This window comes from Abrus precatorius, unplaced genomic scaffold (genome assembly GCF_003935025.1).
Source record: "Abrus precatorius isolate BTA unplaced genomic scaffold, Abrus_2018 Scaffold7, whole genome shotgun sequence".
NCBI classification, from domain to species: domain Eukaryota; kingdom Viridiplantae; phylum Streptophyta; class Magnoliopsida; order Fabales; family Fabaceae; genus Abrus; species Abrus precatorius.
This window is the reverse complement of record NW_020874417.1, coordinates 26090392-26193162: the sequence shown is the minus strand read 5'-3', so window position 1 is coordinate 26193162 and position 102771 is coordinate 26090392. Positions and strand designations below refer to the sequence as shown.

The 102771-nt window shown below is 30.9% G+C and overlaps 8 protein-coding genes across 10 annotated transcripts; 4 read left to right on the top strand and 4 right to left on the bottom strand.

The window, feature by feature from the left end:
• The first annotated feature begins 1321 nt into the window (after positions 1 to 1321).
• On the top strand, positions 1322 to 5794 carry LOC113871677 (transcription factor bHLH157-like). Its single transcript, XM_027508776.1, has 10 exons — positions 1322 to 1419; positions 1649 to 1738; positions 1911 to 2007; positions 2094 to 2156; positions 2389 to 2448; positions 3092 to 4678; positions 4965 to 5082; positions 5219 to 5322; positions 5417 to 5542; positions 5669 to 5794. The coding sequence occupies exons 1-10, from the start codon at positions 1322 to 1324 to the stop codon at positions 5792 to 5794; spliced, it is 2469 nt and encodes an 822-aa protein (XP_027364577.1).
• Positions 5795 to 9161: 3367 nt separating this feature from the next.
• On the top strand, positions 9162 to 11218 carry LOC113871676 (aluminum-activated malate transporter 10-like). Its single transcript, XM_027508775.1, has 6 exons — positions 9162 to 9477; positions 9573 to 9713; positions 9819 to 10091; positions 10213 to 10334; positions 10492 to 10635; positions 10802 to 11218. Exons 1-6 carry the CDS (start codon positions 9162 to 9164, stop codon positions 11216 to 11218), a joined length of 1413 nt encoding a protein of 470 aa, XP_027364576.1.
• A 3336-nt stretch (positions 11219 to 14554) lies between these two features.
• Positions 14555 to 25252, top strand: LOC113872268 (plant UBX domain-containing protein 10). Its single transcript, XM_027509690.1, has 4 exons — positions 14555 to 15571; positions 23711 to 23881; positions 24053 to 24256; positions 24594 to 25252. The coding sequence occupies exons 1-4, from the start codon at positions 14783 to 14785 to the stop codon at positions 24822 to 24824; spliced, it is 1395 nt and encodes a 464-aa protein (XP_027365491.1). The 5' UTR covers positions 14555 to 14782; the 3' UTR covers positions 24825 to 25252.
• A 1026-nt stretch (positions 25253 to 26278) lies between these two features.
• Positions 26279 to 27440, bottom strand: LOC113873145 (protein yippee-like At4g27745). The gene is made up of 3 exons (XM_027511143.1): positions 27186 to 27440; positions 26933 to 27073; positions 26279 to 26609 (listed from the first exon to the last, which is right to left on the bottom strand). The coding sequence occupies exons 2-3, from the start codon at positions 27023 to 27025 to the stop codon at positions 26382 to 26384; spliced, it is 321 nt and encodes a 106-aa protein (XP_027366944.1). The 5' UTR covers positions 27026 to 27073; positions 27186 to 27440; the 3' UTR covers positions 26279 to 26381.
• Positions 27441 to 28600: 1160 nt separating this feature from the next.
• LOC113873535 (mavicyanin-like) lies at positions 28601 to 29362 on the bottom strand. The gene is made up of 2 exons (XM_027511690.1): positions 29170 to 29362; positions 28601 to 29030 (listed from the first exon to the last, which is right to left on the bottom strand). Exons 1-2 carry the CDS (start codon positions 29360 to 29362, stop codon positions 28636 to 28638), a joined length of 588 nt encoding a protein of 195 aa, XP_027367491.1. The 3' UTR covers positions 28601 to 28635.
• Positions 29363 to 33273: 3911 nt separating this feature from the next.
• On the bottom strand, positions 33274 to 42551 carry LOC113873598 (serine/threonine-protein kinase BLUS1-like). 2 transcript variants are annotated; one of them, XR_003505954.1, is made up of 20 exons: positions 41741 to 42551; positions 41622 to 41666; positions 41433 to 41514; positions 41255 to 41323; positions 40900 to 41070; positions 40743 to 40808; positions 39891 to 39959; positions 39726 to 39794; positions 39372 to 39652; positions 35540 to 35676; positions 35364 to 35458; positions 35256 to 35294; positions 35096 to 35155; positions 34829 to 34918; positions 34657 to 34708; positions 34514 to 34569; positions 34269 to 34333; positions 34120 to 34171; positions 33655 to 33948; positions 33274 to 33572 (listed from the first exon to the last, which is right to left on the bottom strand). XR_003505954.1 is itself a non-coding variant. In XM_027511786.1 (19 exons), the coding sequence occupies exons 1-19, from the start codon at positions 42289 to 42291 to the stop codon at positions 33883 to 33885; spliced, it is 2115 nt and encodes a 704-aa protein (XP_027367587.1). In that variant the 5' UTR covers positions 42292 to 42544; the 3' UTR covers positions 33326 to 33882. The 2 variants fall into 2 exon arrangements, 1 of the variants encoding a protein (XP_027367587.1); XM_027511786.1 differs by having other exon boundaries at positions 33326 to 33948; positions 41741 to 42544.
• Positions 42552 to 57813: 15262 nt separating this feature from the next.
• On the top strand, positions 57814 to 61186 carry LOC113871191 (metal-nicotianamine transporter YSL1-like). 2 transcript variants are annotated; one of them, XM_027508101.1, is made up of 7 exons: positions 57814 to 57968; positions 58115 to 58519; positions 58632 to 58804; positions 59064 to 59158; positions 59401 to 59535; positions 59620 to 59924; positions 60015 to 61186. In XM_027508101.1, exons 2-7 carry the CDS (start codon positions 58144 to 58146, stop codon positions 60944 to 60946), a joined length of 2016 nt encoding a protein of 671 aa, XP_027363902.1. In that variant the 5' UTR covers positions 57814 to 57968; positions 58115 to 58143; the 3' UTR covers positions 60947 to 61186. The 2 variants fall into 2 exon arrangements, with proteins under 2 accessions (XP_027363902.1, XP_027363903.1); XM_027508102.1 differs by having other exon boundaries at positions 57874 to 58519.
• Positions 61187 to 61428: 242 nt separating this feature from the next.
• LOC113871192 (protein HLB1) lies at positions 61429 to 69181 on the bottom strand. The gene is made up of 14 exons (XM_027508103.1): positions 68686 to 69181; positions 68304 to 68429; positions 68159 to 68228; positions 67649 to 67762; positions 66216 to 66299; positions 65913 to 65963; positions 65683 to 65712; positions 63870 to 63932; positions 63682 to 63747; positions 63435 to 63563; positions 63169 to 63204; positions 62720 to 62839; positions 62399 to 62584; positions 61429 to 61686 (listed from the first exon to the last, which is right to left on the bottom strand). Exons 1-14 carry the CDS (start codon positions 69039 to 69041, stop codon positions 61576 to 61578), a joined length of 1542 nt encoding a protein of 513 aa, XP_027363904.1. The 5' UTR covers positions 69042 to 69181; the 3' UTR covers positions 61429 to 61575.
• Between the last annotated feature and the right edge of the window lie 33590 nt (positions 69182 to 102771).

Below are 102771 nucleotides of genomic sequence, written 5' to 3'. Positions count from 1 at the left end.
ACTTTAAATTTTAATTAAAACAAAATTGGTAAAAATTCATAATTTATATTTTTGAATTGTGCAAAAAATTAACATTTTTGTTTATAAGCATATAAAATAGTATTTTTAATTAAAAATAATATTTATTATACTTTTATATTCTTGATATAATAATTTTTTTATAAAAAGTTTGAACTTTTAGTTGCTTAACATTTTTCAAAAAATTAAATATTGGTAATTCAGGGGAAAGAATAAAAGAAAAGAAAAGAAAAGAACACGTGTTAGCATTGGTGCTTGGGGTTTAGAACCAGAAGGCATGGGGCAGTTCAGTTCATGTAACTAGAGCGCGGGGCGCAAGATAAATAATGTACATAAACTACAATGACACACTATTAATTAATTATAATCTAGTATTCATGATATCGACAACTTTTCACAATAAGATAAGATTCTCAAATTCAATGCTCATGGATTATAATTATTCCCATCCATTAGTATTAATTATGAAGAATTATGATATGATCATGAGCATGAAACCAGAAAATATTTTTTCTTATATAAACTTTCAATTCTTCCATACATGCGTATCTGCTTGATAAAAATACAATGATGACCATTGCTTTCCGCATTTAATTTCGGGGTGTTTTGCTTTTCCATTTTTATTCTCTGGTTATTATAATCATCATTATTAATCAATTCGTAGGATTATTATAAGAAAAGATGATGGATATGGATTTGCAAGCCTCATTAGGCTGAGTCCCATAATTCTCATACTAATAATATATATTAATCAAATTTATATTGACATGAAAAAGAAAAGAAATGAGGCGTATTTCTTTTGGGCAATGAATGCGAATATTTGAAATTATGAACAATTATAAGCAGATGACATAAAGAAAGAAAGGGGAATATTTGTAGAGCAAGGTGGGAGTGGCCGAGTGGGACCGATGATGCCGTAAGCTGTGTTGGAAATTGGAAGCTAGGGAAGAGAAGAGTACGGTAATGGATGTTGGTTTTGTCCCAAAAGAAACACAACTACATTAAATTAAATTAATACATAAATATATGTCTATAAGATTTGATTGAAAGTGAGAAGAGGCCAAACCTGACAACATTTCTGTTCAGACTTTGCCTTTCCTTGTTTTTTTTTTCACTTAGGCAGTTCTCTGTGTTCTCTTCTGCTTGACACTTGCCATTTCTGAATTTGTTTAGTGAATATTCCCTCTTAGTGGCTTCAATTCACTAATTTATCTTCTTCTATATAGATTATAGTTGAACAACACTTTCTGTCACATTCATGCATAGATTATAGCCATTTAGTTTGTCGCAAATGGCAATGACAATGCCTCTTAATCTAAGGAATAAGCTCAAGACCCTCTGTGCTTGTGGTGATGGCTGGTCTTATGCTATTTTCTGGCGCTTTCATCCCAAGAATTCCTTGTAAGCGTTTGTTACTCTGTCTCTTTTTTTAATTTTTTTATTTCTTGTTTTGTCCTGATTGTGGGCTCTAGAAGTTGAAAGGTTTCTTCTTTCATTGATAAAATACTCTAAATTATCACATTTTAGTAAAACTTGTTCAACTCTATGCATCAGGGAATAAGTTGACTGTTTTCACGTTTCAGTTTCATTTGATCTATCTCACTAGATTGCATGTTTGAAATTCCCATAGGTTGTTGACTTTGGAAGAAGCATACTATGAAGAGCAACTGGGAGAAGAGATTGTCAACATGCTTCCACAGGTCCACTTGCTGGGTGAAGGGTAAGCTTCAATTTTTGTTGTTTTAAGTTTTGCTTTTCCAAAGCTACATAGTTTTCACCAAACCAATCAAGTAAAACTGGAGATTCATTTCAAGAAATTAAGTGCAAAATCTAAATGCATGTTCATATAAATGAAAGACAAAGGGCTGATACAATTGCTATATCCTATCTAGAATTGTTGGTGAAGCTGCTTTCGCTGGCAAGCACAGTTGGGTGCACTCAGACGGTCCAACTCAAGAATGGAATTTGAAGGGTCAGAATATTTGTGAGGTATTGCTTTCGATTGTTCACCTTTTGTTGGGTACCTTTTATTTTCAAGGTTCTATTGCTCTTGCTTTTTTTCCACTTATACTTAGGAATTTTGTTTCTCTCTGCAGGATGATTCTGGATTGCATCAACAATTCTCCTCTGGGATAAAGGTACTACAAAGGAAGGAAAATGTATTTGATAGTTGAAGTTCAAAGCTTCATATTTTTTCATATTCCCTCCCTAGTCAACATTTCTTCCAATGCTCAAATATAATTATTTTGGTTACAGTTACCAAGATCACATGCAATTAGTATCTCAATACCATATGAAGAATGCTTATTGATTATCTTTCTTCTTCGAAGCCGTGAGCAGTATATATTGATGAACAGTTCTGTTTTGTAGACAATTGTGGTCATACCTGTCAAAGCATGGGGAGTGGTACAGTTTGGATCCAGACAGAAGGTTAGCACCGTGAAAGAACATCAATTTATGACATCATGCATAAATCGATTTTTGCATATAGGTCTTATCATGATAAGACAATATCATGCACAATATGTCCTGGTTTTTTTACTAACTTTGAATTGATAGATTCCGATTTGTTATAGAGGTTTAAATGATTTTTTTAAAACAGCAAGCATGTTCTGGATAGTTTAATAATTCATATTATATAGAAAATGTATAACTACTGTTTCAGAAAAACAGAATCTTAAATCCGCCCTTGTACAAATTGATTTAGGTTTAACTACTTAAACCTTCTGAGTCTTGTAACTATAATCCAAATTACAACATTTCAAATTGTTGAAGCTTGACCTGACTGTCAATAAGGTTGAATTTTTGTTTAAAGTTGTAGTTCTTTATCTGAAAGATTGGTACGTAGAAGTTTATACTCATGTTTCATCTGGAATATATGTTATAATTTTAAACAAGAACGACAATTGGTTCAATACTTACCTGAATTATAATGTGCCTTCTCAATTTTTACTAGCTCAAATTTTGTTATTACCGTCATGCCTGATAATTAATTAATGGTCTTGAATGTTTATCTACACTGTTGTGTATCTGAGTGCTAATGGACCATATCATAATACTTTCATTGCTGCAGATTTTGGAAAGAGTGGAATTTCTGGAGCAAACACAAAGCTTGCTCATGGAGGTAGAGGATGATATGGGTGTGCTTGACGTCTCAGAAAATGCAATTTTATCACTGGATTGCGAAAATAGTGATCTAAATGGGTTGTTGGCTCCCATTTCCTTCGAAAATTCATATCATTTGAATTCCAAACATGCTCAGGATGAAAACTCTATAGAGCTACTGAGAAAGTTTTTTACTTCCTCTAGTTCCAATGGTCTCTTTTCTTCCGAATATAAGACTTACGAAGATGGAATGATTTCGTTGCAAGGAGATTCTTCTTGTGTTGGTGACGAGCCTCAAGTTGTATTTTCAGATAAGGATAGTACTGATTTGCTTTTGAAGCCTAACTCTTCTGTGGACAGTTTAATTGCCAAAATCCCCTCTTTTGGTGCATGCAGTGGTGAAGTATCTTCTTTTGATATGTTGGAGCAACAATTGGTATCTGAAATAAGGGCACAAGAAGTTGCTGTCATGTTTTCTACAGAAGAAAATGCATTTGATAGTAGCACACTTCTAGCTCAGGATTCAGAGTTGACCTCATTGGACAGAGAGTCATTTCAAGATAAGTTACAAAATTCACTGGATAACCAACATTGTTCTCAATCTAGTATTGTGACAGATGTTAATTTCCAATCAAGCTTAAATACATTGCATGGATTCTCTGAGAACTTAGAGCCAATTGATATGTCAGAAGAAATTTTGAAGTTCAGCTCCATGGATGACCTTTGCCATTGGTTTTCTCTTTCTCAACAGGATAGTATTTGCAAAACAGGAATTGCACTGGATAACACCCTTTCTGAATCAATAGAATTTAATCCCACTTCCTTTGATCTGGTTGAAATTAATTCCTTAAATGATACATCAGTGACATGCCTAGCTGGGCATAATTCCAACTCAGATGGGAAAGAAACATCTGTAGCTGTGCATGGCTATGAAAATGGTCTCTTGGATGACATTGAACTTGATTTTAGCTACGATCAAGCTGATGAATGGTGGAGGAATATGCTTACACCAGTGGTGAGTGCTGCTATTGATAGTGGCCTTTCTGAATGCATATCAGAGTTGAATACTGATACACAGACATGCAGTCGAAAGAGATTATTCTCAGAGTTAGGAATTGAAGAGCATTTGACGGGTGGGACAAATTACAGCCCTTTTAATAGTTCTCATTTTAAGTATGAATTATCATCCAATAAAAAGCAGATGGTAGAATCTCCATTAGTAAATAGAAATCCAGCACATCTCACCAACCTTCATAGGGACGAGGCAAAAGCAGACTTGATGATGCAGCCCCTTTGTGACTTAGACAGCACAAACAATCTTCTAAGCAAGAACGATTCATTTATGAAATTTCAAGTAGGCATGTGGGTTGATGATAGCCATAGCATTAATATTGGGAGGGCTGCTCAAGTGCACCCTCAGAAGCCAGCTGAACCTACAAAGCCCACCAGGAAGAGGGCTAGGCCGGGAGAGAGTACTAGACCACGGCCTAAGGATCGCCAGCAGATCCAAGACTGTATTAAAGAGCTCAGAGGAATCATCCCCAATGGTGGAAAGGTAAATGAAGCTTTAACTGACCTATGCTAAGAATAAAATTTCTAATACGTTTTTTTGTAAGGGGATGGTCATATCAAATACAAACTGATATTTTGTCTGTATATGATGCAAAATTTTCAGCTTCATAAAATTTTCCCAATTCAATCCTTACAATTTGTGACAAATTTATTCATATTCTCAGCAACAACTTTTTTGTTTCTGTTGGATGTAGTACCTAGTGGGATAAAGCTTTTATTGTTATGGTTGTAGAGTCTAGTATTGACAAATGTTTTTTCTGATTTGACAGTGTAGTATTGATTCTTTGTTAGACCGCACCATCAGATACATGCTTTTCTTACAAAGTGTCCTCAAGTATGCAGACAAGCTACAGGAACCAAATGAGCCAAAGGTAACTGATCAAGCTACTTTTCTACATTTTTTTTACAAATAAACATTTCTAATCTTCATCAGTCAGCATCAGATATGATTGGACTTGGTTGGATGTTTAGCTTATTGAACAGGCAGATGAAGTGGTTCTAAAAGACAGTGATGTGAGAGATGGCAAAAACTGTGGCATTACATGGGCATTTGAAGTGGCACAACAAACAATGCTATGCCCAATTATAGTTGAGGACATGAGCTCACCTGGCCAAATGCTTATAGAGGTATGATAAAAATAAGAATGCATGTTTTACATGTCGTCTGCTATCCTTTTGATTACTTTGCCTCAGTGAATTCATTGGCATTTCTCTGTTGCAGCTCCTTTGTGAGGAGCAGGGTTTCTTCCTTGAGATAGTTGACATAATTAGGGGTTTTGGGCTGAATATCTTGAAAGCAAAGATGGAAATAAGGAAGAACAAACTATGGGCACGATTTATTGTTGAGGTAAATTGAATATTTAATTGTAATATTAGAATACAACATTTAGAATGATGGCATATGTGATTGCAATTTTCTTTCTCATTTTGGAACCTTTGTCAAAAATTAATACTAGCTTACTTTGTGCTACAGGCAGACAGACATGTGACAAGGATAGACGTATTTTTGTCCCTTATCCATCTTCTACAGCAAACAAACACCTCCAACATTGATTCTGCTAAAAAGCATTGCAATGTTATTGATGCCAATGTTTCTTAACCAGATAATTACCAGAAAACAGTGATGCCACTAATCATGGCCATGACAGAAGCACACAAGTGATTTGAGAAAAAACTTGAGCACATAATGTTCTGCAAATTAGATTACCATTCCATTCCACAGGTCCTAGAAACTGGGTCCGTGTCTGTACATAAATGATAGATTAGGATACACTTAGTAAAACTGCAGGTGATCTTTCTTCCCAAGTTAGTTCCTAAGATAGAAGCTGTGCAAGTGATGAAATCTAAGGTGCAAAATTATATATAATGAAAATGCCTAGTTCTATGTTGGGTGAATATTTGAAAAATGCAAGAGATAGTGCAAAAACCAGCAAGACATGTTAATGGAGTGAACCGGATAATCAAACTGGGCTAACCATGAATTCCTCCAGTGTTCATGTTGTTTCATCTCATAATTATAACACATAAATGTATAAAAGTTAGTGTGACTCTGGAAATTCAAGGTTTATTCAGTCAACTTTGTGTTTCTATGCGCCATAAGCTAGTGTGACTGATCAATTATATTTATGAGTATCCACATACGCATATTGAGTGATGCCTTTACATATTCTAGGAATTATTGTTAGATTCGTATGTGTCCATGCAGATGACAAATAAAATAGTTGAAATAATATCGCAATTCTCAATGCCTATTATATATAATAGATTACACCAACATTGATCTACATCCTTATGCAGAAGTTATAAACTACATTATTAAATTTGAATTTTGAGCGTAACTCGATTTCAAAAACAAAGTTGTAAGGAGATGATTATTTCAGAAAATAGATGGGGCAGTTTTTTATTTTTTCAATCTACTATGGCTTAATTTTAGGGATTTAGTATATATTCTCTTGAATTAGAGTTAAGGTTTATCTCAACTCTAAAAGTTAGGTCACTATTTAGATAATGATTTTTTTAGTCTTTATAAGTTGTATCTTAGCCATCATCAGACTTTAACACGTGTAATTAGAAATATGGTCCTTGGTGTAGTCTATAAAAGCAACTAAAACAATATGCAACAGTGGGGTGACAAATCATCCATCCAAAATAATTGAGAAGCTGAGAAGCATGTATTACGAATAGGTGTGTTCTGCAACAACAATTTTAAATAGCACTGGTCAAAGTATCTACAAAAGCAACTTTTGATAGTTGTTTGGCTTTTCAACAATACTGCAAGTAGCTAAATAAGTGCGCTATATTATGTCGTTCCAAAATGCTATAAGAAGCGAGCAATATCATGGAATCTTCTTTCTATATTCCACTACCTTCATTTATCTGAAGTATTTAAAAGCTTTTATTAATAAAAGTCCTACTCATGATCTAATTTGTTCTCCTTTTGAGTAAACTAGGGAAATTCAAAGTAACATCCATACATAGATGTTTTCATTTCATTAATAGATTCATCTATGTCCGAGAAATTATGACGACAAAAACAAGATAGTTGGATCGCCATCTCAATTGCCAAATATAATCTCTTTCATAAGCAAGCACCCAAATTGATTTCCTGTTATAGGACATTTTATTAGGTAATGGTGAACAAAAGATTGTATTAATCACAGACATGGTCCTTGCTAGCTGTAGTTTTCCAATCCCTTCATAAAAAAAACTTAAATCTATAACTTGATGTGATATGATTCATCCACATATTTTGTACTCCGGACGCATGCTTTGTACGAATACTTAACTAAAGTAGGCAAAGTTGTGTTGTTGCAACCGACAATTTTATACTTTGATTAAGACTACGTTAGGACTTAGAACTTGAAGAGAATGGTGACACAAGTACTAATGTACTATAAAGCAACTTTTGTTAGTTGGATTAACTTTTCAAAAGGAAAATGTTTTATAAAAAATTAAAATGTACGACCAAAATTTGTTTTGATTTTAGAAAAAAGAAGAAGAAGAAATCACATATAATATCATATAAAGTATTTTTAAATGAGTCATATTCGTTACGTTAATAAATTTTTAAAAAATATACAAATACTATTTCAATTATTAATTTGAAAGTTCTTATCAAGTAAATTAACTTTATAAAAATTGTATGTAAAAGCAAAATTTAAAAGTACTCTATCATATAAATTTATTTCAACGGGTATTATATTTTTAAAATGTAAATATATATTGAAATTTGGATTAAAATTATGTGAAATCTAATATGTATGATTATAAAGATAATATAAAATTATTTAATAGTTAAATTAATTAATTTTATATTTTATAAAAAGTTTTATGAAGAGGTATAAGTGTGCGAGTATAAAAATATGTGATAGTAGATCCTAAATTTTTATATCAATAGAAAAAGTTTGATAAAAACTTTAGAATGCTAAATGCTATGAGAAGAAACCAATATGTAGTCCCCATTGTAAATTCTACAACCCTCATTTGTCTCAAAATGTGTTACGCTTTTAAAATAAAAAAGGTCCTATTCATGACCTAATTCAGTCCATTCTATTTCCTAATTCCTAATTTTATTATTATCATCCATGTTTAGACAGCGGAGGAAGCATCTGATCAACGACCCACTAAGAATCGTGTGCGGTACAACAGGCAAGCAATGCTAGACATGGTGGACCAAGTCATATGAGATTAATTGCATAAGTTGCTGCCCCAAATTCTGGTTTTAGGTCAACTAAAACAAAAACTTTATGAATTGGCGTAAAATATGTGCAAGTACCTATATATTTGTCACTTTTAAGTACACGTTATGAAAGAATTAAATGACTTGTTACTACTTGCAAAAACTCCGCAATTATTTTGTACAAAACAAATTTGTGAGACTAATTAAAATCGTATAAAATATATTTTTAAAGGCCTAGATTGTGTATTATTGTAAAGAAAAAAAAACATTTGATGGGTAAATACTTTATGGTAGTATCGATATGGTTCAATATTATATTTTATGTGCTAACTATTTTTGTTGGCATTGACACAACTTGCATTTGTGTGCTTCTGTTTTTCATGTGCATATTTATATATACAAGAAGATGTAACCATCTATGTATGCCCAATCGTTGAATTGGGAACATTTACCTACTCAAAAGACAGTACAATCACTTGAGTGGTATAGTGTGCTCTTGCATCAGCTATGTATAAGAATATAATAGAGACTTGTCGACTTATAAAAGTTAATTGGCACACTCTACAAATATCCCTCCCATCCACATTGGAATTAAAAATAGAATGTTTTGTCCTGATTAATATGTATAAATACAAGGATACTCCTCTAGCTAGCTCGAAGCTTTTCGTGACATTTGATCTTCAGGGTAGTACTCTTAGTCACTAATCTTGTTCTAACAATATTTCCCAGAATTTCATATTCACATATATATACATTTGCACACACAATTCTAGTAGTGAACAAGAAGATGGGTGGTGACAAGGGAGGGGTAAAAGAAGTAGAATGGAGGATCAAGATAGAAGATGATGACACTCTAAAGGGAGTAGTAGTTGGTTGCATGTGGGCAATTACAGCAGGGCTAGCTTTGAAATTGTGCAAGTTTGGGAAGAAAGCATGGGAATTGGGGGTGAATGACACTAGAAAAATCATCCATTGCTTGAAGGTAGGTGTGGCACTTTCGGCTGTTTCTCTCTTCTACTACTTGAAGCCTTTGTATGATGGCGTTGGAGGAAATGCTATGTGGGCAGTGGTCACAGTGGTTGTAGTTTTTGAGTACACAGCCGGTAGGTACTACTAGAATAGCAAGTTAAGCTAATCTTTTTATAAGTGTAACAATTCATATATTAACAAAACATATATTATATAAATCAAATTTCAGGTGCTACGATATATAAAACTGTTAACAGAATGTGTGGAACTTCCCTTGCCGGGTTTTTAGCCATTGGTGTGCACTGGGTAGCTAGTAAAGCAGGGGAGCAATTGGAGCCCATAATTGTTGGTGCCTCACTCTTTCTATTAGGTATATATATAGACATTACAAAATTTTATGTACGAATGTTCAATATTTATATGTGCATATTAATTATTCACACAACTGATGGTTAAATTGATCTTGTTTATTCAGCTTCTGCAGCAACATTCTCCAGATTCATCCCCACCATAAAGGCTCGTTTTGATTATGGTGCTATGATATTCATCCTCACTTTCAGCTTGGTTTCAGTATCGGGATATAGGGTTGATGAATTGTTGGGTATGGCACAATACAGAATGTCCACAATTATAATTGGCAGTATAATGTGCATAATCGTCAGCGTGACCATTAGTCCCATTTGGGCTGGTCAGGAACTTCATGTCTTAGTCACTGGGAACCTTGACAAATTGGCCAACTCCTTAGAAGGTGACTTTTCAATATTGATATTTAAATGTGGTGTCATAAAAAATTGTTGCATTTCCCACTCCCATGCACTACTACTATATATTACTATATTTATATAATTGTATGTACATGTGTATTTCAGGTTGTGTGGCACAGTACTTCGATAGTAATGAGGCCCCAGAAGCGGGAAGTGATGAGGAATCTAACAAAAAGTTACTAGGCTACAAGTGTGTGCTAAGTTCCAAAGCAACAGAAGAATCTATGGTATATCAAGAGATTTTAATTAACCATGTAACTCTTAACTAATTGTTTCTCATTACTTCAATTTATTATATGTTCATAGTTTTTACATACATAATATCAAGGTAGCTTCGTGTTTATATGTAGAGCGTGACCAAAATATGATCTTACATTATTGTAGGCTAATTTAGCTAGATGGGAGCCTGCCAGGGGCCGCTTCAACTTCCGCCACCCATGGAAGCAATATGTTAAAATTGGGGCATCAATGCGTAGCTGTGCTTCCTGCATAGATGCTTTGATTGGATGTATAAACTCAGACAACAAGGTAATCAATCATATTTATATATTATCTAGTTTTACAGCCACACTACAGGATTACTTAACTTGGATCGCCATGTTATGCACAAATCTTGATACATGTTAAAATAAAATAAAATGGTGAATCCTGAGAAAATGATATTAATTAATTAGCTCTGTATATATTTGCACAGAGCTCTGATGAAATGAAGAAGAATATGAGCAGCATCTGCATGAAAGTGGGTGGAAACACGGGGAGTGTGATAAGAGAGCTAGCAAGTACAATAAGGAATATGACAAAATCATCTAAAGTTGATATTCTGGTTACAGAGATGAATAGTGCAGCAGAAGAGCTAAGGAACTTACTAAAATCTAATCCAAACTTGGTTAATCCACCGTCACATAATGCTGAAGGTATCGAAATCCCACTGATGGAAATAATTCAAGTGGTAACAGTAGCTTCTTTGCTTATTGAAATTGTGGGGCGTGTGGAAGGCATTGTGAAAGCCGTAGAAGAACTATCTCATTTAGCTGAATTCGAACCAGCTTTATGCGTCAAATCCAACACACATAAATATGATGAAGCTATCAGTACACTCCATATGGTTTGAATATATCAGTAATTTATATATGCTCTATTTTGTATATTCTTTCATCCGTTATAGATTGTTATATACATCACATCAGCTACGTGTAACAAACAGGTTTGACAGTTGTACATCCGTGTCCAAACAAATATCGATATTACGTTGAATAAGTGTTCTTCACATGTTCGGCCATTTTCTTTATATAAGCCAAGGAGTATATGAACTTCGATATTACGTTGAAATTATGAATAGATCCTCTTGTAAGTCCTTTTTCCTTTTTTAAGTTTTTTATTTCCTTTTTCCACAAAGCCCATGTAATCTGGATTTGCCATTGAAAAGAATGGAGCTTTTTATTTTTTAAAAACAAATTTGTTCTCTCCATTACATTTTTGCCACATCATTGTATAAAGATAAAACCTAATTTTTTTAATTAAGTTTTGTTTACAGAAGAAATACAACTTAGAGACGAAGACACGTGTCTAGATCTTATTAAACAAGGGACAAATGTAACACGTGATACAATCTTAGCTAGTTTTACTTTTGACAGAAATGAAACTAAATTTTGTTTGTATTAAGAATAAACTTACTACAATTGGGCCACGTGTAATCTCGACCAAAAGTAATTGTTCATCTTCTTTAATCTTTGTTTGTCTATTATTCTGCCGTTGTTGCTGTCATTTTATGCTATTATCGTCGTCGTGTCGTGTCCCTCATCATTGTTGTCGCTTGTTATCCCCATCACCACCTCTTGGAGCTTTCCCTCTTTTCTAATTTTCTGATCTTCAAATAGGTTAGTGTTATTAATTTATTTTATTATTATCATTATCATAATTACAATTTTTAAAGATATGATTTAAGTTTTTATTTGTAGTTATTAATTGTGTATTTGAATTTATTTATTTTGTATTTAAATTCAATTATTATAGAAATGAATAAAATTATTTTGTAATTGTGTTCTGATAAAATAATATACATTAAAAAATAACTACATTAGAATTAAATAAACATAACTTTATTTTAAATAAGTTGATATATTATATAATGTATGTTTTGTATTTAAAAATATTTAATAATTTAAATATAAAAAATATAGTTAATAATTATAGAGGTTTAAATATTAAATTAAGAATTAGTCTTATGTAAATATTATGCATTTATAATTTTTATTTAGAAATTATACGTTGTTTAGATATTTTATTACTATTAATATATGAAATAATATTTTTTTATAAAGAAAAAATATTAACAAGCAATATAAAAATAATATATTTCTAGTTTTGATCGGTAGATTTAATAATATGATGATTATTAGATTTATAAATTAATAATAATTATAGTTAATATTGATTACAAATTATAAATACAAATTTATTACCATGAGAGTTAAGAAGATCAAATTTATTTATAATTCAATATAAAATTTATATTTAAATTTTTTAACAATTGTAAATAAAAAATAATATATATAATTTTAAAAATTGTGTTTACATTTAATTTATAATATAAAAACATTAATTTTATGATTGGGCAAATAACTTTCTTTTTATGAAATTGTATGATTGGTATATAATTATAATTTTTTTATTTTATAATAATTACTTTAAATAAATCATACCTATTGCAAGTTTTTAATTATTTGATAGTAATAAGTATTTCATAAATAATTTAATCTATTCTTTTTTGACGAATATTAAGTAATTTTTCAGTTGTATTTAATTTATTGATCAAATTATTAATTTAATAATATTTCTTAAGTATGTAAAATAAAGTACAATTTAATTGCAAGATAGAAACTAATTAAATTTATTCAAACAACTTTAACTAAAATAACTAAATAATCAAATTAATCATATTTATATGTTTTAACTAATAAATATTACAAATATTAATAAAAATAAATTTTGTTAACCTCAATTTTTTAATTGAAAATAAGCTGCTAGTAATAGTAAAATTTTATTAAAAAATAAATATTTATTATATTTTTATGACTTTAATACAATAATTATATACTTTTTTCGTAAAATTTTTTTATTTGTAGATACTTAAACTCATCTCTAAGAAATTATTTTTTAAATACTTATAGATCACTTTGTATTAAGTTTCATTTGTATAGGATATGAAATTACTTAAATTATGATACTTGTGAAAAATAATACAAACAAATTTGATTTTTGTTGCATACAAAACTCTTCAAATAATGACATGTGACATAATCTTAGTTAATTTTACTTTTAAAAAAGACTAAAAGTTTCATTTATAATATGAATAAAATTAATTAAAATTGTGTCATGTATTATACTTGTTCCCAGTCATTCACATTAATAAGATTTAAATATGTATTATATTGTTAACTAATTGATTTGTATCAAATCTATCATTATTTTTTTATATTCATTATAAATAATTATTTTATTTTTATATTTTCTATACTTTTATAGGAGAACAACAAATTTTAATGAAGATAAATGAACGTTTCTTAACAGAATTTAATAAAAAATTATTAAAAAAAAAAAACAAATATCACAATTGTGAGAAACATTAAATATATATTATAAAAAAATATTAATTAATACTGATATAGTATTAATTGATAAAAATAATTAGTATTTGTATTTTTAATAAATTATAATTATGTTATTTTTTATATGTTATTATATATTAATTAAATTTAATTTATTTTTAAATTTTTTAATTAATTATTTTTTTATCTATAAAACAATTACATTTATACTTCTATAGAATAAAATATTACTTATAGATTAAAAAATATATTAAAAGAAGAAAAAATATTTTCCATAACAAATTTTTCTAACAAAGCATGTAAACAAGTTATATGTGACCCTTCGTTTGCTTATTAATAAGCTCTGAAGATAAAACAACTTGGTGGAGAAGCGTTCTAGTGGAACTTTTCAATTTCTTCGACCTTTCCACTGTCCAATGAGGAGGAGGCCTATGGCCACCTAGTAAATTTGTACGGTTCACAAAATATTAAAGCCTAGAATTATCTTTCGTATTCTATAGAAATCGATTTCGAAACGTTTTTCAATGGCCGAGACGATAAGAAATTATATTTCTGATTTTTTTTTTATATATTTAAAGACTTTACGTTTATCAAAATAATGAGGGGTAGGTGAGATTTGGTTAAACATCATAAGTTGGACCAGTAAATGTAAACGAAGATCAGAATACCGGCAAACAACATTAAACACTGTCATTTTTTTATGAATTTTTGTTAACTTAGTTGGGTTTAGTATTCAAATATATATATTCATTATATTAAAAAATAAAAAACATTTTTTAAAATAAAATTGTATTGATAATGAAGATTTTATTTATTTAACAAACTTAGCAAAAATGATGAAAGAGGGAATTACCTGACCTTGAAGAGTCGGGGGGAAGTAGAAAGGCGGGTTAAGTCATAACGAAAATAAGCCCTACAGAGAGAGACGAAACGAGACGAGACGAGACGAGAAAGAGCGATAAAACGAAGTGTGAGTGATTCAGTTGTTTTGATCGATTGATACAAAGTGGGAGGGAGAAGAGAAGTGAAAAGAAATCTCTGCGATTGTGTGTTTAGGAAGGATCTGAATGGAAAGAGAGAGAATGGGAGATGTAGCAGATAAATTGGCGTATTTCCAAGCGATCACGGGTTTAGAAGATCCCGACCTCTGCACTGAAATTCTCGCCGCTCACGGTTGGGACCTTGAACTCGCCGTCTCGTCATTTACTACTACCACTACTTCTTCTTCTTCTTCTTCTAACCCCACCGCCACAATCACCGACACTCAACCGCACCGTAACAACCATGTTCCCTCCTCCAATCCTCCTCCTCCTCCCCCGGGTTTGGCTTGGAAACTCATCACGTTACCCGTTTCCGTTATTTCCGGCAGTCTAGGGTTGATATCCGGCGCCATCGGCTTGGGCCTATGGGCCGCTGGTGGCGTCCTTTCTTACTCCCTCGGCTTCATCGGCTTAGGCTCTTCCTCCTCTTCCTCGTCGGCGCCGTTGGTTTCCGTTTCGGCGGCGACTTCCGAGGCGATGGAATTCGTGGCAGCGTTTGAGAGGGATTATGGGGGCACGAGGCCGAATTTCGTGACCGAGGGGTTCATGGACGCGCTTCAGCGCTCGAGGAATGCCTTCAAGCTTCTCTTCGTTTACTTGCATTCCCCTGATCATCCTGATACGCCGTCGTTTTGCCAGAGGACGCTCTGTTCTGACACTTTTGCTGCTTTTGTCAACGAGAATTTCGTGTGTTGGGGTGGTAGCATTCGCGCTAGCGAAGGGTTTAAGATGAGTAACAGCTTGAAGGCTTCTCGATTCCCCTTTTGTGCTCTCGTCATGGCCGCTACCAATCAGAGAATCGCGCTTCTTCAACAGGTTCTCTTTTTCCATCCCAATCCATTCTTCTTATAGATTTAATTTAATTTATGCGCCTCAAACACCCCCCCCCCCTATGTGCTTATTTATTTGCTGAAATTGCACTTTTATGTGTATGAATGTAGTAAGGTATAGAAATTGGATCTAACTATGGATTGGTTTAACTAGTTCACTCCCCACAAAGATCTGTGATCAGCTTTGTTGAGAGGATAAAAAAGGGAGGGAGAGAGATTTGAAAAAAGAAAGAACGATGAAGGCCCTGAACCGTGAAGCGGGGAAAGGTGAAATAGTATCTCTAAATCCATAATATACTAAGTTTTAAGGAGCAACTCTTTTTGTATTATAGCCTTACCTGGATTAAATAAGATAAATAAGTCTGACGGTTTATTAATGCCATATTTAGTCTTTGGTCAAGTCATAGACTCATAGTTCCTTCCTTGTGCTTCAGCCTATATTCACTTTGCCCCTGCTTGTGTTATTTATTGGCAACTGCTAACCAATGCTCTAAGGAAGTGGTTAAGGAATCAAGAGTGAAATGTTTTTGTAAAAAGAATGCTATTAATGCTCCTGTACCCGTGATAATTAATAAAAAAATTATTTTTTATTTCTTAACTAATGCTTTAGGTTATTGGTTAGCGATACTCTTATTTGTATGCCTTCAAATAATTTTATCAAGTTAAATATGTCACCTTCCCTATAAGCAGATGGTTGCTGTTGTCACTTCCGCTTTCAAGCCCCACGTTCTCTCTTCCCAACGACTATCTGCTATTCCCCAGCTTTCTGCTGTTCCTATTGAGAAATTTGTGTTTACTGGTTGATTGTCCCCCTTCCTTTGGAATTGCGGTCAGCCAACATGTCCTCCATTCTTGCTTATCCCATCAATACTTCTTTCATTTCTTCAGCCCCCTTTCAATCTTGTTTGTTCCCATTTGGTTTCCCAGATCTGGAGCTCTAGTACCAAGTTAGTAAGTCCTTGGTATTAGAGACAAGAAAAATAGGAGACCTCATTACTACTGGGGAAATCCACCTCCCAGCATCAGGGTTCAGATCGCAAAACCAGAATTTCTGAGAAACAAGAGAATATAAACAGCACATGATGACAATCCCAGGAGCTGATATGTCCTGAATGTTCCCCTCTATTCAGTCTATTGTAGATTGCTACTTATCCAGTGTGGTACTAACAACATCCTCTCTCATTTTCCATGTGCTTCTTAACTACCCTTTCTTTTGATGTGATAAATATAATTGCGTAAGGCATCAATCCCATGTCTCGTCCTACTTTTCCGTTCATGCACTTTCTTAATTAATTGGAGGTCTGTCTATCATAAACTTGGGTAGTCATTAATGGCAATTTTTTGTACTTCTGCGCATTGTGTTTTAGATAATAAAAATTTTACCAAAATTACCCTTTTCTAGAATGAATGAGCTTAACCTTACAACTTAACTATACCTAGTCACACTCTTCAACATATAATTCTATGCAGACAAAGTTTTAGTATATAAATTCTTTTCCTAATTATATCAATAATGTTTATCTCTCGTTCATTCCTCATATAATTCTATGAAGATAATGTTCTAGTATATAAATTGTCAAAATTGGGATATGTGTAATAGAATAAGAAAAATTTATAGAAGATTTAAATTAAGCTGTAATGGGAAGAGAAGGGCACATCACAATTATTGACAAGAAAACTATTCAAGATGAATTTAGACAAATGACTCCACCTTTACACTTTTTTGTATTTACTTTTAGTTTAACTTCAATCCAAGTTTTCTTGCGGTCGTCAATCACTTATACTAAAACTATTAACACTTAATTATCATGCTATGTCAATTTTTTTTTTTTCTAAATTATCACCTCCAATGGTTATGCAAGGTGGGAAGAGAGGAAAAAATGAAGATTCTATGAGTTTTTCATTCAATAACCAATTGAAAGATGAAAACTAAGTTTGATGCATTTAATTTTCTATCTTGTTTTACCCTATATTTTTATTAATTAAATGTGGCATAGTCACTTATCATGCAAAAAGAAACACATAAAATGTACAAAGAATTCAAAATAGCCGAAACTATGAATTTAACTACATATACCGAAATACGCAGAGAAAACAAATTTTAAAAAAATTATATTGATTCGAAAAGAAAAAAAAACAAAAAATTCTCTAAATGGAAGAGATGATTTAAAAGTTGGCCAATGATCTCCTCTCCCAATCACATTTAAAAGTGTGACCTTGCTAGTTGCTAAGTATAGCCATGTTGGTTGCTCATGTTTTCCATTAAATTTCTTTTGAGGACTAAAATGCTTTCGCAATTTACTGGTAACCGATTCCTGGTAAACTGCAATTATAAACAAAGAAATTAGTGTAAAATCTCCATCATGTAAGGAACAAATATACGAAAATAAGATATAAAAGCCCCAAAAATCTAGACTTATCATTTTTCTTTTTAAGATCTGATCTTATATAAGGAAGTGTAATTGTAATATTACTTTTCAACCCCATTGATAGGATTCAGAGCCTAAAATTTGTTATCAATGTATATACATTGAGTTCTAGAAGGATGGATTTTGCTTCATGCGCGATAAATTTATCAGGAACCTATAGCCCTCTATGCAAATTTTTGTGTGAATTATTTACAATAGTATGCATAAAATAAAATGGATTAGTAATGAGAAATAGTTGGTCATACACTACACCTGAACATGATTTTCTGTTTCTTTAGCTCAAATTTCAAGGCTTCAATGAGTTAATTTATGTGTAAAATACATATAAAATACATGCATGTGTTGTGTGTAAAACAAGACTAAAAATTAATGATAGACCATGCTAGTTTGCTTCATGAATATATTGTGGTTTTAGTTTTTAGAGCTAATGAACCTAAGATTTCTAGCTCAATTTTGACATGTATGTGAATTTCTGTGTAAAATATTAGCAAGTTTGATGTGAGGAAATGTTTGCGCACATAATGTGCTTAAGATAGATGAGTAACAAGATATTTATCCTTTTATATATAAGATTAGCTTTTCTCACAGTGTTCTTCCTTGGTATGCCATTTGTGTGTGTGTTGCCCGTTACTTGTTTACGCATGTCACAAGCATATTGAGGCAGTTCAATGCTAGTAGTTGAGTGGTTGAGCTAACACTTAGTGGCAAAACAATTGCTTGTATATGTTGTATGTAAGAAGTAAGGTTTACACATATCAAACAGTTATATTGACTTTTTGACTGTGACGAAAAATGAGGTTGCCTTGTCATTTTAGGATTTTAGCAATTAGTGTGACAATTATGTTTATATTCTGTTAAATTATGAATGGAACCGAAAGAATGTTTTATCAAAAAAAGAATAAAATGTTTAGGATATGTTCTTATGGAATAAAACTCGAGGGTTTAAGTGTCACTTTTGATGTTGTGTGGCCTTTCTTGTCAAAGAAAGAAATAATGATAAGGGGCAAATAATCTTGCGATTTACAGTATTATAGTTGTTAATAGCGTGCGATACCGGCGGCCTGAGATACTGCTGCAGTTCCGATGCTGAGCAATTTTGTCGTTGCGTAGTTGCGGGTAAATAGTGGCGGCTTGAGATGGTAGATCGCGTGTCTATCGCAATTTGGGGAAGAAAAAAACTAACCCTAATTGGTTAGTAAAATTGTGCGTTTCTATTTTTTAAAACACTGCATTTTGCTTTTTTTAAGGGTAAAAATGTCATTTGACCCTTTATAAAACTTATAAATATTATACAAATATACTCTCTTCCATCTTTGTCTACACAGTCCACTCCAAAGTGCAAGAAGTTGCGATTTCTCCCTTTCTCTCTTTCTGGTTCACCCATTCAATTTTGCCGGCCAAATAAGCTTTTCCTGTGTATCTTCTTTGGCCTCTCCTCTTCGGCATCACTGTTCACTAGATTAATGAGATTTTTCAGTCTATCTCCCCTGTTTTCCGTTCACTGCAGCAAGCTTCTTCTTTTGTTTATGACTTCATGCTTTGCTGGTGTTGAAGCTCTTGTTTCTATTCACACTCTCCTTCCCCATTCATAATTGCATGCACTGATTTGCGGAAGGAGATAAAGTTTTGTTTTCTTTGGTGTTTGATCATACTCTATTTTTTTTGGTCAGGACTTCAAGCTTTGATTTTTTGTTCATCCTCTCTGCCTTGGAGTTGAAATTGTCTTTTGCTGTTCATGGTTTGATTTTTTCTTCCACTCTTTTGTTCACACCCTCTTTTGCTGAAAGATATTTATCTGCACACTCTCTTACTTGAAAAGAAAACAACCCCATTCCATGGCATCTTCTCGACAAGGATAGAAGGAGCTTCTGCAATTACTACTTGTGACTTAGTGAAGCCCACTGGAGAAAATATTGACATTGCTTGGCAATGGAATAGCCTCAAAGATATTAACAACAAAAAGAGTGTTACATGTGACTTTTGTTTAAAAATCACAACAGGGGGGATTACAAGAGCAAAAAGACACCAAATGGAGATAAGGGGTGATGTCGATGTCTATAAAAAAATTCTATTAGAGATTAAGGAGAAGCTCATTGAAGCACACCAACAAAAGAAGGTTGAAAATGAAGAAGATACAGTTGATGATGAGAAAGAAGAGGTTCGAGAAATACATCTCGTTCGGGCCGGAAAAAGACATATAAGCGAATTTTTTACTGTTGGTTCTGCTGTAAAGAAGGGAAAAAATGTAAAAAGTCTTTTAGATTTGTTACTCATGAAGAAGCCAGAAGCATCAATTAAATTGGGAAAAAATCAAAGTCAAACAAGCATTAAGGATGCTTGTGACAAAGAAGCAAGGACAATGACAATTCAATACATTGCAAAATTCTTCTATATAAACTCAATCCCATTTAATGTGGTGAAGTCTAAAAGCTTCAAGTTCATGGTTGAAGCAATTGGAAATTATGGTCTACACTTGAAACTACCAAGTTATTATGAAATGAGAGCTCCTTTATTAAAAAAGGAATTAGAACTAATAAAGGAGATGATGAAACCTTTGGAGGTAGAACGATTGAACTTTGGATGCTCTATTATGTCAGACGGATGGATAAATAGGAAGAATAGGACATTGATTAATTTCTTGGTAAATTGTCTATATGGCACAATGTTCGTAAAGAGTGTTGATGCTTCTTTATTTGTAAAAATTGGAGAAAAATTGTTTGAGCTGCTAAATTCCTTTGTATATGACATGGGAGAGGAAAACGTTGTCTAAATAGTGACTGACAACGGTAGCAACTATGTTTTGGCCGGTAGTAACTTAGAACATCAACTTAAGTTTTTAAGTATTATACACTTCAATAATATTTTTTTATTATTTTTATCTTAAATAAATTGTTAAAATCTTGCCTTAGGCAAATATTTACAAGCAAGGAGACTACACTTATTTTGGACTCCATGTGCAACTCATTGTTTGGACTTGATGTTGGAGGATATTGGGAAGATTCCAAAAGTCAAAAGAACCATATAAAGGGGTTGTTCTTTTGTAGGATTCATATACAACCACTCCTTGGCTTTGAACTTGATGATAAAGTTCACAAAAAAATGGAATTAGTTTGGCATGGAGTTTCTAGATTTGCAACAACATTCCTTACTTTGCAAAGGTTGCAAAAACAAAGAAACCTTAGAAAAATGTTCACTTCGGATGATTGGTTAAAATAAAAAACAGTCAAAGAAACTAAGGGTAAGAAGGCAACTGACATTGTATTGATGCCGACATTTTGGAATAAAGTCTTGTATACTCTTAAGGTGATGGGGCCTCTTGTGCGTGTACTAAAGCTTGTAGACAATGATGCTGGGGTATATATATGAAGCAATGGATAGAGCCAAGGAAGCCCTTGAAAGAACCTTTAACAAAAATGAATAGAAGTATAAGAATGTATTTGAGATCATTGATAAAAGGTGAGAATGTCAATTTCATCACCCACTACATGCTGCTGGTCATTTCTTAAACCCCGAATTCTATTATTCCAATCCAAGTATTGAGTTTGATCCTGAAGTGACACATGGATTATACAAGTGCATTGAGAGATTGAGTAGCTCTGAAGAAGAGGTGGATAAAATTACAATGGAGCTGGCCACATACAAAAGCTGATGGAATCTTTAGTTTGAATGCAGCTATAAGACAAAGGCATACTTTGGCTCCTAGTTAGTTTAAAGTTTTAAACCAAAGGAGTTTGATTTTCTTTTAATGTTGTTTGTTATTTTTTAATTAAATAATGTCAATTATTTTAATGGCATTATAGCTGAATGGTGGGGGAATTATGGAAATCAAGTTTCAAGCTTGCAAAAGCTGGCCATTAAGGTGTTGAGTTTGACTTGTAGCTCATAGGGTTGTGAGAGAAATTGGAGTATTTTTGAACATGTAAGTAATTAAGTTCTAATTAATAATTTTTTTAACTTATATTAATTGGTTGAGAAAAGATATCAACATTGTTTTAATTAATAATTAGATTCACTCTAAAAAGAGAAGTAAATTAGAGAGCCAGAAGTTGCAAGATTTGGTTTATATCAAGTAGAATCAAAATCTGCCAGATCGTTATAATAGTTGTGAAGTGATTAATCCCATTGTTTTGGATGATATTGATGATTACAATCAGTGGTTGATTGGAGAAATGGGAGGAGAAAATACGGAACTTGCTGAAGATGAGTTGGTCTTTGATGATGATAATTTAACTTGGGGAGTTGTTGCAGAAGCTGCTAGGGCTGATGATCCTATTGCTTACACTAGACAACAAACAATACTGAAGAAGAAAGCTGCTACTACCTCTAGCTCTAGAAAGGAGAATAATATTATTATGCAAGATGAAGAGCAAAAAATAAAAATAGATGAAGAAACTGAAAAGGAAGAGGAAGAACACATTTATACAAGCAGTGCAGAGAGTGACAATGACAATGAAGAGGAGAATTTTCAATTAGAGACAGAATCTGATTAGATTATTAGATTAAATTAGAGTTAGGGATAAATCACTTTTAAACTTTAACTTTATCCTTAGGAAACATTTTTTTATTTAATAACACTCGTGCTATATTGTTTTGCACTTTTACTTGAAATAATGATTATGTGAAATTTCTTGAGTATTTATATTTAAATTTTGTGCACATAACATATATGTATTACAAATTTTTAAATAGCGGTCATACCGTTACATGCTATTCTGCTATAGTGTTTTAGGGGTTAGTCGCTATTTGCCACTATCCGAGATTAACAACTATGCACAGTATTACATGCAAACGATGACATTGTGAAAGAACATCCTTTGCAGAATCCTTTTCATGTGTAAGAAACAATAATCTTGTGAAAGATATGCATCCTTTCCCATATTGTTGCTAGTGTGCTATCTGTCTCCATAACATTTAGCTTGAGCTTGTTGTGAAGCTGAATAGAATGATCTGCATGAATTCCATTTTCTTTTATATAGAATAGAATTTGATTTCCAGTGTTGTAGAAATAACTCATGTTAATCATCATGAGAAGTACTTTCTTGTTGCTTGACTTGGTTCTTTGTCTTTTGAAAATATTTTCTTCCTCTTTAGTTAGTACAGAATGCCTGGGCTTATGAGGAAGATTTTGATTGGTAGACTTGGTTCTTTGTCACTTGAAAATATCTTCTTCCTCTATAATTACTACTGAATGCCTGGCTTATGCAACAAATGACCCCAAGAGAAATTGTATATAGTATTGTTAGAATATATGAAAAATATCTCATAATATCAATATTATATCTTAGAATATTTTATAGTATCTTAGGTTATTTCTTGTGATTAGTTTCCCTATTTCCTTAGTTTCTTTAATTCCCCTATAAATGCATGTTCTGTTCCTTAATTTAGTTAGGATTATGATGTAGTGTTAGTATAAATAAGGGTTGGTACTTCAAGTTTTAGATAACATTGTAAGACATCCTATCAAATCAATTCAGTATCAACTTTATTGTGTTCAGTCTCTTTTATCTCATTTTCGTCCGTCCATAACTAAAACCCCACAAATTTAAGAAGTATATCTTTCTATAGTATACTTTTTTTTTTGTATATTGAGTTTATATTCTTCATTATCTTACTAAAATGGTGTGCCCCAAGTATAATAGATAATAAAGTATTCTGACTACAGTGCTTTCATGGTCAACCAATTTTATGTAATCCAGGTTGAAGGTCCAAAATCCCCTGAGGAGATGCTTGTGACTCTACAGAGAGTGCTTGAAGAAAGTTCCCCAGTTCTTGTTGCAGCTAGGCTCGATGCAGAAGAAAGACGGAATAATATGCGCTTAAGGGAGGAGCAAGATGCTGCATACATGGCTGCACTTGAAGCTGATCAAGTATGCTTTTTTATGGGTTATGGTTGTTTTGCTTGTTTATTGTCATTTTTGTGCGGTCTCTACTCCATGGCTTGACTTTTTTTCGAAGCTCAACTTCTGTTGCTGAGGCCTTTATTTGGAAAGAATTGGCCTGTTACTGTTGCAGTGGCTTAATGTTGTATGTATGTCCAGGCTAGAGAACGGCAGAGGAAAGAAGAAGAAGAACGTCTTGCAAGGGAAGCTGCTGAAGCTGAGAGAAAGCGCCAAGAAGAAGAGGAGGCCAGAGAGAGAGCAGCGCAAGAAGCTGCAGAGAAACAAGCTGCATTAGCTAAAATGCGTCAAGAGAAAGCTCAGTCCCTTGGCGAAGAACCTGAAAAAGGAGCTAATGTTACACAGGTACTAAAGTTTTAGCTAAGATAATATTTCTCCTCTAGTGCCTTTACCCTGCTATTGGCATGTTTCATTAGTTAATATGTCTATTCAGCTTATAAAATTTCACTAGTGTTTGAGATCTTAACTTCAATTCATATAATATGGTTTCACTTCTTAAGCCCATATATGGTTTCACTTATGTGTAAGAATTTTACTTCTATTCCGTATGTTTTAAAGTTGCTTTAGCATCCGTCTCTGGTTTCTCTCTCTCTTTTTTTTGGGATCAGTTTTTGTCTAATTGTATTATAATTTGCATGACCTTTGGGTTTTCTATTTTCTTCCTTTCGATTAAAATTACTAGGTTTTGGTACGGTTTCCAAATGGTGAACGCAAAGAAAGGAGGTTTAACAGCACAGCAACAATTCAGTCTTTATACGACTATGTTGACTCCTTGGATTGTTTAGAAACCGAGAGTTACAGCCTAGTCTCCAATTTTCCTCGGGTTGTTTATGGACAAGAAAAGTTGACACTGTCATTGAAGGAAGCAGGATTGCATCCTCAAGCCAGCCTGTTTGTGGAGCTCAGTTCATGAAAATAAAACTTGCCAAATAATCTTACGAATACATAAAGAGGAGGCCTGCAAATAGGGAATTCTGTGATGTTTTACTTTTCTGTTTAAAAAATATTGACTTGATGAACAATTATAACATTAGATATATGATAGATTGTCGTGGTTTCTGTTCTTATTTTCCATTGAATCAATCAAGCAGATAGCGTTACATGGAGATGATTTAGAATAACCGATATATGTATTTGGCCGTTCTCTCAAATAGGAAGCTCCCCGTGTTACTTATCTATATATTTTGTTTCCGATCAGATCAAATATGTATTCCAGATTGTTGATAGATAGAGTGGTCGGGTAATAATATTTCTACCTTTGTCTATTGCTGCATTTGTATTTGAGGAATCCTAATTACACTCTTTTGAATATATTTTTAATACACTTTTGTTTGGTTAGCTTTTTTAAAAATTAAAATATTTTTTTTAACACAATTAATTTACCAGGTAAATATTTTAATTTTTTAAAAATTTGATTAATTATAAAAAAAAATGTTAAATAGAGTATCGTTAGTGTGTGTGTATTATATATATTATTCCGTCCACTCTTTGCGTGTGGGGGTGGTGGCTGGCTGATGTGTGGATTTTGGTTATTATATAATGCCTATTAATGTCGTATACTTGGATAGAAGGTAAGTGAAATTTTATTGTTAAGAAATATGTCAACTGTGTATAATAAATTTGACCAGGAATATCGAAGCAAAGCATGAAGCTCAGATAAACTCCGAGGGGGAATGGAGAATGGGGTATTAACCATCAACGTCGTTTCTAGCAAAACGGTCACGAAAATGCTTGCCGTCGCACGGCTCTTAGGATCATCATACGAGATTCTCTCTTTTCTAAAGGTTCTTAATTGGGACCTATGGTCATTTCAAGTGGCCATACGACAACCTAATCGTGATGCTTTCAACTATTGATAGAATCGGTTGAAATGTCGTCGTTCTGTTAAAAAGTGACTTGGTAACCAACTGTACCACGACATCACATCTGTTGATTCGATAAGCTTGCCTCAGATATGTTTTCATATATACGGTACGATTAAAATTTCACCCACAAAAAAAGATTCTTCTTTTAGGTTTAATTTTAAATGAAACAATTTGCTCTAGCTTCCCTATGGTAGATGTGATCATTGCATCACCAAGCTGGTCAAAGTTAAAATGCATAGAACATATCTAATTGTTCCATCCAACATGATATTCCCGAGCAATTGACCAAATGTGTGAAAATCTTCATTATGGTTAATCAATTAGTCTTTCCAACAAACGTGGATTTTATCCTTAAGTTTTCATTTTCTTTTAAATTGACATTTCCAATGCTGCCCAAGTAGAACTAATAATCATCCACAGTTTATACAAAAACAAATAAGTGATCTCCGAGACTAATATCCATATAGAGAATGTACAGCAAATAACAACAATCGAGTACAGGTGAAATGCCAAAATGGACATGTAGAATATATATGCATCAAAACACAACAACCAAACCATTTTGGAATGATTTATAAGATTAATAGAGTGGATGCTTGCTGCCACTACCAATTTTCCCTGACAATTTTAGACTTTTCAAGTATAAACTTGCCTTCCTTGTACTTCTGGGTTTCCTCATAGGCTCGTTCATACTTCCAACCAAGCACCTCACGGCAGTCACAACAGTAGACATCAGCAACTGTGTGCAGACCCGTCGTAAGTTGTCTATCTTCCTTTGGCCCTACAGTTACGTTCATTGCATGGGAGAACAGAAAAGCTCTTCCACTTCTTCCCTGAAATCACACGTTGGAATCCCCCAAACATGTTTAATCAAATACAAAAGATTGAGCACGCTTGTAAACTAACTCCACAAGAACATGTTGATCAGTGGTTAGGCATGCTATAGTACATAAATTAGTGAAGTAGTTTAATAATAATAATAATAATAAGAAGAAGAAGAACAACAACAACAATCAATTGAAAGTAAACTAAAATTCTTCCAAATCCAATCATATTATACTATAGTAGATTGCTTATCTTGTTTGATCATGATGGAAGGTAGTAAATAGATCAAATTCAGAGCAAAATAAAAGTTGAAGCTGAGAGTAGTGATCACCTGAAAGGCTTTTGAAATCACATCATCATGAAGGGCAACAAGGTTTCTACAATTAGAGCAACTGTACAATCTGGGTCCAATCAAATTCTCCATATCAAAGGTTAATTTATATTTTATATCAACTCTCTCCCCTAGTCTCACCTTAATCCTTCCAAATAGAAAGAGTTCAATTAATTATATAACCAGATAATGAACATAACATTTTCAATCAAGTATGATTTTTCTTTTAAAACTTGAATGGAATTGTAGGTACCTGTCCCCTGTAGTAGCCGTAGGAGATTGATTGCCTTAAAGTTCAAGATGCCTCTTTTCATCAGCAAGTTCTCATTTTTAGGGTTCTCTGCTTCCTGGGTAGAAGGGATGTGTCACTCAGAATGTGGGATTCTGCTCTCAACTCTCTCTCTCTCTTTCAACGTAAACAGAGTTCAGATGTTGGATTTGATTTGTGCAGTGAATCAGTGCTTATGAATACATTTAATGACAGTTAAAAAGTTTTTCCATCACTAAAATAGTAGAATGAAACTCTCTAGAATTCAAATTCCAGTTATTTTAAAAAAAAAATGGTCGGTTACAGGGACTACTCTCTTAACACGTGTAATTTTTCTCTATTTTATAAATATATTTTTTTTGGTTAACTTATTTATAATATGTGTAGTTAGAAGGAAAAGAAATGAAAAAAGAATGGATAACACGGAACGTTTTTTTATATATGGTTTTTTTTTCAAAATTTAAAAAATGAGATTTTTTTTGTGAAATTACAGAAATATAATTTTTTTAAAAAAATTGTCATTAACAATTTTTGGTTAAAAATTGTTGGTGCCAACTTTTGATAATTTTTTAAAAAAAATTATCATTGTGACTTTTGATTTTTTTAATATTTTTAAAAATTATCATTGGCAATTTTTAAAATTTTATTATTTTTTTATTTCTAAATTTTTATACCGCACAAAAAATTGTCATTGGCAATTTTTCAACTTTATATTCTTGTAATTTTATATTTTTTGAATTTTTAAAAAAATCATATAGAAAAAAAGTAGCCTTGATAATAGTATATTTTCTTTTATTTGGTTGAAAGGAAAGTGAAAAGAAAGAAAAAAAAACTGACTACTAAAAAAAGAAAATTCAATTTTCTTTTTTTCATTTTTTCTTCAATTTAAATTATATTTTTTTCTCTTTAATTTCCTTTCATTCTACCAAACTGAGGGTTATAGAACAAAAATTAGATAATTCTCTTTTCCTTTTTTCCATTTTTAGGTCATTTTCTGTTTTCAATTTAGACAAATAAACTTTTGTCCAGAAATATAAAAAATTTGATTGTAATTAATGAGTATGAAATATTGTACATCCGATCTGTAATAATAGACAAATTTTATGGTTCTAGTTGCACCACATTTATAATTTATAATAGGCATACGTGTTCCAAACTCAAGAAACGTGTAATTTGAAAAAATAAATGATAAAATTTAGGTGCATTTTTTAAGTACTTATTGTGTTATTTTTAATTAAAATTAGAGATTTAGTTTAATAAGAAGTCTGTATTTACTATTAAAGTGAAACTCTAATTTTAATTGAAAAAAAATGGCATCCAAATTACTTAAAAAACTATACGTGTTGCCCAAAAATAAATTAACATGAAGAATTACTTAGCTTTGACAAAAGAATGCACAAGAGAAAGAAAGAAAAAACAATGGAGATTTCAGCCTTCACATTAAGGCAGAGAACAGTACACACATAATGAATCCAATGATGAGGATTTGAAAGGTTGAACTAAGGTGAGGTGAGTTTGATGAAGAAGGAGATACAGGAATGTTGCCAAATACTGTGGGATAGGAGGGTGCATGTGCAGGCAATGAACTTGGACTCGGTGCTGCATCTATATTTTCAATCCCTCCTACTTCACCCACAGATACATGAAGCTTCTGATTTTTTTGGCAATGACCAGGCACCCCACTGATGAAGTAGAAATCACCATTTGATGTAATGTTAAACAAAGAGTTGCCATTGTTCATATACAATATTGGGTCTTTAAGGTTGCACTTCTTGTAGGATTCCTTAGTAACTTGAATCACTGAATCTTGGCTTGGTGGGTATAAAAACACTGCTTAAGCGTATACAATAATAACAAATGACATTAGATATGCACCCTTTTGTTACTCTAGTTGGAAGGGGTCATTGGTGTAGTTGGATAACAAAATTGAAATGCAAATTATATGATTTAGTAAGTAGTATGGACTTACAAAGCGAGTCTCCAATTGTGAGATTGTGATACTTGGACCATTTGGCGTAGACTTGCGGATTTGCTAAGGTGGGTATGCCCCATGCATCTAGATCTCCAACTTTGTACTGGTAGCATAATACCTTGGTTTGGATTTGGACAAAGGTAAGCAAAAGAGACACCAACAACTTGTGATGACTTAAAAGAATGGCCATCTTGGTTTTACTCGAGTTGTGCTCACACTAACCACGACTCTTTCGTAAGATTCAGAGGCCTAAGAGGCTATGCCATGAGGACCTCTTATTGTCTCTATTATGGCCAATGGAGGGTTGATAATGAGATCAGAAAGGGGTCACCTAAAGGTCAAAAAATTACTTGAGTATCCTATTCCTCTATAATTTCAAGAGTCAAAATTTTGATACTATCACAATTACTAGCATCATAATTCCTCTATAATACAATGTATTAGTCTAGTTGGGTTGTCATTCGTTAATTTCTTTACAAAAAAGAAATGATGGTTAAGATTAAAATGGCCTCGAAAAGAGGCCGTCAAAACTGGGTAAGGGAAAAATATTAATGTGACCGCAAGGAACTTATGTGTATGGAGGAGTTAAGACAAGGAAACAGATTGGAGTAGACAACTCTATACAGATAATAATGTAATGTGCACATCACATGGGCTACTTGGCTGTCTATATTTGTTTACTTAGTTTGGAATTTTGGACTCTCTAATGTATTCATTGTATCACAATATTACATTATCATGTGCGGCAGAGATGAAACACAGCAAACTTTCGCCAACCACATCACATGGTTAGCAAAATGGAATTACGTGATTTACAAATGGTGATGATGATGATGATAATAACAATAATAATAAAAGCAAACTACAGCAAATTAGAACTGAATAAAGCAAATCCCACATGACACATGAGATCTACAACAATAATGGACTTCTAATTATGAAAGGCTCTGCCTATGTGATTGTAGACTGTAGTACCCGATACTACAGATCGTAATTTAATTTCAACCCAGCTTGAAGAAGTGAAAGCCTGAGACATAATCCCCAAACCTTAAACATAATAAACGACCAACATCAAATTGCGTTTTTGGCTTAATTAATTGGTTAAAACTTTCTAGGAGATCCGTGCTTGTGATGGTGCATGTGTGTCGTTCTATTTTGTAAAACTGTTTCTTGATTAACGAAGTGCCATATGATATGTCTATTTGTCTTGTTCTTTCGGGGATCCATGAGGTTCCCCTTGCTAGGCCATTTAACGAGAACTGAACAATCCTCCGCAAGAAACATCCTTATTCAAACCGAAATTTCCATTCCGAATTCACTAAAACATCAATATACTAATTTTGTTTAAAGAGGAAAAAAAAATTGCCTCACATCTTTCCGTTGATCTTCATGAATGACCAACCAATGAATAAATCTACAAAAATGAATTGTAAAGCATTTATACCGACAAAATTCAATCTTGAAATCTGAGGATTGACATACTGTTTACAGTGAAAAATGACAGTTTTGTAAACAAATAATCCAAGAGCAATCTTGAGACTGGATTAAGTTCTCTTTGGATTCTTTTAAGTGTGTTGTTAACGTAACAGTAAAATAGACGTTTCAGAATAAATAATTTAGCAAGAATAGTGAATATAAAACGCGTAAGATTGAATACGTAGAGGTTCTTCACAGAAAAGTGCTAAATAGGAAACAAATTGCAGAAATAAGAACTAAATTGCGTACAAGGAAATAAGCAAAAGGAACATAGATTAAAATACGGAAGGGTAAATGTGTAGAAATATAAACGTACGACTTCTCACAATAGCGAACAGCGGCCACTATGGGTCTCCTTGTAACTAGTGTCTGGTGCAGTACAGTGCAGAGTTTCAGCGTGCAAAGAATTTTAGGTGCGGTGTCAGGGTGCAAAAAGTCGTCCCCCGTAAAATAACGTTTTGGAGTATTTATAGGCAAGAAGACCACCACCGTTCTCCTCCTTTTGCGGGCATTTTTTAATAACTACCTTCAACTGTTGATGCCTATTATCCATGATTGCTTGTGATTGTGCTATTGGTTGGGGCTTCTTTCGTAACCGCTATCGTCCATGATCTCTTTTGCGTAGTGGTAAAATGTTGATGACTGCTGGTAACCGCTTTTGAATTTTGCAATAACTTGACCTATCAAGACTTTTGTTTTTCTATCTTTCGAGTGTTTCTGAGAGAAATCTAAGATGCTCATTTAGTGTTATGGCCTTAGAACAATTTTTCCTTGACTTCTCTTTTCGACTAATTCTAGAGTTTTGAGATCTTGTCTTGGTCTTATGAACTTAGAATATTTTCTTTGCTCATTTCTGTTTTTCGAGTAATTCTGGAGTTTTGAGAGCTTGTCTTGGTCTTGTGGACTTCTAATATTTTCTTTACTTATTTCTGTTTTTCAAGCAATTCTAGAGGGACTCTGGAACTAGGCTGGTAGATTTAGAATATTTTCTGACCACTTCCTGTTTTTCGAGCAGTTTTGGGTGTCAAGAACTTGGAAACTCTTTGAAAAGCCCATCAGTTTTGTGGACTTAGAATACTTTCTGACCACTTCCTGTTTTTTGAGCAGTTTTGGGTGTTAGGAACTTGAAAACTCCTCGAAAAGACCATCATTTTTGTGGACTTAGAATATTTTCTTGTGAGTCCTATTTTTTGAGTAGTTTTTTGTGTCAGTAACTTAGAAACTCCTCAAAACTCCTCAGAAAAAGCATTTAGTTTTGTGAACTTAGAATATTTTCTTGTCAGTACTATTTTTTGAGCAGTTTTAGAAAAAAAATTAACGAGGTGACAAAACCTTCTAAAATAGCTCGAAATGTATCTTTTTTGGTATGAAACAAAAAGGTCTTGGATAAATTTCCAATACTCTTCAAGTTTAGACCTATTTTTAGGCTTCTTCCTGATTCTCAACATATTGTCAAAATGTAGTTTCCTTCAACATGATTTTTAACTTAAATTTTTTTTTTATCCCAAACACGTACATAACATCGTCAGCTAGAGTCTATACCAAATTATGCTTAATTTTCTCAACATTTTTAAAAATGAAACTATTGAATTAGTTTAATATTATTATCCTAATATTTAACACAGTTTGAGACTATCAATTAAACTCAAACAATTTTTTATCAATCCATCCATATGGTTATTTTTTTTTTATATTTAATATATAGTAATATATTATCTTTTACTATGTATATAATAATATATTATCTAATATTGGAGTGTTTATGGTTTAATTTGGAACAGTTTAAAGATCATAAAAAATTATGTGATTTAATCATGAAAAAAATCTTTTGGTTTTATTTGAATAAATTAGAGAATAAAGTTAAAGTCAAACCAATCCAAATTAATCTTTTACACTGGTCAATTGTTTATGTTTTTACTTTATGTTTTATTTTTTAGAAGACTATTTTTCTAGTTTACAAATAAATAAAATTTTATTGAGTGTGTAAATAAAATATCAAACTAGTACATAGTTTATTTTAGTGACTAATTTACATCAAAGAGTTCACACTTATTTATTAAAAACTCAAATATATAATAAATATAAAAAAATTGTTGAAAGTGTTAAATCTTATAAAAAATCAGAACTGAGTTCAAAATACAAATCACAATAAAAAAAATCTTAAAATTTTTAAATAAATGCAAATATATGTAATAAAAATATAATTAAGTTAGTATTTGTATAAAAAAAAATAGAAAAAATAATATAAACTTAATATATTTATGATTCAGTTCAATTTTGAACATTAAAACAATCAAATCAAACCACGTAAGAAAATGCAGTTATTTCGATTTTCAATGTCAGTTAATTGTTTATTCGATTTCAGTTATTTTATATTATTTTAACAGTTTACATCAATTAAAACAAAAAAAAAAAAACAGTTCTTTTGAACATACCTAATCTGATCATGTATATCTTCAGAGTAAAGGTCAGTTTGAGTTTTTTCTTTTTTTAATATTTTTCAGTTCAATTTTTTAGAAAAAAACTTTGATAATTAACGCGTCTTTTTGGGGAAAAAGAAAAGACCTCAAGAAAATTAATTTATTTAAACACGCTTACCACAAACTAAAAATGACAACGTATTAAAAAGAAAAAAAGTGTCGTAAAATAACTTTTTTTTGAACGTAAACAATGGAGTCTGGTAACATTACCAAGGTGTTAAATTCGATGGAATAATAACGAGTTAAATTTGAAAAATATTATACTACGTTGACTCATATGGTACACAACCTATTATTCAGCTGGTAGAATACAATAAACCTATACAAGCTCACATCCGTTATAGTAGTAATAAATAACAGTTCAACGAGTAGGGATATTATTTCTCCCACGGGGTTGTGTCCCCGTAACATTCTTATCAGTCATCACGGGAATTCCTGATTAATCTGCAAACATAGCACGTTGCAGTATGATACAGCAGAGCTTATTTACATCTGAATCTTGAATGAAATAAATAATGAGACTGACCTTGACAGATCATCATTTTGCTCATTTGCACTAGCTGGGCTTTAGATCGTCACAAAGGCTTATTGAACACAAGGAAGGCAGGATCAGAGAAGATATATGACACTTATCAAGGACTATCAACATCCAGAAAGCAGTTTTCCTTCAGCAAAGAGAAATTATGGAGTTCAGCCTATGATTGTTCACTCGCCTGGATGTCAATTCACTAAAGAATATCATAATTATCAGCTTTTATGCAAATTCCTCTCTTTCCCCATTTTGTTCCTGGCTGTAGAGGGCAGCTAGCTGTTGTTGCAACTGTTCAAAACGATAACCAGGTTGATCATCAGTTTTGCAGAAACCTTAAAGCTTCAATTTAAATTGATCTGTGGTTGGACATAACATATGTGTAATGCAAGCACGAACCTAACATGGCAGAAGAAAATCAAGCAAGGATGATGAAATATAAAGGCTTGTAAAGAAACTTACTTGCACGTATTTTAACTTCTCAAAAGTCAATTCATCGGTCAAATTGATCATCCTGTCAACATAAGACACAGAAGGTGCAGGTAAACGTTTTTAAGTCAAAGAAAGAGGAAGGGTTACCAGGAAAGTCTTTTACAAACTGATTAACTTACCGTGACTGAAGTTCTGAAATTTTGGCCAGCAGAAGATATTCCCTCTCCGAAGCAGCTGTATCAACCTACAAAACAACTCAAACGTCAGAAGAAATCATCAATTTGATGAAAAGACAGTATAGGTTTTGCTACAGGTTTATGTCACCAAAACAGAGGCGAATAGTTTCTTAGCAGATAGTTGACATAATAGTTAAAATAATTAAGCATAAAAGTGAAAAGAATAAATGAACCGAAAAATTGCTTACACTTCCATTGTTCTCTGAACTGCGAGGTAATGGCGGCAATTTTCCATTCTGAGAAGCTGAAAAAATAGATTGTACTTATTATATCATCCAGTACTAAGAAAAGGATATTCTCAAACATAATCAATGGAAAATCATTCACTCACCATCATTTGCCTCAGCTGTTTGCAAGCTATTCAACAGATTCATTATAAGATCCTGGAATAATACAGAAATTTCCAGTATGATTATAAATTGGTAAAAGTTACATTGAAGTGGATCAGTTTTCCAGCAGGCACAAGCAAATTATAAGCCAGTTCTCAAACTTGTTTCCCTCACCTGTTGAATAGATGTCTGCTGGAAAAGATTGTGAAGATGAGGCACTAGAAGTGAAGCAGGAATATTGATATTCGCAGAATCACTGGAGGACTGACAAATTAATTGGCCAAAGAGAAATAAATGCAATGAAAGACAGACAAGAATTATATAAAAAATAAAATAATAAATTGAACATCCTAAATACTCTATAACCAGCAAAAGAATCCAAATATTCACAAAATGATGATAAACGAGGCTTGGTATATAGCAAATGGCAAATGTACAAACCAATTGTTTGAAATCCACCATCCAATCACCAACACTGGCAGACTTCCTCAGTGGTGATCCCTATAAGTTATGAAACAGGAAGAGAATATCAAATTCCTATAAGAATATATAGATAGATAGATAGATAAATGGATAGATAGGTTATAAATTGTCAACCAACCTGAGAAGATCGCCGTGAAACTGAACTTACAGGAATATCCTATGCAATAACATAGAGTCAGTTAAAGTTGTTGATAATGACAGTTTGATAAATAAGAAAAGAGCCTACCTTCACCAGATCTAAATTTTCTGACGTCACGGAGAATCGTCCTTTAATTTGCACTAGATTAGCCTTGGACTTATCATCCAAGGAATCTCTGAATCCTAGCAAGAGTTAAGATAGCTGATTGAAATATACTAGAATTTGCACACACAGCCTAATGGGGTACAGGATGATTCAAATACCTCCAGAAGATTTTATTGGTGCCGATAAACTATTTGCTGAAGCTCGGTTGGGAAGCATCAATGGACCACTAAAGCTTGGAGCTCGTCGTATATCACGATTATTTTTCTCACCTGATAACTGATTTTCATTCTCAAACCTAAAAGTAATTAAGTTGTTCAAATTTTAGCAACAAAAAGATCACGCCATTGATAACAAGAAAACCTCAGTCACCAAGAAGTATAAAGAAAGAAATTGAAAAGAGGCACACACACAACATAGGATTTATTTATTTGAACTTCTTAATACACTTGTTACATAGTATATTTATAGACTACACAAACAATATAGAAAGGGAAATGAGGATTCTCCAGAAAATACATACTTTAGAAAGGTAGATTTTGGGCTTACTAGAATTCAATAAAAATAAAATAATTGATTGCCTTGTTTACAGGTCAGTAAATTTACTTTCTATTTCTAAATTAAAAGCTATGAGTGACAAAACAATCGCCATTAACCATTGAAATAAATACGACATTAATTATTTTTCAGTTCCACACCATTAGCTGCAATTTCCTATGAAGCAAACACCTCTCTTGCATGAGGTGTCAAAGTGTTAGGCATGTTTTCAACACCGACACCTCAACACTTGTTTGTTTGAACACTTGAACCAACACTATCATGGACCAAGATTCCTTGCAGTCAAATTCTGACACATTCACAACATTGAAAAATGTGACAGCAATGTAGACGGTTGGATAATTGAGTGTCCATTTATCCAACAGTTTTTGTTACAACATGTCATTAAATGCAATGATCTTGACTCCATTGAATTTGAACACCCCTTTCACCCAGATGGACATTTTAAGACACTATTACTATTAAAAAAAATAAAATTCAAATTCTATATTATTTCAGGAGTACAATTAAAAGATACATTATTTTTTTTAGGTTCATTATTATAGGAATTTGATGAATATACAATATACACATTATGAATATTTGAATTTCTATTAGTTTATTTAATTTACTCTATTTAATATTTTGTTTAGATATTAAAATTTATTAATTCAACTGTTGGTTCATTTATTTAAACAAGTCAAATTTGAAAACTTGTCTAAAAATATGAAATTGAGTTTGAATTGATTAGCTTATTTATAGATTTTTTTTTCACTTCATCAAATCTCTCTTTGCTGTAACATTTAAGTTTATTAATATTATTTTTTTAATAGGCATATTTATGTCAGAATATAGAGCAATTCTTGAGTGAGCACAATGCCTATAAGTAATCAAAAGCTTAGAATAATATAAATAATAGCAGCAAAGATTTTAACATAAATTTTATTATTATTCTGATGCATTTAAGGCTTTTCATTTATTGTGCCAGTAAATACTATGCTCACATCAAACAAGAATTACTCTAGAAAAAGAAGTACAAGACCTTTCAAATTTTGAAGGTAACTAGTAAGTAGTAATACATAAAATTGCAATTGCAATTCTCATAAAATGATTGAGTATTTAACAACATCCAATCCATTTCCCACCAGTTAGATCAGCAACATGAATCCAAATGATGTCGTAATATTTAATTGTGAATCATGTCCATAGACAAACAGTTAACCTCTAAATCCTTCTTAACAATTTCGTCTATCATTTTTCTTAGTCTCTCTCTACCTCTAGCGATAGGGTTAGCACCATCTTATTTACTTGGCTTATTAGGGCTTCTAAAGATCTTCTCCACGCATGCCCAGACCAATAGAAAAATTTAGAAGTGAAATGCTTTCAAAGGTAAACCAATATAACCAACTCATCTTCCACTAATTATACTTTGAGCTAGCTAGCGTTGTTAGTAAATGCTCCATCACTTGAGATATCTCATGTGGCAAACACCTTCTTTAGGGTTTTATTTTTTAATCTGCTGCAATATTGATGTTAGTCTATTGTGAAAACTAGTAAATTTTAAATGTTACTTTTGTCCTTGATGCTGAGAAATTGGTTCCCTTGATTTTTTTGGCCCAGCACTTTCAACAAAGGCAGAAAGCATAAAACATTGCAGGTCTCAAAAGTCAAGACAGACCAAAGAGTAGCTCAAAAGTGCAATTTAATTAAGCACCAGGTCATGAGTCTAATATTCTACATGACACAATATACTTAAGCACTAATAAACACATCAATGCCTACCACTTCAGTCTTTCCACAACTAAGAGCCTAATGGTAGAAGGGACAATAAGTGGCATAAAAAGGAAATAGCTCCTTATGTATAGAAAAAAAATAGGTTAAATTATAGATTTAGTTCCGATACTTGACAAGTTTTTTAAATTTAGTTTTTATACAAAAAAAAGGTTATAATTTAATCCTTATATGAGTAAACATTTTCGGATTAGTCATTGTCATTTAAAATCCTATTGATGGCATTAGATGAAAGGAACCAAAATTTAAAAAATATTTGTATAAAAACTAACAAGTAAACTTTAACTGTAGGAACTAATTTTTTTAATAAATATCAACTATAAAAACTAAATATGTATTTTTAACTTGAAATAAAAAGAATAATTGTTTTTAAAAAATGCGGTACTAAATGAAAAAATTTCAAAATTTTAGACTAAATACTTATATTTTCAAGTAAACTTATATCTAGTGTAGTTTTATATAAGAAAAATAATATATTTTTTTTCTCATAGAGAATTTTTTAGAAAAATAATATTCTATAGTAATTGATGTATGATAAAAATTATAATAAAAATGTTAATACTGATGTTTTTATTCATTCATTTGAAGGTATGATAAAAGATAAAGATATAAAATAAAAAAATTTATCTTAGTCCTTAAGACTAATTTTAAAAAACTAAATATAATAATTTTTTATCGAAAAGAGAAACATTTATTACACTTTTATAACTTTAATACATTGAAGACATTGTTTTTCAATAAAAAAAACCTTCATACTTTTATATGCTTACACTCAACCTTTAAGTATTGAGATTAACAAAATCCTACAAAATAAAATAAAAATTTTAGTCAAGAATCAAGTGTGTTTTAAAAACAAGATTTAATTATAATAAATGTATTTTTTTTTCAATCCAATTTGATATTCAGTATTTTTTTTTTAATTACAATTAGTTGGAATATACATTTGGTCCTATGGTTGACATTTATTTACAAATTAGTCTTTATAGTTAAAAATTTATGTTTTAGTCTTTATACAATTTTTTATATATACATATATTGACCTCTTTATCTAATACCGTGAATGTGTATTAAACAACAAGGACTAATCCAAAAGCGTTTACTTATGTAAAGACTAAATTATAAATTTTCTTGTTGAGACTAAATTAAAAAAGTTATGTCAATTAAAGAAACTAAATTTATAATTTAACCGAAAAAATATGAAGGCAAGGGAATATGAGGGTAAAAATTTCCCATCTCAAGTCTCATCATTTATTCTCCCCAAATATGAGAGGTGGATTTAAAATACTAGCCTTACCATTTTATGCCATAAATTGAAGTCGTCCAAAATATTTGGAAGGGTTATATTGAAATTTAGCACTTATAATTATAATTCTATACCTCATTCTTTCAAGTGTGATCCTTGGTTCAATAGTAAAGTTGCAGCTTTGTAGCCTTGCAGTTGCTGCATTACACATTTACCCTCCCCAGACCCCACTAGGTAGGAGCATTATGAACTAGGCCTTTTAACCCCGCACCACCTTTCCTCATTAATCATTCAAGCATGATGATGACAATTGCTTTCCATTCTATTCCCTCCCTTTCACTTTCCGTTCCATTCTCTCTAAAACTTCCCAAGCATAGCCTAATATAAGAACAACAAAGACATAATATGAAAATATGATGTACCTTTCAAATGCACGCCCTCTTTCAGGCAAAGAATGACCAAGCACTGAGCCTGGCACCAGGGGCCCACTTTGGGTTTTACCAAGTTTAACTGATTGAATTTTAACCTTGCTTGTTCCTACATCCTTCTCGGAGGTAGATGATGTTGCCTCAGCAATTGATCCATTTCTCTTCTCACTCTGTGATATGTCATTAGAAAACCTACCTACTTGTAATGTGAACTCATCTTGTTGCAATTTATCTGAATTCTTTTTGCCCACAATCAATTGGGAATCAGTTCTATCCTGTCATGACCAACAAAAATTATTTTTATATATTTGTTTTAAGATAAAGAAAGATTAGAACCTTTGAACCAACCATGCAAGAGCTTGAGAATTTGTTTTCATCCTCTTCTCTCATCTCTGCAATATCATCATCATCTTGCATCTAATAAAATTAGAAAACATTTGTTTAAATCAACAAAAAAAAAAAAAACAAAAAACTAGTAAAGTAAATATAATCTAAAAACACAATAATCCATACCAATGAAGCTTGAGCTTTCAAATCATCAATATCAAAGTTCCATGCACTAACTCCTCGCTGATATTCACTCTAGAAACGAAAATATATAGGATGATTAGATTTCAATAGTTACAAAAAACAATAATTCTTTCATTTTCTGCAAGAAACAAATACATTTTAAAGGATGTTATCTGATAAACTTCAAAATGCCACTCTTTATCTTGCTTGAAAACACTTTTTATGGAATTGGGACCAATTCCATAAAATCCCTCTCATTTGTAGAGACAAGAGACTATTTTGCAGAACTTTGACATTTGCACAGATGCATTTTAGTTAAGAAAAACCCTTTATTTATTTTTTTGTTAATAAGTTTTTAGGTGTTTAGCCAAAAACAACGATAGGACTTCTGTTAGTGAGATGTAAGAAACTGGAGATTTTCCATGGAAACAATGCAGAAGCAGGAAAGAAAACTTTTTTTTTTTTCACAGAATTGTTTCTTCATGATAAAACTTTTTATAGAAATCTTCTTCAAGAAAGCACTTCTCAACAAAGAAAAATTACACAGCAAGGCCAAATGAGTATGAAATCTTGGTTATTATAAACAAGACTAGAAATCATCAGCTTTTTCTTTTTTAGGTCAAATTGCAAATATTGAAGTAACTATTTTAAGTATGTAATGCACTGTATCAATCAACCAGATTTGAATAAGCTCTACAATCAAGGTTTCAAGTAGAGATGGAAAGCAGTATCAAGGGAAAGAAAAAAATGATAAACTAGGCTTGTATCAGTCATATGTTAAAATGCTCCTAGAAACCATTGACTATATATAATATATCACATTATATGACAAAAAATATTGATTATCAGCCTTACTTGAGATATCGCTTCTTGTTCTGCAGAAGGCATTTTCTTTAGTGCTAGCTGAGCTGCATCCTTAAGCTGTGCATGATTTTTGAGATGTCAAGCAAAAGTAACAGAATAAATCAAATTATAGAACAGGCACGCACTGAAACATTGCATGGTACCCAACCTGGAGGGATTTTACACGATTCCACAGTGGTGGTAAATCAGCAAATAGTTTCTTTACAGAAAGCTCTGGAGGCTTAGCTTGTTTGAAGAACGAGTGTTTCAGCAACTTCTCCACAGTTGGCCTCTTTGTTTGATCTTTTACCAGGCACATAGCAACCATTTCCTTAAAAGACTGATCACAACTGGAAATACTTTAATTAGACTGCTACTACCACTCCTACTATAATTAACATAAAAAACACCTCATAATTTAAATAATCCCTCTTTGCTCTTCCAAGCCACGACAATTAAACCAAATAAAACCATAGATGTATCCAATAGCGACATATCTTTCCAGGCAGAAAGAACACCCATACCTTGGAGAACTTTCTGTCACGATCATAATCAAGTCCTGGAGGAGCATTCTGAATGGTCATCAGAAGAACCTATACATAAAACAAACCGTAAGTCTCTATCTCACCAACATATCATGAATTACATGCTCACAAGAACTCAAACTCGAATAAGCAGTGCAAATAGATACGAATACGATACCTTCATTGGAGGATATTTAGAGAAAGGAGCATGACCATGAGCCAACTCCAGCGCCGTAATTCCAAAAGACCAAATATCAGCCCTGTCCAATTCTCCAATCCAATCCAATTATCAAAACAAAATTAAATCATAGTTAAACATAAGCAGCAGAACAAAAAGGCTAATTATGCACAAGTATGAGTAACTGACTTGAAATTATAACCAGTTCCAGGTTGCAGTACCTCCGGTGCCATCCTGCAAAATCAAAACCATATCAGGTCAACACTAAAATAAACATACATTTGAAGTAAGAAAAAGAGAAGACTCACCAGCAAGGAGTTCCGACGAAGGTGTTTCTAGAACGCTGTCGATCGCCGGTGTCAAACATGCAAGCGGAAACGCCGAAGTCAGCGAGTTTGACTTGGCCATTAGAATCGAGCAAAATATTGCCGGCCTTAACGTCACGGTGAATGTGACCGTGTCGGTGCAGATACTCCAAGGCCTTGAGAGTCTCCTTCAAGATAGATCCAATAGCTTCCTCTTCGAATCCATCAGAATACGCAGCCTTCATGAGATGCAAGCAAGAACCCTGCGCCATGAATCCCATCACCACCCAAAGACTTCGCTCCACGACGAAGGAACAATACGCTCTCACCACGTTGGGATGATCGATGAGACTCATGGTTTGCGCTTCTCTCCTTATGTCCTCCAGATTGCTGTTGCAGCGATCCAGATCCAGACACTTCACCGCCACCTCTTCGTTGTAAGGGAGATAGATTGCGCGGTACACGGTGGCGCTGGCGCCATAACCGACTTCTTCTAGAAGCTTGTAATCGCTAGGATTAGCCGAGTAGCTTCTGCTTCCGCTTCTGCTTCCCATTTTAATTAATTAATTAAACAGTTTGTTCAAAATTGAAGTGTGCAAAAGGAGAGGAAGAAGGAGAAAGGAAGAGTTGCGTTTAGTTAATAAAGGAAGAGTAGAGTAGAAGCGTGATGAGGCTGAGCAACAAACAACGCCCATCTCTAACGGCTGACATGTTCCTTGTTCCTCGTCCTCTCCTCTCCACTTCGGACTCTCCCCCGTGGGACCCTCTTCTCTTCTTTTTCACTTTCTACTGCCTCTGCCCCTTCTCAGCTTTTCACATTTTCTCTTTTTCACTCACTTATATATTTATATTCCTTTTCCTTTACTGCATTTTGTTAAATAATTATTAACTATCCTTTTCGTTCTAAAGATTTTTTTTTAATTCCAGAATTTTTAAAAAGTGTAAGTAAATAAATGTTTGTAGTTGTAAAAGTTTAGTTAATAATAATGTACGTCAAATGTGTTACAGGTATATGGTGAGATAAAATATGTAAAATTAATTTAAATTATAAAACAATTACATGTCATTCCTTAAGTAAGAGTCTATTAGAGAATTAGCAAGGTTATAATAAATTGTACAGATATTTTAAAAAATATGTAACATTCAAAATTAAAATTAAAAAAATAGAGTAAAAAAATACATATTGCCATCATCAAACAAAGATAAAAAAAAAATACATAATAAAATATATCCTATTTTATAAAAATGAAGATTATATTTTACTGTATAAGAATATATTTAAAAAATATTCTTTACACTAAAATTATTTCTAAACTCCCGATATGATCTTTATTTTTATTTTTATTCATAATAAGTATGAAAAATATATAAAAATTAACATTTTCATACACACGTATTCATATTTTTATCTTCACGTTTTATTTGTCATTAGGATTGTAGACAAGTTGAACCAAATTAAATACTTGAAATTGAAGCTTAATTTTAAAAGATATATTATTTAAATATGTTCAATCTAAATTTAAATTATAATTTAATTAACATTCTTAGAATTTAATTAAGCTTTATTTATTAAGTTGTTAATGAATTAATTTTTTATCATGTTTTTTAATAAAAATTTATTTATTAATTTAGTATTTAATATATGTTTTTTATTACAAAATAAAGTAAAATGTCAAAAAATATAAGTTTGAATTGATAAAAATGACTTAAAAATTAAAGATGAAATATTAAATAACGGAAACGATGAAATTCTTCTTTATAATACGATTTTGAAAATTAGAATTAAGTTATAAAATAATAATAATAATAATAATAATAATATATGCCATGCACGGATGAGTACAAAGACTTGTATTTAATTTTTTGGCGGAATGTAAATATTAAACTTATAAAATTTAAATTTAATTCTAAACATTCTTACGAGTAAATTCACGTGCTTTGTAATATTTAAATAATTAAATTTTATTTTTAAATTGAATTTATTTATTTCATAAAAATTAAGTTTATTTAAGAATTTAATTAGTTAAATTTAAAATATTTATAAATGATTAAATATAATTATACCTCTGTTATTATTTTTGCTTTTTATTTATAAAAACATCTAAAAAACTAAATAAGTAAAGTTAGCTAAATTATCATATACGATGAAAGTCAGTTAAATTGAGATGAACAGGATGAGGGAAGGATGTAAACGAGAGAGGGTATATACAAATAGCAGTTACCTGTACTTGTATGAAAGATTAATCTCATACTCGTTTCCTATCCACGCCATCTGTCAAAGATTTACTTATTATCTACATATATTTATGGAACATTTGCATTATACAATATATTATTCTAATAATACAATACAAGATTAAGTTATACACATGTCAAAATTATCATAAAGATAAAAATATTAAAAATATATTACTTGAATATAGTAGATCAAGAAGCTGAACTTTGTTTCAGCTTAACATACTTTAATATCCACATCCTCTCTATTTATAAATGATTAAAAATCAATTAATTAAATCCACTATAACTTAACTCTTAACAAATTTTTACTTGCGAATACGAATAATATCATCTTAAACGAGACTTAGAGCTGAATTTGTTGAATAACGAAAGGCTTGATTCAGGTTCAGTTTATTAAAAGAAATAAATTTATTTTTATTTATTCGTGTTTATTGTTATTTTAAGCTGTTAAAATTTCAAATGAGTCACATTTTTACGTTCGTATATATATATATATATATATATATATATATATATATATATATATATATATATATATATATATATATATATAAACTATATCTCGAAATTTAATTTTTAAGAAAAGGAAAGTCACTAAAACATATATTTTTTCTAAAAAGGTTATTTTCATATAATTTATTAAGTAATTTTCTTATTACATAAATAGTTTTAATTTAAAATAAATTTTAAATAAAATATAGTATGTTTTTCTAACCAATAAAAAATATATAGTTAATTTAATTTTTTTTCTTTTCTTTTTATTATTTAACAAGGTCAAATAATCTTGAGACACTAAATACTATTCGCGTCTAGACTTAACAAAGAGAGAAGAAAAATATGACAATTTTAAACTCGAAATAAATAAATAACTCTTTAATATATTAGCACATTTATTTACGTTTTTAGAGACAAGTAAAATTCTAATAAACTTAACAGATTTTAACATATCTCTAATTCTACTAAAACACTACAAAGGATGAGAAATTTGTTTAACATTAAAAATAAGTAGAATAGCTTATTTGTTAGCACACTTATTTGTCTCTCAATAAACATGTAAAATTCTAATAAATCTAACAAATTTTAACATATTTCTAATTCTACCAATAAAAAACTACAAAGGGTGAGATATATTTAACATTGAGAATAAGTTTGATAACTTTCTTGGAATCATTCTTAATCCTAAGAAAATGTCTCAAATCTCAGCAATTAAAGGAGCCTTAATTTTGTTATAGAAACTGACAATCAGCTTTTCCTACGCATTATAGATCAAACCTCATGCAAAATTAGCATATCTAGATTCGAAGATAGTCTTATCAATATTCAACTTGAATTAGTCTCGTGGAGGAAGACACTGTCTAACACATCTTGGGTCAAAAATCAAGTCTTGGAATTAGGCCTGCAGTAATATAAAGAATTATTAGCATCATACAAAGCTTTATAAACTAATTCCTTGTGCTAATCAAAATGGTTCAAAAATATAAACTCATTTTTATTCTTCCATAGATACCAAACAAGATATCCAAATAAACTTTTCTAATACTGAAAATAATTGAGAGATTAATTAGATAAATTTAATATTAACTGATTAGAAAGACCCAGACTAAAAAATAGTATTCACTACTTAGAGAATATTAAATGATTTGAGACATTTCTAGTAAAGATGCAATTTCTTAACACATGCATTATAGATTCAAATTGCTCTCCACACTTAGGACAAGTTGAAGAGGTGGACATATTCCTCCTAAACCTTTCCTCATTGGTGAACAGTCTTTAATGAACAATCTTTCAAAGAAAATTTTTTTTAGGAAAGTCTTTCCAATTCAAAACTAAATTAAATATATCTTTACAATTAACAGAATTATGAAAAAAAGCATAAAGCAGTTCATATGCAATTTTAATAGAAAATATTCCATTTCTAGTTAGAGACCAAAAAAATATATAACAACTATAGAGTTGGATATATTATTAGGTAAGGCAACTTGAATTTTGGCCTAATCCCAGTTTCCTTTGGCAGAGAATAAGGCCATTGGAACACTTAAATTTAATTCAAAGGTATGACACTTTAGAATAGCTAGCTAGATTTCTAATATTAGGATCTAATTGTCAATCCAAAATTTAAAGGACATGTTATCTTTAACTAACCACTCCAAACCCTAAGAAAACTGAGGCCAAACAAAGATGATGCTTTTCTAAAGATGGGATGCAAATCAACTAGAGAATTTGGACAAAAAAAACCCTATATTTGTGACTAAAGATTTGAGCCCACAGATTAGAGCTGAAGGTAACTAACATCCAACATAACTTTATCAAGAATGTTTTATTCAACATCTCAAGGTCTTTGAAAGTCCAGACTTCCCTCAGTTTTTTGTTTACAAATTTTATGTCAACCAATCAAATGATATTTCTTGTCACTCAAAAAACATGTAAACCTCTTGCAAAGACTGTTGATTTCATTACATATTGATAAGAGGGTTAAGGTAGATTACATGACATAGGATGAGATGCTCATTAGATAGGATTGATCTAGGGTTTCCCTACCAGTTAAAGATAGGAAATTTATTTTCTACAAGGAGAACTTTTTCTTAATTTTATTAATGAGAAAAGCTAGGTTTCCTGGAAGATTTGTATGAAGGACAAAGACACTTACATAGTTACCAATCTAGTTATAAATATTGATATTTAAGCACTCATGAATTGATTAGGCAAGAGAAGAGTTAGACTTTCTAGAGAAAAACAGGGTTAATTTATTAGTGTTAATTTTTATGCTAGAGGCAACAAAAAACCTCATCTAACACGTTTTTAATAAAAATAGCTTGATTAATATTATCTTTTGTAATTAAGATAATATCATCTGCATAGAAAAGATAAATATCTTGGAACATTGGGTGTCAAAATAAAAAATGACCTAATCCTCACTCATAATTTTATCTTGAATAAGGTGAGTCAATATAAAGGGATAAAAGATCTTTCAATTGATATACATTGAAAGAGAGGAAATACAATGATGAATGAGGCTCACCAAGAAAAAATTCAAGCCAATATTTTGAAGAGTTTAGTGACAAAATTTCATCTCAGCCTACCATAAACTTTTTTTCAAATCTAATTTAATTACCATAAAATTATTCCTACTTTTGATATTATGAAAAAAAATGAATTAATTCTTCTAGTACAAGTGCACTATCAATTTTCTATTTCTTAGTGATGAAATTAAATTGATTAGCATGTATAAAGTTAAGTAACAACTTTAAAGTTAAATAATGACTCGTTGCATATTAATAATTAATTTAATTATAATTTTGTAACTAACTTTATACAATGAGACGAGTCTAAAATTTTTAAAATATTTAAGATTATTAATTTTAAAAATAAGAATAATTTTTGTTTCATTTAAGATGCATTTAAATATATATATATATATATATATAATTTATATAAATTCAAATATATATGATTAATTCAAATCTCTTGACTTGATAATTATAATTTATGCCTTTTTCTCCCTCTAATTTTCTGCAAGTGTAAAAATATAAAAATGTAAAGTTTTTTTTTTTTTTTTTACTTTTTATTTTCTAACTTGTCTTGTCAATATGCATGCTATAGTAATATGACGGATCATTTTTACCTGCCAAAGCAAAGTAGCTAAAGAATTTGTCATTAGATTTGTCTTTTATGGAACATTTGAAGTAAATAGAAATGATGAAAAAGGAAAAGGCAAATTAGCTTTTGCTTGCAATAAACGAGTAAATTTATATATTTTAGTTTTAGGATCTTTTCATGAAAGTGTCTTGACAGTAACGTTAGAAAAAAAAAAGTATGGATTCAAAATTAACGAGGGTAAAAAACTCAGTTTTAATTCACAATGTTATAGGCATCATTTATTTTAATTTTATAAAAATTATTTTTTCCTAAATTTGTAAAAAATGTTTATTTTAATTTTTTATTTCATATTTTATTATCATTTTGCATGAAAAACACCGAAGAAAATATTGGCTCGCAGAATCAGGAACTAAAATAGTTTTTTATATAAAATCAAATAATTAAAGGTGTTAACACGTATAAATTTATAGATTAAAATATTAATTTACTAAAATCGCCGAACATTGATTAAACATGATTGAATTTTTCTTTTTCTTTTTCTTTTTTATTTAACGCTATTCTTTGGAAAGGGAATTTGAGAGAAGGAAACAACTAGAATTTGTTGAGAAAGGAGTTTTAAAAAGAGGGACTGGATTTTCCTTAAATTAAAAAAATCACTAATTTTCTCGTATAATGTGCGAGTATTTTATAAATTAAATAATTTATAAATAAGAGTAAAATAATGAATAGCATATATATTCTCTCTTCCCTAAAATCCAGCTGAAAAATAGGTCGAATTGTATTAGGAAAAAAATTAAGGTCAAGTTTATGGTAAAAGAAGTGATTTAAATAAAAAAAAATGCTACTTTTATATTGGGAAAGTCAATCGTAAATGTTAAAATTAACAATACGAATGAATAAATTAAGCTTAAACAATTTAAAAATGATGATAAACTCAAGTCTTGAAAAGTTGAATTTGATGCAATCTAACAAAAAGCAAAGAAAATAATGGAAGGTAGGGTTATAAGGCATGAAGGGGCGATGACAGGGCTTCCAAAATCCCTGGTTGTGGATCAGTTGAGCAGCAGTTGCAGCACCAACCGCTGAAGTTCTTGTGGGAATCTATGGATATCATTATCAATATTTATTATAGAATGATCCTGTGTTAGTTGTTCCTGAGTCCTAAGACTAGGCATTTTTATGTAAGGTACATTGCATATATCCAAACACTGGAGTATATAAATCGAGTTTATTTGATTACAAGTTGTCAACAAAGTAGTGGAAAGAAATGCAAAAGGACGCAACTTGTGACGCCAAATAATTGATTTCTCTTATTTATGAATACTATAAAGTCCAAGATGGGGAGGACAAGACGCGGATTGAAAGGAAGTGGTATTTTACTAAGTTAGAAATTTTACGTGTTTGCTTATTTATGCACTTGTTTATACACTATCAGACACCACCAATCACCATACATATGTGTATTCAAGAGCCCCCCGTGATCCAGAGTGGTCACACATTTTGGAACATTGCCTAATATCACGGGCTACCATTGATTAGCTCTATTTTTATTTTGTAACATTTAGTATTTGTTTGTAAAGGGTAAAAGGACTATCATAACTTAGTTTTTGTTGGGGGGGCAAACAAACAGCACTCGGTAGAGGGAAAATCTTGTGCTAGCGGCAGTGTTCGGAATTATGGAGGATGATGAAATCAATCGCCATCACCTACCTCTGTTCTATAATCGCTTAATTTACCAAATATGCATATTTCCACTTACAAAATGTAGCCAATGATGTGGTGCAATAAGGAAAACAAACACACTACCTGTTAAATAAATATTAACAATATTAAGATGTTTATAAATCATATTTCAAATCATTTCTAATATATTTTGAGACCACTTGAGTATTTATGTATTCTGTCATCCCTTTTAGTAGCAAGCTTATAGTCTGTGAATAATTTAAAATATATTTTAATTAAGTATTTATTTATTTATATAAAGAATAATAAATCAAATCCATTTCCATATTAATATTAATAATAATAATAATAACTCAAACACCCATTTTAAATAGATATCCCATTTTGCACAACAAAATTATACAAATCTACAAGAAGCAGTTTATTATATCAGTTGTGCCAATTGCCATCTAATTAATAAGTTCATGAAATATTTATAAATAAATACTAAATTTACTTAAAAGTATCACACAAATTAAATGTCACATAAACAACAACATTCACGTCGTTCTTTCAAGAAAATACTAATATATTTTTTTAACGTGATCCTTTTTATATATTATTTATTATTAAATGAATTTCATATTAGTTTCATTAAAAATATTTTTAAATTAATTAAATTTTAATCTTTACATAATTTAGGGTATATTTGAAAGGAAGTTTTTAGAGAAAAATAAAGAAAAAATATATCTTTTAATTTTAAATTAAAAGAATTATATATTTTTTATAATAAATAATTATTAATATATTAAATTTATGTTAATATATTAATTTATATATTTTTTTAAAATATATTAATTTTAAATATAATTTTTTCCTCGTCTTTTCTTCTCTTTCAAAACTCTTTAGATTCTATCAATTATATATATATATATATATATATAAATATTCAAACAAATCCCTCGTAAAAACATTTTCCTGAACACCTTCAAAACTCTTTCTGTTAATGTAATATTTTTGCAATAATTTCGAGGTGACATTGGTGGCCCCTTTATATTTATTTTAGTAATTTCTTTTTCTATATATGCATGAAAGAAATTGAGATATTATTCCTATATATACTTTCTTTATTTCCTTAAGACAACTCAATTTTTTCCTCCAATTCTCTTTATCATGTCAGTTATATTTCATACTTTTTTTTATTCTCTTTCTCTCTTTCAATTATTAAAAAAAAATGTTATATAAAAATGTTGCATAAAAAATATTTCTAAATTATGTGAAAAATAAAGACAAATGCATATAGTGTGAAATACAACAATAAGAATTTAATGTTCAAAAAATATAATTATTGTTAGCTCTTGCTTATCTTTTCATCTTTCTAACTATTATTACTTTCTAGTGTAATCTTTCTAAGTGTCATAAATTTTCACTTGAACTTCCTGAAACAGGAAGTAAAATAAAAAAGATTATGATATTTAAAGAGATCAGAAAAAAGTCACTTCAATGGCAAAATAAACAAATGGCTATCAGAAAGAAAATATTTTATGAGAAATTTATTTTAAAAAATTAAAAAAAAAAAGAAGTCAAATAAAAGATTTATAAAGTCAAATACGCCTTGAGGAGTAAGTAAAGACTAAAGATCTATCAACTTGAGAATTTTTAACCAAAATAATATATAAAAAAAATAAAAATACTGAAATAGACCTATCCCAAAAATATTTACCAAAGTAGACCGATTTACTGTTTACGTACAGAGTTCGACTTCCCAAAAACGGAATTCTGATCTTCAAATTTGGGTCCGTACAGTAGATTCCCAAATGGAATTCGGTTTTGGGGCAACCGAATTCCATACATAATTTGCATTTATGTTTTTGTATATAATAAAAAAAATATTATCTAATATTTATGTTTATATATTTATATTATGTTAATCTGTGTGACAAATGTGTCCCCTGATTTTGTAAATTCCTTTAAATATGCTGTGAGAAAGTCGACTTCTGAGAGCGGTTAATAACAAACCGCTCTCCAAAGTTGACTTCTGAGAGCGGTTAGAAACGAACCGCTCTCCAAAGTATACTTCTAAGAGCGGTTAAATACGAACCGCTCTCCAAAGTCTACTTCTAAGAGCGGTCCATTTTGAACCGCTCTCCAAATTCTACTTCTAAGAGCGGTCCAATTTGAACCGCTCTCCAAAGTCGTACACGCATGAAGGTTGGAATGAGTTGAGCTGGAGGATTTGGAGAGCGGTTCAAAACCAACCGCTCTCAGTAGTCGAATTTGGAGAGCGGTTCGTTTTGAACCATTCTCAGAAGTGAACTCGCAGCATATTAAAAGTAATTTACAAAATTGAGGGAATATATTTGTCACACAAATTAACATAATATAAATATTTATTTTCACACAATATAAAAATAAAAATATAATTCAAATAATAAATTTTATTTTATTATTTAAAACTATTTTATTATTAAATTTGACAATATATAATTATTATATAAACATAAATATTAGATAATATTTTTTTATTATATATAAAAACAAAAATACAAATTATGTATGGAATTTGGTGAGATTTTTACAAAAATAATATTAAAAAAATAAAAATTATAATAATAATTGAATAATTTTAAATTTGTATTTGATAAAAATTACAATAATAATTTATTTAATTTTATATTTTTATAAAATAAATAAAAGTATTAAATAATAATAAGATTATTTATTTAATTTGAGATATTAATCTTTATTAAAATTTATACATAATTATTTATTTAAAAAATATTTTATTAATATTAATAAACATTATTAAATAATATTATGTAGATATATATATATATATATATATATAATAATAATAATAATAATAATATATTTAATATAAATTACTAATACTAAAATTTATAAGTTGCAATGACATTCATAAAATTAAAAATTACATGAAGAAATTTTTAATATTTTATTTTCATTAAATATAATTTTATTATTTAATTTATTAATAACTTTAATATTAATATATATATTAATTAAATATTATTAAAATAAATAAAAACATGTTGAGATAAATATTATTAGTTAGGTAAATAAATATTAAAATGGGTGATTGAGATAAATAAAAAAAAATTATTCAAAATAATATTATCATATTAATATTCATAAATCATATTAAAATGACTTTGGAGAGCAGTTAAATACGAACCGCTCTCAGAAGTCACCTTTCTCGCAGCTAGAAATCTACTGTACCAACACAAATTTGAAGACCAGAATTCAGTTTTTGAGAAATCGAATTCTGTACGTAAACAGTAAATCGGTCTACTTTAATAAATATTTTTGGGACAGGTCTATTTCAGTATTTTTATTTTTTATTTTTATATTATTTTGGTTAAAAAGTCATCAACTTGAATGATTTAAGGTTTAAACAATTTGCACAAAAACAAAACATCGGAAACAGGACAAAACTTGCATTCAAATTTGGTGTGGCCCAATAATCTAGGATAAGCCTGCCAGCACATTTCGTTAAGTCGGCCCAAAAATAAATGTTTATAACTTGCTCGTTAACACTATTTATCTATTTAATAATTTTAAAATCTAAATTTAATTTATTATAGTTTTTTTTATTAATTTTAATTTAATTCTTAAAAGTTTGTTGTACTTTTTTAATCTTTTAAAGGTCTATTAATTTTTAAAATAATATTAAATTTTTTATAAATAAACTATCAAATAAATATATTTTTATAAAATTTATATTTAAATAAATTTAAAAAAAATTTTAAATATTTATAATTAAATTACATATTCAATGTTTTTTTTATATATATATATATAAAAGATAAATTAAACAATAATAGCATACAAAATTTTAGCAAGTAATTCTTTCTCTCTTAAAAGATATAAAATAGAAATATTTTTCAACTCTAACAATATGATTAGAATTTTTAATTTAAAATCTTATTTATTTTAAATTTTTATTTATTTAATAATATTATATTATAATTTTTATATAAAATTATTTAATATATTATAATAAATTTTATAAATATTAAATAAACTATTTTATCAGACTTTTTTTGTAAATTCAGATTTAACTTATTTAATAAATTAAATATTTTAAAAAATTTAAATTAAATATATTGGTTAAATAGATCAAGTTAGGATATATTTTAAAAAGCCAAGTTATAGATATTTATCGAATGACCTGACTCATCTCTATCTTCATCTTTCATACTTGTCATTAAAATATGAGAAATATTAGTAAAATATTTTTTAACATATTTATTATAACATAGTTTTTATTATTATCTAAAATTTATTCAAAACTACTAAAATCACATTGAATTCTATTTTTTTTCGCTTCTAAATTAATATTTTTTTTTATTTTTTTATTTTAATAAATTTTATTTAATAATAAAAAGTATATTACTAGTATTTAGGCAATTCTTTCAATCACATCAAACAAACAAAAACAATTATGAGTTTATTAAATTATTTCATAAATTAAATTAAATAACCTCATGCTAAATAAATTAACGTGATATCACATGGATGAATTAATTGACGTGAGATTTTTTCGTACATTAATTTTGATTTTAAGTCTTAGAATTAAAATTAAAATTTAAAAAAAACTCTATTTCACTTAATAATTTTATCTAATTGGAATGCAATTATTTTTAGGTGTATGATGCGGTAACTTAAAATTTTTTTATAAGTACTGTATCTAAAAAATTTATACCAATAAAAAAAAAACACATGTCAAGTTAAAAAAATATTATTATATAATTTATTTAAAATTATATTATTTACTGGATGATCCTATTATTATATATATATATATATATATATATATTAAATATTTTATTTTATTTTATTTATAAATTTTAGTTTCAAATAAAATATAATTTATATTTAAATAATTTCTATTTAGTATAAATAAAAAATTATAAATAATATATTAATTTAATAATTAAATATTAATAATAATAAAATTTAAAATATAAAAAATATATTAATATAATATTATTATTTTATTTTTAAATTTTAATTTATTTAGTTTTACCTTAAATACTTTTTAACTTATTTAAATGTAATAAACATAATAAAATTATTAAATAAATTTATTATTTAAACACGCATCTAACTATTATTAATTAAAAATTTTCATATATAATATTCTGAAAATTTTTATAAGTACTACAGAATTTATTTTATTTTTAATAAAGAATACATGAGATATAAATAAAAATAAATTAATAAAATTTTATTTATAAAAAAATTAAATAACATATTAATAGAATTTTTAATATGACATTTTAACTTCATTAATTTCTCTCAAATGTGATATCCTAGGAGTAATTTACACAAAATATATATAAGCAGAAAAGATAAACCCCATCAAATACAAACGTTTAATGTGAATTGCCAACGTGGCAACTCTGCAAGTTCAGGTCCCTCACGCTTGACTTGTCTTCTGATATTACGATGAATTTGGGCCACTACCAAAGAACCTTAAGCGATGTGCTTATCTTTTTAGCTTCCTTTCGTCACCCAAAAGATGGTGATCATATAAACTAATCATTTTTATCATTCTCTAATTATTAAACCTCATATCTAGTCCATCTCTCACATCACTGCTAGATTTTGCAGCCCGTATCTCGTATTTTGACACCACCAAACATTAATTCACAGTGATTATTACAGCATAATCTATAATTTTTAAGTTTAAATTCAACTGAAAATAAGAATAAAAAACTAGTGATTTAACTAGATATTAAAAAACAGAGAGTTACTTACCATAGTTTTTCTCTTAAATAATAATGATAATAACAAAGCATCCCACAAGTTGGTAATGTTCTACTTTGTAATTGAGTAGAAAGAAAGAGGAGGCTTGTGGGGTTGTAAAAAGACAGAAATCAATGTCAAAATCACGTGTTGGCAAATGAGCAGAGCACAGGCACATGTCGACCACACTCCACACTAGCTAGGAATTAGGACTGTGTGTTACGTGTCAGCGTCGTGTGTGAGTTGATAATGGTTATGATAGAAGCTATAGCCACTAGTATCAAGTATCCACTACGGAGATAGTGCCATGGGCCATCCCATATGAAAACTTCACCATTACTTTCCCAACAAGAGATGCGCACCCACCCCCTAACCAGCCACAAATAATAATCTCCATTGATGCCAAGACCCAAAATTCACATATTATTTCCACCACTCAAAAATTTAACTAGTGTATAATATTCTATATGGTTTTCTTTTTAATATTTTACTTAATTATTATTGTTATTATTATCTATATTCGAAAAATATATCCCTTCATAATGAAGCGACACCTATAAAAACATTTTCCAAGGAAAAAAAATCTTTTACTATATGAACTTCTTTCTCAGCTTTTCTTCCTCTGTATATCTCCCTTAATTTGGACACCGAATTTGTGCATGATGTGATGTCTCTGGTAACTTTCAAACCTAACTAGTGCCCATATTCAACGGTCCTAATGACACAAGCAAACGATCATCGTTATCTTCAAATGTCATGCAGAAAATTTTACTATATTTCAGTACCCCGATACATGACACTTCCATTAAGAGAGGTAGATATAGAAGATGAAATCAGCACATATGACTATAGCACAACAAAACTATATTTGATTGGCATATATTATCTTTATTGCCAAACAAAATTTACACGATGTATACATATAGTAAAAATATGTATATAATCATATCAAATCAGTTAAAAGAGATCAAAGGAAAAAGGCATCGATCCAATTTTATCTCTCTCTATCTTTATCAAACTCGATGCTGATTGTTGACCGACCAACCCATCCACTAGTAGTAGCAATCAACGTATTTCAATGGTTCACCTTAGTCCCCTTATGGGAAGAGAATCTTTGCCACTAGAAATGTTATCGGAACCTCATACGAGGGCAAAATGGAAAAGGGTAGGTCAAGAGCAAGGTAAATTTACTAGTCAAACCAATGGAAGTGAAAAAAGTGAGACCAACTTTTGCTACTTCCTTGCTGATTCTACCCTCCCTGTTGCAAGTGCATCAAATTCACTACATATGTGCGTGTGGCTATGTATATATTCTGATTCTGAACGAATATATATAATCACTTTTATTTGGACAGGGATGCATTCACCCAAATGAACCTTCTGATTTTTCAAAGTGCTATCTGCCGTAATTGGTGGCGTATCTGTAAAACTAAAAGAAAAGTGTAGTCATGTAGGTTGTAGCTATTTTTATAATATTTATAGCACTGTCTGGTTAACTGTAGATTCAATTATTAGTTTCAACTATAAGTTAGATTCTTGAGTTTGAGTTTTTAACTTATTGGTATACTTTGTTTATAATATAAGATAAAAGCTAACTTAATTCTAATTAATGTATAGGCATGTACACATATATACGTGTTTATGTGTGCATGTGTTTATGAACTGGAACTTACATTGATAAGTATCTTAAGCAAGTGTGTATAAGACGTATTTTTTGGGTGGTTCACAATCTTTATCGTTACGACAAATAAATACTAAGGATTATGTTAATGAGTATTGTAAAAGTGCCAAGTAAAAAATAATAAAAAGAAATCACTATAAAAGTATGTCAATAATACAAATTTTATATTTTCCCTTTTATCTTTAATTTCTGAAACAGTATTTTTAAAACACTTATTAACATGTTCATAAATTTAATTTTTGATATTTATTTTTGTTTTAAAAGTCATAATTACTTAGCAAGTAGTCTACCTTGTAATAACCTACTAATATTGACATAATTTAAAATCGACTTTTTTTAATCATATCTAAAGAGATGAACATTTATATATAACAAATTTTTGTTAAAAGTATAAGATATAAAAAATTCAATACATTAATAATATTAAATGTAATAATTTATAATAAAAAATTAATTTATTCTCTTCATTTCTGAAAAATAATCATTTAAAGTTGTGACATAAGAACTAAGAAAGCATTTAATTATTTTGTTTTTATTAAAAGTATTCTGAAATTTTTTATTATATCAATTTTAGAATTTATTTATGCAATAAATGAATAGAAAGAGAAGCTAGAAAATGCGTTTTGAGATAATAATTATTTTAAGAGTAAAATTAAAAGAAAAACTAATTTTATCTTTAAAATATAAAATAACTATTATTTTGAGAAAAATAAAATTGGCAAAAATGATGATTGTTAAGTATTAAACATTAATTAAATGTCTTTAGACTTGCGTTAACATTACGTGACTCTTTATTCTTAATGCTTCTTACTGAAATGAAGCAATAATTATGGTGAATTGTCGTGTGCTCTATGATTGGTGGGCAAGAATGTTTGTTTTCTTGTATGCAATGCTTATTAGTAATTTTTTTTGGTATTTTTAAATCGGGTATTTATTGATCTTTTCTTAACACTAGAAGCCAACCATTGACCAATGATGGAGCAATAAATTTAACAGCAACTTGTTACACTTGAAATATCCAAGAAATTAAACACAATAATAACAATAATTTTGGCAAATGTTAAACTTAATTGGTTTCAAAAGAATCAGCATTGTTTTATTGTACTACAGCTAGTGAGGGAAAATTACCGTTTGTCTAAGCTAACACACATCTCTATATATGTACGCCACATCAATCCATACAGTCGCTGAGCCTTTGGCCAAACAAAGCATCTTAATATCTTTCATGGTCCTTCCAATTGGCAAGGAAAAGGATAAAGGAGAAAGAACAAATAAACCAAGGTGAGAGATGGTATATTATCATTGCACTTTTCATTTTCTATGCACGAAAATCAAAAACAACAAACACAATACTAATGTCAACTATAAATAATTTGTTTTGATGTGCTTGAGTTTCCTCTGATGTATAAAAAGCTTGTGTTACATAGGCCATATAGCTGCAACTACAGTTAGAGCGATGACCACCTCATCAAGTGCCCCAAACATGGAAGAAGAGAAGGGACTAGAAATAACTGAAAGAGAACCGGACTTGGAAGATCAGCTACCAGCTGCTGAAATTCAGTCTCAGCCATGGACAGAACAGATAACTCTAAGAGGAGTGTTGGTTAGCATGATGATTGGAATCATATATAGCATAATAGTGATGAAACTCAACCTCACAACTGGAATGGTTCCAAACTTGAATGTATCTGCTGCACTACTTGCCTTTGTGTTTGTCCGAAGCTGGACCAAAGTGCTCCACAAGGCTGGCTTTGTATGCAAGCCTTTCACCCGCCAGGAAAACACCATCATACAGACTTGTGCTGTTGCATGCTACAGCATTGCTGTTGGAGGTTAGAGGCTTGTCATTTATCTTCTTCAAATTATTTAACGAGTTTATTAATCTACATATGTGTGATTTCTTCTAAAAAGTTTGATTTGTGTGGGGGTGTGTGTGTGTTGCAGGAGGATTTGCTTCCTATTTGTTGGGATTAAATAGTAAGACTTATGAGTTGTCTGGAGTGGGAAACGAGGGTAACAGTCCAAGTGCTGTTAAAGAACCTGGATTTGGTTGGATGACTGGCTTCCTTTTTGTGGTTTGCTTTGTTGGACTCTTTGTTTTGATTCCACTCAGAAAGGTATTAATTTCGTATCCTATGTCTTTGCTGCACATCTTTCAGCAATTAGAGAAGCAAGAATTAATATTGGATGCATATATGTCGAACTTGTTAAAATCACTCTTCAACTATTTTTCTTTTTCTAAGTTTTCCATTACGTTTGAGATATGCCTAACTGGTCAAGAGTATTGAAGGATAGTTTCAGTTGCATGTTATGAAAACTCACACAAGCAAATAAGACTATCAAAAACTCTGGCTTACTGAACCTTTTGTGCTGCAGATCATGATAGTTGACCTCAAATTAACTTATCCCAGTGGCTTGGCAACAGCGGTTCTCATCAATGGTTTCCATACCCAGGGTGATAAAATGGCCAAGTACCGTACTCCTCTTTTATTCATCAGATTTCAATTGTTGCAATTTATAGATCTAGGAGTTAATTTATTATTCCTACGCACATTTTCTTTACTAGATTACTTTTTACAATTTCCTTTTTTCTCTTTGTATTTCTCTTCTTCGTAAAAAAAATGTTGTATAAAGTGTAGTACAATAATCCAATAATCAAATGTGAACCAAATTAAAGGCACTTTCTGATAATAATCTTATTATAATATTGCAGGAAGCAAGTACATGGGTTCATGAAGTATTTTTCTATCAGTTTCTTGTGGGGTTTATTTAAGTGGTTCTTTTCAGGGATAGAGGACTGTGGATTCGAACAGTTCCCTACCTTTGGATTGCAAGCTTGGAAGCAAACGTATGGTTTTTAGCATATTAGTTGCTTTGAAAAGGATAGTTCCATGCCACATGCTACTGATCATTGTTTGAATTCAATTTGCAGATTCTACTTTGATTTTAGTATGACTTTTGTGGGAGCAGGAATGATTTGCTCCCACCTTGTGAACTTGTCTTTGCTCCTTGGAGCCGTGATCTCTTTTGGGCTCATGTTTCCGCTTATTGATCGGCTTAGAGGAGATTGGTTCCCTGACAATTTAGAAGAAAGTAACATGAAGGGTTTATATGGTTATAAGGTTTTTATATCAATTGCTCTAATCCTGGGTGATGGCATATATAATTTCACCAAGATTCTAGTTTCCACAGTCCTCAACGTCCTTGACAGAACGAAGAGCAAGAATCATAAAAATGGTAAAAGCAGTAGTCACATACACACTAGCTTCTTTTAAATCTTATCAAGAATTATGTATATCTAATGTTGAAATCGTTTTCTTACTGCAGCAGTAGCTGCTGATCGGCAGGGGAATCCCACTAGAGACCTGAAACAAACCGAAACATTTCTCAAGGAGAACATTCCCATGTGGATTGGAATCATCGGATACGTTGCTTTCACAATCATTTCCATAATTACAATACCACACATGTTTCCTCAGCTGAAATGGTACTACATCGTGGTTGCTTATATATTTGCTCCTTCCCTGGCATTCTGCAATGCTTATGGAGCAGGTCTCACTGATATAAACATGGCATATAATTATGGGAAAGTTGCACTCTTTACGCTGGCAGCTATTACAGGAAAAGAAAATGGTGTGGTGGCAGGACTTGTGGGTTGTGGTCTCATTAAATCCGTGGTCTCAGTGTCTTGCATTCTGATGCAAGATTTCAAAACAGCTCATTACACATCTACCTCTCCCAGAGCAATGTTCATATGCCAAGTAATCGGCATTGCAATGGGCTGTGTAACAGCTCCTCTGAGCTTCTTCCTATACTACAAGGCATTTGATGTGGGAAACCCACATGGAGAATTCAAAGCTCCTTATGCACTAATTTATAGAAATATGGCAATTATAGGTGTTCAAGGTTTCTCAGCATTACCCGACCATTGCTTGCAGCTTTGCTTCGGGTTCTTTGCTTTTGCCATAGGAGTAAACATGGTGAGAGATTTTTCACCCCAAAAGATTGGGAAATGGATGCCATTACCAATGGTTATGGCTGTACCATTTCTGGTGGGGGCATACTTTGCAATTGATATGTGCATGGGTAGTCTGATTGTGTTCGTGTGGCACAAGCTCAACTCCAAGAAGGCAGAGTTGATGGTTCCAGCAGCTGCCTCTGGACTAATTTGTGGGGAAGGACTATGGATTCTTCCTGCAGCGATTCTAGCTCTGGCAAAAATTAATCCTCCTATCTGCATGAAATTCCTTGCTTCCTAGAACTTGCGGACCGCATAAAGCATTTGAATGCCTCGAGTTTTCTAATGCTATAGGAATTTGAAAGAGAACCCTTCTTGTTTTTTTGGTAAACGCTACTATCCCCCACACACAGTTGGCACTGAAACAGTTTGTAACATCAAAATTTTCTCTCAAAAATAAGGTATGTTTTTCTACTGCAGCTATTGCAGGTACATCCCCCCGCCCCAACAAAATTAATAACGAAACCCCTCCCGTGTTGAGTAATCGGTGATTTTTCAGCCTTACCTGAAAATGGGATAAACAATGCATAACCGACAGATTTAAGCAGATGATCAAACAACAAAAATAGGCTAGAACCTCAAGAGAAATTCGTACAAATGCGTGTGGCCAGGCACCAACAAAGTACATTGATTCAGGGTTCAGTTCCCAAATTTCTGCAACTCTTGTAAAATATATATATATAGGGTGAAAATTAGAATAAGAATGTTCAACAAACAAGGCTAATAGATAAACAAGGATTTTTCAATTGTATTGAAATTATTTCATACATTACTCAATATTATACACAAGTTCGCAGAGAAGTGCAAAACACTGGACAGTGAGTTCTTACACAATTTGACATTCAAACGGGTGATACACTAAACTAATATTCATCCTGTTATTATACCAGCCAATACATCACTTTTGCCTCGTACATAAATTGTGTAAACTAGACGAATTGCATCCAGCCATCCATCCAATGATTCCCAAGAGTCAGCAACCTTGATAATGCAAGATGTAAAAATGAAGATTAGTGCTGCATTTTCAAAAGCTAAAGAGATTCTCATGTTTATAGCTTGAGATGAAGCACAATTCAAAAGATTTCATCAACCTGCCTACAGAAATTTGTTAAATTTGGATTTGGAAGAACAATTTTTAAAAGACATCAGTAGTGAGTGGGGGAGGGATTAATCAGGAAATATATGAATGAACTTTGCCTTTCTATGCAATTCAAGACAGAATGGACAACAATAGTACAGGTTTCATGTAATAGCATTCTCCATTCAAAGTTGTTAATCCCATCACATAATCAGATATGCTATCACACAGAACAAGCCATCACAAAAACATGAGTACGGAAGTGGCAGGAAGTTGTAGGGACGATCAAGAGTTGGGAAGTGGTAATTTCATTATTGAATGTGGATAAGTCATGGTTATTTCATTATGAAAAAGGTCATGGCTTTGTCTTCCCAAAATTGTTCTATGCTGTTTTCAACCAAAATTTATTTAGTGCTATTAATTAAAGAGTCTTAGATATGTGCGGAGGAAGGAAATAATAAATTTGTGGAATATGCATAAACTCTGGTCAATGTAACCGTTGCTTACCAAGAAAATTGATCCAAGACAATTAAAGAGTCTTAGATAAGTGAGGAGGAAGGAATTAATAAATTTGTGGAATATGCATAAACTCTGGTCAATGTAACCGTTGCTTACCAAGAAAATTGATCCAAGACTTGTATCTATGCAAAGGCCTGCACCAGGTGGTAAGGTCAGATCAGCACATGCTGATACAGAAACAATATCTGCTATATCTACTTTGATAATCTTCTTATCCGCATTCACTGAATCTGATCTGCCTGAGAGACTTTGAGTTACATGTCGCTGTTCACCTCTGGGTATCTGATCAAAGGGAGTAAAGTAAATTATTAATTATAAATTAGCATTTGTAATAGTAGAATGTAGGGATTATTCAGTGGTTTTAAAACTAAATGTGAGTTGCCTATTAAATATTTCAATTTGTCAACCATGTCTTACCTGCTGAAGCTTTTCATGGTCCAAAAAGAATTCTGATCGTTTCCAGTCACTATGTGGAGCAATTGTTGTCCCCACAGGAGGTGCAGTTAAATATCCAACCTTAAGGTATGGTAATGGTAGCTGAGAAAAATGATTTCTGTCAAAGTTAGTATATATATAAATTATTCCATCAGCCAACACTCATACTTGCATAGTATTGAAACAGCTATGACAATAGCACATATAAATTCAAGTGAGAAAATAAATTAACTTCTAATAAAAAGATTAGTTGACTCTATAAATACTAATTAAGCAAATGAGATCCAATAAAATAGCATGGTTACTTAACAAGAAACAAAATTCAGAAACTTAAAAGAGCAATTTTTTTCAAGTCATTTAAATGATACGATCTGCTTCATATTGCAATGTTGGTCCAGGTCAAAAGCTAATTTAGGATAACATGTACTCACCATAGAACGCACCAATCGCAAGGCACTGCTATAAACCTGTAACATACCAGAATAAAAATAAATAAATAAATAAATACTGATGATAATAATGCTGGGGGTGATGGCTGTGGTGGTTGATGGCATGATTAAAATTGGAGGAAAAAATTAACAGGATTGGAGGAAACAAATAGAAGATGTTAACTAGACTAAAAAGTCTTTCTAATCCAAAAAATTGTATAACGGCCAATAAATATTTACAAAGGAAGACAATAAGACTGGCTTCTTACGGAATAATTTGGTTTCAAAGCATGAGCAGCAGCAATATATATTGCAGACTGGCTGTACAACTCATTTGGTGAAACTTCTTGGGCACTCACCAATCCCCCAGTTCTTAAAGTGTCCTCTGCTAATCCGTACTGCAAAGATATTTGGTGAGTCAATTATACACTCCTAATACGGTTAGACATAAGTCAATCCAAGACACCAAAGTATATTGTGGGATTAAATATGAGTAAAAGGAAGAAGCAATAGGACCAGAACAGTTCCAAGATTGTAAATTGCCCGATGGAAATCAAATTGCAACTGTATGGCTGCACGAAACTGCAACAAAGAATATGGAAAAATCATAAGTGGAAGAGGAAATAAGTTATATTCAAAAGACAGCTGATTATATAACAATTTTTTGTCACTTCCATCTGGTTCCCTCCAAAAAAATTTTTTACCTTGCTGATAGCTGTTCTCACAATCTTTTGCTTTTCTCGAGCTGGAACAATGGCACTGAGTTCCTAAATTGGAAACCAATTTTTTATACAAAAGAAAAGAAATTAATTGACAATTTCTAATAAAGAAAATTATGAATTCTTCAACAGCATAAGTACAATGTTTACCAAAGAATTATCAAAGTATAAGGAATATATTCTGAAGAAGAGAACAAAGTAAGAATGGAATAGGCATGTATGGCAGTTTCAATGGTTTTTGAAGTTTTATCCCCTTTTCTTTCTGTATCTATAGAAGCTTTCCAGATAACCTTGCCCATGTCATTTTTTTGCCAAATTTTACATAGCAGGTCTCAGCCAAAGAAAAGAGGGAATATATTACACAATCCATAGCCAAAGTAAAACTATGTTGACTCTTTCCTGACATGGATCGACCATTCAACTATGCTAATTCTATGTTGTTCCTTGTTCCCTAGGTATTGCTGTGCAAGGCTGTTTTGAGTAAAGCACTGAATGAGCTAAAAGTGCTATATCAGCATCCCAAATGTAATGCAAAATAAGGAAGGGTTCTTGTATTTTCCTCTAGGATTAGTTTTGGCAAAAGTCTTGGAACACTAACACGTATATCTATGGAAGTAGCTCACAAAGTGATTAGAAGGAGTACTAACTAGGTCAAACTTGAAAGAATAATGCAGTAAATGTTAGAGGAATTGAAGATAGGAAATTTTGGAAGGGTCACAAAATCTCAAGGAAGAAAATAGTTTCCTAAGAGGGAATTTAATATATTGGAAGAAACATAAGGGCTTACATGAGTGTCTATGGTGTAAGAAGAAGACTAATACAAATATCCAATGAGAAAAGTAGATCAAATTAAAGATAGTATAATTAAAACAGACACATGTAGACCGAAGAAAACTTTGGAAGAAATCAATAAAAGCAGACCTTAATCAAAATTGTTTTACGGAAGATTTAGTTTATGATAAAGCCAGTGGCATCAACCGATTCATGACTGAACAGTGCCTGATAAGGCTTGACAGTTTATAGAATAAAGAATGTTTCCAAATTCCAACAATTTAAATTTTAGTCACATTGCTCCGACCTCACTATGAGACCCACAGCTACATAATCAATCATTTGAACTCAACTACTAAAAGTAAATAGTAAAACAGACTAATTACGAAACATGACCGTCTCTTGATACATGTAAGGCATGCAGCATGTGCATACACATGATAATTTTCTTAGATATGCAACTTTTATTAATTTTTAATTACTAGCTAGCAAACAATATGGCATATATGGTCGATTGCTTTGGGATTCCTTGTAATTTTACTCACATTACATTCATTATATAGTCTTACCATTAGAATTTTATACTCCTATAATTTATTAAGTACCATATATAAATCATGTAATAGTAATAAAGGAAAAAATTCAATTATTTTTTTTGGTTTTTACATAAATATGAAGCTTATATCCATTATTACAACTTCCAAATGCAAATTATTTCCAAGTTCAAGCTTAGATTGTTGAGAATAATACTTGAAAGTGATATTATGATTGAACATTTGGTTTAGATTTACCCACAAGAGCTGTGCTTTTGGTATAAAGAAAACTTTAGGAGAAGTAAAAAGCTCCAGGTCTTAAAGAAAGGTGAAAATGGCTTTTTATATATGCTTATGTATAGTTACAAACACACATAAATGAGAGGGGAAAACCCAGACATGTTATTAGAAGTAATCATAAACATACAGGTATTTTTTCTATCGCAATTTGAATGAAGTAGAGAAAAGCATACACACTGGCAAGTTAAATATACCTGAAGAGCAAGTCCCCAGTTATTAAGTGCCTGAAATAAATTCATTGAGTCAGTAACAGGGTCTCAGCAATGCAATGAGCATGCTTGTGAAGAAAATTACGTGTAGAACAGAACAAGTACAGGATGAAAAAAATTTATATCTAACAAAACAAGAAAAAGCTGTTTCAAAATCACATTTTGACACCAAAAGAAGTTGCAGGACAAATTCTGGACAATTAATTGAGAAGAACCTGAGGACTGTTCCAGTTCAGGTGGACTGCTTTTTCATAATTCCTTGTTGCCTGGAAATTTAACAAAAATTAAGTTGTGCAAAGGTGAGCCTCTCTCTATCAATCAACACTCAACAACTATAACCACAAATGTGAAAATTTCTACCATGCAAGTTCAGTATGTATTTAATTATTTATCAAGCATTATCAAACATGGAGCAAGGGATTGGTATAAGAGCATGAACTGCCAAAAATCATCATTTTCTCCAAGGCCAAAATATGCACAAAACCATTACCAGAATGCGGCATTTATTTTTTCCTGACCTGTTTCCATAGCTCTTCAGCTTCCTTTGTGCGGCCACGCATCTTTGCCCGATCAGAGATTGCTATAGCCCAATTGTAGAAAGCCTGGATACAATCAAATGAAGGGGGAAATGGAAAGTAAAGACACTCATTTTGTGTATAAAAAAACTTACTTAGCTTATATGCAAATAGCAACAATTTTGAGCTCTCGTATCATATCAATAGACTCATGACAGGAGGGCTACTCAAGTATAATTACAATATGGACAGCATTGATCCTGCAGATAGATTGGCTACTAGTAGTTCAGTGGTTGCAAGATAGGAGAGATGGCTACTGCTCCTTAAGTAAGGATACTTATTTGGTAAAGTATGACTGGTATAAAATGTACCTACATACATGGGAATTGTGGAATGATATGGCCTGGAAATTCCAAAGGAATGAGCTAAAAAAATAAAACGGTAATGTATGAATAGCTCTTCTTTTTACTTTATCAAGGGGCCCAAAGGATTACACTTAAAACAGATCTAGTGGTGTAGTCAAACCAACCTTTGAGGGATGCACAATCTTCGCTCAATATGGGCTGAATCATTGCAGTTCTTTTAGACACTTCTCTTGACCCATGTATTAGCAGTTAATTAGTTAGAACAGACTCAATAAGTTGACAACTGTACTGTATCAACAGTTGATTACTTTGAAAAGTGGAGTTGTGTGTATGTAAATAATGGGTTGGACTTAATGGAGGGTAGGCATTAGATATAGAATAGGAATTTGTGGAGCAAATGAGCCAGGTATCTTGAATATCTAGGAATGAGAGAAAGAGAGAGAGTATTTCATCATATCATTCTTGGCCACTTGTTCTGTATTACATAAGACTGATCAAGGCTGTTTCTGCAATAAAGTCCCTCAGTTCATCCCATTTCTGGTCCAATTTCATCAAGTTCACATTATTAATTAACCAAAAGGACTGAAACTTGTTCAACAAATTATCTGAGTTAAGAGCTTTACTGCTTGGCTAAGCTTTAACTTGTTATAGCTTGTATAAGTGTACAACAACAACAATAACAATGAAGTTTTGTCCTACTATGTGAGGACAACTACATAGATCACACGATGCCATTGAGTTCAGTTAAAACCAAATTTTCAAAAATATAATTAATCAAAAAGTCTCTTTAATAACTTTATCTAAAGTTCTTTTGGGTCTCCCTCAACCCCTTTTTAACCTAAAAAATGAATAATAAACATAAAAATGCATATAACTTTTTCATTTGCATGTGCTGCTAGTTTAAATTTTTAGTGGCACTTACATTTAAATACAGAATCTCATTAACAGCTCAGAGTTGAGTTGAGCTCAACTGTTCTAATGTTCAACTTAAGCACAACCTTACCCACATCTTAGGTAAAAATTTGCTATCATTCATCTAAAAACTTCACAAAAAAGGATATTTTTACATACATCATGTAGTGTGGGACAAAGGCAAGTGGCCTCATCATACTTCTTACATGCCTCCTCAAGCAAAGCATCTTTAGAAGGTGAAGTGGAATCTGGACTAACATTATCAGCACTTTCCTGCATGCCAACAAATACTAATGTAAAGCTTGGACCAAGTATAGCATACTTACAATTCAAACCAACAAATTTTGTCTGTAATGGATATCCAAGGATTATTACAAGTAAAATAACATGAAGTGCAATCCCATTTCATAAGAAAATGCAAAATACATATTTCAAATTTCAGTCAGACAAATGCAAAATATAATCAGCCAACAAAAGTCCATGGTGTGTATTTATGCATACTAATAGTACATCATGCTAAAATAACTTATACTGGACAATAAGTTGATAGCGTTACAAGCTGAGCATTCTAACCAAAAATAGGGTGGAGGGCAGAGCCAACAACTAAAATAATATGAAAATCCCGCAGACTTCAATATTACAAGAACAAAGTGAGACAGTTGCTCAAACCTGAAGCACCAATGCCCAGTTGTATAGTGCATCATAATCATCAGGGTTCCTCTCAATTGCAGTAGCATACCTAGAAATCCAAGTAAGAAATTCTAAGTTTGAATGCAAAATGGACAATGGCAGTAAATAGAAGAGGTAATATTACCTCCTGGCAGCGAATGTAAGAATCCTTTGTCGGGACCGGCCCTCTTCATCCACACCTACAACACTATTTATCAAATCCATTGCAGCGTTGTTCTGGTCCGTCTGCTGTTGCTGTTGACCTTCTGGGCTGAAAATTTTGAAATAACACAATGTAAGTTGCATTTCATGCATGCACACGAGAAAAAAACTCTCAAAGTCAAACCCCTAAATTTGCATCACTTAGATTCACCATAGCTGAATAAAAAGAAACTACACTCATTCAATAGCTACATGGGCACTAAAATTAGAAGCATTTGTCAGTGAGATATTTAATAGGTCATTTACGATCTACAATTTGTGTGTTCCACTGGTTCCCTAGAAAAGCAAAAGATTGCGACGATAACCTGTAGGGAGAGTTGGCATCTTCTCTCTCGGGTTCGGAATCGTTTTTCAATCCATTTAGCAATTCTCTCATGGTGAAAGTTCGACTTCCTTCGTCTTTTCGGAGCTGAGGTTTGGGAGAAGGATTAGCATCGGCGTCATTGGAATGGATCGCGCTTTCCCTGAGATCTGCTCCGTTTACCGATGGATCAACTTCGGATCCCGATTTCGGCTCCAATTGTGCTTGTGTTTGTGGTACTTCTGTTGGCTCTGGTTCTGGTTCTGGTTCTGGTTCTGGTTCTGTTTCCGGCAGGGGATTTGGTTGGGATTCAGGTTCGGGCGGTGGTTGAAGTCCGTTCTGCGATTCCGGTTCGGGCATTTCGAGTGTTGAAGGAGAGAGAGAGAGAGAGGAGAGTTTTGGTCCGATGCGGGTATCAAACAGAGTCGACGAGAGGAGAACTGTGGGCAGAGGCAAAACGAGTGCTGTTCTGAAGGAGAAACAAATGCAGAGTACTCTTTTGTTATAAACGTTTAACTGCAAATTGCACTAGTTTTACTCTTATGTCTTAATGGAATTTTCGGTCAAATCACTATAATTACATAAAAATATATTCTATGATAATTTTAAATTTTAATAATTTTTAAAAATAATTAATCATTAATATAAATATTTTATTTATTATATAAAAATAAATAAGCGGATAATTTTAAAATAAAAACAAATTTCATCTTAATATTCAATAATAAATATAAAATAAATTACTTGATTTGGTGAACAAAATAATTAACTCTCAAAAATATTTTTATTCGACAATTTTTTTTAAATTACTTTTATTTAAGAACTTACATTTACAAATTATATATAATTTTTTTTTCTGAGAATGAAAATATAATATTTTCTATACCTAAATAAGTACTCTTAAAATTTCATAACTTCTACTAAAAAAATTACATATTACAGTTATTAATTATTACATAATTTTGAGACCCGTTTTATTTATTATGATTTTTTAATAAAATTATTAACATATGACATTTTTGATAAATTTACTTAAATATGATTTTTTTAAAGAACGTCAATGACATTTATATATATCAATTAATTAGTTAATGTAAAAGTCATTATTAATAATTTTAGCGTGGTAAACATAATAATTTTTCTTAAACAACAATTATCATTAGTAACTTTAAAAAAAAATACTAAAAATTATAATTGATGAGTTTTGAAACAAATAAAAAAATACTAAAAATTGTAATTAACGATCTTTGACTATTAAAAAAGTTTTTTATTTTTTATAAGTTATTAATGATGATTTTTAATTATTAATTATTTTTTAAAAGTCATCAATGACAACCTTTAACCCATGAAATTATTTAAAAAATATTGTTCAGTAAGTAATTATTAATGAATTTTTAATTAGTGAAATTATAAATACTATAGTCTCCATTGATAGTAAGTTGCTCCTAAAAGCTTTTGAAATATTTATTAATCTTGTGTCTTTGAATTTTGTGTTTGTTAGAAAAAAAAAAACGAGTGTGATAATTGTAATTTATTTTAATGGTAAAATTATAGTAAATATGTGACATTTATATGGGAAAATTCAACATGTTTGTATCTTTCATATAATGTATCATTTAGAGATTTAGATTATTGATTTTGTCAATGTATTGAAGTTTCATTTCCAAGAACAATGGAAAGTATTATGTATCCATGTCTAATCTCGATTTTTGAGAATATTATACAATTTCAATAACCAACAATGATGATGTTTAACAAATATTTTGAATATATCTATAACATCTTTATTTCTTATCCAATATAAATAGTAATTTATATTGATGAATGAAAATTAAATGAATTTCTTGTTATATTTATAGCTCAAAGAATTAAAAAAGCGTAAAACTTTTATTCCTATTATTAGATTCATGAAAATTCAAAGATATTTAAAGCCTTTGAAATGAAATAGTTTTAAAAATTTTAATTTATGAATAGAGCAAAAACTATGATTTTCATGTTAACAATTTACTTACTTCATATTATATATATATTTAAACTTAAAAATAAACAACATTATTTCTTACAAAGTAAATTTCTAATTGAAACTTGAATGTAAACTAAAACCAAAATAATTAACTATTAATATCACAAATACTTCAAATCAATGATTACAACAAAATTTACCAAAGTTTTATAAATTTTAAATTTGACATTAAAATAATTACATAACCTTATTAATTTTAATTGAAAACTTAATAAAATATTACAAACTCTAAATAATTCAAATTCTACAAAGCAATTTTTTCTCACAATATCACTAGACTATGATTCTAGAACAGACCAACCTTCTTTTAATTCTCTTTGATTTCATTTCCTAAAAATAATTAGTAAGGGTGAGTATCTTTCGTCTCACTAAACCCTTTATTTTATAAATAAATCATGTAATACAAAAATATCATACAATCTAATATGCACTAAGATAATATTAACTCATATATTGTATTCACGAATTTTACAACATATCAAACATAATAATAATAATATGATCAGTATTTTCAAATATACATTAGACTTATATCATTTCATATATTCTCATATTAAACAGTATGTCATAATACGTGTGTCATAATCAAATTAATCAATGCATTATAATACACTGTCGATGTATTACAATGCTTGTATTATAATTACATCAATTAATCTATTATGACTCACATATTACAATCACACATCTACATTCATTGCTCTTAGAATCTCTTGAAGTCTTCTAAAGTATAGATAGTTGTTGGTTGGGCGCAGCAACACCGATACAATGTGTGCCAACCTGACCTTTTTTAGTAAATGTATAGTCAGGAGTCTAGTCAAGAAATGAATGTGTGGCCTATAATGCTTTCACTATTAGCAAATCATTGTACACCCACTTAAGAATAGCAATCATCATCCTTATTTTCTCAAGAATTTCTAAATTGTCTCCAGACTCTATACTCCTAGTGTATCTCTGTAACTATCTATATATAGTCTTAATATTTCTCATGACATTTACTTTCTCAGGATTTTAACATGACACATAATCTATTAGCATTTTTCTTTCCACTTTGATAATATAAACAATTTTAATTTTACATGCACTTCCATTCACATTAATCCTTTATTCATGAATTTTTACTAATAAAGTATTTTATCATTTGTGGACAATCAAACATTTTTGCATGTTTTCTTTTGTTCAAACAATTGACTACACTAATTGTTCATGCCTCACTTCATCTAGAATTATTACATCAACTTCATGATCTACATATAGTGTCCACTAAAATTGCAATAAACAAAATTATATTAGTGTTGTAATAATTAAGAATGGTTTCTTTTGTAGAGATTTATCTAACATATTAATAAGAATTAGTAAAAAATTTTACTTTATGAACACCCATTTGATCTCATGCTAATATGATATTCTCAAGATTCTTAAACAAAGTATTAGCTAGATATAGCAAGTATCTCTTTTTAAGAGCAAGTGAAAATATTATTGATTCACATAAGATTGGAGTCAACTAGAGGAGGCGATGTCATGCCCACACCTGCAAAGGTATAAAACAGCCACAAATTTCTTTAACAATATGTTTGGAAGCACGATCAAACTCTCTATAAAGATAGCCTAAATACTCTGATCCCGAATTGTAATTACCAATTTCATTCACATTTATTAACAATTGAAAAAATTATGCATGTATCACTAAATTACTTTTATTTGGCGTCAAAATATGTTTTAGCAAACTAAGAATATACTCATGAGCATGTTGTTGTAACCTCATATTGGAATTAAATGGAAGTCAATCAAGGTGTTGTAATAGTCACTTTAATTTAATTTCAGATCCTTTAATGTGGTTGAATCGAGTTGCTTCTCTAATAAAATTTCACACATTTCCAGTACAACTACGTAAAAGTAGTTGTAGAACTAATCACTATTGCACCATTAATTTGAAGTCCAAGTAACATATAAACATTTATAATGTAATTGTGCATTCTCCACAAAGTAAGTGAAATGTATGTGTTTAAGGCCTCTAATATTATTTAGTAAACATTTTATTTATATTTGACAAAATTGAGAAATTTAATTTAAATCAACATTCCATAAAAATTTTCATGATTTTTGTCCTAGATAGCATTATTGATAAATAACTAGAACATAATAATCTCATTACCTGTTATATATTATTTAAAATATAATTAATATATCCTCAAATAAAATATAATAATGCCAATAATTTTTTAAAGAATAACGTACAACTGTATTGATAAATAAATCTAAAAAACACTTGGAATATTAATTTCTAAATTCAATAAATATGTTAAATTAATAATTAATTAAACTATACTCCCACTTCTTAAATTAAATATTTAATTTGTAAATAAACATACTCAATAATTTAAATTAATTCATCATAATTACTATTAAAAAATAATAAATTGCTATAAATAATTATAAGGGCCAACCATTAAATTACATATTTTTATTATATTATTACATTTATGTTATATACAATAATTTTTAATGCTTTTTAAAATAAATGATAATATTTTTCAAAAACTGAAATAACCAAATATAGAACATTATATAACATAATAATACAAAATTAATTAATTTCAGCAGATGCTCATGATTAAATAAACAATAATCTGCATGCAAATTATAAATTACTAATTAATTAATTAATTAAATATATAAACTGCTTATATTAAATAATAATTTTATTACACGTTAATATATTAGAAAAATATATTACATACACATTTATAAAATAACATTCCATTGTAATAATAATATCAACAAAAATATTTTCTAAATTAACTACAATAAGATGCTGGACATAATTAACAAAAATATTTAGATTAACCCAATATTAGCAATAAACATATTTAATAATTTGTAAAAATTCATATAATTACTTTTTAAATTATAATTATTTAAATTTCTATAAATAATTATTAGGGAATATACAAATTTATTTAACTATTTTTATTATAATATTACATTTATGTTATATAGAATTATTTTTATTACTTTTTTAAATATACTATAAAATTTTTCAAAATATGTAATTACCGAATATAGAACATTATATTATTTTCAATACAAATATTAATAAATTTCATTATTAATTATTTCAAAATATTGCTCATAATTTTTTATAAAATATTCTGCATGCAATTAGTGATTAATAATTAATAAATTAATTATAAATTTTAAAATATACACTGCTTATATTAAATTAATAATTTATAACAGATTTAAATATATTAAAAAAATTATACTACTCATAAGTAAATTATATTCATTTTTATAAATTTTGTTCTATTATAATAAACATATTGACGAAAATTTATTACTGGTTTAACCTAAATAATTTCATAACATAATTACATTATACTTTACGTTATATATAAAAAAATTATAATTTAAAAAATAAATTAATGATAACATTTTTTAAAAACAATAATTACAAAATATATATTATTATATCTTTTTTCCAACATAAATTTAAAATATATCTATTTTAATAACTATAACATTTTAAATTTTAAATAATTTTTTATTATGTATTATTATATTATCTCTAGTCCAGAATCAATTATTATTAAAAATATTTACTAAACTACTATATATTAATAACATTATTTTTTATTTAATAAAATTTAAACTATAATTAAAATTAATATTAATATTAAAAATATAATAAATAAAATAGAATAACTTATATTTAAATTTTAGATATATTTATTTGAGTCAATGGTTGAATTTCAAACATTTTTTTTTTCTGAAAAATTAATCTTCTCAATATCAAAATATTTTTTTTATTTTCTATTTTTTTTCTTTTTGTTACTGTATCTTTTTTCTCTCACGCATTTTTCTTCACTAAGACGTTCTTTTTCTTCAAAATTTTCTCTCCCTTTCACGCATCCAACACTAGGTTTTTAGATCATATATATAAACAAAAATTGCCCTTGGTAATTTTAGAGTTCTCACATTTTCCTATTCCATGCTTGATATGTAAAGACCTGCCATTGTCAAAACTTGACATTGGCGATTTTACAGAAGTGCAACAACATAACAACTGCGACAGAGATTTCTTGACTCCAGTAAAAATCGCCATTGACGTTTTTTGGCAATATCTGAGACCTGAAACCTTGATTATGCTTGACTTGGTACCATTGCTTCAAAAATTGCTATTAGCATTTTTTTAAAAGTCTGGAACATGCTCTCATGGTCCTATTTCTCTTAAAATTGCCATTGGCATTTTTTAGAGACTATATTCCAGTAAATATGGAAAAAAATCACATTTTTATATTTCTATTTATTAAACACCATATTAAAATAATTTTTCCTAATTTTGAAATATATTTTTTATTTTCTTTTATAGCAAAAAAGTAAAATAACCTACGTACATGAGGTACTAGATAGAAATGCCGTACACGTGTTATTATAAATCCTCGCAATACACGGATAATAATAGAAGAATCTACTTTTCGTTAGTAAAAAATAATAATAATTGATGATTGGGCCAATATATTTTTCTCTTTTTTTAAAAAATCATTTTTAATAATAAAAAAAAAGTAACGTGCACAAAAATAGACTAAACAATATAATAGTAAAAATAACAACTGCAACAACAAAGGACGCAAAAAACAACATTATTTTTTAAATTGCATTAAGTTTATTTAACAAAACATGGAAGTTGCTGGTCCATGCAATAGTATGCAGAAAGTACAACGAGCGAGAATTTTGTAGGAGATATGTTTAGGTTTTGTTTCGTTTCATAAATATCCAAAACACAGTGTTATACATTGGAAAAACGTTTTTAAGTAAACTTACTGATCATGTGCGGCACACTAAACCCTCACGATCCATTTGGAAACGTTTTTCTATCTCTAGCTTATTTCACTCTTCATAAACTAGATGATGAATATCCGAACTAATGCAACAAAAATATCGGGAAAAATGCACACAAAAACTGGAAGAATAAGAGGAAACTTGCATCAATTCACAATGAAACTGTGCAGTGATTTTCATATTTAATAATCAAATCAACCACTGATTAATTTTCAAATTTTATAAGCTTAATTTGTCCCAGAACTTTTATTTCAATAGTTGGGTGATCCAAATCAGTAACAAGGGTCCAGTCAATTACGTGCACAGAAGTCAACATGGCCCAAAATGGTTGGGTTGAGGCCTGTCTTGAAGCCCACTTTTTAAAAGACATGTTTTTCATAGTATTCCTTGGGCTTTTTTTTTTTTTTTCAGAAATGCAGCTTTTTTAGAATAAAATTACGCATGTGTTTGGAAAAGTTTTTTTTTTTTTACCGATATGTCCTGAAATTTTAAATTGAAGTTGATTACAAACGACTTCAATTTCAAATCTGATTTTGCTGTTGCCTACAATTGAAATCGACTTTAAATAACTTTAATCTTTTATAGAAGTTGACTTTAATTGACTTTCATGTTTCATTAAAATCGATTCTAGTCAATTTAGGTTGCTGATTTGTAAATCTAAAGAAGTCAATTATAAACGACTTCTATACTACACTTAAGATGATTAAAATCGACTTCTGTTGATATTTGGAGACAATTATAATCGACTACTATATAATCCATCCATGAGAAAAGCGAGACCAGAAAATAAGAGTAGAAAGAGAATCGAGACTAGAGAGAAAAAGTAGGCCAGAAAGAAGGATTGAAGAACAGTAGAGACAACAAAAATAACGGAAGATGGATAATGATTTATATCGACTTAATTTTGTTGATCATATTGCCAGTAAGCTGTCAATACAGGTAAATTAATTTTTAAATATATTTAGTTGATTTATAATTAGCTATTTTTGTATTTAATTTAATATATTATTAATTTTGTAATTATATGTTTAGAAAGATGTATAAATGCTAATATTATGTTATAAATTAATTATAGTTATTTGTTATAAATATAAATATTATATTGAGGAATGCAAATAAAATTTTATAATATATTTATAATTATTATGATAATTGATTTTTGCATTGTAGCAATTTATAATTATAATAATTTTCTTATCATGTTTTCATTTAAATATTGTATATATTATAATATAATGGTTCATCCAGATTCAAGAATGGATCCATTTTTTAGGCAAACTGATTTTTGGCATGTTGCGCAGATAGTTCCAGTATTTGATTATGATAGGACACTCATAAGTACACTTGTAGAACATTGGAGACCCAAGTCACATCCATTTCATTTTTCATATGGAGAATGTACGATCACTTTGGAGAATGTTGTGTTTCAACTAGGCTTACGTGTGGATGGAGTCCCTATGAGTGGTTGCATTGGAGCATGGGAGAAATTTTATGATCGAAATATATGGGCATTGTGTGTAGATTTACTTGCAGCAGTTCCTGATAAGAGAAATATAAAAGGATTTTCTATAAATTTACAGTGATTCACAGATATATTTGGAGCATTACCTCACAATGCTGATGGACAAACTATTATCCGTTACACTAGAACGTACATAATGGTTCTATTTAGTAGGGTATTGTTTCCGGATAAATCAAGATTTAGGGTGCATATGAAGTGGTTGCCTCTTTTAACTGATTTTACTGAGATTTCAAACTATAGTTGGGGTTCTGCTGTTCTAGCATCCCTTTATCGTGAGCTTTGTCGTGTGGTGTCACATGCTGACGAACATTTCTAAGAAAAAAAGACCATGCTTCTTTTGTCTCTCCCTCCACCACTGTAAATGCTATTGGCAAGATATTTGAGTTGCCATCAATAATGTTCCACTATACTTGCCATACAAGTGTGTCCCTTCAATTGAAATCATTTTTTTGCAATATTTGAATGCCTCTATGCATGGTGGATAAGTCCAGAAAAGACGTGAAATATAAAGCAATCATGATCTATAACATCACCAATATAGTATGGTCCAATTTGCATTTGGATAATAGTACCTGGCACATAAGACTGCAAGCCACCCAACCATCTTGGAAGTTCATTATACAATTCTTCCTAATCTCCATATATCATAGCAATAGCTTTCTGTTTGGTCAGCCATACTTTTCTATATGTTATCTTAAACCTCAACTCTAACTCGACTGATGCTTGTAGAGCTTTGATTTTTATCGTCAGATCTGCTTGGATCATAGGGTATTTGTAGGCACGAATAATATTATAATCTATTTGAGCATGTTGATTCATAGACTCTGGAAAGACACATGTGTGTGGTCCTGTCAATTTTTGCACTTCCCATAACTGCAATTTCTGGCAGAAAGTGACACTTATACTCCAATTACAGTCAATGTCCTCTTCTTCATCATTCTCAGTATCCTGTTGTGCCACAACAAAATCAAAATCTCTGACCAAGCTACCTTGTCTCATTTCCTGTGGATTAAGAGATAATGAATTTTCAATGTCTCTAACAAAGTGCTCGAAATTTGGAGAACTTACCTCATCATGTGAATTGTGCATGTCATGGTGGGACATCTCAACTAATGGACCTACATTTGATACAGAAGGTGATGGATCTGGGACTGAGCCTCTAGAGCTAAAATGATCACCTTGTAATTTGACAAAAAGCTCTATTGTACGAGCTTCAGCAAATGAGTTAAAATAACTAAACATGTGATCGATGTACTTATCTTTTCGTATTCGCGACCTTTTATATCGAATACCATTTGGTCCAATATCGACCAACATCTTGTAGAAAACCTTTAGGAATTGTATATTGTTTCCTTTATACTCCTTCAATATTCGGCTCTCCAACTGAAGCAAAGTAACTGGGGGACAGACAACTAACCATTCTGATAGTCGCTACGAAACGTCTCTCCCTCCACTGTGTTTACAGTCTCACCATTATAATATATAAGCATATGAACATCATTCTCTCCCATTTTACTGAAAATGCACTTAATTGGTTGATTTTTTGAATAATTTGATGCAAACTCTGGAACCTTTGTTTTTATTTATAATCAAAGATGAATGGAATGATAATGTAAAGTGGTTGTCGAAATTGAAATATATTAAAATAAACTTTAAAATTAAAGATAAATATATTAAAATGGACTTCTATGTTAAAAAAAATATTAAAATTGATTTATGCGTTAAGGAGAAATCTATTAAAATCGACTTCTGTGTAAAAGAGAAATCTATTAAAACCAATTTCAATGTTAAAGAGAAATTTATTGAAATCGACTTTTGCACATATTGAAAGTCGATTTAAATCGACTTTTATACTAAGCTTGGTCCAAATCTACGTTAAGTCGATTAAAGTTGACTTCTTAGTATCTTAGTAAGTCTTACATTGTTGAAGGTCAGTTAAAATCGACTTTTGATTCAAAAGAATTCCAAATGTTTACGAAAGTCGATTTTAATAGACTTTAACTATAACATTTTTTAGACAAATTTGTAAACTTTTCCAAAAGTGGACATTTATGTAAATTTTTAAAATTATTTTATTTACGTAAAAAATCCTATTCCTTGTGCCTAAATCAAAAGATCTGCAACACCTATTTATTATACCCACACAATTTAGGGGTTCCATAACATTCAACAGCTAGAAAAAATCATGTTACATGAAAATTACTTTTAAGGCCACGCTTGGCCACTTTACTGTTACCCATTTGCAGTCGAACCTATAAATAAATTACTACAAAATCCTAGATACATACTTTTCATATATTTTTACTTTATTTATTTAAATATTTGTTCATACATTAGAATGTCGTTACAGGTAGCATTACCTACATTGTTCCATTGAATTAGCAGTTAAAAGATCATTTACTAGAGAAGGCTAGGTAGGCCTTAGAAACTTAGCTTGATCAGTTGGATTGGTGAATTTGTCACTGATTAGTGATGGGTTGCAGAGTTGTTCTTTCTTTTGTCTTTTACATTTGTAAAGGGCACATTTATCTTCTTTTGCTTGAATCTAACTTTTTTAAAGTAAAATATATATATCTTACAGGATAAAATATACCTATGATAAGTCTGTAATTAGGCCCTCCTTAACAGCCCATATATTCATATTTGACCTTTATTTTATTTGGGTTTTACACTAATTTATATATTAATTGTGTAGTTTGGTATAAAGAGGCGGCAAGTAGATTTTGGGCCCAAATTGATAGAAGATTAGAGCTTCACAGCAGCCAGCACGCCCAAACCCTTCCAACAAGCACGGGGTGCTTCGAGCCCATGCACGGTCGTGCTCAAGGCCTTGCATGACTGTACTCATTTGCGAGAAGCCCAATTATGAAGAATCTTTAGGTTTTCAAACCATATTAAAAGGGGAATCTCAGGCATCGTAGAGGACGATTTTTACATCTAGTCTTTGGCTTTTGGGTACACTTCTCGTCTCTTTTCTCTTGCACGGGATCCTTGGCACATGCTTGGCGAGACTTGGAGTTTCGAGCGATCGTACTTGAAGATTGAGAACTTATCTCATTCTAGTTTACTTTTCTTTATGGCTTTGTTTATGATTGTTTTAGTTCTTTTCTTTAGCATGAGTAACTAAGTCCATAGCTATGTCTATGAGAACTATTGTTAATGAATTTATGGGGTTTTGACGTTTGAATCTAAATTTAATTTCCGTTTCATGATTAGATTTTATTTTATTGTGCTTCTCTTTTAATCCTAATTAATTATATTGTCAGGCGACCGTACCTCGGTTAATTAATAGATCTATAGGGTAAAACGATATAAAGGATTAGGTAGACCAAACCAATCTTTCTCTTCTAATCGTAATTAAATTAACAAGTTTATAGATTCCTTAAGCTTTCTCAAATTGATGTCTTGTATGACCATTGAGGATGTTAATTTAGAGAAAATAATATTAATATTGCATGACTATTGGGTATTAATAGTATTCGTATGAATGATTGGTAATCATAAAGAAATCGGATTTAGAGTTAAACAGAAAAATAACATAAAGGATTGAATGAGAAAACCCATATGTCCTAGGTTCCTTTCCGATAAGTTTAACCAAGATGTGCATTGTATTCCTTGTTCTTAGTTTTATAATTGATTTTATAAATTCTTATTTTTAGTTAATCTCGTATCTTTGAAGCTTAAACAATTGAATTAGGAAATTCTTAGTAATTGAAAATCAATCCTTGTAGGACGATATTTCGGGAACTTAATTTAAGAACCCTTTATTATTCCTCGATGGGTACACTTGCCCTCCGAACAAGTTTTTGGCCCCATATGCAAAATCAAGGAGGAAGACCAGAAGGGAAAGAAGCCTCTAGATCTTAGTCTAACTTTCAAGAATAAATGATGCAATATGTGCATTACTCTGATAAGAGGATGACAGAGCTTGAATCCAAGTCGGACCAACATATTGAGAGAACTGATAAGAGGTTCGCAGAGGTCAAATCTGAAATATAAGTCAACTCTTCTAAGATGAGTGCACAATTGAAGCAAATTATGAACCTTCTGAGTCAAAGAGTGATGAGAACACTGCCATCTCAGCCTGAACCTAATCCAAGGGAGCATTGCAATTCCATCACCCTTAGAAGTGAAAAGAAATTACAAGAATCACAGAACAGAGGCACATGCACGCCCATGCTTGTTGAGAACACACTCATGCTTACTGATGAGCATGCCTCTGCTACAATGAAAGCACGACCATGCTTATACAAGCATGCCCATGACAGTGATAAAAGCACGACCGTGCATCACTATGAGCAAGACCGTGCTTCAAGCGAGGAGCCTGAAAAAGAAAAGAAGGAAGAGTCTCATGTTCAACCAAGGCCCTATGAGCCTAAGATACCTTTTCCACAGCGGATGTAAGGTCACCCTCCTTATGATGAAGAATTCCACAAGTTCTTACACTTATTGGGCAAAGTGCACATCAATATGCCTTTCATTGATACTATCTCTAAAATGTCCAAATATGCTAAATTTTTAAAGGAGATTTTGACCAATAAAAGAAAGTTGAGAGCACATGAAACTGGGAAGCTCACCCAAGAGTGCTCAACTATAGTTCTTAAAAAACTTCCACCTAAGCTTAAGAACTCAGGGAGTTTTACTATTCTTTGCATAATTGGAAAAACTCATATTGATAAGGCTTTATGTCATTTAGGAGCAAGTATTAATCTTATGCCTTATTCTGTTTTCAGGAAGCTTGGAATGCATATACCTAAGTTGACCTCCATGTCACTTCAGCTGGCAGATAGGTCGATCACATACCCCAAAGGCATAATGAAGAACGTACTTGTAAAAGTTGAGGAGTTTATATTTCCTGTTGACTTTGTGGTACTTAACATGGAGGAAGATGATGATGTCCCCATCATACTAAGGAGACCGTTCTTAGCCACTGCTAGGGCCATCATAGACGTACAAGAAGGGAAGCTCACATTGAGGCTAGATGTTGAGGAAGTTATATTTCAAGTTTTCAATTCTTTCAAGTACCCTTCTAGCCAAGAGTCCTGTCACTTTGTGAGCATTGTGGATGTTGCTTCTCCTCCTCCAATTTATGTGAAGCATGGAACCACGAGAAGAAGGCCAAGGAGGAAGCAATATAAGAAGAAGAAAAGACAAAAGCTTAAACTATCCATTAATAAGCCTCCTAATTCGAGGTTTAAATTATCTTCTCTTTATTCTAATCCCCATCTTATGAATAATTTTTCTGATATAATAGGCGTTGAGGAGGCAAGGCTGCTGGGGAGACAATTGCATATCAAGGGAGTCACCTCTAAGACTCATACCTTCTTCCCACTATGATTTAACAGAACGTCAAGCTCGTGACGTTAAACAAGCGCTCCCACGAGGCAACCTGTGTCTTTTATTTTATTTAAAATTTATTTTTTTTGTTTATTTTAATTTTGCTATTGTTGTTTTATTTTTAGAATAAAGAATAAGCATATTGAAAGATTGTAAGAATGGAGTTGATTGTTCCTGCACACACTTTTAAGCTCTGATATGAAAGTACGCTCGTGCTCATCCCATACACGGCCGTGCATTCAGTCGCAGTTGTGAGAGAAGCTTTACATCATAAGCATGGGCGTGCTTAAGATTTTAGCATGGTCGTGCTCCCTCACCCGAAGCCGCCGCGCCAAGAATTATCAAGGAACCTCTTTCCTTTTTATTTAATTGCCCTCTTTGCATGCTTTTAATTTGATTGCTTTCAAACATTGAGGACAATATTTTGCTTTAAGTGTGGGGGAGTAGTTCTTAATTATATGATTTTATTGCATGTTCTTGAGTAAAGTGTTTATGCTATTTTTTTTATGATAATTTAAATTTTTTTCCTCATGGAATCCAAATTTTTTAGATAGAAGAGCATATTGAGTGATTATTATTAGCATTATACTTTCATTTGGAAACTAATAATTAGTTAAGTTCCTTACTTTTATGCTCTACATTAAACTTTAACCCATAGATGTGAGTTTTGAGCCTTAAAGGAGATTTCTATCTTAATTTAATTAATTGCACCCCTTTCCTCATTGTTTTGTATGATTATCTCCTTAGGATTTATGCTCTAAAACTTTACTTGGAACTGACTTAAGACTTCTCTTTTTAATTGCACATTTTAAATGTGATTGAGGCATAATAGGATTTTTATTCTTGGCCTTCAGCATGTTTAAGATACAACTAGTTGTTTTCTTTGAGCTTTATTGATTTTCTTGGTCCCTTGTATTAAATTTATAAAATATTTTGATGACCTTGAGTTTATGAATGGAGCAATTGAGGTGTTGAATTGTTTGATTAATTCTCCTCTATATCTCTCATGTGCAAGAAGAAATAAAGAAAGTATGAAAAAGAAAATAAAAAAAAGGGTTATATATGATTGAAAGGATAGAGGAGTAAATATACTGTTCATATACAAAAATATAAAAATTACTCCAAGAGTTTCATTTGTAAACTTAGGAGATGTTTATAATTTATTATCCCTTTGTATATCCCCTTTCTTTCATTTATCTCACCTCAATTATTATAACTCCTTGGCCACATTATAACCTGAAAAAGACCTCATGATTTTGACTTGCATTTAATTTATTTAGTGGAGAGTCGGTTTATAGTCAAGCCTATGGTAGTACATTTTTCTTTAGGAGAACTGAGTGATATTTCATTTTGTCCCTTAGTGAGAGATGGAAGTAGAGTACCTTAGTTTGTCGTTTGAGTGAAAAGTATGGAAATATAAGATTCTAATTGAGAATTCTTTTGATTGCTTATGCTCAGTGATATTAACTCTTGTTGCTCTCTTTATCTCCTTTATCTCGGGTTCCTTGTATGGTATTATGTTTCAAGTTATTATGTTATTCTCTTAACTAGCACTTTTCTTGAGGACAAGCAAACAGATAAGTAGGGGGAGTTAAAATATACCTACAATTAGTATTAACAAATTTATGTGATGTACATAAAGTAAATGTATGAAAAACTTTGAAATTGGTTATAATTGTAATTATTGATTAAAATATAAAAGTTAATAATATATTTTATTTTTTAAAATATATTTTCATTTTAGCATTATGACATTTTTTTTATAATGAAAAATAGAAGTGTGCATAAGATGAGTATATTTCTATTTTTATCTTATTTAAAATAAGATATATTTTTTAACTAAAACTTGACATGATCAAATTCTAATACTTTTAGGATTAGACATAGTGACAAGATGGATTGGGAGCAAGTTTTATCATCCCACTCAAATTCTTGTCAAGAATCGTAAAAGGAATATAACCTCATATATAGTTGGGTTGGGGAAATATGCCGAGCCTCTAATCTCATTACTCATTCTTTAACAAATATAGATAAACGTGGTTTGGAATTTATCTTCAATTTGAACTTGCATTATAAGTACTTACTATGAACATAATTATTTAATATGAAATTGAACATAAAGTCAAATCATGCATAAAAGTAGACTTTATAATCATAATTTTTAACTAAGTTCAAATGATCATTCATTAAATATAAAATATAATTGCAACAAAACATTTATGACTAACAATAAAAGATGGTGTACAACAATTAAAAAAATCAATAGAGCACAATTTATTTATGGCCAACAATAAAAAGTAATGTACAACAATAGAAAAAATTAAAAGAGTCCAATTTAACATCAAGTTGTGTTAATCATTTGAGCGATAGAGGATTAATTTATAGACATATATAACTTAAGTTATAGAAGATTAACTTATAGCCAACTCATTATTCATATTTACCTAATAAAGTTTGATTTAACACAATATAAAGTAGACATCAAACGTAGAATTTTCACATTATTTGTTTTAAGATGATAAATTTACAATGGTAAAATATTATTTGCAATAGAGTCTTTAAAATAAAAATAGCAAGTGCTTTTTTAATATAATTGAAACAAATATTGAACAATTCATTCATCTAATTTCTTTTAGAAATACATTGATTTGACGAACCATCTCAACCACTTCGGAAAAGTAGTAGAAAAATATTACTTTTCAACGTGGTGGGCTAGTGGCATGCACAAACTGAAATTGATATTTAATAGAAAATGAAACTTAACACACACAAGAAGTATGACATGAAAAATTGAGAAATAAGAGAATAGGGATGAAAAATCAAAACCCTAACCGTTAAAACTTACCTCCAACCATTACCCATATAATACTGTAACACCCTGAATTTTTGAAATAAAGTTTACTCATTAATGAATGGATGTGTATATATGTGTGTGTGTGTGTGGATTTCCCTATGAGGTGTGTTGATTGATATGAGGATGATGCATATATGTGTGTTATGATGTGAACTATGACTGGACTGGAATAGACTGAATATATATATACTACTATATGTAATGCAGAAATTTAAAGTGCAATAAAATAATTATGTAAAGTTAAAACATAGAAACTAGAACAGCGGTAAAATCAGCACAGATCTAGTAAAGGAAGAAGAGAAGAAAGCTGAACGACGGTAGTCCAAACAGAACCAGCTAAGAGGGAGAAGAGAGAAAATTGTACAGAAACAACATTTTATTAAAACTGAAAGAAAAGCTTACAAGGGATTGTTTCACTCAGAGCTTCTCTTTCTAAAACTCTCTTGAATGTGTAAATGAAAGGGTGCCTCACAACATGGTCGAGGACTCCTTATATAGAAAAATAAAATACTGTTTCTACAGTTCTAGTTTGTTACAAGAACTATTTTCTACAGTATAGGTCAAAGTTCTTGAATGTCTATTCTGAAACAATCATCTTCATTTTGATAGATGTCTATTTTGGAATCCTATTTTGTGGATGATTCTGCTTCATCTTGATTTAGGAGAAGAAGAACATCTTTTAGATTTTGTTTCATTTTTTCTCTTGAATCACATCCTTATAAGAATGCTGCAATTTTGGATTTCTGATTCATGAATTGAAATGTTGCTAAATCAGTAAGTTTTAATAATTTTGGATTTTTCCCAAATATTCAGCAACACTAGATGGCCCAGCATGATCTGCATTGAACTAGTTCCACCATTTCACAAAAGAATTTTTGTAAAGTAGAGAAAGAGTTTCTTCATTTTCTGTCTTGCTATACCTATACTGCCAAAAGAATACCCATGCCAGAGCAAAATCAGAAAAATATCTTAGATCTGCTAGAATTCTTGAATCTGCAAAATTCTCTCTTTGAATATTGTATATCCTTCTTTTACTAGAGAAGGAAGAGTTTCATCAATTGGTCTGAAATAATCCCACCATTGGAAGAACCAATTTAGAAAATCATACGTTTGATTTCTTTTAAAATATATCAACCAAGAGTGTCGGTTGAGTTTATTTTGAAACCAAAAAGTTCTGGTCCAAGCATCAATATAATCCCAGTAATTATATCCTACTCGGTCAAATGGTTGGGATAATTTTTTATAAGAATTTAAATTTTTTCCAAATTTCTTAGGTGTAAGGATATTGAGGATTTGAATTGTGGAGTGGTGATAATAGTAGGATCTTTTTTATCTTTGTAATGTTTAATAGAAACAAAATCTAAATCTATTAAAATGAATTCACAAAATTGTTTGGTTTTGTTCATGGCATAAGGTCTAAAGTGAAAATCAGGAGGAAAAACTTTGGTGATAGCTTTGTAAGGGTTTTTATCCCAAAACTCAGGTTCTACTTGTATGACAGAGGAAAATTTTCCTTTTGCCAAATAATTGCTAGTATTTGAGGCTTTTTGTTTATCTTTTTGGAGGCTAATAGTTTTCTCTGTTTTATCAGGAAGACTGACTAATGGTCTTTTGAAACTGGCTGAAAGACTGGATTATAGTGTTTAGACTTGCTAAATCTATTTCCATGTCGTCTTCTGAAATAATGTCTGCGTAAGACTTTTTTGGTAAACTGCTCAAGCTTCCTTGTTGGATAGCTAAAAGAGTGTTAATAGGAAAAACATAGTCTGCTTTAGTTTGTTTAGCAATTTTCGTTTGGGATTGTGAAGAATCAGCCTTATTGGATGAGTCTTTTTTAGGAATCGCAGATTGTTGAGTAGATGACTCTACAATTTGGATGGCTTTCTGAGTAAATGACCCAGTCGGAATAGATGACTCCGAAGAATTTGAACAAGAGTCTGCAGAGGCAAACTTTGATTTTGATTTATTAAGAGTCAGGGCTAGCGTAACTCTTCCTCTAGACCCCTGGAGGGGGTTGTTTCCTTTTTGGGCATCTCACTTATCCTGTAAATATTCACGGGTAAGGTAATCAGGAGGGGAATTTGAAGTGCCTTTGAGATATTCTATATCGAAATCAAAAACACTTAAAATTGCTTGCCATCTTGCAAAAATTTGTTTTGAGGCAAGATTTTTAACATCTTTTTGTAAAATTTTTTTAGCAGACTTGCAATCTACTCTAATAAGAAACTTTTGGTTTAATAAATCATATTGAAATTTTGAAACACATAAAACAATTGCTAAAACTTCTTTTTTAACAGTTGAATAATTCTGTTGTGCAGAATTCCAATGTTTTGAAGTATATGCAATGATATGTTCATGGGAGTCGATTTTCTGTTTGAGAATGCCACCATAACCTATATCAGAGGCATCAGTTTTGACAATTTTGAAAGCTTGGGGAATAGAGAGATAGAGACAATTTATATTTCTAACTCTATTCTTAATATCCCTAACGACATTAGTAGGAGCACCCATCCAAGAGGGAGGATTCTTTCTAAGCCTATCATGTAAAGACTTAATAATATTGTTAAGGTGAGGGATAAAGTCACCTACATAATTGAGACATCCTAAAAACCTCTGAAGTTGGGTTTTATCAAGGATTATATCAGGAAACTTATTAGCAAATTCAATATATATGCTAATAGGAATAATAGTTTCTTGGTGGATATTGTGACCAAGAAATCGGATATTGGTTTGGAAGAGATTGATTTTAGACTTGGAAACAACAAGCCCATTTTGTTTGACAATATTTATAAAAACATTTATATGTTTAAAATATTGATCAATAGAATGTGAAAAAATTAAAACATCATCAATATAGACAACGACAAATTTAGAATAAGGATTGAAGATATCATTCATGATCTTCTAAAATTCAGAAGGAGCATTTTTAAGACCAAAAGGCATTACATTCCATTTGTATTGCCCAAATGGAACAGTGAAGGTAGTTTTGTATCTGTCTTCTTCACAAATTTAGATTTGCCAAAATCCAGATTTCATGTCGAATTTTGAAAAAATCTTAGCAGAATTAAGTCTGTTAAGAAGATCCTTTTTATTGGGAATAGGATACCTAAGCCACTGAAGAGCTTGGTTAAGAGGTTTATAGTTTATGACTAATCTAGGAGTACCTCTTTCTAATTCTGCCTGTTTATTAACATAAAAGGCAGAGCAAGACCAGGGGCTTTTGCTTCTCCTAATGAGTTTTTTTGTCTAAGAGATCTTTAATCTTTTTCTGACAGTATTGGAGGAGCTCCTCATTCATTTGAATGAGTCTCGCTTTAGTAGGGATTTGGCTTTCTTTAAAGTCTAGCTCGTAAGGAAGACTTACAATATGCTTCTTTCTATTCCAAAATGAGTTCGGCAGATCAGAGTAGATAGAAGATTGAATATTGTCTAAAAGAGATTGAATCTTCTTTTGAAGTGATGGATTTTTCAAATGTTTATCAATATTAGCAAAAGAAACTTTTTCTTTCAGAAAATTAATTTGATTAATCTTATTCTGAATAAAATTAATATTTTTAGTAAAAGGTTTTCTTGAAAATTTAAAGGTTATCTGCTTACCTAAATGATAAGTAGAGATACCATCTTTTCAAATTTGAAGCAGGAAAAGAGCCTTAATAAAAGGAGTTCCCAGAATGACTTCGTTCTTCAAATTTTTAACAAGAAGAAAGTTAGTTTCAACTTTAAAATCTTGGTTTTCAATAATAGCTTTAGATAATTTGTAATTAATCTTAAGCTTTGAACCACTTGCAGTGCTAAGTTTTTCAGAAGTTTTTTCAAAATATTTAGTAGAATTAATCCTTCTAAAATACAATTTAAATCAGAACCAGTATCAAACAGTGCTAAAGTATCAAGAAAAAAATCATTAATAATGATTCTGATGTTAATATAAAATTTTTGAATTTTGACCTTGTTGATCAAATTCATGAAAATTTCTTCTGGTTCACCAGAATCCCTTTACTCAGAATCATTCTTTTCAAGAACTTTTTCTTCTACAACTTCAGAATCATCATCATCTTTAAGTTGTGAAAGAATAATTTGATGAATTTGTTGTTGATCAATAATCTTAAATCTCTTTCTTGAGATTATTAATCTCAATTTAAAGATCCTGGATAGTAGTTGGTTTGATACTAGAACTGTTTTCTAATCTTTTGAAAATATTTGTAATATCAAATTTATTAGTATTAAAGATTTCTTTAGGTTTTTGTTTTATTTGTAAAACATCTTTGAATTTACTGAGAAATTCTTTTCTTTCTTGTGGATCAGAAATAGAATTAATTGCTTCAAAAAGAAGATCTTGTTCTTTTGTTAAAACATTGATTTCAGGAGTTTCATCACTATCAGAGGAAGAAACTTGTTCATCTTGTTGAATCTAATTAATATCCTCATTGGTTTCTTTAGCATAATCTTCATCAGAAGATTCAATAAGAAGATTATTAATTTGATCTTCAATCGAAGTATCAAGATTAAGTTCACGAATCTTTTTCTTGAGCCTACAATATTTAATGATATGGTCGGGTTTGCCATAGTTATAACAAGTTACACATGTCCTGGGTTTCTTAGGAATATTGCTGGGATGACATCTTCCCCATGCTTCTTAGGAGGTTTTCTATTATACTTTCTTTTATAAGGTTTTTTGTGGGTTTCAACAGTCTCTTTCTTATTAGTCTTTTTTTTTTCTTTTTAATGGAGCAAGAAGGGAGACCAAATTGCTCATAGAAGGATCCTAACTCTTTTTTGTTTAAGGCTCTTTCCTTGGCCAGTTGTTTATAAAGTTTGTCTTCTTAACAAACTTTCTTGGCATTTTTAATAATAATAGCATTGAGCTAGCCATAGCTAAAGCTATCATAAGGAATATCTCCATTAGTAGAATAATTTCGGAACTTACTTCTAATAAGGTCTCAAAATGATTTGGGTCGCCCATCAATGAATTTTTCTTTCCAAAAAGGTTGATTACAGTCCTCTCTGGTGTAGACCCTGGACATGAAAGTGTCCTTGTAAATTTGGTATTCACCTAAGGTTCTACACCTAAGATTGGATAACAATTCACCAGATCTTACTTTCCATAAAGAAGGATCTCCAAGAAAATGTTGAGCGATGCAGTATAATAGGGTATACACTGCCTCAGGAAGTTGCTGATCATTGTTGACAATGGTTTTACCTTTGTCATCAATTTTTACTGCTGAGAGGATATTTTCTCTATCAGTTTTAGTGAGATAGTTATCCCACCAACCCTTGAGTTGGCCAGTAAATCCAGCCATTAAGATGTAAATGATGGTTTCTTCATCATAATTATTATTGGTAAAATAACCCATAGCTACAACAGAAATGTGTTGAAGCTTAGAAATGATATTATATTCAGACATTTTGTCAATATTCCAAATGTAAATTTCATTGGAATTGAAACTTTGAATTGGATGATTATGACTATCTTCTAAAACTAAATCGGGAGCAGTAGCTCTATTATAAAAAAACTTAGAAGAATTTTTCCAATTTTTACTGTTAGTATAAACTAGATTAATTGCTAAAATAGAATCTGTTTCAGAACATTGTTCTGAATCGACCTTGGAAATAATATTGACAATTTTGGTAAGAGATCTAGTCTTAATTCTGGCACTAGACTCTTCAGAGACTTGAGGAGTATCAGGGACAGTAGTAAGCATACTATTAATCTTACTGATTAGCTCATTCTAATTATCCTCAAAAGCTTTAGATTTTTCTTTTTGCCTAAGCTCTAAGATTTTTTGTTTAGCTTTGGCATTAATCTTGAAAGGTTTGAAGAGTGGTTTCTCTAACCGCGTTTGAGAAGACAGAGTTGTTTCTTCATCTTTAGGCTTAACAGGTTTAACAGAGATTTTATCTCCTAAAATTTATAGATACTTATTGGTGTAATTGGCCTATTCCATAAGGCCTTGGATATCACTGGGAGTAATAAACTCATCAAGATTTTTTGTTTTGAAAGAAGTGGCTGTGACAGGATTACTACCTTTGTCTTTCAGGTTTGGCAACTGATATTGAGTTGAAGGTGGCAGGTCACTCTGGACTATTTGTCCATCTTTGATCTGCCAAGAAATAACATTAGTAGAGGAAGTATGAATAACATCCTCTTGCCAGGGATAATTAATATTATTTTGAATGGTATAAGCATGAAACCAATCAAAAAACAAGATATTTTGTTTAACCTTTTCAAGAAATTTATAAAACTTCTCTTGGATATTAGATCTATTTTTTCCCTTATAATTCTGTAAGAACCACTCTCTTTGAGGTTTCCAATCCTCAGAGTAGAAATCTTTCCTAAGGGATTCCTTATCTATAATGAATTTATGGGACAATATCATAAGACTCATTAAGGGAGGAATAAGTTGGAGATTGGATACTCTGATTTTCTTCTTCCTTATCAAAAATTTAGTAAACTATTCTAGGAACCCTAGAAGAAGTATCTAATCCTTGTGAGTTTATTGAAGGATCATGATTAACAGATCTGAGTATTTCAGACCTAAAGGTTTGAGTTTTGGAAAAGAATGATCTCCTTGTAGAGGCAAAATCAGATTGTCTACTATTGTAGGCATCAATTCTAGAGGAGAAGGAGTTTCTTCTATCAAAGGTTATTTCAACTTTCCCAGACTTATCCTGAGAAATGTCTTGAATTTGAGGAGCAGGTCTAGGGACACAAGGCGTAGCCTTATCCAAAACCCATTTCTCAGGGAGAGAAACCTCATCCCACTTGATGACTCTGGGAAGAGAAACATTAGCCTTTATCATATCAGTGATAAACAAAGTAGTCTCTCCTCTCTAAGGTTTGAGAAGGATCCTAGAAGCACAAGAGCTCATGGCCTTGTGTTGAATCCTATAGATTAAGGTTGCGAGAATAGATCTCTCTTTCATATTTAAACCATGAAAACAAATATTGAGAAACAGAGAGTCAAGAATATGTTTATCTAAAAGACTCACAGTTTTGTTTGGGAAACAATTGAAATAGACCGAGACTGGTTTCTACTGTTCCTATTAGGGAATCATCAAAGTTATTATGATGAGCATCTCTAAGACACATTAAGATGGCGACATCTATTCCTATGTCTATGAGAGGTTTGATGGCTACTTGAACACATCCTATGTGAAGGTACTTGTATTTGCGTTTGTGCTCATTAATGGAAGATTTGGATAGGAGATGGAATTCTTCTCCAAAATCTTTACCTAAAAGGATATTGTTTTCAACAGTCTTAATAATGTAATCAAAACTGTTTTTCTTGGAGTGTTCTTTAGGAACATATAATTTATCTCGAGGGATTTCTGGAATGGTCCAGTCATCCATACTTTGATTTATCTCTTTGAAGCAAACTTCTTCGTCAAAGAGATTGTGTTTGGGTGTGATTTCAGAAGATTGTCTCTCTTAATCATTAAAAAGTGCATTTTTGGTTGGAGAGGAGGAGGAGGAACTAGAACCAGAACGAAAGGATATACGGGAAAAAGAACGAAGGAGATGAGATATCATAAAATATATCTGGTTCATCACCTTCATTGTTCTATAAAAATACATCATTTAACCATTTATAATTTTTTCGACTAGATCTGGTTATTTGTGGACTTTTTTTTTTTTTTTACAGAAACAAGATTTTATTTTTTTATATAAGGAGTCCTTGACTATGTTGTGAGGTACCCTTTCATTTACACATTCAAGAGAGTTTAAGAGAAAGAAGCTCTGAGCGAAACAATCCTTTGTAAGCTTTTCATTCAGTTTTATTAAAATCTTGTTTTTGTGCAATTTTCTCTCTTCTCCCTCTTAGTTGGTTCTGTTTAGACTACCATCATCCAGCTTTCTTCTCTTCTTCCTTTACTAGATTTGTGCTAGTTTTACCGCCGTTCTAGCTTCTATGTTTTAACTTTACATAATTATTTTATTGCACTTTAAATTTCTGCATTACATATAGTAGTCCTGCTACTGCCTACTTTCCTTTTAGTCTTTACTTCCACTTCTTGATCCACTTCGGGCAATCTGGTATATATATATATATATATATATATATATATATATATATATATATATATATGCATGTGGATATAGGCATACATGCTAAATATGGATGCTGCAACAGGGCATTCTCATTGTAGCGAGAGGGCCTTGGGCGTGAGGCATGAAAATTTGTCGTTCTCCTTGTAGCGAAAAGGCACTGGGAGGAGGGAGTGAAACTGTCGCCTTGTCGCTGTAGCGACAAAGCCAAAGTTTGAGCTGCATTGCTAGGTGCAATTTCGTTGTAGCGAGATTCTGCAGAAACTAGGATGGAATTTTTTCTGATATTTTCGTTGTAGCGACAAGGGGCGTCGCTGCAGTGAGAGTATCTCGCTATAGCAAGAGTGTCGCGACCAGAGAAGATTTAAAGGGGCTAGGGCTTGGGAAACTCATTTTCCTTTTTCTCTTCAAGGTCCCTTCGATTCTCTTGACAAAAACCTTATTTCATCGATTAAATTGCCTCCAAGCCATTTGGGAGCAAGGTTGAAATTATGTGAGGAATGCTTGGAGGTAAGTTTTAATGGTTAAGGTTTCAATTTTTCATCCCTATTCTCTTATTTCTCGATTTTTCTTGGTTCTCATGAGAAGTTTCTGTGTATTTAGGACTAAGTTCGTGTAGGGAGCCTTCTCATTGCCGATTTTGTGTATGGATCTTCATTTGAGGTAAGGGGGACTCTACTCTATCTCATTGTGTTTAAATTACCATTTATTTCATTGAATGTGATGTGACTGAGATAGAGTAAGAAATGTGTGATTTGATGGAAATTATTATGTGTATGGAGTGAAATATGAATTGATTGTAGGGTTGACATATCCTTGATTGAGAATGTGTGTGAGCATGTTGAGGAATGATGATTAAATGATGTAAATGGTTGGAAATGGCATATGTGCCGAGTATTGTGAATGAATTATGGGCCTGTGTGCCATGTACTGTAAATGAATGTGGACCTATGTGCCATGTAATGTGAATAAATGTGAGCAAAGTATGTCATATATGATATGTTACGACTGGTTTAGCGATACACTGGAGATGTGGAAAATAGAGATGGTAGAAATATCTTGGGGGAAGAGAGAGTGATGGTGACACTAACAGTGAGTGTGGGTGCACCACAGGCCACACACTCTCCTCCTGACTAGATCTCTGACCACTATCTTTTGCTGAGCGACCCGTAACTGCCCACGCGGTATCTGTGAGGCGGGGGTAACCGGCAAACATTCATGGTGTGAAACTGTGATCACAGTGAGCTTGGCTAGGTACAGTGAGTGCACATGTGTAAATTGTTTGGTGCCTTAAGTGCATCGATTTTGAACTGAAATGAAATGTTTGCAATGTTACTTGTGATTACCTAGACCTGAGTAAAATATACTAGCACACCTATAGATATGCAAGGTGATTCTTTATGTTATGCATGTCCATGGGATAGTGTAGAGGATTCACCCTTATATTTATTTTTCAGGTGACTAAGACGATGAGCACCGGACTTATTAAAGAAAGGATGAACTGCTATAGGACTTAGATTGTATTTTTGAAATTATGATGTAATTGAATTAGTCTTGTAGCAGTCTTTGATATAGATTTATAATCCTTAGTGGTTTGAACTGTCTTATGAAACTCTGTGATAGGATCTTTTATTTAAATAAAAATTTTATTACTCACATTTTGCAAAATTATTACTTGAAAATTAAATTTAAGGCGTTACAAATACCAAGGTTGGGAATGTGAAAGAGGTGTGTGAAAGACATGGAAGGAATGGAATAGAAACCAAATAAAAAATAAGATGTGTAAAGTTTAAAAATAAGGTCTCCAATCGTTGTCCCCAAGGTTTCTTTTAATAAGGTTTAAAAACCCTAAAATTCTTGATAGTTGGGCTTCTTGCAGGTGAGCACATTCGTGCATATTCTCGAAGCACGCTCATGCTAGTTGCAAGGGAATGGGCGTGCTCGTTGCTGTGAAACTCTATTTTTTAATTAATTTGGGCCAAAAACTCACCAGAAACCCAATTATGGTCTTCTTATATTAATCTGCATAATAATCATAGAAATTACTATAAAAACCTGATAAAATAATGGTCATAAATAAATATATATGCTATAAAAATATATCAAAATACAAACTTATCAACTTTCTCATACTTATGATTTGTTTGCTGTCACGTAAAGTTCTAGCTAAAATAGTACATAATAACTTGAAACATATTGCCACAACAAGGAACCTGAGATAAATGAGATAAGACGAACATGAAGAGCAATATCATTAAGCATAAGTGATCAAAATGTTTCCCAATTAGAAACTTATATTCTCTAAATTTTCACTCAAACATCAAATTAGGGCACTCTACTTTCCTCTCTCTCTCTCTCTTTAAGTGTCTAGGGACAAAAGGAGATATTATTTAGTTCCTTCAAAGAAAAGTGTACTATCATAAACTTTATCAAAAATTAACTCTCCACCAAATCAATTGAATGCACATAAAAATCAGAAGGCTTTTTTAAGGTTAAGATAAATGAAGGGAAGGGATATGTTGTAATGCCCCATATTTTGTAATAATATTTTAATTACTATATATATATATATATATATATATATATGAGAATTTTCATGTGTTTGTATGTTTAAGTATGTGATGATGATGTGTATTAGATGGTGGTGTGAATGCATGATGTGGGTATATGTGTATACGTGAGATGAATATGGATGTTGATTGTGATTAGATGTGCTGAACTGGTTGAAAACAGGTTAAATGGGTATTTCTAGAGTGTTCTCGCTATAGCGAGAAGGCCCTGGGAGATGGAAGTGAGACTGTGGCTTTTTCGTTGTAGCAAGAGGTCCCTCGCTGTAGCAAGAAGGTCTCGCTGAAGTGAGATTCTATAGAAACCACAGTGCAGTTTCCTCTGAAATTTTTGCTATAGTAAGAGAGGGTGTCGTTGTAGCGAGAAGGTCGTGACACCTTGTGTATTTAAAGAGTTTAGGGTTAGGGAAAATTCATCTCACTTTCCTCTCTTCTCTTTTGTCAGTTCTCTCAATCTCTAGCCTTTTTCACCAATTAAATCGCCTCTTAAGCTGTTTGTGCCTTAGATTGAAGATTAGAATCATGTTTAGAATGTTGGGAGGGCAAGAATCCGTGTGAGAGGTATTTCTACTATTGATTTCGAGGTGGGTCTTCTTCTAAGGTAAGGGAGTTAATCTCAAACCTTAATCTCTCTTTTGGGTAGTTTAAAATGGGAAACCCTTAACTATTTTGATAACTATCTAAAGGTAACTTGTAATAAGGCTCTAAATAAAACTGTCTTTGAGAAACATTATGATTCTACTAAGTAAATGTTGTTAGGAGTAGTTGGGATATGTTATTTTATGTTGTTGGAATAAGGGATTATGCTAAACCTTAGGATAGACGACTTTATTATTATCAAGAAAATGTGTAAGTTAACTTGTGTGATTGGGCTGAGTCTGAAGGTGTCTGACCTTCGACACATTATATTGATCTGTGTGGTGTATGAACTGTTTGATGATTTTTTGTGTTGAGTGTTTGTTGAATGATATAATTATTATATATGTTGCTTAATAGTTGAAGCATGCCAAATGAGTGAACCTATAATTTGATGCAAGTGTTTGACTGTTCTTAAATAAAGAAAGGATTTTCTGTGTTATGTGATCACAGTGTCACAGTGAGCGTGACTACATGCAGTGAGCACACGTGTGAGTGAATTGGATGGAATGCTAGAAAAAGTGATTATAATATAGGAGTCAGGATAGATGAATGAATGTGATTGCAATATAGGTATTGTGGTGCAACCCAAAGGGTGTACTCATAATATATGTATTGTAATACACCAAGTTATTTGGTCAACACTCATGTATTATGACATGTTGCCTTATAAAAGGGTGTGGAAAAGATTGAGAAATGTTGTAGTGAGTTTAGATAGCTACAAAGATACACTTGGAGTATAGAGTCCGGAGAAGATTTGGAAAATCTTGGAGAAATGAGGGTGGAGAATGCTAAATGTGAATAAGTGCACAATGAATTGTTGAAAGTAAAAGCATTCACAGGCCACACTCTCATTTTCTTATGAGACTTCTGATTATACCTTTGTTAGAAGGAGTTAGGTCGGCACACGTATATCTGTGTTGCTGCGACTAATTGATGGTTATCTAAACTGTGAAGTTCTCAAGAGATCCCATAGGCATTGAATATGAAATTGAAATAAATGTGAAAGTGTGATGTGTATGAGGTGGTATAGAAATTGTACAGTTATAATATATACATTATAACATTCGGTTGATGTTGTTATGATATATGTATTGTAATACATCGACGGGTGCTATTAGGACACATGTGTTGTGACATATTGATTAACGTGGTATAATACATGTAAAAAGATGCATGATCTGAAGTGGTGAATATGATTGATTGTTTGTCCTATGTGCTTCTTTATGATGGCAATTGTGATGATTTGAATGTTATGGCTAATACAAATCTATGTTAAATAATACTTCTAGCATTATATATATATATATATATATATATATATATATACATATATATAAACATGTAATTATCTTGCTTATGTTAACAAGAGATTTAGTAAGGCGGGAGATACTCACCATTACTAATATTTTAATGTGATGAAAGTGAAGAGATAAAGGTGTTGGGTCTATCATAGGATTATAATTCAAGGGTATTGGAAGGAAGACTGCTCTGTAGAAATTAGGACCATTTGAAAAATTGTATTATTTTATCTTAACTGTATTTCGTGATGAGTAAATTTGGCAATGATTTTAAATGTCAAATTTTTAGAATTTAGAAAATGTTCTTAGTGAAAATTCTAAATTTGTACATTTTCAATATAAACCAAATAAGTTGCTAGATACAAACCTAAATTTTATTTATTACCTTTAAAGTTTTAGATCATTCCCTTGGAAAATCTTAAATGTTTTAGAATTCTATGAAACTTTCATGAGAACAAAGTGTAGTTTTGTTTATGTACAATTCCCAAGTCCGTGAATAAGAATAAAATAATTTTTATTTATTTATTTTATTATTCATTCATTATCAATTTATTCATTTTGAATGAAGAAATTAAGGATGTTACATATGCAAAGGAGTAATAAGTTAAAAACATTACAAATATCCCTTAAGTTTATAAATTAAGCTCTTGGAATAATTTTTGTATTTAGCATTTCATCAATTTTTTACTCCTCCTTCCTTTCATTCATTTGTAACTTTTTTTTTGTTGCTATTTTTCATTTTTTTTATATTTGCACATATTTTCTTTCTTTTCAAACATAAGAGATATAGAGAAGATTTTGTCAAACAATTCAACAACTCAATGCTTTATTCATAACTTCAAGGTCATCAAAGTATTTCATAATTTCAATGCAAGTAATTAAGAAAAATCAATAAAGTTCAAAGTGGGCAACTAGTTGTATCTCAAATATGGTGAAAGATAAAAATAAAAATTCTATTATATCTCAATTATATTAAAACATGTAATAAAAGAGAATAGCCTCAAGTTGGTTACATGTCAAGTTTTAGAGCACAAATTCTAAGGAGATAATCACACAAAACAATGAGAAAATGGGTACAATTAATTAAATTAGGTTAAAAATACGTTTTAAAGCTTAAAACTCACATTTGTGGATTAAAGTTTAATATAAATAAGAAAAGTAAATAACTAGGCTAATTATTAGTTTTCAACTGAAAATCTTACTCTAATATAATCACTCAACATGCTCTTTTATCTAAGAAAATTGAGTTCTTTAAGGGAAAAAGTTTCAAATTTTCATGAAAAATGGCACAGGTACTTACTTAAGAATATGCAATAACAATCATATTACTGAGAACTCCCTCATACTTAAAGCAAAACATTGTTATCAATGTTTGGAAAAACTAAATGCATGCAAATAGGCCAATTAAAAAAAATGAGTAATTTGTTCCAATTGAGACTCAACCTTTGAAAATGTGCTCTCATCTCTAATTTGATCTCTCAAAAGACAAGGAGAACTCTTGATTTGATGTGCTCTCGAAGCTCCAATAGTCATCAGCGACTAACTAATATCAAGGTTGAGAATGTGAAAGGCGTGGAATGGATGGGATGGAAACTAAATAAAAAGTGAGATGTGTGAAGTATAAAAACAAGGTCTCCAATCACTGCCCCTAAAGTCTCTTTTAATAGGGTTTAAAAATCCTAAAACTTCTTGATAGTTGGACTTCTTGCAGGTGAGCATGGTCGTGTATGTTCTCGAAGCACCCTTATGTTGGCTGCAAAGAAATAGGTGTGCTCACTGTTACGAAACTCTATTTTCAATAAATTTGGTCCAAAATGCACTAGAAATTCAATTATGGCATTCTCATATTAATCTCTATAATAATCATAGAAATTAGTGTAAAAATATGATAAAATAATGGTCACAAATAATATATAGGCTATAAAAGCATGCCAAAATACAAACTTATCAATTCTCTCCAACAAATTAATATCAAGGGTTTGAAGATCTTAAATGTGAGTTCCAATAGAAACTTTCTTGGTATTTTTCTCATTTTTGGTAGTAAGAATCTTGACAACTACGAGAGATGGTGAGTCAAGAGAAAGCAATTTTTGGCTTTCAAAAGATGATGAAAGTGGTACGTAATGGCTAACAAAAAAGAAAATCTTATAAAAGTGTAATGGACTCTTATTAAGAGGCCTACAAAAAATATTACAAGCCTCCGTATTATCTTCATTAGTATGTTGAGGTGAATTTTGAAAAAATTATGAAAGCAACCACAATGAAAGATGCTTAGGATATTTGGAAGAAAAGTTATGTAAGAGTTAAAAGGTTGAAGGAAGTTATACTTCATACTTTGAGGAGACAATATGAGTTACTACACATAGAGACCTAAGAAAGTGTTACATATTACTTTACAAGATTGTTGTCTTTCACAAACCTCATGAAATCTTCTAGAGAGGAATTGTCTAGTAAAACTATCATGTAGAAGGTTTTAAGAACTTTGAGGGCAAGATTTGATAATATTGCAGTAACAATAAAGGAGTCCAAGAATCTTGCAGAGATGAAGGTGGAAAAGTTACAGGGATCTTTAGAGGCCTATGATTAAAAGCTAAAGGCGAGAGAATCAACAAGAACTCATTATGATCATGTACTACTTGTTCATACAAATAAAAAAGGTTGATGGAGAGAAAAAAGAATAATAAAAAGGAATAGCTTCTAAAGAAGCACATAATGATGGTTGTAATTTTAAGAAACGTGACTTTGTTCAAGACATCATAAAGTTTTATTATCACTAAGGTGAGAGCGCTTTAAGAAAAAAGGACAGTATAATGGGAAGGAAGTAGCAAGATGACTAATAAAAGCCAATTATTGTGTTTTAATTGCAAAAGGTCTTTTAGAAGGAAGAATGAAGGAGCCAATGTGGCTCATGAAGAAGGATATGATGCAAATAAAGTGATGTTGATGGTGACCACTATCAAGCCTAAAAGTTGCAGTCTACGTTGGTACTTGCACATAAGTTGTTCCAACCATATATGACAATAAGGATGGTAGTGGAGTTGGATGAACAGACTAGGAGTAGAGTCTATTTTGTAAATAATAATACTATTATGGCTAAATGAAAGGAAAATTTTTTGTTAAACATAAGGATGGTAAGTCTACATATATTATGGATATGTTATAAGTTCTTTCTATGAAGCACAATCTATTAAGTGCTGGATGGTTGTTAGAAACTTTTTTTTGCAATGAGCCTAATAGAGTATTGAATGGAGGTATATAATACAGAAGGGGTGTTGATCTTGAAGGCTCCTTTATCTAGAAATAGGACCTTTAGATTAACATACAAGTGTATGAGGCTATATGTTTTTCTACTGTTATGTCTTATACAAGTTGATTATGGCATCATAAACTTGATCATTTGAATTTTAAAAATATATGTTAATTGGTAAAGAGACAAATAATGTAAAATTTACTACCAGTTAGACCTACATACCATATTTGTGAGAATTTCATGGTGAGTAATTAGTCAATAGATTCTTTCAAGGTTTGACTACTTATAAGAATTACTTAGTCTTTAGACATTATTTACTTAGATGTTTGTGATATATTAAAGGTATCATCAAATGGAGTTAATAGCTACTTTGTGTCTTAAGAAGATGTGAGTATACTTCATCAAGAGATAAGTATAGAGAGGTAGTTGAAAAATAATATAATAAGTCTATTAAGAATATAAGAACATAAGGTAGTAAAAAGTATATTATCACAGACTTTAAGGCTTTTGTGAAAAAAGAAAACATTATGCATGAGGTAACAATGCCCTATATACGTCAAAACAATGGAATTGTATAAATAAGAAATGGGACAATGCTAAATATGGCAAGCAGTATCTTATAAAGTGAATGAATGCCTTACAACTATTAAGGGTGGAGAAATTGCTATAGCAATATATATCATTAACACATGTCAAACTAAAAGACTTTACCTAGTTACACCTCAATAGGCTTGGTCCAAAAAGAGGCCTAGTGTGAAACACTTGAGAGTCTTTGGCTCTTTATGTTATAGACATATTCCTAATGAAAAAAGGAAGAATCTAGATGACAAAAGTGAGAAGTTAGTGCTAGTTAGTTATCATTTAACAAAAGACTACAAGTTGTTTATTCAGAGGATAAGTGTACCTATCAAAAAATAATATAAGATTCTAAAATAAATTTTTAAAATTATCGTCCCACAAGAATTGATCTCCAATTACTAAGAATTTATTTATCTAATTGTTTGAACTTAACATATGCAAAATCAAATATCAAAATTTAAAATTTAAAACAATTAACACCAAATTTCAAAGCAAGTATCATAGCACGCACTTTAGTAGAAATTATAGAAGAGGAACCTAGGGCATAGAGGTTTACTCATTCAATCCTTTATGTTCTTTTTCTAATTAGCTCTAAATTCTGTTTCCTTGTGATTATCAATCATTCATACAATTACTATTAATACCCAATGGTCATGCAATATTAATATTATTTTCTATAAATTAATATCCTTAATTTTCATATAAAACATCAATTAAAGAAAGCATAAAGAACCTATAAATTTGTTAATTTAATAACGACTGAAAGAGAAAGATTGATTTGGTCTATCTAATCCTTTATTTCATTTTATCTTACAGATCCATTAACTAATCGTGGTACAGTCATCTAACGATGTAATTACTTAAAGTTGTGTTAGAGTGGCCAATTCATAACACACAATCAAGCACAATAGGATAAATACTAATCACAAACAAAAATCAAACTTAGATTTAATCATCAGTAAGGATTCTCATAGCCCTAGATACAAATTTAGCTACTCATACTGAAAAAGATAACTAAAATAATTGTAAACAAAGCATTAAACAAAGGTGAAAAGCAAACTAGAAGGGAGTTTCCATTCTTTAAGTCTGGTCATTTAAAGCTCTAAGTCCTACTAGGAATGTGCCACAGATCTTG

What these genes read in the sequence shown, in the direction of transcription:
- LOC113873598 (XM_027511786.1), bottom strand. Translation starts at nt 42,291, where the DNA reads ATGGGAAGCAGAAGCGGAAGCAGAAGCTACTCGGCTAATCCTAGCGAT. An exon ending in GGAACTGGTTATAATTTCAA is followed by an intron (nt 41,515 to 41,621) that starts GTCAGTTACTCA and finishes AGAATTGGACAG; the next exon opens with GGCTGATATTTGGTCTTTTG. An exon ending in ATTTCAGAACTTCAGTCACG is followed by an intron (nt 34,172 to 34,268) that starts GTAAGTTAATCA and finishes TTATGTTGACAG; the next exon opens with GATGATCAATTTGACCGATG.
- LOC113871192 (XM_027508103.1), bottom strand. Translation starts at nt 69,041, where the DNA reads ATGCCCGAACCGGAATCGCAGAACGGACTTCAACCACCGCCCGAACCT. An exon ending in TGAACTGGAACAGTCCTCAG is followed by an intron (nt 65,713 to 65,912) that starts GTTCTTCTCAAT and finishes AATTTATTTCAG; the next exon opens with GCACTTAATAACTGGGGACT. An exon ending in ACAATCTTGGAACTGTTCTG is followed by an intron (nt 63,564 to 63,681) that starts GTCCTATTGCTT and finishes ATATCTTTGCAG; the next exon opens with TACGGATTAGCAGAGGACAC.
- LOC113871677 (XM_027508776.1), top strand. Translation starts at nt 1,322, where the DNA reads ATGCCTCTTAATCTAAGGAATAAGCTCAAGACCCTCTGTGCTTGTGGT. An exon ending in AATTCTCCTCTGGGATAAAG is followed by an intron (nt 2,157 to 2,388) that starts GTACTACAAAGG and finishes TCTGTTTTGTAG; the next exon opens with ACAATTGTGGTCATACCTGT. An exon ending in CTGGCCAAATGCTTATAGAG is followed by an intron (nt 5,323 to 5,416) that starts GTATGATAAAAA and finishes TCTCTGTTGCAG; the next exon opens with CTCCTTTGTGAGGAGCAGGG.
- LOC113872268 (XM_027509690.1), top strand. Translation starts at nt 14,783, where the DNA reads ATGGAAAGAGAGAGAATGGGAGATGTAGCAGATAAATTGGCGTATTTC. An exon ending in CTGCACTTGAAGCTGATCAA is followed by an intron (nt 23,882 to 24,052) that starts GTATGCTTTTTT and finishes ATGTATGTCCAG; the next exon opens with GCTAGAGAACGGCAGAGGAA. An exon ending in AAGGAGCTAATGTTACACAG is followed by an intron (nt 24,257 to 24,593) that starts GTACTAAAGTTT and finishes TAAAATTACTAG; the next exon opens with GTTTTGGTACGGTTTCCAAA.
- LOC113871676 (XM_027508775.1), top strand. Translation starts at nt 9,162, where the DNA reads ATGGGTGGTGACAAGGGAGGGGTAAAAGAAGTAGAATGGAGGATCAAG. An exon ending in ATTGGCCAACTCCTTAGAAG is followed by an intron (nt 10,092 to 10,212) that starts GTGACTTTTCAA and finishes TGTGTATTTCAG; the next exon opens with GTTGTGTGGCACAGTACTTC. An exon ending in GTATAAACTCAGACAACAAG is followed by an intron (nt 10,636 to 10,801) that starts GTAATCAATCAT and finishes ATATTTGCACAG; the next exon opens with AGCTCTGATGAAATGAAGAA.
- LOC113873145 (XM_027511143.1), bottom strand. Translation starts at nt 27,025, where the DNA reads ATGGAGAATTTGATTGGACCCAGATTGTACAGTTGCTCTAATTGTAGA. An exon ending in TGATTTCAAAAGCCTTTCAG is followed by an intron (nt 26,610 to 26,932) that starts GTGATCACTACT and finishes GTGTGATTTCAG; the next exon opens with GGAAGAAGTGGAAGAGCTTT.
- LOC113873535 (XM_027511690.1), bottom strand. Translation starts at nt 29,362, where the DNA reads ATGGCCATTCTTTTAAGTCATCACAAGTTGTTGGTGTCTCTTTTGCTT. An exon ending in CACAATTGGAGACTCGCTTT is followed by an intron (nt 29,031 to 29,169) that starts GTAAGTCCATAC and finishes ACGCTTAAGCAG; the next exon opens with TGTTTTTATACCCACCAAGC.
- LOC113871191 (XM_027508101.1), top strand. Translation starts at nt 58,144, where the DNA reads ATGACCACCTCATCAAGTGCCCCAAACATGGAAGAAGAGAAGGGACTA. An exon ending in CTACAGCATTGCTGTTGGAG is followed by an intron (nt 58,520 to 58,631) that starts GTTAGAGGCTTG and finishes TGTGTGTTGCAG; the next exon opens with GAGGATTTGCTTCCTATTTG. An exon ending in TTGCAAGCTTGGAAGCAAAC is followed by an intron (nt 59,536 to 59,619) that starts GTATGGTTTTTA and finishes TTCAATTTGCAG; the next exon opens with ATTCTACTTTGATTTTAGTA.